At 39.5% G+C, this 144,179-nt stretch overlaps 1 protein-coding gene and 1 long non-coding RNA gene across 2 annotated transcripts; one reads left to right on the top strand and one right to left on the bottom strand.

Annotated features, from left to right (window-relative positions):
- Positions 1-50,705: 50,705 nt before the first annotated feature.
- Positions 50,706-66,787, bottom strand: sall3a (spalt-like transcription factor 3a). Its single transcript, XM_026293300.1, has 4 exons — positions 65,411-66,787; positions 53,896-57,045; positions 52,595-52,932; positions 50,706-52,225 (listed from the first exon to the last, which is right to left on the bottom strand). Exons 1-4 carry the CDS (start codon positions 65,490-65,492, stop codon positions 51,794-51,796), a joined length of 4,002 nt encoding a protein of 1,333 aa, XP_026149085.1. The 5' UTR covers positions 65,493-66,787; the 3' UTR covers positions 50,706-51,793.
- A 2,066-nt stretch (positions 66,788-68,853) lies between these two features.
- Positions 68,854-77,889, top strand: LOC113122187 (uncharacterized). Its single transcript, XR_003294837.1, has 3 exons — positions 68,854-68,942; positions 69,040-69,113; positions 77,488-77,889. It is a non-coding gene; the product is annotated as an uncharacterized LOC113122187 (long non-coding RNA).
- Positions 77,890-144,179: the final 66,290 nt, after the last annotated feature.

Here is a 144,179-nt window from a genome sequence, read left to right as displayed (position 1 = left end):
ACGTTGCACCAGAGTATAAGTTGCTTTTAGCAAAAACAGCCTTGTTCAAAAAAACATATATCAGTCGCTTCAGTGTATAAGTTGCATTTCTAAGTATACTAATATAGTCTAAATTAGCCTATGAAGAGAGTAGTCTAGGAACAACAACGAGCAGAAGTGCATTAGAAATTCATTCATCCATGCCAAGTAACGTTAAATAACTGCGCCAAATACAAACATAAAGGTCCGCGTCTCCTTCTCATCTCTTGGGTTGTCTGAATGCCGACACTCACTCCAAACTTTGTTTCAGCTGCAGACTTTATTACCTGCATTTTAATGTCTGCAGTGTAGCGCTTTCTTCGGGCTGGCATTTTTACTTGTGTTCCATAAACATTTTTACTTTTTCGGTGGTAAAATGAGTCAAGAGTGCCAAGAGTGCCATCTAACACTAGTGACTACTCTACAAAATTACTGTAAATATACACGTATAAGTCGCTTTGCTGTATAAGTTGCAGGACAAGCCAGCGAAGTAAAAAATTGTAATTTTACATACTTATTGTCCTGTAAATATGGTAATTAAATGAAAAGAAAAAGTGACAAAGAAAAACAGCAGAAAGAAAAGTGAAACTAGCTAGACCTCCTGCTTCTCCCCTTCTTTTCTCTTCTGAATCTCCTCAATTTATGGACATAGACGGTGATTATTCATGTGTTCAAAGCTAAACCACAAAGGATTTGATCTGTAACATCATTAACCATGGAGCAACTTAGAAATATTGTTAGCATTCAGAAGATTTTGGTCTTAGCTTTTATAGGAAACATAGTAGGGTTGCATTGCTGCAATCATGATGTCTTTTTTTTTTTTTTTTTTTTTTTTTTTCCTGGGCAGCATTAGATGTTTATGTGACTGGAGCTCTGAAAGGCCACAGATGGGGTCAAATGTCAAACTGCAATTGATGTCACAGTGCTCACATGGCTATGGCTGATGCATGATTAGTTGGATATGTACATTTAGATAATGTGCTTCTCCCCTAATCTATTAGGAGCCGCTCTGCTCTTCGCCCTAGGACCTTAATGCACTCCAATGTATTTATGGTCAATAATTAAAAGGGAAAAGCATGCATTAAAACCCGTCTCTACTTAACAGATCTTAACTAATAAGATTAGGATAATGAATAGGCCACTTTACCAGCTTGGCCTGGTACAGTGGCCATTTTGCTGACAACTGCTAAATATGACAAGGTTAGCATCATAAGCCTTTTCTTGCAGAGGGGGTTTAGGGGCATGGATTAATGCCCCAAGAACAGTGAAAAGAGGCCAGTCTATTTGTATAAATGCATTAATCTGGAAGAACAAATACACTGGACCTTGACTCATTTGTTTTTGGTTTTCATAATTCTATGAAAAATAACTGGCATTTTGTTTTGCACAAAGAATCATGGGGAAATGTGGCTCTTATACCTTTTAATTGGAATAAACTGAGAACAGGGCAGCTGCAGAACTACTGTACATGTGCTACATGTTCTGCTCAATCAGAGCTGTGTCCTATCCCAGGTTTTTGATTTTTTTTTTTTTATTTACCAAAATAGGTGTTGAAGAGGGGAAAAATTAGTGAAAAGTCACATGATCCAACTTCATCACTTCATCGACTTCATTTGCCCCCATTCCCCCTACACTCCTTCTGTATTGGCCACACTGCATGCCGTGCATGTACGACATCAGCTGTGAATGATTCCCTACCACCAAAGGTTAATTTTCAATTTGCTCAGTAAAGGGTTACTATTACATTTTGACCTGCAAATTGTGTCTCCCCTTTAATACCCTATCATTTCATTTTGAGGTCCCTTTGTAGTTTGAACTGGGGCTGGCTGTATTTGGTAGCGGCCATCTGTTTATTATTTAGCTGGTACTTGGATGTGCAGCCCGACTACATTAGGGAGTGAGAGGGGTAGCAGACGAACACCGCTACCTGGCCCTGGTAGGGTCTTTACTAGTCTCCATGGACCCATTAAAATCCTGTTAACTTTGATAATCCCTGGCAAGAACTTGGTCTCTGTGGACCACTGAGCAGGAGAGGAATACTTTAAAGTGCCACTGTTTAAGAGGTCATAACATCTTGTAAATCTGTGTGTGGTGGCTGCTGAAGGTTATATAATGATACCTTAGAGAAGAGACAAAGGGCAAGCTGTCAAGCACGGAATAGGATTTAATATACTTTTTCCAGTGGGAAATTCTGTCTCCTAACTAGGGTTGGTTGCTTATGAGTGAGCTGTGTCACATTTTATTCACTCTCATTCTTGAATCTTCTGCCTGATATGGTTAGGTAAAGCACTGTCCTATAATATCACTTTGTCTTCTGATGATGTCTGCGGTGATTTGCGTCTTGGCACAGATGCTACTGATGCCATAGGTGGATAACTTCATACAGCAGATGCGAACCCCAGTGAACTCCCCTCCCGAGATTTACTCATCTTGTGCAGTGTTGACTTATCACAGCTACATGGTTGGCACAAGACCCAGCATGGTCTTGCAAACTGAACACTGACTTTCTAAGAACAGCACTGGTCGCTTGTTGAAATGCTTATAATGATTTCTGGACAAGCAAGCTTCTGTTCCCAAATAATAAAAGTATTAGTTATTGACACTTTGTCATGTACCTTAGATGCATTGTACAAATGTGTCCTAGATACTGTGTAGTATGTCATACAGGTGCTGAAGGTACCCATTAGTCTGTATGAGATGCTATGGATACCTTGAAATGTATTTGACCAGATGAGTTGGGGTAAGAACATGTTCTCAGAGAAGACCTGTGTACTTTTTTTTTTTTTTTGTTTTTACAGTCTGTGCTCACATCAGTCAACCATGATTTTTTTCCCTGAACTTTAAGGAGATTGTGTTTTTAAGCGTGTTTTTGATCATGATTTGCTATCTAAGTTGATAAAGTTATTTGTTTCAATCCAACCTAACTTAATATATAAAGTCGGCTGATCAGAAACGGCATACCCATGTGTCTGCCATGGTCGTATGCGTGAAGCTTGAAAATTTAATCTTGATCAGTACACACAGTTCACTGCAATAACTAGAATACTTTACATTGATTTTTAACAGAGCACACAGAAATTAAATGGTCCATTCATGTTGCAAAAGGAAATTACACCTTATGATAGTATTTGTCAATGTTTTCCACGTGATTTACTGTAATAACATGTTTTGAATTTTTTCTTTGGATTAATTTGTAATGAATATTAAATTACTAAATATCTCATTGAGAGTAAGTCAGATTTGTTAAGCAGAGTAACCAGACCAGACGTCTGTTTGGATGCTGAAGCTGGCCCTAACAGGTGTTGCGAGGACTCCAACATTAGCACCAACACCTGGCCTGAAGCTCCGGAGACCACATGCTGCACAACACTATTAGTCAGCTATGTGGATCACAGATAAGACAGAGCTAAAACTGGCTCCAGCCACTTCACAGAAACAGAAAGTGAGAGACCTATAAAAGAATAGCGCTCTCTCTTTTCTTTCTTTTTTTTTTTTTTTTTTTTGTTGCTCTCCTGATAACGTTTTATCACTGGATTTCAAAGTCTTTAAAGGGGATATTTCAAAGCGAGCCAGACATTCTGAGACAGGAACAACTTTGTGAGAGTAATTTCTCCGCAGAGTGTATGAAAATTTAAATTCCTCGCCACTCTCAATGGGAAGCAGAGGTTGAAACGAGCCAGAAACCACCAGCATGTGCACAGAAATTCCCACTCCCTTCTGGTGGCGATTACCAAGCAAGGCATAGAGAAGGTATTGGAGGATGGGTGGGGGAGGGGGGCATAATGAGAGCTGCGGTGGCACTGCCCTGTATTTGGAGAGAGCCTTGATGGCCTGCAGTCAAAACTATCAACTTCCTTTCATGATCATCTACTGTACTGCAGCACTGATAATACATGGAGCAAAAAAATGGATGCTTTTTTTTTCCTTCTAAGTAACTGCAAGAATGTGTTCAAATCCTTAGAGCCATTTAACATTCCTCTGTAAAATGGCATCAGAAAGGAAAAAATACCCTTTTCCAACATGTGTTCACTCTTTTGATGCCTAAAGAGAGCTTCAACTCTGATTTGTATCAAAACATTTCAAGCTGGTTAAGAAAATGTAGATTTTGGTCTCTAATCTTTCCAGTGTGTAACTTCTGTTTGTCAAAAGCAAGAAAAAGTATGGAGCAAAAAATCTGTTCTGTCAGTTTTAAATCAAATGTATGGGTTAATTAAAGAGGGCTCCAGGGTCAAGACAATGATGGCTTATGTCAATGACGACAATTCGCTCGTTTCAAATACATTGACAAAAAGACATGATTAGTTGAACCTGACTAAGCAGTTGTCTTAAGGCTTTATTGGCATGTCCCAGCATCCAATTTCTCATTTTCAAACCACAGCGTCGCTGTGTTTTTACTCTGTCACTGTTAATCCGTTATTTTGACAGATGCAGTTTCAACTTCAGGGTTTTGCAAAGTTGCTTAAGCACGTATATGTGTCAGTGTATTCCAGGATTGCCAGATACAGATGACCAGATATAGGCGGAGACAATGGCAATATTGAACAATTTTGCCTTTATTTTTTGCTTCTTTTCCTTTGTGCTCTGCTCTTTGATGGTATAAAGCTAGACCTCCCAGGCTCCAAAGTGAAAAATGATCCATTGATTAGACTGCTCAGTCATTAAAGGGCACATACAAGTACTGGGCAATGACAGTATGGGGTCATAGGTCACCAAAGGTTCCTGTTCATAGCAGGGCTTTTTCTGCAAGAGGACACAGCAACTCCCTTTATGATCCTTCATTGCATTAGAGGTTAAGCCTTTTCTTTTATCAGGGCTAACAGGCACTGTTATTCAACATGGAGAGAGCGCAGTGCACAGAATAACAGGAAGAAGGTCTAAAAGAGAAGATGTGGAGAGGAATGTATGTAGAGGAAGATTTCCTGAATGTCACTGCAGCCCTGATTCCTCCCCACTCCTTCTCCCAGAAAATTAAATATTGATCAATCTCACAGGCCTACTAACAATGAAGGTGATAAAGAAGAGTATTAAAGAAAATAAATAAATATGCACTTGTATCACCTGTCCAAGCCAGGGATGGGGAGTGGGTTGAAAAAGGTGCTGTGTGGATAGAGGGGTGAGTTTATGTTTTGGGGGGGTGATTTTGAAGCATGGGAAAATGTGGGCCCATTTATCAGCTGCACCCTCAACATGGGAAAGGTTCAGCTGAGAAAGTCCACAAACTGGCAGGCACCATGCTGGGGTCTTCTTTATCGCGTTTCTTCTCTGGCAGCAAGCAACCAACCTTTCATCTCCTAAAGGTTTTATCAGTAAAAGCTTCTGAGGCTGCACAGCCTTTTAAATAATTAACAAGGTCTACATGTCTATAGCTCTCCAGATGAGGGATCTGCATCTTAGACCTGTCCTTTCTCTCCCAAGAATGGGGAAAGGACAGCTCTCTCTCTCTCTCTCTCTCTCTCTCTCTCTCTCTCTCTCTCTCTCTCTCTCTCTCTCTCTCTCTCTCTCTCTCTCTCTCTCTCTCTCTGTGTATACATTTGTATATCCTCTTTTAAAGAATGTGTTCCTCTGCTTTAAAAGATTATTCATAATAATTTTACACTTCAAAACAATGATCAAAATCATATTGTTGATAATCCCATACTTCCAGTCTATGATCATCATTGGTCAACCAGCAGAAAAAATATATTATAAGTTGACCCTAAAATGAATTAAACAAACCACCATTTAAAGTTCTCAGGTTTTATCCTTTGCTATACAATTTCTAATAAGATAAGGATCACCAATCGTTACTGATCCCACTAAGGATTTTTTTTTAACCCAGTTTATGTGGCATTGTCACTGGGAGCTCTTGAATGTGACTGATCTAAACAAAGCCCATTTCACTTCACTGAATAATGAACTGTTTGCATTTAAACTCCCCTATACACACTCACAACATCAACAATCCTGTAAATAGCTATTGGATGCAAGTCCTTAAACAAATTATGACAGGGTATCTTCCTCACTCGTCGACCTTTGCTGACCTCTTATATTGCTGATATTTATTATTGGCCTTTCTCAAGATAACACTGTGCCTACATTGCTAGTTGAGTGTGTGTGCGTGTGTGTGTGATACAGAGGGGGTTAGTAAATCCTGGAATGGAAGCAGCCAGGCAGCTGGTCATAAACGCCACAGCTATAGGATTTTCACATAAAGTAAAAACGTGCAACAGCTTCTATATCCTTTCCCACCTCTCCCGTTGCTTCAGTCCCACCCCTCTCCTCCTCCCCTTTCTTCCTCCACCGTGCCCCCTGCTCACTACTCCTCCCCCTGCTGCTGTTCCACTCATGATCCAGAGAGATGTTATCGCTCCATTTAAGAAAGGAACAAACAAGATTATACTGTAAGTTATCCTCGATTATGGCCACAAATCTGGTGCTGGAGCTAGAGCAGGGGAGGGAGGAGGTGGTGGGGGAGGGTGGGGAGAGTGGGCAGAGTGAAAGATGATAAAGTAAACTGAGTTGCTTTTTATTTCCTCTCAGTCCATCTCCTTTTATCCACCACACAAACAGATTTATGGGATAAAGAATAAGAGGCTTTTGTGGACAGTATATCTTTCAAAAACAGTCAGGCCTTCTGGGAGGAGGAGAAAAAATGTGACAGTGACATATGTCTTCAACAGCTTGTGCTTTTTTCTGTCTCGTGTGTGTGTGTGTGTGTGTGTGTGTGTGTGTGTGTGTGTGTGTGTGTGTGTGTGTGTGTGTGTGTGACATAATGCCTCACGCGGAGTCAACATTGTGGCAAGCATTTCTTAAATACACCCAACCTGACCGTATGCGAAAGAAATAATGAATAAAAACGTCAACCTCTCAGATTGTAAATTGAAAGGCCATTGTAAAGGCGCTCTGCCGGTTCAGCTGCACTGTGCTCCCATGTCTCGGGTGACACACACTTTACATCTGCACCGCCTGGCTTCTGACTGCAGCTCATCACAAAACGACAGAGCAGAAAAAGAAAAAAAAAATACGACACCTAGAAGTCTATTCATGTCATACAGTAGAGCGAGGGGGCTTTTTCCCCATCTCCTCTGCAGCTACAACCATCAATTTAGCTCTGTGGTGGCCAGTCAGCCCCTCTCTGTCCCAGCTGTGTTTGACACTATTTATCTGCTCTAGTGAAGCAGATCATTTTTGATTATTAACCTCCCACCCAAAAAAAGAAAAGCTCCCTCGAAAAGGTTAAGATGCAAAATGACAACCTCACACGATTCCCACCCGGGCAATCAAACACTTGACTGTTACAGCTGCAGAGCCACTCCATCAAATCTTCCTTTCGAAGCTCACAAACACACACACACACACACACACACACACACACACACTCACCAAACCTTTCTTTCTCACCCCATCCCTCAGTATGTTTTCACTCCAGTCTTTTCAGCCCACCCCCCCCTCCCCTTTTCCATCAGACTCTTCATCTCCATTGCTTCCTTGCTATCTTTTCATCCGTCCCTCAATCTAATCTTTGTCTTCCTCTTTCCTCTCTCTCTTTTTCTTTCCCCCCTCCCCTGGCCACCCTCGTCACCCTCTGTCTTCATCTCTTGCTTGGCTCTCTCAGTCCATGTGTGCACCCTGCCCATTAAATTACAGTCCTCTCTAATAAAAGGTTGAACTTTCTTTACCCACTCATGTGGATGAAGAATCTGCCAGTTTCCTGCTGTTCTGAATTCCTGCCCCAGAATATTGAACACACACACACACACACACACACACGCGCACACACACACACAGAACTGTAAGAACAGTGAAGACCCTGCTATGCATCGTCGTTAACATTTATCTTCCTCGCTTAAAAGTGTCACATTGACGCACACACAAACACGCACATGCCGGCATACACACGGATGATGTATTTGTCAACCCCTTTTACCCTGCTGTTTCAAACCTGTTTCCCTGACATCTTCATTCTATACACACCGGTGCCATTACGCCTGCCCATCCAATAAATTAAGCCCATTTACTCTTCTGAATTATGTTATGTTTATTGATGCTCGTATAATTTAATTTCACACAAATTCCATTAAAGATTATGCTCTTTGTCACAGAACGGCACTTCCAGGAGAGGGGAATCTAATCAGGTTATAATGGATCTGAGACATGCATTACAGTTGGGACACACACTGCGCACACCCACGCACACAGTTGTCATCTTAATAAAGCAGAATCAAGCAAACAGATCAGTGGTTGCTATGATGATGCTGTCAAATTGCACTAAGTGACAGGAAGCTTTCAGAGCATGCTATCAAAAGGCAGTCCTCTCTGAGGGTTTATACTGTTTTCCAGCCCTGCAGGGAATAAAGTGTCACCTCTGTTATCCATCTGTGTCAATAATGACACAGAAATATACTTTTAAATACAACACTTGAGAATCTAGTGCGTAACACACACTTTTTGACCCTCTGGAACATTTGTTGTTAATATTAAAACTGTATGACTAATCTTTGTATAGAATCCCATCAAGAACCCCTGGTGCTTCAGAGCCTTCTACTACTAATCAGCTACTAATAATCATTTTCATGCACAAATTTCTGATTACACTTTTTCTGATTCAGATCTTAGGTTATTTTTCACTTGTAAATATCATTAAACCTCTGGGGATTTGTGAACTGATATAGTTGCAATGCTGATTTCATTCTACTGATTTGAATATTTCACCCCATTAAATGGCTGGATAATAGTAATCCTGATTACTCATCTATCCAAACAGGGTGTTTGGATTTCAGATCATACCAGGCATGTGTAAATCACCATAACTTATTTAATATTGCACATGAATACAGTTACAAGCAACATGTTTTGCATTGTGGCTTCCTCTGGCTCACCAGGCAGTAGTTATCGTCATAGTCCTTTGGCCTTGTGTGTTCTCATAGATTGTCATTTCCTCATTTGGCCCTGAATGTTTCCACACTCTGTGCTTTGCCCACAGTTCTTAGTTACTTGAATTTGTCAGAGTGTTTTTCAGCCCTTGTATTTGGATGAATTTACCTTTTTGGACCTTGGTTGCATTTTTCCCCTTGAAAATTTGAATTATTTCCCCATTTTTTTAAAGAGTCTGTACATGTGTCCACTGTGAAGTCAAATGTGTTGTTACTTTAGTAAGTTATTTTAACCCAAACCATGATCTTTCCCTAAACCTGACCAGTTTGCTTTTGGGCATAAACCTGTGTTCTGCATCTCTTACTGTAACCAAATAGCAGCTAGTGTAAGGCCCTCCTAACCTACTCTTTATCTGTGGTTCTAATAACAGCTGATTATTGTCACTGAACATCAGGACAACATCCAGAGTGGGTACTTCATGTCACTATCTGCACTGGCACAAATATGTTACAGTGGACTACATGCTACTGACATTCTCACTGTTACTGAAGGAAACATCACAGTTTGGTGCCCCCAAGTACCAAGCAACGACAGTTATTGGGTAATGTTACTCAATTAATGTAAGAGGTGGGGGAAAGATGTAAAAGTTTATGTTAGAATTCAATAACCTAACCTATACAGAGGGGTCCCAACAAGCCTGGCAGCTAGTCTCTGATAATGGGTGAAACTGCAAAAGGGGAGATTCCTAAAATCCCCAGTGTTAAGGCCATTACACTGTGGCAACATTATGATCTTGCTTTGATAAAAGATAAAAACCTTGCTGCTTATACAGAGTTTAGAGATTGCAGTGCAGGATTGTAAATATTCAGACTGTTGTCAAGTTTAGATGGGTAAGGTATTTTGACTTTACCAGCTCATTCAGTTTCATCCTTGACTGCCCATTTTCACTGTCAACAATACTTTGCGTGGCTAGCTTTAAACCTGCCATTCACTTTTTCACTGTGGCTCCTCCCACTGCCAACAAGCTTGCTGAATGCATCTACTAGTGCCTGAAGGATTACACATGAGGGAACATGGTAGTGTTGCAAGCAGGGTGGGTGAGGTTGCACTGGAATTTTATTAGGGGTTAGAAGTAGTCCCTGTTTGGACCACAGTGGACATCAGGTTACATATTGTCTTTCCTAAATACATCTGTCAAGCAGAGAGAAAGTACTAGCTGACATTCTAAAGGTAGAGTAAGAAGTAACTTTCATACTGCTTTAATAGCTTAAGGTCACCAAACCACTTTCTTTAAAGTAATGTCTTTTTATTTTAATTATGTAAATTCATTTATTTATCTTTTGTACAGTAGCTACCTAAATGTCGACGAGATAGTGATTCTAAAATCCTTGGTTTGTTCTAGCCTAAAATATGGGTTGCTCAACCCTCATTAGAGAACTAACTGCTGATCCCCATCATGCAACAATTAAAACTGAATAATAACTGCAATTAGGAGCTGGTTGACAATTCTGACGTCCTGGAGCTTCACGTCAGCCACTCCTGAGTCATTGCTCCAAACCATAATCTTCCACAACACTTCATGGTTCGCCTTTCTTTGTCATGACAGTGACTAAGGGCTTAGTCACAGTGAGAACAGAGACAAATAATTAGGATTTATGTTGGTATGATTTAAAAGGCTAAGTGGAAAATGATTGGAGCCTATTACATTTTTTTGGCATCAGTGATACCTTATTCTATGGCGAATGTATTTAATCGGCCATATGGCTATATATATTTCTTAGTTTGGAAAGCTACTGTATAAAACTGCCACCAGAATGTGCAGACATTGTCTCTGTGTTCTTAACTTCATTTTTCTCTGGCTTACACTTCCCTTGTAAAGTGACAGGCTTATTAAGAATAAGCTTCCCCCACACCTCCCAATAAGCCATTTGTAAGGCTTGAGGTGGAGTTTATCAAGGACTTGTAATAAGAGGCATGTAGCCTAGGTCCACTGTGGCTTTGTCTTCATTTACCTGCCTGTACATGTGCTGTATTCAGGATTAATTTGCTGCTTTGATGTATTAAAAAGAGCCAGAGGATTTCCAGTGGCATGCTCCCCAAGGTGGACCCTTTAAAAGGAGCTTTTTCTTCATTCCAGCACTTAGGTTTATTACAGATCCCCAGACTGTCCAATTTTAAAGAAATATGCCTCCAAAATGCAGTATTATTGTTTTTCCGTTTTTTCAAGGGATTCCTAAAAGGGAGAGTCACACATGGAAACCACCCTAGATTGTATAAAACCTGAGCACTGACAATAGCAATGTATGAGTCAAAAAGGATAAAAAGATTTTTTTTTTTTTCTCAATCGTGGCACTAGATAACACTGAACTGTCCAGTCTCTGTTTTGCTTGCCAAAATCCTGACCATTCGTGTCGGTGTAAATGAATCATGAAAATGATATTTTCAGTTATTATAACTGCATAACAGACGCTAGGATGACTAAACATGCAGCAATGCAAACACTCACTTATCTGTGTACATCTCTTGCAAAAAAAGTTTACACAATTTCAAAACAAAAACAAGGGCAGAAACATCCATAAACCAAATGTGATCACACATCAAACCGTACACCAAACAGAGCTGTTCTGTCATACACTTCCTGTTGTTTTATTTGTTCAGTTCTGTGTTTATAAGAAGCAGAAAGGCAGAGGATGACGGAGTTCATAGCCCTCCAGACAATATGTGCACAACCTTGGACTAAAAAGTACGAATTGACTGGTCTGTCTGGTTCTCATAATGTTTGTTTCCCTTTCAGAATTGTCCATTAACAAGATTCCCATGGTTTTAGGCTTATATTCATGCTTATATTAGTCTTGTCAAAAACAATGGCCTTTTAAAGCTTCACCTCCTCCTCATGCTGTAAAGTTAAAATGTTCCCACTTGCTAATGCAGTTTCTTGTCTTCCAAACCCCAGAGGTTTGCTGACAATAGTGAATAATGCTTCTCTGTTAGGATGTGCATGAACACCACTGGTTTTTGTTGATATTTGACACCAAAAAGCGATCTTTAAAAAAAAATCTGATGTTATCCCGTCGGATGTAGAGAAGATTACTGTATATTTGTTAGCTCTGAGATCCATGCTCTGATCAACTTTTACTGATGCATATCATCAGGCTCTGATCCTCCAATGCAGGGGTAAGTTACATCTCAGTGTATTACAGTTTACTTTGATGACCCCACTTTTCCTCATCCGGCTGTGTTAACGTGTTGCATTCAGCTGTGGGTTTCATGTGTGGGTGCAGGCAGCAATAATGATGATAATAGTGGAGCAACAGTTTTTCCTGTCAACAACAAAGTCCTGTCATTCGTACAGAGTGTACACTACTGTGTCTGGCTGCATTGCATTCTGGGCTGCTGAGGCTAACTCTAGGTGAAGGAATCTGTGGTGTCTTTGACTTGATCTAACAACTACTGTAGGTTTCTCTTTGTTCAGTAAAGAAGTCTTTGCATTAGCCCCTCGAACACTGACACCAAGACATTTACAGTTGGAAGCATACATTTTGAAGAATATTCATATAAACCTCAAGCTTCATTGATACAGGAAGGTAGGACACCAAAATAAAATGAGCAGTGAGTATCTTAATATCTCATTACAGTTTAAATTTTAAATCACTATTATATACTTCAGGTGAAATAATGATTAAAAGTACTTTTTTATATATTTTTTTCTTTTTTCTTAAAAGCAACAAAGAATCTTGGCAATAAATTTAGATTGTGTCATTTTCCAACATTTATACATTTACTTTTAAAGTTTGTTTTCTATACTGTTGAAAGTCTCATTTCCAGCAGCCATAATACAGATAAGAGAATATTGTGCGCTCACAGAAATAAGCTTCACATACAGCACTGAGTTATTTTTAAAGATGTTTTGCCCTGAGTTTCACCTTACAGGCATCTTGCAAGTTTGGTCCTCAAATCTCAAACCAAACCTACATTTATATTTCAATTTAAAACTATTGCTGCAGACGTCAATTTACATCACCCTGCCAGGTAAAGGAATATGCTCCATCGGTGCAAACCTTTGTGCTGTTATGTATTTAACCCTGAACTCACCGGTAAAACACTATGCACAATCTTCCTGCAGGTCACATATAACAGGTACACATCTGCATTTAGACACCATCAGTTCATCTGTCACAGTAGGTCAATGTCAATATGCTTGGCATTCTCTGAGTTAGCAGATGTTATGTATTGTCCTGTGTGCCCATGTGCTTTGCATTATGCTTTACGCACTAGTGGACACAGATGTACGTTGCTATGGAAACTTCATTCATCTGCAAATCTCACCGGAAATGTATCTAACCCCCCCACACACAAATCCCTCCACTTCCACCACTACCCCAATCAAACCTAATTATACCATATTGCTTTTCTTGTCCAACAATAAGGGAGGTTGCTGGGGGTGGATGAGGGAGAGAGATTTAATGTAATTATTGAGACACTTCTTTCTCTGCTCGGCGTGGCAAGAGTGAGATGCACTGTGATGGACACTGCTTGTCAAAATGCCTATTGATGAAGCACAAAAACCCAATTTGCAGTCATAAGGCAACTACCTTCCAATTATGTTAGTGCCAGAGCATTCCTCAAGCCCAGCAACTCCAATCCTTCTCTCTTTTCTGAGTGGCTAGACCATTGCCCTTGGCAGACAGGTACCAAATGGGCTGCTCTCTGCATGCTGCCTTTAATGTTTTATTGATTTGCTTAGCATACACCCCGATTCAACTCACACACTTCAACACTATTGCCCTTTGTACTTGCAGACTGACCTGCCCCACATGAAAATTACGTTATTGAAATATGTTAAATGTGTCAGCCCCCCCTCTCTTAGTGAGAAAATATCTCACCTATTGATGGATCTTTCAGGGGCTAGCAGATTGGTAATATTAGATCCCCACCAGCTTAATGACTTCTATTACTACGATTCCATCACCCTCTAAAACAATCAATCATATGAACTTGGTAACATATCAAACCCATGAATAAAATCAAAAGGCGATTAGGAGATATATTTTCCAAATTTCATATCAAATACAAAATGTATGAAAAGAGGACAATGGAGTGCTTGAGAGTAAATCTGCTTGCCATGGAGAAGGAGAAATGAAACAAACATTTGAAGAGAGAGTTGTGAAATTAATGAGCAAAGAAAATGTCACCCACACAACAAAGAACATGCAACCACACAGAGTCTTCAATTTTCTCATCCCACTTAATAAGAGAGCTCACAATCATCATTCAGTTGACTACAGGGGATCCAATTACCTCAATCTAAAGATGGTATCAGTGAGCAACAGAACCACACAAATATTTCTTTCTAAATCCCATTATAAGTAAGAGCAATGTTTAAATCTAACTTTTCTTTTGACCTGTGAGCTGAGAGATGTACAATGAGGCTGATAACTCCCATACGTTAAGGAGACGATGCTCGCTTCCAAAGGAAAATCCATATGTATGTATGCTTGTGTGTATATTTGTGCGCACACTTGTGTGCATCCATGCTCACATGTTAATGATGAATATGTCTGCCATGTTCACAGACTCCCCGAGCAGAGGAAGGGACCCTCAGACAGAATACACAACAGGGACAGACACAGCTTATTCCCAGACAATGTCAATAGCTCAAGGGTAAAATCATTTGTCACAGCAGCGAAATCCCTCTAAATGTATACATTTATTATTGTCGCGCTTTAATTGATCACAAGGCGCCAAGAGAAATACCAAGGGTCTGTAATACTCGCCTATCTCATTTACAAATCACACTTTGCAAAGCTTCAAGGACATGTGGGGCTCCTCTAAGAGACCAAGGGAAGAAATATCTGTTTCTGACTCTCAATGTAGTCGTTACACATTAATCTATCTGTCCTGTGTTAAGCAGGGAGATGCATTGCAAAGCATGCTGACAAAAGATTAATAAGTTAAAACAATATCTGTAATACTGCGTGTTTGATCTACATTTTCTGATACATTTTCAGATGTTAATTTAATGACCAATGTGGCATTAGAGAAGATGTTAGGTTTATTACATGATTATATTTAATATGTAATGTATATTTACACTATGTTTATTTTGCCTTTACTATGATTGTAAAATTACATTTAAATATACAGAGGCTTCTCCTGAAATTATCAATATGGAAACTTTAAATTTAATGCATTTATGTTTATCAATAATCATGGTAATTATAATTATTTATACTCATTTTGTTTCCATCCACCTGTTCTTGAGTTTGAAAAAATGTTGGCATTGTGTTCCCGACTCAAGCCCTTATAGGGTCCTTGCTTCAAACCCCGCTCCTGTCATCATAGTGGCTGATCTAGTGGGCTTAAGTAATTCTGCAGTTTTGTCACATGCTCTAAAATATTTGTATGTATTATACATAGTAACTTGCCAAATACATAGCTTTTTAGAACATTTTTAAGCTGTATAGACAACAAGCAAAACCTTGTAGACGAGAACTTAGAAGTATTTAGAAAATTGTTATGACATTTGTAAAAGTGTCTTTTCATACTCTCTCTTCATACTGTGAATTCTGATAAGCTCAGTGCTGAGGTTATTTTAGACAAATGTTGCTGACAACAATCCTTTAAAGTAAATCTAAATAAGGAATAGGAAATTAAAATCCATAATAGCCAAATAATAATCACTTGATTGTGTTGCCACTTTTCATTCCTGATTTTCACCATCATCAAAATAACTTCCTGGCCAGTGTAAAGGGCCCATTGTAAAGGTTTCCATCAATCCACCCAGTGCTGCAGGGGTTAACTGCTCTAATTTTAAAGAGACAACTCTGTTTTTGCCATTACTATATTTGTCCACATAGGAAGCTATCAATTGTAAAAGGCTGACCACACACCCACCAATACACATACATACAAATGCACACACACACACATACACATATCATGCACTCTATTCTCAGTGGGACCACCCAGGTACAAAGAGTAATTACTTCAACAACTTTGGGTTACATCAACATTCTCAACGCCCAGCAATACATCATCTTCATAGCTTGGCTTATTAAAGCCTGAGCTTCATACAGTAATCTCCAGCAAATTGTATTTCTCCCATTTTTCTGCAAGTCCTGAATTATGACTGGGGACTGTGTCCTGCGGGTAGCAGTACTAAACAGCCAACCTGTCCATCTATTTGGAGTCTGTTTGCTTTTTTTTTCTGCCTTGCATTCCAAGAATTATTGTCATATCGAAATATTGCTGTGATTATCTGTCCCACTTAGCTGCACTGGTAATGTCTGTACTCTGTACAAAGCAATAATGTCTCAGACATCTGTTCACAAGCCACGCAGCATCCCCACCAATATTCACTTCCTATTGTGATCATTTTCAATTGATTCTTTATGAGTCATTTCAAAGCTAATGACTTGTGAGCAGTGCAGTGAAGAGAGGACCTTTGGGAGAAGGTACCCAGACTGACAGAGGGATCAGACATGAGTCGTATGAACGGAGAAATCAAGGGGGGCAATGGGAGAACAAAATGATCAACAATCTGCTGAAATTTGCGCATAAAAGACCGCAATCACACAGCTCTCATCCATGATTATATTCTAAAGTGCCAATTACGTTGCGTCAGAAAACTACAGCGAGACGTTGACACTCTACAATAAAGCAAATAATTTCCAGTTGGAAGAACAGAAAAATGTTAATATGAGGGGTGGAAGATGGGGTGAGGAGGATCTCAGTTAAAGGAAGTAGCTAATAAGGTTTAATGGTGCGTGTCAGGAAGCCACAGTATGCAGGGGAAACACAGCTGGCTTCATTTTGTAAACTATTTCATATACACATCTATCCTGCTCACAATTATCAGCTGCTCTCCGGCCACTGGGGACAGTTTAGGAACTCCAATCAGGGACATTTTCTACCTGCTCATCAACTGTCATTGAAAAGGCATTAATATTTCACCAAGCCCAATGCTTCCTTTGAAAGTGCTTATGGTAAAGTCCAAGATTTCATCACCATTGAAAAGAATCTAGTCTGGGGAACGTTATGAAGCGTTCTCATATAAAGGTAATAATAACATAGCCAGCAGGAAAACACACAGTTTGAAGTTAATTTTTTGGGAATTATCAGCATATATCCTAAGTGTTGGTTTTTGATGTGTATACTTTTTTTTGGTCAAAACTAAAATGACCAACAAGAGGAAGGTTAAGTGTTATTTTTCTGCCATGATAGCACCCTCTACATTAGTGTTTTACAAAGGGTGTTAATTTCTGGTTCCAGCAGACAACATTGGTAATGGTAAATGGTTTGGTAGGCCTACAATGTCTGTGTAAGCGGGCATTAAAAATTGTTGGTCATGGGTCAGTGCTCGAACAGGCCATTAGCTGGCTGGGGGCTGACGGTAGCTGCTAATTTAACCGTCGCCCCATGTTGGGATTTAAAGCAGAGGGTAACGTATGCAGGGCTGAAGTTACAGGAATACCTGTTGCTGTGAGCTTTAACATCCTGATATTTGTTGTAACCAAAACCCATTAATGAAACACAGCTAATGCTAACTAGCCCTCCTCCTTGCTATAGTCCTAAGCAAACACAACCGTGTCCTGGATTTGCTGATAAGTTCCTGGTGAATAAATAACATGAAGAATAATGTCTAGTGGGAGTCGATTTTAGCTCATTTTAACAATCTAAGATTACCGGCCTCCACTCCAGGAATACAAACTTTACCGCACAATGTTTAGGTTGGAAGGGACAAACAGTATATAACCAATTTGATGAGTACTTGCTGAAAGAAGGTTTTTATTTCAGTGTGAATTTTTTTTAAATCTGTAAAATAAGGTGTATTACAGGAACTATATGTGAAAGACGATATTGCTTTTATTGTACTGTGAAATATTTGGGGGCACCGTATACTGTGTAAATGTGATGCAATTTGAACACACAAACAGGTGAAGATGAACATACTGCTCTATACAGGAAGGGATTCAGAGACAGTCTGACAAAATAACTGTTTGTAAGACAAAACTGAAGTCACTGTTTGCCAAACTGAGAAAGCCTTTACACAGTCCAACAGTAAGTTTGCGTGAGTTTAAAAATTAAAACATTGTTTCTTTGTTTCCAAACTTTTGAAGCTTTATATTTTTAGTAGTTGAGTGTTTAACTTCCTCACAAGGGTCAAGTAATTGTCAGTGTCACCAGCAGATTTAGGGACTGAAGCACCGGAGGATAAACCACCAGAGGGGACAAAGCTATATTCTCTGGCTGCTAGAATTTACACTGTACTGCAGCAGGGATAAGCCCATCATTAAATCATTATGATTGCAACCCCCGACTCCCTGGGTTTCTTTTTTTCTACCCAGCACAGCGTGTGAAATAAGTATCCTGAACTTCAAAAACTGGATGCTGTCTAACAGGCCACTTGCTTTTGATGGGTCTAATTTAAACTATTATGTTCTTGTGGTTTCCTGATGCTATTATAAATATTTGAGGGGAAGTATTGAGATACTGTATATCAGCATGGATGAATTTCCTGTGCAAGCGAAGGTCAGTGATTTGGATGTATAAACATGTGAGTGGGAAACCGTTTGTGCCGTGACCTGAAAAAACATGGTGGTAATGACAAACGGGGGGGGTTGTTTCGTTTGATTGGTTTGAAACAAATACAGGTACTCCTTTTTTTTTTTTTTTTTTTTTTTTCTTCTTCACTTGGGGTTGTTAGAAATCTGTGGAAAGGCAAGTCATATTGCAATTAAGGCTTTTGTGTGTTGACTAGACTTTCCTCTCTGTCCTGCCAGCCTTATGTCCCACCAGCTTTGAGACGGACTAAACAAGTGCTGCGGTGCCGTGGCTGGCCACTGGTAACGCCAAGTGTTTATCGTACTGCACAATGTGCAGGTGACAGTAATTATCAGCAGGTGACAGTGTCAGTCCCCAATGTGGAACAGATGGTGATACAAGGGTCATGCATGTACAGCCGCAGGGGTGAGGGAAGTGGGGAATAGCATAGAAAATACCAAGATAAAGAAAAAGGAGGAAAAAGTAAAGACACATTAGGGGACAAAGCGTGTTTCCTGTATCACAGGGTAGTACCACAGAATGGAAGTCTCATTTTAAGACTGTGAGAAATCAAAAGGAGAAACTACAGGTAGTGCTTGGATCAGTGTGATGCAGGAGAGTGTGCTGTTGTAAACATGCTAGCTTCCTGTGCATCCTACATGACCAGTTGAGAACATGTGCCCTCCATGCCACGTTAGCTCTCAAAGCCTGTACGCACAGTGTGTAAACGCAAATCTGGGGGGGAAGTGCTTGCATATACGATGGCATATACAAAGCACTGCAGCGACAGTCATGGCCACTCAGCCAGATATGTGATCTAAACCACACAAAGTAGTTTTCACTGTTTGAAGTCAATGGGGGGTGTAAGTCAGTGTAAGCTACATTTGCAGTTGTTGATATTGTACTGAAGAACAGAACAGATAAAAGGATGTATGTTTGTTCTCAGCTCTTCAGGGATCCCTCTATATCCAGATTCGATTCTAAATTTCCATAAATTTGAATTCAAGTGTTTAATTTAATTTTGTGGGCCTTGTGATAAACAGGGACAAGCAGTGAGACAGTGTGTCTCACTTACATTCTACTTAAAACATACTGGGGAACACTAAACACAGGTAAAGGAAATGAAGGAGTTGTTTTGACCACTTGTACCCAGCAGGTTTTACCAACCAAGCCACTGCTCACACCTTTAGTTTTTGTCAGAGTGAAAACTGGCCAGGCTTCACAGCAGGAGGCACTAATGACCAAGACATAATCCACTGTCATCGCAGAGATGAGAAAAAGTTGGACAAAGCTGCACTTTCTTATTGCATGCAGGAGAAAGTAAAGTACCACCAAACTGTTATATCAGTACATGTGACTGTAAATACCTAACAATAAAACAGTGTGTCCACTGTGGCTGTGCATGGAACTGTACACCGAATAAAAAATGTGATACTGTGACCGTTCTTTCCATGGGATTAGGTGTCTTGTTAAATGCCACTCGAAAACCCCCATTAGTTCATTTCCCTGTTGGTTAATTAACATCTGCCCCTGACCTTTCCAGTGGATAGGTGCAACTTTATCTTGAAGTCAAGCTTACAAAACTATGTATCAAAGCAGATTGATTACTGATCACTGGACTGAAGGAGAGAGGCTTTGGCAAACTCCTCTGACTCCAGTGACCCAGGTCTGGGTCAGTAGAATTTGAGAAAACAAATGTGGAAAGATGAATTAGAATAAGTCAAAGACAAAAAATTGATAGCCTTAGAATTAATGGGTGTGGTGGGCAGGGGTGGAAGAAATTTCTGAAACACATATTCTGTATTTTCTCTTTTAAGATTTGACCATGACTTTATAAAGTCTGAAAAAAAGGATAGTTCAACATATGCAATATATTTGGAGGGACAGATTTGAATGTAAATAAGCCCACAAGCCCACTACTTTATGGATTAAGTTGCCAGAACTATTTGCCATTTAAAAAAAACTCAAAAGATGTACTCATTTAAACCGATGTACTTTTGTTAGTATTTGGCTTTATATGGCGCAGTGAGTGACTGATTTTGACCTTTTTTACCTGAAACTGTAGTATGGAGTGATTCAAAAAATGTAATGATAATCAGTAAAGTGATTTGAGTCTCTTGTCCTGGTGATGTGATGCATTTTATAATACTTCTTCAAAACATTTTTTTTTAATTCATAGTATCATGGGTTGTTTCCATTATTTTGTCCAGGCTGTACACACCAAATGTTTCCTTCTGAAGCATCTCAGTACTTTACCTCCCTCTGTGACCTAAAATGGCCCTCCCGTCAACTCACACATGAGAATAAGCAGTGATGTATGAAGCACGCCGCGTCTCCATCATCCATACAAGCCACTTTTAAACCAGGTCCCTGATCCCTATTCATTACGCCAAAGTGTGGAAGAGACGTTTCTATTACCACACCAGATGTCCAAATCAGCCGTGTTGTTTCAGCGCTTACTGTGCCCAGCCTTCCTGGTCCCATCGTTTATTTACGTAGGGGAGCTCTGGCGGCCAGGAGGGAGTCCTGGCTAATTGTGAGCAGCTGTAATATCACAGGGCCATCATTAAGAGGGCAACGGCTTTGCACACGCATTCATAATCCAGCCTGAAATGGAAAGCAGGAACGTCTGCCGACCGCTACTGAATTACCAGATTGTTAGTGTGGCCTAATTTTTACACTTTGTTTATGAAAGACTAAACCACTCAATGTGATTAGCACCCACAACTGTGTGATATTTCTCCAGAGAGGTGGTCAGGGCAGGGGGGAGCCCACACTGCACTGACAGAGAGATGCTTGAGCATGGGGTGAAGAAGTACCATGTGTAGGGTGATTACATTAGTTGTGGTGTAGGCTTCAACAGGTGGTTAAAACCTGAACATAATCATTTTAATGCAGTTAATTCCCAAGAATTCAAAGTCAGTTGTCAAATTCTAATAAAGATCCAAAGCTGGTAATGTCCCCTGCAGGAGCATGAAGAGAGCAGAATAATCTGGAAACTCCCACCTTAGCTCTGTCCCCAGAGTTCCAGCTGTTTATAGAACAAACCTGAAAGTAGAATGACGAAATATAGACAAATAATGTCGCAGTAACCTTCATTTAATTTATTAATGCTGTTTACGTGAGCATTGGCAGAGTACTTTGGGTGCCATTTTTGTCATATCTTCTTGTTGATGTTTGAATTTGTCAGTTGTTGTAGTGACTCCAAATTGTTTTCATAATCTGGTTTTATTATAAGCAAAACTGGCCAATGTTGAAAAATGAAGTTAAAAAAGACAACAACACGGCCACTGCATCCATCCGCTCATCAGACCGGACCGAAGTGGACCACACACAGTGTTTTAGTAAAGCTTTGCATAAAGGAGATATTAGAATGCAAGAAAATGACAAACAAGCGGCCTCAAGCGAGACAGTACACTTTCTGTGCGTGTTTTGATTTTTCTAAACAGCGCTGTCATTGCAATAGCGTGATTGCAAACTCTTCTTTTGCATATGAGTTTTCAGTATTGCATGTAGACAAAAACAAACCTTGCTGTGCAGAACATCCTGTATTTCAAAGTGTTTTGTGAGTGCTCTTTGTTTGTGTATGAGACGAAAAGAGGGAAAAGAGACAGTGAAGCAGAGACATAAAAGGCTTCAATTTCATATTATAAATATTTAGGGAGACGTATTTAAAAATATTTTGCGGCTGATAAATATTGTAATTGGTCTACACTGACTCTGCTCTGATTTTTTTTTTTTTTTTTTTTTAATTTTTTGGTGGTGGTTCATTTTCATATTTCCAGCATTGCCAAATAACCCCTGAGTCAGGTCCATATTAAGAAATCACCTCACTCAGTCACACTTAAGATAGCTGCTTCTTGTCTGTTTATGCCGAAGGTTTATGCAGCCAGACATAGAGGGTTATTTCAAGAGGGCCCTTCTCCATTTTCATGAGAGAGCATATGCAGATTATCATCTTTATCAGCATCCTGATCTCAAATCAGCCCTCCTCATTACCAGAGATTAGCTAAGAAGACACTGCATCAATATTAGATGACAATGATGGGAATAGGTGGAGGGCCACTCACAAGCTTATAGGCTCCCACCCACTTCACAACACACTGCTCAAAACAGAGGCCACAAAATCTACCCAATATGAGAAGGAATGAGTCATGATAGATGACCTGCACATTCATGGCAATACATAAGTACTTAATAACCTAGAGCATTTTAGAATACAGACATGCCTGGTCTGTTATGCTCTATAACACAATATCCTGTTCATTTTTTGCACTCCTAGTAACATAATGAGGAGATGTTTATATCAAATCTATCTACAGAATAAAATCTATGAGTGGATTTGTTTTCGCTATCTACTGGCAAATAAAGCGTCACTGTGTGTCTGTAGTGTCTGTAAATATTTAATAAAATCTAAAAGGCTAGCCTAGCCTTAGCTAACAGCATAGGAGACACAGATCCCCATCTCCATTCACCAATTTTGGTGTTTTTCAGATTTATCTATCCATTGCAGCCTTTCCTTTTTATGTATATACAGTGTAACAGTGTCACACTTGTGAAAATTAGTGAAAAATATGACCAGTGAGCCTGTCAGCAATTGTCTCCTCAAAAACACAGTAAATAAAAAGATTTATTGGAGAATATGGTCAGATCTTTGTGACATTTTTGCGTTTAACACTGGAATCTGACTGTTGTTTGGAATAAATAAAAAGACAATGTTACCAAGATTGCAGCTCTAGCCATTATGGCATTGCCTTGAAAACTGTAAAAAACTTTAACAGCAGTTTTTAGCCTTGCTATGCATGTTAGTGAAGTGTTAATCATTTTTACTGGGCAATGACAGTTGAGATGCCTGTGTCATTTAATTTTTATCACAAGATTGAACAAGTCAGTTTTTAGTCCTAGAGAGAAGTTGATGTGTCACCAAAGTTTTAACAGTCCATCATTAGAGGACCATGCTTGTCTTTACTTATTGTCATGGCAAGTCATTTCCAGATTTTATAGCATGCAGTTGATGGTTGTAGAGCAAAGTGGTGAAAAGGCAGACGTTGCCACCCCTTGGGACATTGGTAATTATGTCACGTATATTTTTGGAACATGCTGCAAATATGGATGTCAGCTCTATACAGTGACTGTGCCGTAAGGTCCTCAGGCTGTAGACTTTTTAATGGAAGAATCTGTTGAGTAGTGCTTTCTGAGTATCACCACATTTTGTTAATATTTGTGGCTGTTTACCTTAAAATAATCATTAGCTAGGGGTTGAAGTAGTGATAGAAAGCAGCTAAGTACATTTACTGAAGTACTGTACTAAAATACACTTTGAAAGTATTTGTACTTTGAGTATTTCCATTTTCTTCTTTTTCAGCATCACTGTATTTCAGAGACAAATTTTGTACTTTTTACTCCCTACATTTATTTTAGAATTTTACTTACTAGTTTCTTTTCAGAATCAGATTCATAAAATAAAATATAATAAAATAATAAAACTTCATTGGTCCCTGGGAAATTCACAAGCTAACTAGCAGTAGCAAGTAATTCAAAAATATTAAAATATAATAAATATAATTTGAACATATAAGTTTGTTAAAATTAGCTCCACCTTTACCAACTCTACCATTAAAGTGATGAACACAGCAATGTCTCAATAATTATATTCCAGTAATGTTACCCCACTAATGTGGAATGTCACTTCAAGTATATTCAGCTGCAAATACATGTATACTTGTTCTTAAGTAAAATTTTGAATGGAGACTCTTACTTGTAAAAGAGTATTTCTACTATGCAATGTTTCAGCTTTTTTTTTTGAAATAATGGATTTGAGTACTTCCTCCACCATTGGGTCAGAGTATATCTTCTACTGCACACTGTTGGCTGGGAGGGAATCACAGGATGATCTTCAGCATGACTTTGGCATAATTTATCCCCCTTTTTTCCTCTACTTTGATCAGACTACATGCTTCTGTCTGTGTACTCAGAATGCAACTACCAAGTGCTCCTGCTGCGTTCTCCAGAGGCTGATCAAGGTCAGGCCAGGAGTTGCAGGGGCAGTGGGACCAGTACTGTGTGCGTGTGTGTGTATGTTAGGGCAGGGGGAGGTAGACGGTGAGAGGGATGCCTCAGGACCCTCATGGCTCCGGTTGCCTGAGCCACGACCGCCGGGGTGGAGGAGGCTAGCCGCAGATCGATCGTCGCAGAGCTGGATCCCTGCGATAGTGGTGTGATTGGATGCAGCACGCTGGGACTGAATGACATAAGCCCAGACGTCTAAGTGTCCCATTAGCAAGACAGCCGCCCATGTCCTGGTGCTCTTCTCTCCCCCTGGCATCATATAGAAAACGGCTCAGGTGTTTTCCTCAGTTGCTTCAGGACAACTGCAACACAGAGGGCGACAGCTGACACTGGAAGAGCTACAACTCTCTACATGTGGCACTTGTGATCCTCCACATGTAACCAAAGCAATTATAACTTTATGACCTTCATAAATCAGTGAAGGAAGCGGCAACCCAGAGTGCATGTGTGCATGTGTGTTTATATACTTGTGTATCTATGTATTTGTGCGTTTGCATATGTTTACAGCTAAACGGAACACAGGGGAACCGAGGCCATGTGTGTGCTTTCCCCACATTCAGCTCACAAGATGACACACTGCGGTCAGATTGTTGCAGACAGTGCCTAAACACATGAGAAATGATGACAAAACAAGGAGGCCACACACAGAGAGGCTGCTGTGACACACTGCCTGCTGGGCCCAAACACACAGGCAGAGCCAAGCTTAACTAGGCTCTGGTAAAGGAACAGCGCAAATGTTTTATTACTCTTCCACCCTCTGCAAATGAGCATATTTTCACATGCTCAGAATGAGCTCCAGAGCTGGGATGTGCTGCCCACAATGTCCATCCAGCTCTCTGATTAGAACATTGTCACCAATATTGAGTCAAACCAGGAATTTGTAACCAATATGCACCATAAAAAGTGGCCTGTTTTCAGGAAAACTGAAGATCACTAGCTCAAGAGTCCTTCGCAAAATAAGTATAATACTTTTAAAACTGAAAAAGGTGAATGGGCCGGTCTTCAGGTGTTCTGACGTAATTCACACACAATTCTGCATACTGTGGTTAGGATAAAGATAAGATTAACTTTATTCATACCTGAAGGGATATTCAGGTAGTCTTGTAGTTAATAAGTGAATCGGGAGTAGGAGTAGTCAGTATACAGGATCCAATTATAGCACTTTTGAAATTCATCATTCATCTAAAAATGCAACACTCAACATGGCTGGGTTAACCATTTATGTATGATCAGGCACAAATATGCTGTAGGGGCCACTGTTGACCCACCACCTACCACACGCTGTCAGCTCCAAATTCCCATTAAGTACAGTGCAAATGGCAGATCACGCATTCCACAGCTCTGATTTGGTGAGCAGCTATCAGAAAACCACTCTGTTTCCAGTGCTATTGGTATTAGTTAAGCAATAATTCTCTGTATAGACTTTATTGATATAAAGTTTAAGACACTTGCTTAATTACCTAGGGACCGGCCATGCTCAGCAAATGTACATAATCTTACATTCAGAAAGTAGTTTTGTATTAAAACACCAGGTGCTTTAAGTGTTTTGGTTCTGGTCTGAGGAGAGCAGTGCAGTTTAAGCAGCACAGACTAACCCGTTTTTCTATGCACTTGCCGTTAGTATTTTACACTCCCTGACTTATTTGCAATACAAAATGAGGAAAGGTGTACCCGAGTCCTTCAAGGAGTTGTTGGCTTCTTCTCCCAGCTGGTATTACATGTTTGCTGATCAGTCTTCTAATTTTTGCCACCTACTGTCCTCCTCTGTTAACTATGTGCTGTATGCTACTGGTGATTCATGTAGTAACTGGTGAGATTAGAAAGGATATTGCGCTTGTAACATGACAATATCTGTGAAAAATAATGCATATATGCAGCCACAGACGTATTCAATTCCTTTTGTTAACAGAGAGGTGAGTTACACAAATGATGGTGAGGAGAATGAATCAGTACAGGAAATGCTCTCTTGCTAAGCCCTGCGTGTGGCCGAGAGAAGACCATAAACAAAGCCTGTCTTTGTCACTCCTCTTCACTCTCGTCTGCTCTCTCTCCCTGTCTCCCTCTCCCCCCCTGTACAAGGCCTCTTATTTATCCCGAGTCTCACCTAACTACAGTATATTATCAATTGCATTAAAACTTTTCATGCTGTTTAAGTCATTTTTCAGTGTCATCAAGCAGTCACACTGAAAGGGAACCACGTGCCTGTACAGAAATGTTGGACATTTCAGGAAACAAAGTGAAAATAAATACTGTCAGCATCTGAATTATGTAAATAATAAATAAGCCACAGAGCATGAACTCCAAACCGCTGAGCAACTACAAACACTGAAATAGTCTGAGAGAGCTCTGATCTTGGGAGCAGATGTTCAGGAAGTTCCTCTATTAGTCTTTTGGAGGTCTGCAGATGACTCTGACAATGAATACTTTTTTGGAAGGCTGCCATGCATACAGTAAACTTGTCCTAACTGTATGAAAGCATAATTGCTTTATGCTTATTCTAAAGTAAAATAAGCATTTGTGCATCCAGTGAGATGTACTCAAATGTTTTTTTTCTTCTAAAGAAAACGTAGCAATACCAAAGTGTAAAAATACTTATGAATAAAAAGCATATAAGTAAAAGTACATATGCACAGTTATAAAAATGTACTAATTATACAGAATGTATTCCATAATTATTTTTAGTACTATAACTGCATTTATCTGTTACTATGAGTTTAATTTTGAAGCTGTTAAATGTGAGGATAATTGTGAGGATAACAACTTTTATATGCTGATTTTTAGCTGAATCTATAATATAACCTCAAGATTTTTTAGTTGTTAGTTATATTTAAAAGTAATCAGTTGAATATGCAAAGTAACTAAAGTGGTCAGATAAATCTATATGATGATCATAGAATATGTTTACACATGCAAGACACAGTTAGTGCAACAAAATGAATCTAAACTTTAAAATGAAGATATTTATATAAGGTTCCCAGTGTTAAAATAACCTTTTATTAAATGTGATAAAACACATCAATGAAAGTATTGCCCTTTATTAACCAGTTAGCCAACATGTCATTTCATTTGACGAAAAATGGAATAAATACAAAGCAGCACAGTAGTCAGGTTTTGTTGGAGTTACAGATGTTTTCTTTTTTATTAGAATCCCAGCATTTGTTTGATGAAAATGAAACATTTATCCTCTGCTGGGCTGATGTTGGTGTTCCCTAAAATCAAAGGCAGAAAAGAAGGACAGGGATAGGCTGAGGATATTGCTGTGATCCTCTTCCTGCAATACAGGCCTAGTGCATTCCCCCTCTCACTCACTGTAATTGCAAGGCAATGATGTCAGCATGACAGGTGAGCCTGAATGCGAGACAGCGTTGAATAAGCTGCCGCTGCGGTATCAAGAGCACAAAAACGTATCTGAGACACTCTATGGGGTGTCAATTTAATCATGCTTAAACTAGGTATCACCTTCCTCCATGATTCCAACATTGACAAAGAATCCCGCATACTGCGTTGCACTGAGCAGAGCTACGGCCTCCTGCTTGATGAGCTGCTTGTGACTGACATGATCACTGACACGCATGCATACACACACAACACACGAAGACTTGACGGTGATGTGGAGGATGTGCCCAAGATCTCCATCCTTACAGTGTGCACATGTGAAGACACAGTATTAATTCACCTTGAAATGCTTGTGGAATCTGTTTTGACCTGAAATGGGGAAAAAAAAAATACTATGCCGTAAAAATTAGGTGGGAAAACATTCATTGCAAAAGAATTCTTTGCAAAGCGTAAAGTTACCAATATGACTCACAAAGTGATCCTGAATGTGCTGTGTGCTCCACCTACTCTACCTGTAACATCAAACTGAGTCATAGCTTTTACAGCCCCAGCCCACACACACACACACACACACACACACACACACACACACACACACACACACACCCACACCCACACCCACACCCACACATCCTTCCACCCCTCACTGGGCCTCAGCCCTCATAGATAGTCTGCGGGCAAACAAGAAATAATTCATATGGTTTCCCACACAGGAGTGGGTGTCCTGTATCGGCCTGTCCGCTCCACTGCCTGTCTGTTATCGCCTGCAATCGAGGTAATCCACAGGACTATTATTCCACAGCTTATTGTACAAGAGAATATAGCGGCTGCACCACCACCACCTTTGGAAAGCTGACACCTACTAGACTAACACACTGTCACCACACATTTTTACATGTACAGTTTATAAGCATAGTTAACTGTACACTAATGCCTATATATCATATATGTACAATATAACTGGTTGTGTTACATTTAATTTTAGACGTATTAGTAAAAAACAGCCCAGTTTCAATTATGTTGTTACAGCCGTGAAAGAATTTTTGGATAGTTTTACTTAGAAGTAAAACTAGAAGTAGAAGTAGAAGTGGTAATGAACATTATAACAAATAAAGTTTATTTTTTTTATTTTTTTATTGTCACTATAGCCACTAAAATAAAAATATCAATCACAGAGGTGCTGTGGTGGAAGAGGTGCTGGACATTTGTACTTGAGTGAAAGTAAAACTGGCTTAAGCTACTAATAGTCCATTGCAAGTAAATGTGCTGTATTCATAATTTAACTACATAAGTATTATCACCAAATTCTAGTTAAAGTATCAAAAGTACTCATTCAGCAGCAGTTTGTCTTCTTTCAGAGTGTTACATTATTTGCTGATTATTATTGATCTTTGAATGTGTAACCACCATTTAATGGCCCCACCCAGGAAAAAGCAATAGATAGCCACCTGGCTACTTTACTGCTTAGTGGTTCAGTCGACAACAATACAGTCCAGACCATAAGTATTTGGACATTTACACACTTTTTTGTTCTTCAGGCTCTGTTCTTCAGCACATTCAATTTGAAATAAAACAATCAATACTACATGGGGTTCCAAGTCCCAGCTTTTATTTGAGTAGGTTTACGTCAGTATAAAAAGAACTCAATGGGAGATATACAGTAGGCTTTTTAACATTTTGTGTCCAAGTTTAACGGTTCAAAAGTAAGGAGACACTCTAACTGCCTGAAGATGTGGACCTGCAGGCAGCAACACCTTGGAGCTCTCCTGGGCCTTCACTGCTGTCACATTCAGCTATTGCTGGGTATTGGGTCTCACTGTCTCTAGTCTCAGCCAGTCAAGGATGTTCCACGGCTTCACTCTGAAAGCTTTAGGATTGCTGCACTGCTGAATGTCATCCAACATATGTACTGTAAGTGCAAATGGATGAATAGTGAGGTACAGAGTAAAGTTTAGATAAAAAGATTGACTTCTGCACCCACATTTCCCTTGATCTGCTTTCTTCTTTGGTCAAAATGATTGCACTGTGATACTACCAAGCTGCGGTAAATCAAATGTCTATATCCAGTTTTTACGCGGCAATAATACAGTACAGTTCTCTTAAGCCTGGAGAGAAATTGACATGCTCTCACTCCAATAAAACAGCATTTGAGGGCTTTAATAATTCAACATGCTAAGTTGCAAACTCACACAAATATCCATGCTCCCACAGACTCTCGTGTTGCCACTGGGCCAGAGAGTGCATTGTACAGGGAATTGTCAACATTCCCATGATGAGCCTGCACACCCTGACGGACCAGGGAGGTGTCGAGATGAGGTGGGGGCCAAAATTGATTGTAAATGCTGAATAATTAAACCGAGCCCTCCGCTATTTGAGTGAGTTTCTTCGGTTACGTTCAGAAGAGCTTTCATAGCAAAACAGGAGAAGATTATCTTCCACAGGCCCCCGTGGAGGCCTGAACGCCTCTCATTAACGAGACAAAGCATCTACAGGCCAGACACCCTAACACAGATCTACACACATGCACACACGCATGGAGAAATTCTGATACATAGACATAGGCATGCCAGAGGCTCTACTATCTCATCACGATACACATACAGTGCATTGGCCACCTTCCAAAGCATACAGACTCACTGGGAAAAAAATAAATGAGCATGAAAATGCAAAAATCATTCCATTTTTAAGTTGTTTTTGAGCATTACAAGTCTCTTAACCCTAATCCCTTGAGATACATAAAAAGCTCATCAAAGTGTTGCTACTTTGATATGCTCCATTCATTCAAGTGTAACTGAGAAGCCCCTCGCTCACTTGAACAGAAGATAAATTTTCAAAGAACAAAAAAGAAAGGGGGAACAACATGAGTGGGACTTGCCAGCTAATCCTTGGCCCTAAGCTTTAAAATAGTCTCAAAAATGTCCTTGCAATGTGTGTATTTACATATTTACAGGATTCCCAGAACGTTCTCACCATCTCTATTAATAAAGAGACATTAAAAGAGAAATTGTGAACCCAGCCTTTCAGTTCAAGGGCAACATTTGTTCTTCTTATTTAAATATCATTACAATCTACCCTCAATCACAGCATGTGCTTCATTACAACTAAAATGAGCAGGGGGTCAATAAAAGTAATTAAATGTAAATGCTTCTGCTTTACAGTGGTGTGGACCTGTTAATACAATTCAGCCTGACTTCAATTACAGAAAATCCCAGTGACCTCATGGCCCATAATAAATCTATCTGATCACATTAAACAGGAGAAGGGAGCGGGTGAGGTATTCATGAGGGCTGTAATGTACTCAGCATGAAACAAAACGAGAGGGCTTGGGATGCCAGAGATATGACTGCAGAACTGCAGGAAACTCTAGCTTGGCATTGCAGGCCCTACGGCACAGGCTATCATTAAATGACTCGCTGAAATTTTAATTCTCTGATCACATTAAGTGCTTCGGAAAGACAACAAACTCTACAACACAGATCCTGGCTGTATCATCTCTGTGAAGAGGGGTATAAAGGTCTTTGGGTATAAGGATGCTCATTCTTTTTTCACTGCTGGTGTCTTATGAAGACTTAGATTACACCTTTACATATGATGACAGGTGTGTGTGTGACAGCTTGTTTCACTACCTGGATGTCCTCACTGTCCTGGACATCTCTTAACAGCATAAAATCAAACAGGTGACAAGTCACCACAAGGAAACGTGACACAATTTTATCATGAGACTTCGGCAAACATTTAATACACTTGTTTTCTGTCCCGAGCTTTGACTCTCACCACTCCATATCTTAACTTTAATGCTTAACTTTCAAACTAAACTTAACCCTCATCATGACAGAAATTCTCTTTCCTATAACTTGTGAAGTGGTAAACACGTCAAATATACGTTTATTTCCGCAATTACCTAAAGAGACCCAGCAAGGTTACCCAGTTTTTATTAAACTTAACCAAACATTCAACCCCAAAGCTCCTTTACGTTATCTGACTTTTAGAATATTCCTGTTTTCTGCACTGTGCTCATAACACTTTGGTTTTTATTTAAAAATTATATAGAATGACCAAATAATGTGTAAAACAGTTCACTCTTATTGATAATATAATTTTTTTCAAACAGCCCGAAAATAAAGTATAATTCTTTCTAGCCCTGAGTAGTGTTTCCAGGTAGGCTATGCCTTTGTGGCACCATATGGCAAATGTGATTTTCAACAGTTAGGACAGATTTTCCTCATCCTCTAGTTAGTTCAGGCTAGTTTAATTCTTCAAATAAATGAGCTAAAATTAATCCTTATGCTAACACTAATGCACTAATGAAAAACAGGAATATCCTTATTGAAAAATGTTTCCTTTTCTTTCTGTCTTTATATTGACATATGGCTTACACAGAGGACACATACACTCACTTTGTCACTCAAAAATCATAAAAAGAATAGTCACCCACAAAATAGCAAAGAATATATTTATGGCACAGTATGTATAGTTTGTTCTTAATTTAACGTTTGTGACAGAATGATGACTGCACTACATCATCAAACAACGTATTTAGAACAAGGAATCAAAGACCGTTTCTTCTCTTCTTTCACTCTCTAATTTGCAATATGTCTGAACACTCATCCAGGTCATGCCGGCACACAACCCTTCCAACATCCATTCTGACCTCATCAGTGATTACAGGTCATGCATTATGGAGATTGGTTTTGTGTGTTTGACAGGGTCAATATTTTTATTGTTTTATCATTCTCTACAGGCATATCACAATAACAAGATTAACTCCCATGAAAAAGGCAGTTTTGCAAAAAGGGAAGGTAAACTACTTATTGGGCCTATATACCGCTAACAGTAAATGATGCTTGGCAATGCCTGCCAAATCAAACATAAACATAGCAGAGGCCTCTTTACCCTCTGGCAGCCTGATGAAAGCAAGACCGACTGAAGTCTGAAGTTTGGGAATATTGTTTGTAGGAAGAATTTTTTTTTTTTGGTCCGATTGATACTAGTTTTATCCTGTTTTAACCCTCTGAGAAGCCAAAGGTGACGTTTTCAAAAGAGGATTATGTAAATAAAAGTTACACAAGGAAGGGGACCCCGCACAGTTGAGCATGATGGGAAGGGGCTACAGGCAGAGCCCACACAAGATGCTGATCATGACACCAAATGGTTAAACAGGGACATCATGTTTGTGCTAGACCTCCTTCTGATCCTCTGACTACACTTATAGGAGGTATGTTCCTTAAAATAAAACTGTAAGTGCTTTTGAGAGAAATAAAATGAGTTACATGATCAGTGAAGTCTGGACCACAGGTTATGTGTTAGGGACGTCGATTGATAAATTACTTTCAATTCTTAATATTAGTTTACCATGTATAATGTTTACTATATTCACCATCATAGTTTTATTTTAGCATGCTAAGATTTGGTAATCAGGACTAAGCATACAGTAAAGTCGAAGCTTATGGCAGTCTAATTAGTTTAGTATTTGTTTACCAAACAATATAGTTTTATATTATAATTATAATTTTGACTTGGTCTTAGCTGTGTTGCAGTAGTCAAGACAGAAAAAATCCAAAATCTCAAAACCTTGATGCTGATACAAGAGCTCAACAAAGTCAGGAGGTGACGTCATCCTTTTTGTGCAAAATTACACACTAATATATCCTACTGTTATTCAACAACTAAATGAAATTTGTTGCCATTAAATGGCAAACAACAAAATCAGAAGAAAGCAACAGACTGATCATTGGCATCCAAAGAGCCATGATCTTGTGAATGTATTTGACAAACCTTAAGTATTTGATGCCCTGTGATGTCAATGTGTTGGGGCCTCTGTAAGTACAGATCCATAGCACAGTAGTTACTGTAAAAGTGAAAAACAAAATACTACAGAACAAGTTACAGAGTTGACTGATTTGTACCTGCAGTGGAGTACAGATAGGTTTTTTAAATGGCTCTTTTGGTTGTTTTTGTAAAAGGTGACAGAAATCTGAAGCTAAAGCTTGCAGTGCGTTTGACCTCTCAGTGGTATTATCTGATTACATTGCTGGCAGCCAAACAATACTATACCACAGAGGAGCCAGGACAGGAGCTGGCCATACTGTACACACACTCAGTAGGCTCAGCTGCTGAATGCTTTTCTGCTCAGCAAAATGCAGCATGTGTAGTGGGGCTGAAAAACATTTATGTTATATTTGGGGAAAAAAATATGAAATCAAGAAAAAGAAACTCTGGGATACATTAATGTGACAGTATGTTAAGAAACAAAACTGAAATGTTTGCTTTTCCTAGAATATAATTAGTTGTGTTTTATGGCTTTTTTTTTTTTTTTTTTTTTGCATTGTGTAGATCATTAACTATAGATTTTACCACAGCATAATTTCCCAATACATCTTTTTGTTGTCACAACCGTAATAAAGAGATGACATGCATTTCAGGAATCAGATAATCATCCCAAAGTTTTTAGATGAACATAACCAGTGAATTTGATCCAACTACAGTGACATCTTTGATTAGTCAGAGCTTGTGGGGGTCTGGAGTCGGGGTGGGGGTGCTCTCCTGTGGCAGTGGAGAACAAACATAAATCTTCTTCAACAATCTATTTTCCATCATACTTATTCACAGGGGACATCTCAAAGTGGTCTTTACCCTTTCTGTCAATGGCTGCCCTCATCCATCAATTTCATAGAGAATTATACCCCAGATCAATGTAGTTCGCGGCCAGTGAGCATTTGTCGAGGGGTGCTGGTGGTGGTGTGATGCTGCTTGCTTTTAGAAGTCTGATAGCTACTTCTTGTTGGCCATTTGCTCATGCCCGAATAATTCAAACCACGCAGCGCAAACAAAACAGTATTTTTCCTCTCCATTAAGCTATTTTTTCCTGCAATTTAGAATGAGAAGCAATGCAAAGAGATCAAACAACCACAGAAAGACTCATGGAAATGACTGAGAAAATGAATGGAGCCATTCTCGCAAAAATGTTTTAATTTTGCTTTGATCCCATGTGTGCAGGAATTTATTTTTAATTAGATTAAAAACACTTTGGTTGCCATTATTCCACATTGAGCAAATTAAAACACTATGGGAAATGGAATACTGAAATTATGCGTGTTTACTACAGCAGCACTATACACCAGCAGGCAGGGGCCACATCAAACAAGGCTTTTAGTTTGGCAAATGGCATATTTGTTCTTAACATTAAACAAAAGATCAGGGGAAAATGAACACAGCATAGCCTTTTAAACTTCAGTCGTGTCCTTGTTCTTTGCTATTGTAAAAAAGCTATTTTTCAAAAAAAGAAGTTCAATTTGAGGAGAAGGACACACTAATAATGGGTGTGAGGGACAAGGCCTTGTCTAGCTATTATGGAATATTTAGTAATACCATTACACACCCTCTGACAAAGATATTCAGGCTGGATAATGGAGCTATGAAGAGCTCTAGCACAATGCATAATTGCTCCTTCTGAAACATTGATGAATTAAATTAGGGGGTGGGTGGGATCAAATTCATAAATCAAATTACAGTACCTTTGCTTCTGCATGCTTAAACAGTCGAGGACTCTTTAGAAGTCGCTTTTAAATTGCAGGGGGGCTAAAGTAAATGAAGTAGGCATAATTGTGTGTATCTTCTCACTCTGGTACTGTTTTCAATGAATTTTTTACAAAGGCAACTGTTAGCTACAAACTAATAGCAGTTAAGACTCAGCAAAACTGAATTATTAAATCTGTTAGCTAATATCCTGTTACAGCCTACTTATGAATAGTTGATTTTATTTTGTGTAATTGACTAGGCTTATCGTACAGTGAGGCCTTCTGTGGCAGCTTGGGTTGTGAGAGAGAGCGATATGTGCTCTACCTGTAGTACAAAAAGGCCAGATCACGTCAGGTTCATCTAATGTGGTGGACTGGTTTACTTGTGGGAGCTTATGACATGTCATAACTACTTTATATATAGAGCGGTGGAATATCAGGCAGCATGAGGGTACATTATGCTTCGATCTCTTGCTTATGCAATGGTTGAATGCACAAAAGAGCATTTTATCATGATCTACATGGAACAAAAATAAAACAAGACCCTACATGTGATGAGTTTAGTCTTGTATTTTAGACTTACAAACTTAGTTGTAAAATTAAGTGTAAGTAAAATGAATGTAAGTACAAATAGATATGTATTCCTCTTTTTCTTTCTTACATTCCTTACTAATATGCAAATCCCTCTCCTTACATACACACACATACACACACACTTAAGACATTAAGACCTCAACCTGGACCGGGCTTGTGAGGGATATTGGCATGTACACGAGATTGATGAAAATTACTTCCAGAGCATTTATTTCTTCTAATACCACTGAAAGAAGTGTGCACTCAGGAGATATTTGATCTGAATTAGGGAAACTGATGAAGCAATTGATTAATTGGAATTTAAGCCATCAGTCACCAGAGCTATCAGCAGCATCATTTACATTCCAAACAATCAGCTGATGGCCCAATAGGACACCGAGTATTAATACGCAGGAGTCAGTGTCATACTGCCACGTCGCCACCAACTCTTATTGACTAGTACAATGACACTTTTAATCCCCACTTGATCAAATTGCATATATTTTCCACACCAATTCAATATATCTTATGAATTTTTAATCTTATAGGAGCAGCATGAGTGATTTATCTTTTTTCCTTTGTAGCCAAGCACACTGGATGAGGAGAAAAAAAGACAGGTCCTTGTATTAATTATTCTTTTGTTTTGTTGTCAGATTTATGGTGTCTTTTTTTTATTCATATATGCTATGTCATGCATACTCTACCACACAGTTTTCTTAATGATCCACAGATGTACCTAAGTGGACATCGCTCCCCATGTTCATATGCCATCATTATGCATTATGAGTCCTTTTCCAGCAAGCATTTAGTATATTGCTAATGAAAGACAGGTAGTAGCAAATTTTAACATCCATCCTTACAAGCTTATAATGTTCCCAGTGTAATGCTATAATGATAGAAATACACGTAAGCTTTAGAAGTTGATCCTCATTGGCGTAGGCGTGTAACAAAATATCAGACAATAAAACAACATGTAGTCATGTAAGTCGTCTAACAGGAAATTCGTTGTATGAAATTTGAGAGACTATGAAAAAATTAAAAAAAAAAAAACAAGAAACAGACAGTGAGCCATAAGGGTGCGACTCATAAAAGGACATGCCTAACCTTTAGCTTAGTTTCTACAGACTACAAATAGTTTTTGTTCTCATTCTCTGGCACAAATTCACAGACACAAACATGAATTACATGCTGGGCTATATGATTCACAGAAGGCACTGATTGTTCTTTCAAAGTGCCCATTACACAGGCCTATCATTGCAACATCAAGCCCTCCTTCCCATTGACAGTGCTGACGTTTTCCCACTTGGCCTGAACCCCCTACTGACAGCAACGCCAGTAATGCTCCTTCCCCTCCTTTCCCCTCTCTCTCTGCTGCTGCTCTCGCAATGTTAGATTTTGCTGAAGAAGTTAGTCATTAGTTGAAACAGCACAGTGTTTTAATGAAATCTGCCGGCCACATCAATAGTGTTAACTGTTGCCAGTTTGCTTTGCTCCATGCTTTTATTTATTTATTTATTTATTTGTTTGTTTGGTGTGCAGCCACACAGCATTACTCTGTGCTGACGTGTGAGGGTGAGTGACTTAGCCTCATGTAATATCTGCCTGCATTTTGATCGTATAACTGTGACGCTTAATAAGCTGCTTATCATGCACCCTGTAGGTTAATCATTTATTAACACAACATCAGATCACACTGATGGATTATTTCAAATAAAAACACCTTCCACTGGATGGTTACCCACATGTCTGGCTGGGTGGGAGAAGTGCTCCACTTTACCCTAGTTTAAAGCTTTAATTAAGTAGCCAGGGTGCTAAGTTACAGAGAAACAGCCAGTGGGAACCACAGTAGACAGGCTGCAGTGCTGCAGCGGCAGCAGCAGCAGCAGCAGGCCCACTCACTGCAATCGTTTCCTCAGACGGGTGTCAAAACGCCCCCGGTCTGCCTCCCATCAAGTCGCCTGCACAGAAATAGGAAGTGAGCCTCTGAAAGGAAAGATTAAAGTTTTCTAGAAGTACTGTTGGCAGCTGCACATGCCCTAAAGATAAACTTTATCCGGCCGCATGTGCAAAACTTTGCTGGAGTCATTTGTCATCTTCGAAAGTAATACATATCCAAGTGGCTTGGACTTTAGACAAGAACATGAGACTGGCCACCACAATGTGGTCTGCTAGTGGTCCACTGTTTTGATGCAGAGTGAGACCTCTAAATTATAACAAACCCAAGAAAGAAAAAAAATTGCACTTGTGTAAATTTGCTTTATGTTTCTTAATTTTTTCTTAAGCATTATTAGTCATTAGTCATTACATCTGTCATTACTTGCACTTTTCTACATAAGGCTCAAAAGCTCTGAGGGCCTCTTCTTTTTTTTTTTTTTTTTTGTTTTCAAGGCTTGTTCATGTAAATGTTCCAAGACAGACTCAGGAAACTCTCCTAATTACAGAAACTTGAAATTGATTGTTTCAACCTAATGAACAGCACTTGAAAATGAGTAGGGGTGTGTTTGTGACATTAAATCAGTAGCATATTTGATGCCTCCAAATTTTCCATAATACTGTCTATTCCATTCCTTTTATGAGCAGGTCAGTAGAGGACAGTGGCTAGCTGGGAAATATTAATTATTTATCAAAATCATGAATTTCTTTTGTCTATGAAAAAAATCATGAACGAGTTTGATAAGCTTGACAGTCTGTTTACAACACTTGTGTGTTCCCTTGAGAACAAATCTGTACAAATCATACACATCGTAGAGTTTAAACATACATATCCAAATGAGCCATCACATCTATTCCCGAACTTACTATTTCACAGAATGCATGCACTGACAGGCAGATAGACAGACAGACAGACAGACACACACACACACCCACCCAAATATACATATGCACAATCCAAGCACTTGTGCCAGCTAGCCATCTGGTCAGAACATGATCATCATATGCAATCTGCCCACCCAGGCTGGCACTGATTCACCAGAACAACACTCCAATTACCATCATCATGCCAATAGTACAGCAGAAAACCAAACAGCACACACATACTACAATGGGACACACCTGTGCAGGGGTGGAGTGGTTGTCACATAGAGGTCAGTGTGTCATAGAAATTGGAATACAGAGCTCTACAATTAGATTCATTTACAAACACAGTACAAGACTCGATTAGCCTTTATATTGTGAAGTGAAGCACTTAGATTATATATTGCAAGGTTAGATTCATCTCACTTCAAATCATCTGTCTACATCATCGCAATGGATTAGGGCTATAAGGTCATGACCTCTGAATGATCAATATGCCAACATAGTCAATGCTTACCCAGGTTGCTGATTCAAACATATATGAAGAGAAAGAACATTCATTTAAAGTATCTGAGGAAGTTTTTAGTGCAAAGCAGAAGTTCTAAATGATGGATTATTACCCTGTCACTGAAGCCCGACCACTGCTTCTCTGGCCCAGTTGATAAGCCCACTGGCTCAACATTGATCCATCTCTCAGCCTATCTCCCTTTTCTTAATTTTAATTTTCCCATTCCTAACCCATGCTAATTCATTCCCTCTGCTGTATGATCCATGGACCAGAGGCCTCTGTAGCACAGAATGCCATGAAGGGTCACTGTCAATTATATCCATTTAATACCCACTTATGTCTCCAATGACATCTTCTTCCTGGGGTCACACAGACTTTGCCCTGCACTTTATCCAATAATCTCACAGAATATAGGCTCGGATATTCCAAAAGATCAATGTCATTAACAAGGAGGCACAGACTGCATTTGATTATAGATGTAATTAGTACAGGCTTGAGGGGACTTGCTCCTATGCACAAAGGGGCAAAATCCATTTAGTATCAAAATTGCCTTAAAAATGGACACCACTTTGAGATCATTTTTGCAACTGATGACCACCATAATGCAATTAGTATCACTAATGACAGTGAATAAGGGCTCATATACATAATACTTGTATCTAATTTTGACTGATAGAAAAGAGCATTACATGTGTCTACTCCATGATGTGGTGAGACAGCTCCATTTACCATCACCGCTCACAGTCTGCAATGTTGAATTGGGTACTCGTCTCTTCTATGCCTGTTTACCTATGGAAAAAAAAAAAGGCAGTCTTACTAGGCAAGTGTCTCTGAGGACCTGTGAAAGGTGACACTGTGTATGCTGCATTAAGACGATGAGCTTTTAATAATTCTGTCACAGGGCTGGGGAATATCAGACTGGGATCACTTTACAGCCCAGCTGACCAGAACATCTAGCCGTCTCTTCAGTAAGAAGCCAGCTTCATTAAAACTCTGTCCCTTGCTGACTTTATCTCTGCATCATCAGATAGCTCTTCCCTCCTGTATTTCTTTCTCTTTTTGTCTCCAGCAGGGTCTCAGTCAGGTTTGTGACATCACAGACACACCTAGAGGCGTTACTGTCCATCAGACATGCAGTGATGTCAGCCAACTAGATCAGCCTCCTCCCAGGTGAACAATAACATAGTGGTAATATACAATTTAGAAACTTTCTAATTTGGTTTAGACTGCTCATCCTGCACTGGCAAGCATTTATTTACTCCCAAAATCAAGTTTAGGACTTAAGTTACTTTCAGTTACAATCAGCTCTGTGGTTATTCGGTAATGTAGGCAGTGCAGCAACACATACCTCTTTGCTGAGAACAAACTTGGCCGCCAGTGGAAACCTGTTGTGAGGGATGTGAAAGGGAACAGACAAAATGACAGGACTGAGGAGCGTTTCTGTGGCTTGTATTGGATTGCACTGCTCTGAAACTTAAGCCTGTGTGGTAACAGGGTACAGCCACTTAAGATGGCAAGATAGCCACGATGATGGACAGTTTAATTTTTTATATAATATCATCAACAGGTCATACTTTGCAGCAGGGACAAAGGGGAGACAGAGTTTAAGTTTCCAAGTGTATATTATTCCACATATTTGTTTATTAGATATTTGTATACTTATGTGTATATTTGTATTAGATAGTTTTCCTAGTTTGATTTAAAGCTAGCTAAGGTAACTAACAATCTTTCACCAGTATGCAGGCTTCAAATATCTGCTTTCGTAATGTTTAAATTTATAGGCAGCAACAACTGATAATACAGTAGCCATCATGTGTACTTTGCATGTTAACAAAACCTCCCGTACTCCATCAAACATCTCATGATACTCAATTATAGCTCTGTATACATCTTGTAGATTAGAGGACTTTAGGAAATGATGGAAAAACGGGGAAGTCTGCTGTATAATGTCTAGCTGATTTTACTTTATAGTAGACTACTAAACCACTGGAAATGCACACATGCTAAAATCCATCTCTGTTTTCCATCAAGCTGCTGTGTAGTGGCTATGTTAAATGTAGGTGGTAAGCTCATATATCTAATTATACAATAGCCAAACATTTTTTGTTAATGAAATGGAAGCAGTGTAATTGAAAACTTCAGCATAATTGTTGCTTGGCAAGTGGCTGGCTTTGGAAAATTGCACATGTAGGAAGAAGTCTCTGCAGGGGTTCCCATGACTTATGAATCAAGCCATTTCAAAAATCCTTACAAAGTAGCACATGTAAACTCATAAGCGCATGTCGTCACACATTATTATCATTATCAGTATAAAACAGGCAGCCAAAAACAGCAATGTTCATATTGCAAACACATTCTCATGATTGTATTTACCTTTTCCTTAAAGTTAAACCTTGGTATGTGATGAGTTTAAAAAAAAAAAAAAAAAAGTAAGGAAAACTTAGGACATCAGCTCACGGTTCTTTGTGCAGAGAAACCAGAGCAGCCAAGACACATAAAGCCAGGTCAGAATGGCTTAGCAGCCACACTAACAGTGTTTGTCACAACTGCCCTCTTCCCATCCCAAGCTCAAATGAGAGAAGTCAGAGAAATATGGGATTACCATGAGTTATTTATGACGCTGAAACCCAAGAGCCCTCTTTATGAAATCATCACTGTTGATTGGGGTGCTCTTTCGTTGTGCAGCATCTGATATGATTTCAAATGGATTTACATCAAAGTCACTTGTGTAAAGTATGAGTAGTTCGCACACATTCAATCAAAATACAGATCTTTATCGGAATTATGTTGTTTGACATGAGCAGACTGCTGTGAAACAGATACCATGGCTGTCATAGTCATTATGGATTTTTCTGTTTAAAGATACTGTGTAGGTGGGGGGTGTAAGGGCATGTGGCCTTTATACTGAAATGTTCTTTAGCCAGCGAACCTGGCTGAAAGGGCAACCTTTCGAATTGTTACCTTTGATACTTCTGTGAAAAGAATATGCATTCAAACCCTCAATTTTTTAAAATATATTTAATTTATAAGAAAAATGTTACAGTATATGTTTCTTAAATTACATTGTGATTAAATATATGTAGACTTTCATGACAGCAACACAATGATAAGTTTTGGTGCAAACACACATACTCAAGAACCAGAGTCCAAAGCCCACACCAAGCATGACAAATACACATGGGTACAATCAATGGCAGTTCATAGTTAATGAACTTTCTGACCTTTAGGAAAATGTACACTGCTTAACCAGATTCTGTGTATTTAATAATTCAGTTACAGAGTAAGAGAGCTGAATAGAGGAGCATCTCTCACCCAATATGCTCAGGAATATCATTCTGTCCAGAGACGGAAATGATTGCACTGACCAACTGAAGGAAAAAAAAAAACTCAGAGAAATCCATTTGTGTGGGTTTTAATAAAAATAAATAAATACATAAAATAAAAAAGGCAGAATGAATCTTAGTAACTGTACTAAGGGGAAAATCTATGAGGGAAACTAAAATCGCAAATGAGGGCCCTGGACATTTGAAGCCATTAGTGTAGAGAATGCGATCAGTATAGTGAATTTACATGTATGGACACTGCTTTGAAGAAAGTACGTGGAAGAAGTCAAGGCAGAAGATGGAGAAGAGATACTACAGTAGCTTGATCTGTCATTGAGATCTTCTGAATGGGAGATCATAGGTGCATTATTGATGAGACTCAGTTTGAGTTTCAGCAGCAGAGGAAATGATAAGGTGTAATGCCATGGTCTACTGTGATCATGGACAGCTTTGTCCTACATACTGTCCTACATACTGTATTGGAAGCTGCTATGGAGAGACATTGCTGCTGTGATATAACTCTTTTTTTTCTCCTTTTGTTTACTTTGACTATGGCCAAAATACTTATTGCACAATAATATGGTGTGTTATAGCCACAATATATCCTGAACCTGTTGTGAGTGTTTCATAAAGACAAAATAGGAGAGCAGTTTCCCAGTAGACTGGCTACTAAAATCTTGTGTCTCTTGTATACAGCTCTGTCTCAGTGCTTTACCATTGAGTATTTTGAGCAGGTGTACAAAGAATAAGAAAATTTGAACTTTTAATATTATTTATTTATTTTTTTAAAAGCACAGCGGCTTGATGGTTTACATTGTTCACAGCAGGAAGGTTCCTGGTTCGAAACCCAGCAGGAACCTTTCTGTGTGGAGTTTGCATGTTCTCCCTGTGCTTGCGTGGGTTTTCTCCAGGTATACTCCGGTTACCTCCCACAGTCCAAAAACATGTATGTCAGGTTGATTGGTGACTCTAAATTGCCCATAGAAGTGAGTGTGAGGTTGTTTGGCTCTATGTGGCCCTGTGATGGACTGGTGACCTGTCCAGGGTGTACCTCTGCCTTTCACCCAAAGAGAGCTGGGATAGGCTCCAGCAGATCCCTGTGACCCTAAATAGAAAAAAGCAGGTATAGATAATGAATGGATGGATGTTACATTGCAATACTATGAAATATTTTTTATGACTGACAAATTTGTGACCTGAACATTTTTCCTTTTTGTGTTTGATGTGTTTTACTGCTTATTGATTACAATTACCTGACATACCGCAAGCTAAAGGTGTTAGCATGGAAGCACATGTTTGTGGAACAGTCTCAAACTTAGCAAACAAGAAACTGACCACGCTGCAGAAAGCTCTCAGTGCAGAGTGCATATGAAATGAAGAGAATGAGCAATACCAAAGAGGAAAGGAGAAAAAAAATCTGCCTCCTTAGCCACTGTGGTTGTTATCGCATAGTGCTTATGGTGTTTTCTGGGCCTGCACATGCAATCAATACACCCAGGCAATTTTAAGCGTGATCAGTTTGCATGGATTATTGCTTGGCAGGAAAGCTTTTACATTGATCCTTTCATCATGTCAATCACTGACAGTGACAACTCTGAACTCTTCAAATTCCATACATCAGCAAGTCCTATTCACGATGTGGTTACATCAAAAACAGTATGAATCAAGATGGTGTTGCGGTATCTGCTGAGGCAGCAATGCTTATATTTAATGTTCACTGTTCATCAAGGCACAGTGCAATTTCTGTGCTCATTTAAAGTTCAAGTCCAGAAGTATGAAGCATTGTATTACCAGCATTTTATATTGTAATTTAAGGGTGGATAAAACAAAGGTTATCTGTATTAGTCTACATTAAAATAGCATGTGTTGCTTTAGTTTATTTCCTCACTATGCACTTATATCAGAACATAATCAGTTAGTTGTAACAAAACTATGAAAAAAGTCAATATGTACATATCTAAAAGATGTAATTTCTCTAAAAAAAAACAAACTCCTAGCACAAAAGAGAGTAAAAATGACAACAGCTGTATGTTAAGCTACAAGTCCTTGCGTTTCATCCCAGTAGGAACAAAAGAAGAGCCCACCCTGCCACATTTGTCGAGTGCTACAGCTGGAGCGGTTTTGCAAGCCTTCCTGCAGCTACTAGCGCCACTGAAATCTCATCTAATGAACAGCAGATAGCAGAGACTAGTTCAAATCAGTGTTGGGAGACTGGGGCTGGCTGGTGAAACACAGAGTGAGTTGTAATATTCTCAATTTCCCCCAGCTGGAGCAGGGTAGAAGCATGTAATTGATAGTGTCCACATGCATATTTTACACTGCAACACAGGTGTAAAGTTTCGGCACTTGCAAGGAACTGAACGGATTTGACAAAGACCATTGAGTGTATAAAATGAGCCTATAGCCTCAATACAATGACCAAATCCTGTTTGATGTTCTAGTTTGCAATATCTTTTTGCTAATAGCACACTGGTGTCACATTTTTCAAATGGCCTTCACATAAGAAATAGGATTGAAAAAAAATGCAAAGGAGTGGATCATGATGCACATAACAACACTGCAATTACTGGCAACTCTGTAGGCCCATACACCAATAACACAGTTAAACTGGCCGATTAAAGCTGAAATAAGTCAATATTTATCATTGCATAACTCAATTGCAAAACTCCATTTTCTCATAATGGCCTCTGATAATTAGGAAGCTCTCTGTGGTCATGTGACTGAAGTTGAGCCTAATCATTGGACAGTTACAGTAAGTCATGGCAGTTTATTGGCATGGAATTCCATAATGGCACAGATCAATAGCAACCCAGGAGGCTTTCCTCTCAGCCGGATTTGACACATTTGAATAAGTGCCGCTGAGGGGGAACAGGCTTGTGTTGAGAGGATTCAATTCCTCAGCGAGCAATGACATGTTAACCAGGGTGATATTCATCTGCTGAGGAATAATCCCAAGATGAAACAAACTGCTACATCAGGTACAAAATCCAATAAAACCCCTCAGAACTTTCCTGCTTGAGGACAAGGCTGATCATCAAAAGCCACGAAAACAGTTTGAACAAATAATGCCCATATGTTCTGAGAATAAAAGATACAATCAGGCTCGTGCCCTTCTCACCCCTCCTCCTCCTTTGAGATCTCTGTGTTGGGAATAATATAAAGCTTAGGGGAGAAGGTTGTGAGATAAAAGGCCACATCACAATGATGATCTCTATCGATCGGCAACCTTGGGCACACAGAGGAGGTCCGGCATTTGTCACGTCGAAGCTGAACTCAGTAGCTGATCCACGCTGCACTCTGATGAATTGGCCCTGTTCACCAAGTTTGTTTAATTGATGACGTGTTCCCTTTCAGGTGGACCACCACTATGTTCCACACATTCATTGATTTTCTAAAACAACCCCACCTTTCCCCCACGCTTCGTTTTCCCACTTTCTTTAAGTACCTAACTGTGCAAGATAAACCCACCCCCACCTTGACAAGACCTCGAGAAGACGTAAAGAGGAGTGCCCTTCAACCTGCTTCTTACCAGCCAGTTAGACTTTCAGAGATATACAGTGCCTCTTTGTTAGTATGGAGGCCTACTAGGTGTATCAACTTAAAGGTATTATGAGACTTGAGCAAAAGTCAATGGGGTTTCTCTGCTCACATTCCTCACAGAAAGAGATGGAGCAGTTAGTAGAAGGTTGGACATGAAGAAAGGTGCATGAAGCAATTTTTCTCTGATATAACCACGAATGTCACAACTTTTACTCCAAAATTCTCATTAGAACTTTTACATCCATCCATTATCTATACCAAGTTATTCCTATTTTAGGGTCACAGGGATCAGCTGGAGCCTATCCCAGCTCTCTTTGGGTGAAAGGCAGGGGTACACCCCTGGACAGGTCACCAGTCCTTCACAGGGCCACATAGAGACAAACAACCTCACACACTCACACTCACTCCTATGGGCAATTTAGAGTCACCAATCAACCTGACATACATGTTTTTGGACTGTGGGAGGAAACCAGAGTACCTGGAGAAAACCCACGCAAGCACAAGGAGAACATGCAAACTCCACATAGAAAGGTCCCTGCTGGGTTTCGAACCAGGAACCTTCTTGCTGCGAGGCAACAGCGCTAACCACTCATCCACTGTGCTGCCCAGCTTTTACATTAATGGTACAATAATCCAAGTCCTTCTCATGCTGTGGTGATTGGTCTTTAAAGGTAGTTTTGGTAACCACTGACTACACTTGGATTCATGTAGTGAAGTACATGAACAAATGTTTGATGTGAACTACCAACCACAAGCATCTCTTTCAGTGAGCATTACTGTTGATCTCTTGCTACCAAACTGTTAATGTTTCATAATGCTTACCAGGCTAAAGTGCACCATGCTTCAGCAACTCTCAACAATCCATACAGGAAAGAATTTGAATTTGTAAACCACACAATCCTATTCCAGGGGATCTGGAGTGCGTAACTTTGTCATTTTGAGAGCCTGCATGAAAACTAACACTTGCTGGAGCAGCCAAGCAACCAGTCAAGCGCTAGGTAGGCAGCCTTTGGCCATCAAAGGGAAATTCCAGCCTAATGGGGTTTCAGAGTTTTCAGTGTATCCCTCAACCATTCACACAGAGCACTTACTACCTGAGGAGTGTTATCACACACACACACACACACCTTTCACACTTTCTTAATCACAGAGTTTGTAGTCGAGGTGAATGCAAATGGTTTTAGACAAGGAAAAGTAAGTCCAAGAGAGAATCTGGCAGTGGAATGAGCATGACGCTGAATTTGCGGCATCATTATGGGACTTTGAATACAAAGGATAGCTAGCGAATCAACTTAAGCAGGCTGTAGACTAACTCTAGAGCTGAGATATGGAAGGAAAAAAAAAAAACAGCAAAAAGAGAAGTAGCACCAACAAAGGCAGAGAAATTGTGCAAAAAGGCACACTTTTGGATTTAATGCACCTATCTCAGATCCCAGAGCCTTGAGAATGGGATTGGATTACTGTCGGTTAGATTTACTTGTGTGGCTCTTCGCCACTACATCATCGTAGGGCCCCCTGCCTCTGGATCAATGGGGATATTTACTGCGGCTGTTTCAGGGAGACTTTCACAGTAGGCAGGGCATTAAACAAACAGCCGACAGCCCCGTCCCAATGATGGCCTGTCTGTTCACACTGTGCCATGCCCAAATGTCACACATATTCACTTCAAACAGGTAGCACACAAACACAAGGGAAGTGCAGATAAAACAAAAAAGGTGAAGCAATTTGCTCTGTGGGCTGAACAGAGAGGAGAACTGCCACATTTGAAAAAAGAAAGAAAAATACACAAGATAAATGGAAAGGCATGTTATGTTTACTTTTAGATAATTAGCCTTGTAACCCACTCTAAAATTATACTTGTTAAAATCCTCTTAAATGGAACCACCTCAAATAATTCCTTGTCTGCATTCCCCTCATTGCTCATAAATGTCCTGTTTTTAACAGTAAAATACAATCGCACATTGGACATTCCATTGTATTGTATTGCTTAATGGAAAAAAACCATAACAACTTTGAAAAAAAATCTGGGTAACATTGAAGTTTTGTTATGGAAATAACAATCCTACTGTTTATAACCTCATTTCACCCATGTTGAGGTGGAAAGGCATCAAAATTAAAATCACTTGACGTAAAACAGCCCTCGTTCACAGAGTATTTCCATGAAGCTGCAGCAACACCCTATTGAATTATATGATAAATTTAGGGAGAATTGCTGTTTAGAGTCTCGAACAACAGTCTTTACATTCATGTATATTGGCTGTCTGCAAAATCATTTACTAAATGCGAGCACATGAGTGGAAGAACGAGAGGAATGTATTTTTTCCCATTCAAATATGAGCAAAATAAGTGCCTTTTATAGAGAAGAACAGTCAGTATGAAATTTATTCATTACTTGACAATTCCACTGACTAAGCCTGCACGATCAGCTGACAGTGCAATGTCAAACAATGGGCTTACAAACGGCAGCTCCGAATCACCGAATCAAAGCTCCCAAGGGCGTACTTAACTCCGATTCATCAACATGAAAACTAATGTGTGTGTGAAAGTCACAAGAAAAATAACACAAAAATAAACACTTATGGCTTGTTGATGAAAGCTGATGTAAGCTGGAGGTTGACAAACCAATCATCACTTTCAGCTGCAGGGGATAATCTGCTGGTTGGGAGTCATCAGTATATTGTTGCCACGAAAATGCATCTTTCTCTTAATATATATTATTACTTTTTTTGTTGCTGTTTTAAGGTTTCCACAGTGGTTCAAATAATTATAATGTGTAATGCCTGTAGCATTTATGTATCAGCTGTCAGAAGAACCTGCCAGAAACCATGCAGGCATTAATTTAAATTGAAACAATGCATGAGAATATGTTGGAAAAAAAAAAAAAATCAAATATGTTGATCTAAAAGAGCTTACGTTATTTCACATTCACTTAAATTTCACCAGTAGGAATAATTTCTTGCTATGTTCTACAGAATGACATGAAAACAAGTTTAAAACCATGGTTATCTTTTACTCTACCCAGTGAGGAATTAAGGATCAAGGCTGTAGTCACATCTGCCAGGCCAGTTGCCCCAGATAAGCATTGAAAAACTCTTTTGTTCTCAGTGATTAAAGTTAGCATTAACTTTCATCTTGGCACCTGATGTGGCTGCATGTTGTTTTCTACCTCCATCACTTAGAATATTTGGTGTGATTTTGTTTTGTCTTTTTTCATACTGGAGAAAGTGAGAACATGAGTTTTTGTGGGGTGTGTGTGTGTGTGTGTGTCTGTGTGTGTCTGTGTGTGTCTGTGTGTGTGTGTGTGTGTGTCTGTGTGTATGTGTGTGTGTGTGTGTGTTTTCGCACACATGTGGACCATGTGTCAAATGTACTGCTGGGAAGAGGCCACCATCGCTTTACCGCTCTCACTTACACACAGAGACACAGGCACGTATGATGACTTCACTGACTCTCACACGGCATACGGCAGACCTCAGACACAGTCTCCCACACCTACTGTAACAGCAGCACAAGAAGGTGAACTGACTTGGCACACTACTGCACTGACACACATTGTTTTAGGCGTTAATGTATGACTTTTTTTCATCTGCTATTGTATTACAGCACTGATCATGGACATTACATGAGCTCAGCTGAACATACATTTATTCACAAGGAGTCAATTTCAGTTACTGCTGTGTTTTTTTCTATAAAACTCCTGATAAAAGTTGTTTTAGTGTTTGTGACTGATTTAAAATTAATTAAGAAAACATTTTTTTTCTAGGAAAAATTTCACGTTATGCATTTTGTACATCATTTCATTTTGTTAGAAATATGTCACTTTTTGTCTGGTATTTTTAATTATGTGTATCTGTTGATTTTTGAGGAGTCATCTGCAGTTTTTTTTTTTTTTTTTTTGTATACTGTACGTAGAACTATGATTTACACTCTTTCACAATTTTAAAACTGTTTCAATTCAAAACAAAAACAAAATAATTAGAGCCAGGAATTGAGATTATTTTTGATGGATCTTTTTGAGGAAACTTCTACCCAAGTTAGCATGAAATATCTGGGAACTTAAAAATAATGTGTTCCAGCATAAATAATTTCAGAGGAATCAAAACCAGTTGATTTTGAAAGATAAGTGCTAATTTCGCTCCTATAGTACCGCCTGTATTAACCGTGAAATGTCACACACAAAAGCAGTTTTGGTGATTTAAATAGGAACGATTTTAATATAATTTGCATAAAAACACTATTTAAATTTACTTTTGATATCTGTGAAGTTAGAAATATTCTTTGTTGCTCAGTAAGGCCCGCACTGTAAAACGAGATATTTTGCTTGTATCTTGTTTTCTGCCTCCAAAATTTTGTCGAATAGTAGGAGTGAATGCAGAAAAAAATGATTGAGAAATTTGTCATTGTTTGGATCATATGTATATGGTAATTCACTTTTAATTTATGGAAATAAAAGGGTGACAGAGAAAGGGAAAACATGAGGCAGATAAGGAAACCATTCAAACACACACCTGTTCTCTTTTTTTTTATTTAAGAAGGTTTTGATTGAGTGATGAGATTGCACTCTGGTGAGTAGCACAGATGCAATAACAGAGAACCGACTCTGCAATTTGTAGGAGTGGTACGCAGAAAACAATGAAAACAGCATGTGATAGATAGCTCAGTCAAAAGGTTAACGGTAACTCACAGACAAAACGTCTTGTTTTTAAAAAGTGCATTCACAAACATGACAAATACTCTCAACTCATGATGTCTATTTTTATGTGATACAAAATATGCATACCTGTTTTAGATTTGTCTGTATTTCTATACATAGATATTTCTTCAAAAGGATCACTTCTTTTTTATTTTTACAAAGGTTAAAAGCAGGGTTGTGGTTGTAGCAGCTTCGGATATCTCTAACCTCTTCACCATATAACGAGATACACAGTCTTAACAGATATCCAAAGAAAACCTACTATTTTTCTTTGTTGTTCAACTCAAATGACATATTGTCTTTATTGAAAGAGATACTCATCAGTGAAGCCTGCAGTTTAGAAAAAAACGGATCAATAAAATGCTTGGGCCATTAAATATTTTTGTATACCCGCTTTTTTGTCAATATCATAAATACTAAAGACACAGGACAATAGTATAAGACAATGCTGGGAGACTAAATGTAAAGATTAAAATAGTTCAAACATTATTTTTTTCAAGTTTTCATGAGAAAAAAAAAAATCAGGCGAGCACAAAAACACTATACTTCTCTTTTCTTCAGTCTACCCATGGCCCTTTTATATGTAAAAGAGCAATCATAAACAAGGTTGCCAGACAAAGGCAATACTTTAAACAAACCTCTGTTCTTTCCTGTTTTAGTCCTGTCCAGATAAGATGCTTGCCCATCATAAATGAGGCAGGATTCTGGTTTTCAAAGGAATTCATAAAAGCAGTCAAACATACTGATAAAAACCAATAAGTACCATGCAAATCTTGCAAGACGACATATTCTCAAACAAGAGACACTATTCTTCGAATAGGCGAAATATCAAGTGAGGAGGGAATGGGTGAAAGTCAAAGACCTCTAATCAATACTAAATACTATATTTCCAAAACCAAACAAAAAAATATTTAATCTGTACATAACCCATGAGTTCTGACTGGATCAGCAGTTTCTTTTCTTGTGGTTAGACTCTTAGTCATTTTGCCAAATGCCTACCTTGGAATAATACAGAAAGGTCTTTTTAATTGATCCCAATTTCTTTGTTCTCCTCCATAAATCTGGAGAAGGGGCGGCTGGCCCCAACCTCCAGACCAGTCTTTTCCATACCCGTCATGGGTGGGCTGCTGCCAGCATGAACACGGTCCATTCCTCCTGGCATGGCTCCCAATGAAGTGATTCCTGTACCACCGAGGCTGACAGGCAACTGGGTGATGCCTCCGTTCTGTATCACAGAGATCTCATTGTTCTTCATGGCCAGGCCGTTGGTGATGGCGGCTGCATACTGGTTCCAGAAGCCCGGGTCGACATTCATGGCCCGAGCCGCCAGATCCTTCTGGAACATCTCACTGAACTTCATGGCATCCCCACCCAGCAGGGCCATGGGATTCTCCACAGATAGTCGTCGACCCCTTCGGGCCGGAGCGTTGTTCCACATGTGTGTTCCCATGTGAACCTAAAATTGGCAAGAAATTCAAAAAGAAACATCATGAAAATGTCATTGTAAGTCATGAAGCAAATCCAAGGCAAATACTGCACGCAAACAGATATTTTATGCATGGGAATGGAAGGGAAAGGCCAAAATTCAATATAAAAATAAGCAAGCACATTCTTTTTTAAATGATCTTGTATATACAAATTTTAGAATAAAAAACCTTTTAAAACTTTTGGAAATTTAGAGAACATAGCAACTATATTTCAGTCTCTGCTGAGATGTTTAAATTATATAAAAGCATATTTTACTACTAAAGGTCATTTGCCTGAATTGATGCTGAAGCATTACTTGGTACATAACGCGTCTACCAGAATATTAACTGGCTCATACCTTAAGGTTGCCCTTTGTGGTGAAAGCCCTTCCACAAATAGAGCAGGCGAATGGTTTTTCTCCAGTGTGTGTACGCTCATGGATTTGCAGAGCACTGGCTGAAGAAAAATTCTTCCCACATGAGTGGCAGTTGTGCTGCTTAGGAGTGCGTCGGGGTGGCGGGGGAGCCAACATGGGGTTGATGCTGGGGCTAATGGTGGTCTGTGGCACTGCAGCCGGAACCTGGATTCCCACAGGCAGGTGAGCGTTGTCGCTCAGAGAGGCTGACTTGCCATGTCCATTCATTTCCATTTTGATCATATTTGATGCGGTACTGGCCAGATTCGGAGTACTTAGCCCTGAAAAACAAATAAAGATAAATATGAAAATACTGAAACATTAAAACTGCAGAAGGTATTTCTGTAAACTGGAAGTCTCGTATGGCTACAAGATCACTGCTGGTAATAGTCAAACCTCAAAATGTACAAACCACTCTATCATAAAATCCCACTGCGTAAATTAGGACTAAGACTAACTAAGACTATTAATTATTAATTTAGGTGTATATAATGTTTTCAAATAGATTTTGAATATGAAGTATATTCGTTTTTGATAGCAATATGACTGTACAGCAGTGACATGTATGTCAGTCATTTATGTAGCAACTCTATAGTGCAATCATCATCACTTGAATTGTTGAATATCCATTGAAGAATCTTACTGCATATGTAAGAACAGAATTTATTCAGTATTGTGTCTGTCTTCACTATTTACAGAATATTCATGTTAACGTTCATTGGTCTGTTACATATGTTTTCGGTATTTACGTTTCTTCAATTGATGTAAGCTGAGTGTTTTAGGGGGAGAAAAACAGTGTATGTAGTTATCCCAGTTGGAACCTGATGAAGTGCAGAGGGCCCTGTCAGCTGTGGAGGATGGAGAAGCAGCTGGAGAGTTGACTGACAGTGTTGAGTAGTAAATAAATAGCTAAATAATAAATTAGGTGTCCTGAAATCTCTGCTACTTTGTGTAAACAAATTTGATCAACTTCAGGTTTCATCTTGTAAATTGCTGTTGATTTAGTTTTTCTATCGTTTTGTTTTCTATAGTTCGATAGTGGACTGCATTTTTCTTTTTAAATCTGTTCATTAGTTAGATCCATTTTTATGCAAGAAAAGTCAATCAGACCGTTTTGCATTGATTAATTTGCAGTTGAAAGATATATAATCATTATGAGTGCATTAATTATCACATAAAATAATGTGATATTTTATTCACTTTATGTAATGCATTACATTTTAGTTGATTTTGCACATACACACCTCGATCTCTATTTAGAAACAGCATGTTGAAGTGGCTCTCTTCCTTGACAAAGTGCCTGCTAGGTTGAGTGGCAGTCAGATCAAGGGCCCCAGTGCCTTCAGCTGCAGAAAGCGGAGATGGTGTTTCTGATTTTTCTGACTTTACTGTTGCTAAGCCAGCTGTATTGTTCTCCTGGCCCTCCTCTGCTGTCATGGCACTGCTGTTATTATTGTTGTGTGTAGCTGGGGACTTGGATCGCTGGCTCTCAGAATGGCTGTGAGCTGGGGACAAATGCTGCATAGAGCCAGAGGACTCAGACAAAGCAGGGCTCCCCAAGCTCTGACCTTCAGCATCCCCCATTCCAGATAAGGAATCTGTGGTAAAACAGTCAGTCTCTCCTCCAAAGTTACTGCCATTCTGGGTAGACTTCTGACCAAATGAACGGGTCATGTTGGCAGTGGAGTCGATCATCTTCATCTGGTTCTCCATTGCAGCTATGCTGGAGATGATGGAAGTTGGTGGGGAACTCCCAGGTGAATAAGGTTTAGATGGGTCTATTTCTCCTTCTTTTAAATCAGCTTCATCATCTATAGCCTGCTCCATTTCATCCAGAAGATCATCATCATAATTACTCATCGCATCTAAGCTCTTCTCATCAAAGGAGAGGTCAGTGTCCATCTCCTGCAGGTTTTCAGGGACTGGGGTATTTGGGATCTGCCCTCCCATGTGCATACGGATGTGCTGCTGCAGCACAACAGCATTGGTGAACTTTTTCTGACATATAGGGCAGGAGTGTTGGACCCGAAGTGGGGGTTTGGATCTATGGACACCAAAGTGTGTTTTCAGGTTTCCCTTGGTGGTGAATGCCCGACCACATATCTTGCATTTGAAAGGCCTCTCACCTGTGTGGATACGGTAGTGCATCTTGAGAGCACTCTGGCAGCTCAAAATGCGATGACAGATGACACACTGGTTTGGGTCAGTCATCTTCTTGTCAATGTTCTCAACAAGCTGCTGCAACTTTGATGTCTCTGAGGTTTGCATAGAGTCTAGGAGGCCTCCAAAGGGAAACTTGGCCTTAAACTGGTCTGAAAGCATGGGAAGAACAGGATGGGAGATGGGGTTAGAAACAGAGTCGGGGCTACTGATAGGTTCAGTGGCCTGGCCACTGCTGGACGATGTGGTGGAGGTGATGGTAGTGGAAAGTACCACTTGAGTTACTGTAGTTGTTGTGTTGGTGTTCTCTCCTGGCCTAGTAGAGCAACTTGGAGGCAGGAGGACACCTTCAGGTTTCAAAAGAGGAGGCGCATCATTCCCTAAGCTAGGTTTTGGGGGGGGCGAAGTAGTGGTCATGCAGGACTCAGTGATGATATTAGGGGACAAGGATGCACACTCACTTGAGGGTGGAGATGGCCTCTGAGGGGACCTGTTGAGCGGTGTGAGACTTGGAGACTCACCAAAACCTCCCATCATACTTGGCAGCGTGGGAGGCAGTTGGAGCCCAACTGAGGTTGGAACTGTTGGCAGGACAGGTTTGCTGTCAAGCCATGTGGTTACAGGTTTTTCTGGGGGCAGAGACATGCCATATGGGATGCCTGAGCTTGTGGGCACGTTGTCCAGGTATTCTGGCACAGGGTAAGGGTTCATCTGAATATGTGGATATTTCTCTTTGTGCCTCTGGAAGTGGACTTTCAGATTTCCCTTGGTGGAGAAACGGTTGCCACATATGTTGCATTTGTAGGGCCTCTCTCCAGTGTGGGAACGCAGGTGGATCTGCAGGGCGCTGTCACTGCCAAACACCTTGGCACAGAACCGACACTTATGCTTGAAGAAGGGGTCCTCAGAGCTGGGCTTAGTGTCAAACACAGACACGTTTGGGGGCTTCCCCTTCCTGTGCTTCATCAGAGCAGAGAGGGGATCGAGTGCATTGGCCGTGGCTGCAATGCTGGCCAGTGGGTTAGGAAAGATAACGCTGCTGGACGAGCTGTGAGGTATCAGTGGTAGACTGGAGGCAGAGCTCAGGAGGCTACTGTGGCTGAGTGAGGGAGGGGTGGTGGAGTTCCTGGGAAGAGCTGAGCTGCTGCTGATGCCACCTCCTCCTGTAACACTAGTACTAGTGCTAACATTGTTTGTGACTGTGGATGAGCAGGAGGGAAGTATAGATGACAGTCCATTACCACTGGGTGAGGGAAACACTGTATTACTTGAGGATGTGTTTGGGATTGAAGAGTTAGACTGCTGAGTGCCACTTTGTGGCGTTTGAGACAGAGACCCTTCTATTGCTGAGGTCAGAGGTGAAGGGCCTTGGCCATTGATAGTGGCTGGCAATCTAACAGGCAGCTGATGAACAGGAGGAGTGATGAAGTTATGTAGTTGAAGCTGACTTGCGACAGGGGGGACACAGGAGGATACCGGCCCCTGGTTAGTGGCAGCATTGCTGTGATGGTGGCTGAGTGCAGGCTGTGAGGCAGGCTGTCTGTTCATCAGAGCCACCTGACTGCGTATTTGTTCTATCAGCTGTAGCTGGTGTATCTGCTGCTGCTGGAGGGCCATCAGCTGATCTAGGATCATAGGAATAGCCATGGTGGAAACCCCACTGCCTGCTGCTGCCCTTACGCTCTGTGAAAACTGGGCAACTGCAACCCGGGTGCCATGCAGGGTCTCCAGGGTAACATTGGTGCTTGGCATGGCATAGCTTGTAACAGTGGAAGGAACGACATCATTGAGCTGAGGTAGGGAGCTGTCTGGCTCAGGGGATGTCATGTCTCTTTCTTCAGCATCCATATGTTTTTCAGGAGAAAGATCTAGTTCCATCTGCTCATCTTCCTTTTCTAGGACATTGACCTCATTTAAGGTTGCTGTCTCTGGGATGTCATCCCCCTCACCAGCAGAACTGTGGTTGCCCTCCCTTGGGTCCTCGCTATCAGCCTGTTCACTAGGGCAGCTGGGTACAGGAGAGGGCTCTGTTGGGTACTCCTGGGAGGGGTTAGGTGTGTCCTCATTGTCATTCACTATGAGCACCAAGGGGTTCTTGGTGCAGCTCTTCAAATGTTCACAGAAATCTGACCACTTGAAGAACTCAGCGCAACACTTCTCACATACATGGGTTTCCTCACTGCCGCTGCGGCTCTCATTCCCGCTGTCGGCATCATCCAGCACATCACCTCGGGCTACAAGGAGAGGGGAGGTTCAGGGGAGTGGGTAGGAAAGAAGGGAGGAGGGAGCAAAAAAGAGAAGAATTAATGAATAAATAATCAATGAAGAATCCACACATATTTTGTAGAGCAGTGCTGCAAAGGTTTAACCTTTGATTTTTTTTCTCTCTTTTAACATAACCAAAATCAATATTCTTTCTATTTTTTTACTCTGAACAAATTGCCCTAGTTCACCAATTCTCAAGACTCAGGTTTGCGCATTCACACCGTCTCCATAGAGCCAGCTAATAATTTTCTTTGTGCAATCCATCAAATTATGAGGGCCTATCAAATGTGGATACTGCCGCTTAATGAAATTCCATAGAACCTATTGATTTCCAATATTTCATACAATTGTACCCAACAGCTGCCTCATCTGTTGGGTACAAATCAGGACTTTGATGGCCGCATTAGGATTCCCCTCTGCTATCAACCTCAGTCATTTCTACTTGAATTTCAAATGCCTGGGCCTTTTCATTTAGCATTGCAAAGCTAACAGTCTAGCCCTCTTCTAAGACAAGTACTCTGTATACTTGTTATGATGTCAGAGAAAATGTGTTGTCAAAAGAATAGGACATAGATTTGTGGGACCGCCTACCCTTACGCACATCCAGCACTATTCACTGTTAAACTGAACATTAAAAATGTGTACAAGAACAAACGCATATCTGAAATTTATAATTGTGCCCACATTGAAATTTTATAAAATAAAAGAATCCTGTTTAGTCAAAAAGATACTGGGTTACTTTCTCCTTCTCTCTCACTCCCCCTCTCCCATGCTCTCTGAAATAAGACTCAACAAATTACATGCTAGTGCCATGGCAGCAAAGTCTCTGATTAGTTACACATGTTTAATCACAGTTGTAGGAAGCCACTTCCTCTTCCACATGCAACCATCAAGAGTAAAAAAAATGGCACAAGCTCTGCACATGGACCTAAGTCACACCTGATCAAAAATGTGTAAAAAATGTCCTCCCCAGTATGTTTATTTTTGTTAGAGCATAGTTTTACTGCGTGTGTGTGTGTGTGTGTGTGTATGTGTGTGTATGATGTGTGTATGTTCTTTTCATTAAGAAGTGGGATCAGTAACCACCACAGCATCCTGCATGTAATTTATTTCAGAATCTCCTGTTCAGTTTATACAGAAAGTACCAGCATATATCTGGCAGTACAACTATTTATCCACAAATTAAACTATTTTATACACACTTTACACTATGAGAAATAAATGTTAGGACAATTTGTTAGGCATTTATTGCAAATAAAAGTGATTTATTTCACAGAAAGATGGTTACCCTAAAAAAAAGTTGCTGTAAAACAGGGTAATTTGATAGTTGTTAGGTGAGGTTATAATTTATTTATTTTTTTAAACGCCATCGCTACTTTAAATTGGTTTCTAATTATTTGCATGTATGTGCATGCATGTCTAAAAACACACACTCAGATAAAAACATTCCTGAATAAAATAAGAATTTTTTTCAATTTGTGTGAATTTGATTCAATTAATCGTAGAAGTGTAATTGTCAGTATTGTCAGAATACATGAAAACACTGCTTATTACACACTACACATTTACGCAACATCATAGGACGTAGTATGCTTTTTAACACAGTGGTCATGAGATTCCTACAATACCTACACTCATTTCAAAGGTTAAAATAGAGCGAGCCATGGTGACGCAAATATCCGTTTCTTCCAATTACAGTGACTCATTAGTAAAATTCATCACTCCTGTAATTTCTGGCCAAAAGGGGCATGAGCTATCAAGGTCTGGTGTTTGCAACTTAATTAATTATCAACAGGAAGGCTTTGGACATGCTCCACGTTCTCATCCTCACTGGGGGCAGGGCTGGCAGAAGAGGACATTATTTTACTTAATCATGTATGCTGCTAGATTAAGTTGGTGAAAACAGATAAAGCAGTAAAATGAAAAAAAAACTCTTCTTATTTCAAAATTTTCTTATGAGGGCTGCACTATATTTAGTTTGCAATGTCAGTGTAATCTCTTTCTCTAATATTTTAGTCACTAGCCTGTAAAATCAATTTAAGATAATAAAAAAAGGTTATTTTCTAAATTTCAGTTGTATGCAGCAATATGCAATATGTAAGCAGCAAGTGAATGGAAGTGTCAGCAACACGTGACGGGAGGCTAAAAATCTCCTTAGCCCAGCAGCGGACAGCTAAACTCATTTCCATAATTGAGGGTTGAAAGGTCAGTACAAATGAGTAGGCATTGTGCTGAGCTGATTAGTTATTAGAATGGTATTACTGTCAATCTCTCTTATTCATTCATACAATTACAAGTGGGGGCCTTTGTATGCCTCTGACCTCACACTCCCGCACATAATGACACATTTTCTCACACACATTTGTAGACAGACAAAGAACATGCACAAATTATGTGCATGTCTATAAACACCTAGAAAATGCCACACACACACACACACACACACACACACACACACACACACACACATCCTTTTTACTGTACCAAGTGTGTATATAGGTGTGTTTGTACAGGCCTAGTTTCGTAAATTTACCCTGTGAAAGGCTAAAGTTTTACAGCAAACATTATTTTGTTCCTTTAAATTGAATTTTGGGAATTAAAAAAAAAAAAATCCTGTTTTTATTCGATATTCTCCTACTCATCATTTCAGTTTTTTGGCAGTGGTTATTGTAATCAGAAGAACATCATGAAAAATGAGTTCACGTGCTTAATGACTCAAAGACGTCTGAAATGTGTAGCTTGTTTCAAAAGATTTAATAAATCGCATAAGATTCAGGAATTTGCTGTTGTGTTTGAACATTGCTGTAATTTGTCAATAGTTCACTACAAACCACACCAGTATAATCATCTGATATGTTTTTTATGTCTCCAGTGAAAATGTTAAAAAACAGTTAATTCTCATAATTTTAAAACAATTTACAGTCTCTATCACCATGAAATTGCAGTGCCATCATGTCATACAGCTGCGTGAAGGCAACATTTTGTTGGTTGTTTTGTGTTTGCAAGACAGTGAAAATGTGTTTGTGTGTGTGTCTGTACTGGGGGTGGGGGGGTATTGATTTTCCTATAGCATGAGAGGAAGGGATGAAAAAAAATCCAATCCGTTTCTCATTCCTTTAAGAGTCTTCATTTACCCAAATGCAAATATTAAACTGAACAGAGTCAATAGGGGAATTGTAGACATTGAATCTGTGTGTCCACTATCTTGCTCAGCAATCTTTGACATGCTTGCTGAAACCGCTAATCTGACATATTATATCAGATGAGGTATTCATGCTTTCCACTGATTCCGTGAAAGCCACAGAGCCAGGCATTGAATGAAGCATTGAGCAATTACAAATTCACCCCATTCTTAGCAATTTCCAGATTCACTCTTAATGAATACACACGCAGACAATGATACTGGTAACATTTACTCTCTGTTGAGACAGGTAACGCCACTGGCATCTTTTTTGTAAAGATAATTGTGTATACTAAATTTAAAGAATTTGCTGCTTAAAACCTCTTTGCAAAACTGAAATTGTAGATTTCTTTTACATAAACTAAGGAAGTTAAAACAATATCTGAACTGTGCCTGCACTTACAGCCTTCTTAGAACCACCCCTCCTTCTGCCCCTTTAAAATGCATTGTTCTGAAGCATCTGAGAATAGCTTAGGACCCTTAAAGAGAGATGCTTCACTGTAGGTTGAGTCCCCCCAAGGGCTCAACCTATAATTCCAGCAATGTTGGAATTCCTGTGGCAATTACCGTTTTCCAATGTGTTATTTTATTAGACATCTGGCTAATAAAGTCAAAGGTCTAATTTCCAGGAAAAATATTTTTTAAGTACTGTATTTTATTCCAAGGTGTTTTCATAGTAAATAATTTTACAAATGTTTTGTTTGCCCTTTGCTGCGTTTTTATTTTGTAATCAAAACCTAGAAGAGTTTCTTTCACCTTTTATAAAAATCCATGAATCTTCCAATGATATTGTTACAACATTACCACTTATCTTGTAGGTATTTGCAAAAGTAACAAATCATGCAAAAATGTTTTTTGTTCATGCAGCTACAAATCACATAAATAACTCCTTGAATGAGCCCATGCATTCTCAGCCCTGCAGAGGCTTGATCACTGTCAGCCCAGCTGTGTGCTGTGTGCTGTGTGTGTGTGTGTGTGTGTGTGTGTGTGTGTGTGTGTGTGTGTGTGTGTGTGTGTGTCACTGGCCTGGTCAGTCCTACTGCAGAGTGGTACAGTCATATCTGCACTAACAGAGAGACCTTTGTCACTGTCTGCAGATGTGGAGCAGCCAAAACATTAACGATTTGTTTGTGTAAGCATTTGCAATACAGTATTCAATGACGGCACTCTGTCCAGATGACTGTGTCACCCGTCAAGATGGCTCTCTGTCTCTGGATTTACAACACAGCTCGAGATTAGAGTCTTTACGATCTAATAGACGTTCATCCTCTGCAGCCAGAGAGACTGTACTATAGGTTCTGGTTTTTACCTGGCGATCTTCGCTTCAGTTCCTTTCGGATTTACATTGTTAAATTCCTGTTCTCAAGTAGTGTTTCGCTTTTAACATGAGCAAAGCAAAGTGAAATATATAAATTAGCTCAGCAGTCAAACTGTTCCTGTGAGTGTTCTTTCTGAACGTATCAGCACTAAATGATCAAAATAAAGACAAACAAAATCATCTTAAGATGACGCACTAATAGCCAAATTTACTGTCAGTTCATTACTAGTTTGCTTTTTCTTAAATCCCCACAAATTTGGAGTTTTTGTATAATATTAAGTAGCCCTTCTCTTTCCTCACTCCTGTCAGGCTCTTGCTTGTTGGTGTGCGTTTTTAGTGTGGAGTAGTAATTAGGACACAGCCATATTTGAGTGCCTTCTTGAAGACGTCTTTGGCACAACTATGTGGGTGGTCTAGAGGCCTGCACCCAGTGGTGAGAGTGGATTAAAACAAAAGCCAAACAAAGCCCCACAGCAGGGGAAGTGGGCAACAACTGTGTTGTCAGTGTCAGTAGGCATTTTCTCACTGTGTTATATTTTTTGCACATCATATTTACGTCTATCCCTGCTTCAGATATTAGGTTGTAGTGAAAGTCCTCCCTTTACATTGTCAACGTTTTTTAAAGAACTCTACAAAAAATCTTGCAGTGACCATAGGTGAATATATCTGAGTAAAGCATCAACAATGAAAATTTAAACCACAGTTGACTACAACTACCAGATTAGTGAAGGAATGTGCAGCATGTCTTTTCTGTAATGTCTCCTAATGTAGAAAACATTATTTTTACTGTGCAGTAATAATGGGAAAATTCACTTTTCTTGGTGGATGTAGAGCTCCGTCCTTCTCTGTAGCTTGGGAAATTTGCCTTTTTCTGTATTATTCCAATTAGGACTAAGCTTAAGTGTTTTCATATACAATATGCACACCACCGCCCCTGACTACAGTTCACATGCACACCTTCAAAGACACTGGATGCGGAGGAAGCGGTGGTGAGATGAAAAGCCAGTCGCTGTTCACACTTTCTAGGTCACGAGTGAGCTGTGCTGCCAAGGTCAACGGCACACATGTTCTAATTGTACAAGGAGGTTGACAACTAGCAGCAGAACCTAGCTGGCTGGGTCTAGACAAAGGTTAAGTCAACAAGCTTTAAAAAGGCAGAGCACCCTTCCTTTCGCCATCCTAACACACACACACACACACACACACACACACATATACAACCCCCATGCCCCCAGGGGGCAAGTGTCTGGAAGGCCTGAGGGAGAGATGATATGCCAGACAAGGGCTTGTTGGCACTTGATTTTAGTTTTTCATGTTTTCAGGGATGTAGCAGATTAAAGAGGTCCTTACTGAGCAGCGGGGGGGAAAACAGTGAAAAAAGTATAAAGAAAGATCCAATTGAACCTTTAGAAAAATAAAAATAAAATCAGAGCACAAAAGAACAAGAATATCAGAGCTTCCAAATCCTGTTTATATTTTCTTGAACGATGGCTATTTTCATCAAATGCACTTCAAACATAATGTCTGTCCTTGAGCACAATTTGAGCACTCAACTCCTACCAGCCCCGTCATGTATAGATTTTAAGTCTAAATCAAGCGACTGACGATTGGAACTTTTGAATTCCTTCGACATTATATGCAATGATTTGTCAAGGCCAGCGATCAATAGTGTCGTCACGAGCTGCACCACAGCAATAGGCAGTGGAGAATCTGATCATGCTGCAATGATACACTGGCAGTCTGACATTTGCAGCCCCATCGTGTAAGGTAGCTTTGGATGAGATATGGTATTATTAGGTTTATTGTGCATTATTATTGTGCATGGGCTCACTGTTCGACCAAAGGCTTGGCATTGTTTCACTGCAACGCCTGTCCTGAAAACAAGCGAGCCAGTATAGGCAACAACATTCCATGGCCACTTCCAGTCTTAAGCACAACGGCGTGCACACTATAGGTGACCCATGACACAGTCCATGTGTGTAGATTTTTATTTAAAAACTGTATACTTCTATCTGTATTGGAAAGTGTTTTTTTTTGTTTTTTTTTTTTTTTGTAATAATTTAAATGTAATTCAACCAAATCATCCAAACGTAAGATTTCTCACCTTACAGTCCACGACAATACAGGAGAGCAACCTGATGGATGTTTTGTATCTGTGACCAAAATCTGGGAAAGGTTATCTCAACACTGAAGCAGTAACAGTGTTTGTGTGAATTGCCAAGAAATGGCAATCGGACACAGTAAATCAGACAAAAGGGCCAAGAGTTGTCAGTGTCATTCCCACCTCACACCAGCATTTCCTCATGCAAAGAGAGCTGATCCCCAGAGATTACATCACACATTTCTGTTCTAAAGAAGGTCTCAACGTGTGTGGGAGTGTGTGTGTGTCACTGTGACTGTGACTCTGTGTGTGTGTGTGTGTGTGTGTGTGTGTGTGTGTGCGTGCGTGCGTGCGTGCGCCAACATGGGCCAAGTTAGAATGGTATAAATAATAGCTGTGATTTGTTGGAAACACTGAGCTTGACCAATACCAAAAAAGAGAGGCATCTTTCTAAGTTTAGCCAAAAGTAAATTAAAGGACAACAGTTTAAATCTTGAAAAAAAATAGATATATGAAAATTACAGGCTTATAGTTGAGGGCTCTGAAAGTTACACAAAACAAAGATATTCATTAATCTAAATCCTTAAATGTAAAATATTTTCCACATTGATTGTAATAAAAGTTAAAAAAAGACATTTAAAATCGTAAATTAAAAAGCAGGATTTCTGCACTACAACGTATGGAAAATATTATTCTACTAGTCATCCAGTTATTGCTGTAATTCATCCTTTTATATTTCAGCTTGCTTAAGATCTGACTCCAGCCCTGTAATGACTGTTTTATTGGGCAAAAAGCCTGAGTACAGAATAAAAGATGAATGAGCCTTTTTGTTCACATGGCCAGGACGAGCTCTGTCAAAAAGGGAACAAATCAAGTGTGCCAAATTTACGTGAGGGGGGTAAACAAAAAAACATTTCCATAACAAAACAAGGCTATGACCTGCAACAGAATCCGCATTTTGCTCAGAGGAGAACCAGGTAGGCGCTCAGGGACAAAAGACACAAACGCAAAACAAAAATAAATAAATAAATATATATAAATATATACATGGTCCGAATTAAATGTTTTTTGATGATGATGAAAAATATGCCATCATTTGCGGAATTAAGAATTTTACAACTCTAAGACAAAATGTCAAATATTTCCGAGCTTCTCAAATTGCGTGTGTGTGTGGGTGTGTGTGCGCGTATTTTAGCGTGCGCACATGCACATACAAAAATCACCTGTATACAATTTCAACGAGTTAAATAACACAACTCCAGTATTTGATATATAGGAAAGTATGAAATCATTTGTTTTGAAACAGGCCTTTCCAAAGGGCCTCCAGCACATAATAGAAATGCTGCAAGTGTGAGCTGTTGTAAATGATTAGATGTCTGATTTCCATTTCCATCCATCGTAAAAGTCATGTAACAGCCAGTAGACCACAATGCGATGCAGGTTAACAGATTTTCTGGAATAAAATAAACGCATCTTAAGCGAGAACTGTTCACTTTCTGTGCCAGTAGAGCTGAGACTTTCTACCTAATAACAGTATCATAATGGATCTATTGCAAATTATTGCGTCTATATTAAAGAAAATAATCTGATCGGCGTAATCCAAAGGAATCCAAACTGAAGGTAAAACTTACAGAAAGGGAGTTAAAACAAAGTGAGGTGAAGAAACATCGCCAGTGCAGAGCTGTGAGGAGGAAGTTGTCTGTTGTTAAACCTCAGCTGATCGAAGCCACTCACCCTGCTCGGAAATCACCCCGGCTAGCGCGGGATCCTCGTCCGACTTGAGGTGCTGCGGCTTGGCTTGCTTGCGTCGGGACATGCTGCTGGCGTCAGTGCTGGCGATGCTGCTGCTTTTGCGCTCCGAGATGTGTCTGCGTTTTGCAGATACATCAGCGAAGGGCGAATGAATCAACACACAAAAAAGTTCGCAAATTGTCTGGTAGCAGAGAGAGAGAGGGGGGAAATCTGAAATTAGCCGGTGTCGCTGCCGCTGCTGCTGCTGCTGTGCGTTAGATTGCGCATGTCGCTATAATAATTATGATAGTGAATAATGCCTTGCGATTAATGGCACCGTGTGAAGGTGGTGAGGATTGGCTGGAGTCCAGCGGACGCGCATTGGATATGGTAATGAGGGACGGACTAAGCAATTAGCCGCTTCACTCTCAGACTTTAGCCGTCTCTTTTCTCTTTACTATCCAACCTCCCCCAACAACACAACACACCAAATCTGTTGTTATGCCCAGCTCACAGGGGGGTCTTCAGCAGGGAACGTCAGACTCTTTTCTCCCCCCTCCTTTCACGGAGCGCACTGACTCGCAAGTGCTGAGGATTCACCGCGAAGTATCTTTAATCTTCATCACTTTGACCTTTGTGATCCCACTTTTTACCTCAGAACTTCAGAAACCGTCTTCTCATAAAGTCTATCTTGAGATCTTGGCTCAGTTCTCGCACTTTCTCTCTCAGTAACTTTTCTTGTGTGCCCAGGGTGAGCACGCACCTCCTTCTGACTTGGACTCAAAGGAAGCGATGTTTATAGTCTGAGAGGTTTCTGGGCTTTAAAGTTTTCTCTCCATGGACATCCTCCCGGTAAAGTAGCTGTTGTTTGACTTGGCACACGGACACCCGATGACCACAAAGTGGACGAGACGAGTAAAGTTCTTGACAATAACAATGAATTGTCATCAAATTCTTCTTTTTTTAATGTAATGGCGCAGCTCCGCTCTCCAAAGTTTGAGACGCGTCTTTCCGAGATAGCGGTGCCACGATTAGCAACAGTCCTCCTCTCGGCAACAACGTGGACGTCAATGCGATTTAAAAAACTCGTTTGTCCTGAAAGAGAGAAGTCACTTCAGTGTATGTGGCCGCGATGAAGTCCGTCTCGTCCTCCCCCTCTCGCTGCTGTTTTAGCTCCCGGTTGCGCCTTCGCCTCGGTGCGCTCTGGCAAAAGTGTCTTTTTCAGGATATTCGGTGACCAAACACACAAACTCGGCTCGTTTTCCAAATTAAAACTTAAGCCGCTGTTTTCCCTTTGCTCGACTCGCGGGTTTACATCGAAGCCAACTTTGAAGTTATCTTCTGGCAGCCCACTAGAAGCGTCGGTCTCTCGGTGTTGGGCATGGCTCCGTGTGTGTGGGGGACTGGGCTGTGTGTGAGAGTTAACCCCCAAGCAGAGGTTCAGCCCATTGCTTTCAGCCACCACTAGGATGTACCACCACGTTACTGTTCAATGGATCGTGCTCAGACTCCAGTGTGAACACCCAGATTTGACCTCCCATCATGTAATATCTCACAGCTCCTACCAGGCGCCGCCTGTAAAGAATAACCTGTCATATTAATCTCACAAAGTATATTTTTTATCACGGTGGCGGTTTTGTGGTTCCACGGTAGGCTTTCCATCACAACTTGCAACCTTTATTTTAACTTTAGTTCTAGTTTATGAACATTTTACGCACGATGGCAACCACTGGAAATACAGTTTATCTTGTACTGACAGTAATCACATCCCGGTGATTTATTTCCTAAGACTGTATTGTCTATTTAAAACATGTTACAAACGTATAATACATTTGCAAAACTATATATTTTTTTCTCTTTCACATTCAAATCAAAAGAGGTGCAGCACAGAGACTATGCTGTGCATTGATGCCAACTCATTAGGTTAAACAACATGAAACTTTGACTTTGCTAATTATTTGCTTTAAAATATCAGGTGACATCAGGTGAGAATATAAAGGGTCAGAAATAGGATTGAAAGGATTAAGATGCGCGAGGTTAAGAGGCGTGTTAATAAGGGGGCATGTGTGTGATTTTTATTTATTTTTATGTTTTTTAAGTTCTTTTGTTATATTAATTCGTATTTAACTAACAAGCATAATGCATTTTCAAACAGCGTCATTCTTGGTTACAATAGGATAAGTTAAGAAAAAAAATGACGCTGTCGTTGCAGGATTTCAGTGCGTAAGACCTGCGGGTTTGTAAATAAACTACAAACTGTTTTACTGTAACGACGGATCCTAAGCTTTTTCGGTTGTGGGGAGGGGGGAGGGGGAGGCGGAGGGGGGGTGAGGGGGAGCTCCCCCTCTCTTGTCTCTTTGACTTGTCTATTCCCCTGAGTCCACCTTATATGAGAGACAAATCTGTTGACAAGGTCGTCCTGCGAGCAAACTTTCTTTTTTCTCCTTCTTCTTTCTCTCCGTCTCTTTCCATCATCCCCTTAGAAGTTATGTCCAAAAGGCTATTATTATCTGGTATTAATAGATGCAGCCCCAGGAAGACAAAATCAGCTATTGATAATTGCAAGGAGTATACGGCAGCTACTGTATCGATCGGCGTGTCCTCCACTCCCCTGGTACTGTGAGATAAGGAGACACACTCTTTAGAGCAATATAATTTCTTTTGACCTATCTGCTTGCTACAGACTTATGATGAATAGCCAGAGTGGCTGAAGTCCTTTATCACCAAAGTTACCCCCTTGATATAATATTGATTCTTTATAACTAGCTCGCCACACAAAAATCAAACTGTCCACTTGGCCATCATCATCATCAATATCATCACAAAGGCGGAGGAATGAAGATCCCTGCGCCACGAAAACCGAGCTTTTAACAATCTCCTCTGTAGGCCTAATCTTTATTTTGCTGATGATGAAAGGAGAGGGGAAACGAGGCAAGGTGCCATTTAAGACGAGGTGCCATTTAATCCGGTATACACTACAAACACACACACACACACACACACAGAAAGAGAGAGAGGGACGGAGAGAAAGAGGAGGAGTGTGATCAGGGTTGCCAAAAAGCTTGGACTGCTGGGAAAGTAATTAATTTGGTGTGATTTTATATATATATATATATATGACTAAACCTAAATACATACATCTCAGCATTTCATAAAACTGACAAAGAAAACGAAGCAACAAAATGAATATGAAATTGCAAACACTCAACACCAGTTTAATAGGCCTTTAATTGACTGCAGTGGAAAAGTAAAAATGCACGTTTGTTTTATGATGCAGCTGATACCGGATGCGCCACAGGGGTATCTTTTAACCTTAAAGTACGGGCTGTTTTGCTGCATAGCTGGAGCCCCATAGAGGCTATTACAACGGGGCCACTCTCTGTATTCACCGAGAGGGGAGAGCGGTGCTGGTGGAAGAGGCGGGGGGAGGAAGAGGGATGTAGGGAGGAAGGAGAGAGGGTGGGAGAGGAGAAACGTGTAATCACCCAAACAACCATTTTTACCCATTCCACCCCCTCTGGATCTGTGTTGCAAGGTAAGAAAAAGGCTACTTGGCTTCTATTCTGGCCCTTTCTGCATCATAAACTGCTTCGGCTTGACTTCTGTTAGAACTCCTCTCCTCTCCTCTGCAGTCTGCCGCGAGGTTATCCGTCTTTCACTGCGGATACGGTGAAGTGAGGCCGGACCGAGACGAAGACACCCAGAGGTAAATGACGCTTGCAGTTTGAATTTAGTATTTGTTTATCCCGGTGCGTCACTGTAAAAGAAGAGTGTGTCAGCCTTAAAGTGGTCTATTAGAAATGTCTAAATACGAGGATCTGAGGATATGACATTTATGCACTTTAGACTGAAAAGCATGTGATCAGACTGCTGAAGTTGCGCAGTCTGAAATATTGTGTCCGTTGCGTCAGTGTCCAATCAGACGTCTTTACGCCGCCGCAACTGGTGCCAGGACGCATTTACACACACCGCAGGCTACTGTAGCAGCCTATGGCAGCCTATGGCATACTGCTAACGATTTGATCTGCACCAATCAGAGACAAGAAGTAACTTTTTTTTTGCCACTAAAAGACTGTGGAAGTTACACACACCGTAATATTTCTAAAATATGTTTCCAACATTTGTTACAGGGTCTATACTGGACCTGTGAGTACTTTTTGCACTGTTTGGGAGATAAAACAGTCCCATGCTTTGTATGTAAAAAAAAAAAAAAACTGAAGTAGTGAACTATGCATTATGTAGTTATTTTAATATCTACATTTGTTTCAGCTGTGACTAAGCAATGCTTTTGTCATTTTTGTGTAAACTTTATATTGTACTTTTAAAATATCTCTTATAGTCCTACAATGATATTCTTAGAATGTTCCTCTATAGACCTCCAGTGTGTCATTGCTATTTAACTCTGACTTAAAAACAATGATGTGCTTTTTAGCTTGTTGTTGTTTATCACTATGACATTTGTTTAATATTTCTGTATATCATTGTAGTGACTTTGAGGGTTTGTCCTGACATTAGAATTCATTTTATTCATTGCTCTCATAATGATTATTGAAGCATGTGCTTTTTGTAAAGGCAATGTCTTGAGGGCCATTTCAATAAAGTCTTGGTAATATGAAACTTAATCCTGATCACATATTTCTTTCTTTGGGGTTCTGATATGATAAGGTGTTATTTAAAGTGAATCTCCACAGACATTTTCATAATGAACATGGTCGTTTTTTTTGTTACCATAGGTGATTTCCTGAAAGTGTTGGTAAAACAGTTCTTGAGGAAATTACAGTGTGTGCAGTATTAAGTGACACTGAGCAAAACTACAGCAGCTGCTTGTGAGAATGACGTGATATAAAAGTGGGCTTTTTTTTTTTTTTTTTTGACAAGCTTTCTAACTGTTCCACATCACACAGCTTATCGGGTAGACATGTAAAACACACACACACACACACACACGCATGCACAATTTGATACATAATTGTGGAAATCATGCATAAGTAATGAGTATTGTAGCTGGGAGTCTGCTAAGTGGCAACTGGCTGTGATCCTGCTCTGAGACTGGAGTGTTTTATGCTCACATTTATCACACAGTCAGAGATTACGAGGTGTTTGAATTCATCTGATCCGTGAGATGTTTTTACATCAGCCGTTAGTGAACTGAAGCATCACTTTTCAGTTGTCATATCATGACCTGCTAATCTCTTCAAATGAGACAAGCTGAGACAAAATGTGACAGGCGACCTGTACCCGAGATGAGTAAAAGTTGATCTGACTGCTCCAATCAGTCTTAATTGAGATGAATTGAATCAACCCATTTCTTCTGCTACTGTAATTAAATTAGTAGCTGGGGTGTAATTGGACATGGAGTTGGCACTGGAGAGGAGATGACAAAATGCTCATTGCTGCCACCAAAGGACTATGTGTCAAATTCAGTGTGAAGGGCAGCGCACGAAATCCTGGCTGACACATTGACAAGGCTGCCTCTCCACTAGAAGTGTCTACAAACAAAACACACTCAGATTATCTGCCAAACTGAAAAACTGTCTTACAGAGGGAAATGTGTGGAAATCTGCAAACGTATGACTACAGTAAACTTGACATACATACAATGCATTGAAATTTAGACTACAATTATTCTTTTTATTGTCCCGAGTACAGTTTTTTCCCACATCCTGAAACTCCCAAGTGAATCCGCAAATACTGATATTGTTTTAGTGGTAGCAGCTTTTAAATAAAGAATGATCCTCTTGGACTCATGAATGTAATAAACTGACATTTAGTTAATAAAATACATTTTAGACATTTAATATTTTATAATGTTCAGAGTCACAAGCAAATAAAACTGCCTGATCAGCTATTTCATACAAGTCTAGTAATATTAGACCACATAGCCCTAATCCTCCTCAATACAGATGTATATGTAAAAACATTATTACATTTTGATGTTTGAATTGGAGGCTCTGTATCAAATACCTCACATATCAGGCTGGCCTACCACATAGGAAGGGGAGAGGTTTTACAGCTCCATGGTCATCTGTGGCGCTAATGCCATTTCCAAGAACAATGAGCAGAAAAGGTCTAAAGCCGTACTGATGACACTTAATCTCATTGGAATTCCTTGTCAGGTTTGACCTTGGAAAGATATTAGCCACTCGACAAGTGACTGTGGGTGTGTGTTTGCCGAGGGGAGGGGTGCCTATATGTCTATAACTGCAGTTAGGTGATAGTAAGTTCCTATTTGTGTCCATGTGTATGTTGCGGTTTAACATTTAAAAGCGTATGGCAGTCTTCTCTGCAACTGTAAATGTGGGTTTGAGAGCATTTTGCCGTGTTTGTATGGAGGTGTAGCACTCCTGATCTGTTTCTGGGAATGGGTTAGAGAGAAAGACAGAAACTATGCATGCAAGCTGTGCATGAGAGCAGCCAGACCAGTGGGCTGCCGGGATCTGTGGCCCAGTGATATGTGTGCCACATTGTCTGTTCAGTAGAGGCCTTTGAATTTTTAAACAGCATCAGTTACTCCATAGTGTCATTATTTTGGCACCATTTACCTTGGTTAATCCTGGTAAGTGTATATGTGCACTGTCTTACTGAAAGTGTGTGTGTGTGTGTGATGAGAGTGGACATGGATAGATCACATGTTACATCATGATTCTAAGCTTTTGAAATTTAGCATAATGGGAATGTACATTAAGTAGGTGCCATTCTGGGTTCTTTGTAGTGATTAGATTGCTATTAGAAGTCTGTGTGTGTGTGTGTGTGTGTTGTGTGTGTGTGTGTGTGCGTGTGCGCAAGCTGAGTGGTTGCACACCTGTGAGTGAGTGTTCTTGATGTCATATAAAATGAGACAGAAAACAATAAATTAAAGAGAATAATGTTGAGTATTCACAAGGTACCACATATATTTAAAGCCAGCCAGGTCTTAACAAACATAAAATCCCACTAAAGTCAGAAATGTGTATTTCTGTATTTTGCCTCTGAAACGGCTGCTTCCTTTCAGTTTACATCATTTTCCATTGCATCAGTTTGATTTCACTGCTGCTACTGCAGAAATGCATATAGGAAGAACAAGGTTTAGTCAGTTGCAAAATACATACAAGCTTTAAAAGGAGCAATTAGAGTTAAACCTGTTGCCTGGAACCAGTGCTAAATCTGATGTGCTCTTACATGAAAGAATAAAAGGTTAATTCTGACTTTTCAATACGTGTCAGTTATGAAGTGGGCAACCAGTTTATGAACAACTATTCTCTTTAATCCATAATGTGACTTGATAATTGCACGTGAAATGTAATAAAATAAGAAACACTGAAAAAACAGCTTTTAAACCAAATAACAGTTCACAGACCAATTTTGCATATATTTATTGATTCCTGTAGGCAGTCTGATTCAAAAACAGAGATAGTGCTCTTCAGATGTAGTTCTGTTGGTGTGTGAAGAATTGTGAGAATAACGTGAGTTTATTGTTCATATTTCTTATATGATTAACAACACTTCTGAATAGAAACAAAGGCCTTGATTGCTGTGGGAGCTTTAGCTTTACACAGATTTTATGGTCCTCTGTTTACAGTACTGGCTGCACCAACATGCCTAGAGTCCGTCAGCCTTTCACTTTCTCCTCGTCTTTGTCTCCAGGGAGAAATATTTGCACAGGGATCCCTCCTCTGTATAGTTCCTATGCTTTTCCCTCTTTGTCCCTACTCTGACTTATTTATGGTAACCCACTAATGAGCTATATGGTCTTTTGTAGAGAGAGACAGCATGTGTAAACATTTAGATTTTTTCGCTCAAGTACACTGTGAGATCCACCAAATTAAAAGGCACAAAGTGAAATGAAGTCACGGAGCAACCTAACACCTGATCAAATACAAGGTTACCCATGCAGTGTTTTGTGTTTTGCCGTGTTAATGCCCTATGTTGCTATCAGTCTGCTGTGTGTTTTGGAGGACTGCCAGTCAGTGGAGGAAGAGCACCTATTTTGTGGAGAGGTAATTGCTACACAGTAGCCTCTGATTGCCAGGATCTTTCACTGAGAACGGCCCAGGCTCCCTTTTCACTCACACCGACAGCGTGATTACAAATCATCTTATTGATTTGATGAGTGCAAGATGCTTGCTAATAACTGTTCTCATACCATCTGTTAATCTTTGTTGTGATTAAAGAGGTAATCCCAATACCCATTATTCCCAATGACGAGAGCGGGGATCGTTCTCTTATACAAGCTTTAGCCCCTCACAGGCCAGGCAGAACTGCATGGCGGGTGGGGGGGTGTCTCATGGGGTTGCAGCACCAAGGATATCAGTGATCTCCGAATGCAATTGAGAAATCTGCTCCACCTTCCACATAACTAATGTGATACAAAGAAGAAAAAAAAAGAATTACACCCCTCACTAGAAATCCATTACCTCGTATAATCACGCAAAATGATTTTTTTAAATATGATAATAAATCACAGGTTGGATCAATAGCCTGCAGACCAACTGCTATGCCCTGATAACATATCAATCAATATTTAGTATTTAGATTTTAATTAATACCTCAGCGGGGATTGGAGTCTGTTAACATTGAGTGAAACATAATAAGTGATAAAAATGGGCCAAAATAAAGAAACTGATAAAAGCAGTACTGTTGGCATTCCATAGTTGTTCCTCATAGCTGTCATTGATCAGTCATTTGCTTAGCTGTGATTAAGGGCCCTTCAAAATCAAACTTATGTCTGCATGTCTGTATGTGCAGTGCATAGGGCAGGAATGGATATATGTGTTTACATGGCGAGATGCTCATCGATCATGCTCTGTAGGGATGAGCTATGGTTCAGTAGCACCTGCTGCAAACTGCATACGGAAGATCACAGAGTCACATCATGTATCGGATTACAAGTGAGAAATAATATATCAAAGATCTTAAAGTGCCTATTGGGATATGCTGTTGATTCTTAAACTATTAGGTTTATTAGATACAGTGCATATATACATATATACAGTGCATGCTATGTGGCTTAATTCTACATGTAGTAATCCCAATCTTCATACTCCTGCATGATTATAGGGTTTTGTCATGCACTGTTACTTGGCTTTTTAACAGATTGTTTTAACTTCTTTGCAGCACACAGTAAAGACCTGATATTAATTGGCTGTTGTGCAATCCTGAAAGAAACACTTAGGCAAATAGTTCCAGAGTGATGCATTTACTGTAAGTTGCTGCATCTTGAATATACACGTCGGTCCCTCTGTAATCTTTTCTTAAGGTTTTAAGTGTTAAACACAGGGCTGCCAACTGTTTTTAAATTGGATTGACTCTCATGGCATTTGTCATTGGAATCCTTTTGCTTTATAAAGAGATTAAAATAGATAAATATAGAAACAGATTTGATCATGAGGATCTGCATGGCTAACACGAGATTAATAAGACACATTGATCAACAGGATTGTTTGTTAATCCTCCTTTGAACTAGTCCATTTGACTTGTAATCTGTTGACTTGCATCATTCCACACTTTCCTTAAATGAATACATGAAAATGAAATTGTGCAATTTATCTTAAATTGTAAATAGTCAAGTAAGTATACATGAGATGAAGTTGAGCTCTTCAGATTAAGTTTATGCTTCACAATAATTCATTAGTGCCTTTCCCACTATTTTTTTTAATGTCAGGAGATCTCGTCCATGCTATCATTTGTGCTTTCTGGTGTTATATTGCACCATACACTGTATTTGCGAAGAGAATGAAGGCCTGTTTAGGCTTTTGGATTAAGGCCATGCTGGTCCCTGGGAAGTCAAGCTGTGACGTGAGCTAACAGGACATGTGCATGTTGCTCAGGGTTACGGCTGGACTTAAGTGTCTCAAGGCTGTCTGCTGGCTAACGCGGGTCAACAGGATATTAGGCCACAGCAAGTGCTGGCCTGACTAGTGTTTCTTTTAATCTGATCCCTGGCACACATATCCACTGTCACATTGGCACGTATAGGAAGGCAGATGCAGTTGATACTTCAGTCACAAACAATGCAGAGCAATGAAGATGAAATCATGTTAACAGTGTCAATATATTTCAGTGGAAGTTGATCATAAACTTGATATAAAAACAAAAAGATGTGACAATAATGAAACATTTTGTGACACAGTACAGCACAACTATCAAATTTCAGTCATCTGTTTTGAGCTGTCGTATCAGCTTAGCTCTGGGGTAAAGCTCACACACCATGAGACTTGACTGGATTGGCCAATCCCTATTAATCCCTTCTTACTGTTAGGTGAACGAGGTGCCAAAGGGCCCCTGTGCAGGGCCAGCATGAGGTGTGTTAGCAGAGTGAGTCAGCTGCTGCTGGCATTACTGTAATTGAATTAATGTATGTGTGGTTGGACACATTTGTGACAAAATAAAGGAAGGCATGTGTGCATAGTGCTGTCATAATCTTTAATGTGGAGGAGTTTCAACTTGTCTTGGGTAGAACGTCACAAATTCACAAATTACTGACAATATATAATTAAATTACAACATTAATTATGAGACATTACTGGCATGGAACAGTTTTCGACAATATATTTTGCACTGTGTGCTACAGGGTTAGATTGGAAAATTGACTGCATTTCATTATAGCACAAAAGAAAAAGAGGGAGCTACAGTAGACCTATACTTCATCTGGAAAGACAGACTGAATGAAAAAGAAAATCCAACATTCTTATTGTTTCTGGGAAGATGAGGGTGGAAGGGCAACACACTAATTTTCATGAGAAGCAACAGGATTTATGGGCTTAATTTTAAGGAAAACTAACGTTAACAATACTTCTGGTTTTAGAGGGAAGCTATGAGTTGTCTTGGCTGTCAGGTGGTAATGTGCTTCCATTTAAAATAGCCTAATTAAAACTGTAGTAATTAATAATTTTATATTAATGATGAGATGTCATTACATATGTAATAGAAGGTGTCACCTGTATTAACAAATCCACAGAGGATTATTAGATTATATGTCGGCAGTTTCCCTCAGGTTTATGTATTTTCTTTTAGCAAGTTTCAGTTCATTGTGTTTTAAGTTGTAACCACAACCTAAGTGTTTCAGCTGAGTCTCTCAGCTCTCATCAATCCTGTACCCAGCTGCAGTCAGCTATACACACCTAAAGAATAAACTGGATGCCAGCACCAAACAGTAAACAGACATTGCTTTGAGACTAGTTGGTAAATATAGTGGAGACTTTAGCAGTTAAAGACTATAAATGCAGCCAAATGCACCATTAAGTGATGGTGGAGACCCAAACAAAGCTAAAAGAAGAGTGAATATTGGACTTTCATGCCCCATATAGATAATAACACGAGCCCATCTTAATGGCAATGTTGCTGATAATTATTTTCTATAAGCAGACATGTTTCCCATATCAACTTTATGAGATTATAATGGATTTGTTTTGTGTATAGCTAAGCTTAAACATAAAGCAGGTATTTTACCAAAGATATGGCTGTGCACATATATTGCATCTTTAACTTGAAACTGTCTGGGTCAGTGAACCAGGCACAAACTCTTGTAGTTTAGTAGTACTACAATTTTAGTCTTGTCGGACTAATTATTGATCCCCTGCATGGAGTAATTTTGTGACATACTGTCTTCCTCAAGCACAGTTTTATTTTCATACTCTCTGGTCTTGCCACTTGGTTGACCCCATTTTAACTAGAAAAGTAGAAAAAATGTGTCAGGTACATTGTTATAATTCTTTAATATGTTCCAGTTTTACATAAAGAAGCTCTAATAAAAATAAAAAGAGAAATCCAATGAAAACAGTTAAAGAGAAAGACTGAAATTAAGTTGAAGAAGGGAATGAAGATGGTGGGTGGAGGAGGATGACGGACAGTTGTGGAGACAGGGTTGTTAGTTTATGTAGGCTGCGGGCTGAGTCGACTGGAAAATTTTGATCACTTTAATTTACTATATCCAGCGCTGCTTCTCTCCCTGTCCAGCACTTTTATCAAGCCCCGTGAGCCGGTATTGATTTTTTTATTTTCTGCCCAGGATAAGAAGACAGAGAGTTAGGGAGCTCTGGTGAATGGAGAACTTTCCTCAGATTGCTGCTATTCTCCAGCTTATTGCATCCTGTCGTTTGTAGTTTCAGATGATGTCCAGTACACCAGGGCTGCTCCAGCCAATAAACAAGGTGACTAACAATGGAAGAGGGCCGGGAATGAAGAGAGGGAGACAAGCTACCACCACACCATACACACACACACACACACACACAGACACGAGGGGGAAAGAGCACATTTTATGGCCAGAAGTTTCCTTAGTTTTAATGTTGAAAGATCCTTTAAATAAAGTGAGTGCTTTAGTGTGGGATGAGATGTTTTTACATGCATGTTTAATAATTATATTTTCCTTAATGGTTCTGGGAATATCAAGGGAAGGTGGTGGTATTAATTTCTATTATGAAATTTGTCAGTTTAATTATTCCATTAAAGTGTGACATGAGAAAAGGTCCCTTTTTATTCCAATGATTTGGAAGTAATACTGTATTGGCAAACTTTTAATTTACAAAGACTTTTTTTATTTTTATGTTTAAAGTATGATGCATTTTTTTCCTTCTATCTTTGTCCCACAATGTTCCCTCATAGAGGACCACGTCAGAATTTAAATAGTTATTCTGGGACTGAAGGCAAGGATTCTAGTTAACATTTTTGTATGTTCTTGTGACTGGTTCATGTCTTTCTCCTTGAGCAAAATTAATTATCACCTTTGCCCCAAAGAAAATGCAATTAAGAAACTAGAGGTAATGTTTTATTCTCCAAAATGAAATGGGACAATGGATTCGTCCCCAATTCATTGCTTTTTTTCATAATGTGTGCAAAACCAATTGTTGTATTCCATAAAATCTTAATTTTTTTATTTTTTTTATTTTTTCTTGTGGCTGTGTATTTGCATTTCAGAATATTGGGATTAGGTGATGATGGTGGTGTGTGTGTGTGTGTGTGTGTGTGTGTGTGTGTGTATGTGCGCCTGTTTGAGAGAGGGGCAGCTGGGGGTGGGAGAAAGAAAGATTAGTGACAGTCTGATAAAAGATGTCTCCAAAACCCTAATTAAAATTGAATACCCCTGCAAATGCAAAGCAACATGCAATCTCCAGGTATTTCATTTAGAGCAACTATCTCAGTGCGAGGTTGTTTTTTATGTCTTTCTTCATTGCACACAAATAGCTATCCCCCTTTCGTTTTATTTTTCACAGTTCCACATCTGCCGTCTTTGTCAAACCTCACAAATTTGCCCTTCTCTCCCTCCCTTGATGTCAGACACAATGACAAAATAAAATCAAACAGAGTAACCCATAGTGTCTTTCTTTTTTTTCCTCAAAACACTTCCAAGGTACAGCTCATTAAACTGCTGGAAAAAGCTAAGTTTCTAATGCAATAGTAAGCTCATCGTCAAGCTCTTGCATTTTGATAACACAAACAATCTCAACTTATAATAAAAAGCTTAACAAATGATCATACTAGTAATACATTAACTTAGGTGTTGTCCTTTCCAGTTAAAATACTCAGCGTAATTTAGCAGAAAGACACTATGTTCCTGTTTGCGTCACAAAATTGACAAGTCATTGGTGTAAATATACTTGAATCTGCAGGAGTGCTTGCAATAGTTCAAATGAGATCACTGCCATTTGTGATATTTATTTCAAGTTCATGTTCTGACTGCTTAATTTTTATCACACCTTGTCCTCCTTCTAGTCATTCCTCTTACTAAAAGTGCGTGTTCACTGTTTCTAATTCCTCCCTTCTTTTTCTTGTTGCATCATTAAAGCTGAGGCTGCTCTTCTCTGCCCAGGGTCTTCAAATGTCTCCTGCAGTTTTGTGAGTAAAACGAGAAGAGTGATTGCACTGTACAGCAGAAAACCATGTTTGAGATCTGACCTGTGTTGTGGCTGCAATAGCACTTTCACTTCCTGCTGTCTGGACTCAGACTGCTGGCCATGTGATCTCACTAGAAGAATACACACACACACACACACACACACACACACACACTTAGTTACTTAGTTGTCAGTTTCATCAGCAACTTTTGGCCTATGGTTTACCTGCAAATTTGCATGTCACTCCAGACCTTTAGGCTGGTCTGGGAACATACTGGGCTGATATTACTATAGCTACCTGACTAAGTTGATTCACATTTATTCAAGTCTCCATTAAATTACTTGTTTTTTTTCCACAGTTTTAATTTTTTTATTCCTAGTTTAATTTATATTTTTATGGGTTTATTGTAGTAGTAAATTAGGCTTTTCTCCTGCTGTGAGGGGAAAAAGTGTTTTTATATTTTTATACTTTGACAGGGTAGGTGTTATCTGATGCACAACTTGTATATAGTTGCATATGAAATTAAAATCATATGAGAAAGAATCCTATGACAGTGTTTGGCCCACTGCCAGGCAATTCCAATTCCAATTCATGATATGCAACAACAACATGTTTTATACTACAGGCACAGGCTGCAGAAAGAAATCAGAGTGGGAGCCTCAGGGGACAAATACTGCATTGGTGATTGATATAAATGTATGTCAGAATCCAGAGAATAAGATTAGAAATATAATAGTCCTTTACCAGTCTATTAGTTGGACTTAAATATTTAGGCCAATTCTTATTCCACACTGTATTCTGTCAGGAGGAAAATGCAGAATTTAAGCTTCAGAACTTAACAACAACTAAGCAGCTGTTGTTAGCCTTAGTGAAAAAAAAAAAGCTAGTATGGAGTAACAATCCCTTTCAAAAACCCATATTTCTTGAACATTACTCAAAACTCACACCTATAATCATTTTTACTTGGCAGCCTGTAGAAAACGCAGAGGAAATTGCTCTGGCTTAAGCTTCCATTTAGTCATGCGGATATGGTCAGTTTGGTGCCCTGCCAAAGCTGTGCCCCTGAGTCATTTTACTGTATGTATTTTTTGTCATCCATTCCCAGAACACCAGTTGAATCATAGAGCAAATAAATAATCCCCAGCGCACAGAGTCTAAGCCGGTGAGCAATAAACGTCTCTCAAGCATTTGTTGCATTCCTTTAACCACACAGTGATGCCTTCTTTAACCTCAGCGTATTCCATCTAGACAGTTATTAACTTTGCAGATAATACCTTCTCATGTTAACTATTGACTTCTATCATCATTAGAGTATCTAATAATGAGGGCCTTGACGATTTTGTTGTATCTGTGAGGAGCGACAGGCCCATGTGTTAAAGACATGTTTACTTCACTCAGAGATCAATAAATGCTGTGAGCCTGCATAAGAAAGTATAGATCCTTACAAGTGTTATTGATGCACAATGTATCACATTATGAAATATACGTAGCGGGAAGCTGCCCACAAGATTAAGGAGTCCTCATAGATCAATGAAGTGTATGAGCATTAATATAGTGCTGCTACTCTCCCCCCTCAGGACACCTCAGGTTATTTTGCTCACAGGCTGAACAATAATGCACATAGACGTGCTTTTGCGTGAACTGGGAGAATTAGATTTGCCTGTTGGTGTTACACACCAGTATCTATCTTTTCACTCCTTTAGTTTAAAGTCTCTTATTTTAGGTTTGAGGGAAGGCTGCAATGGATGTAAAAATGTAATTAGTTTTAGATTTTATATGCATTAACATTAGAAAAACTTTGTGTGTGCGTGCGTGTGTGCGTGCTCGCGCGTGCATGTGTGCGCCTGTGTGTGTGTGTGTGTGTGTGTGTGAGACAACAGTCTTGACCTTAAGAGTGAGGGTGGAAAAGACTGTGTGACTGCTTCATGTTGTCAGGAAATGTTCTTTCTTCAAGTGATTTCACTATTTAATCCCATGCTGAAAGTTAGCAGTGCTTCGCGTTAATCCTTTCCCGAGTTTTGCTTGGAACTGCAGAAACCTAACAGATTTGATAAACTGGTTTTTCTTCTGTGTTTTGAAGTCCAAGATGCTCATCTGCCCTGCATCAAATACATAATATGTGTATGTCTGGTAATCATTCTGACCACATTCAGCTTACCTCATCTATGAAATGCATCCATAAACCTCATTTCCCACGATGCACGTCAGGCCTATATGAGCTTCTCATCTTAATATATCTCAGCTGACGAGGACAACAGAGGCGTGTTGTTATCCAGCTGACCCTTGAAGTGGCCAGATGAAGGGCAGAGAGGAGGAGGGGTGAAGGGTGGATGGGAAACTTGGGCCAACGTCAAGAAAGCTAATTTGCTTCCTGCGTCCCCTGCCGTCCCTGAGAGGCAGACCACACACTGCCCATACAAGAGGGGCTTTAATGTGGCTAAGGGAGCATAGCATGGGGTTGAGCTCATCAGCTACTGGGCTCAGAGGAAGCAAAAATCTGCATGTTATTTCAGATATTCATTTTTTCTATATTCAGGACTAGTTATGTTGATGTTTTAATGAAAATAGAACTAGACTGAAAAATTCACAAGTAAATTTTTGTTGTCAATATATTTTACTTTACTTTACTTTTAAATAAAGTGACATTAAAATACTTCAGAGGAAGGGCCTACAAGGCCATACCAACATGTATCTTTAAGTATTTATCTAATATTTAATATTCAAAACTCCAAAATTTTGTTAATCTGCTTTATGGACGCTGTCATCAGAATTAGACTCAAATGTTGCTAAATCCTTCCTTCCTTTCCAAATGAGCTGTGTCCACTTCCAATTGATGAGGGAACAGACAGAGAGAGCGAAATCTGTCATGCGGCCAAAATTAATCTAAACAGGTTAATCACGTAGCATAGTAAGACACTGAAAATACATTTTTATACATAGGTATTAGTAAGAAAATGTATTTTAAGTACCAAACCCTAAACGTGTAAATCATCCAAGTCGCCCCTATTAACTTTAAACTCTTATACATTATAATAATAGCTCATCATTATAATTAAATTAATAAAGATAGCTGGATTTTAATGTTGTTGCCAGTCAAGGTGTACTTTTACTTTTTTATATATATATAAGCAGTTTAAGCTAAAACAAGGTATTGGGTTATGTCATTATATGAAACTTGTTTATTCAGAACTAACCATAGCGATAAAATAAATGAGAACACAGAAACTGAAACTGAAAACTGAAATCACAGTCTGATGTGAAGTAGACGTGCCAGTAACATCAAGCAGAATCACCCTTGTAAAGTAAGAACCTTCCAACTATACTTAAATACAGCACTTTAGCAAATAAGCTTCATCTGCATTTCCTCTCTGTAAATATCTCACTAATCGTATGTTTTGGGGTTTTAGCCACAATATCAGCTATTGCTACCTGTTGTTTTGTTTAATTGTTATCACAATGTCAGAGTACATTATTTACTGTGACTTAATGTGTTGGCCACCTCTTGCCATCTGTCAAACACTGGATTATACAAAACACTGTTGTAGCAACTGTGCCAGCTCCTTTTAACAGTCACAGTCAAAGAGGAAATGAATGTTTCTGCCACCTCAAGGGCACACATGGCACCTCTGTCTAACCAGTAAAGCAGTGGCTAATCACTGTCTGCATAAAGCTATAGCCTTCAGTGGGGAAAAGCCATCAGCCGTGGAGGAAACAATCTTAAATTACAGAACCCTATGGTTTAACAGAGGTCAGACCCTGTAATCCATTGTGCACAAGAGTCCATATCTTTGAGGGGAAATACATTTATACATGTATGAGTAATCTATCGTTGGCAAAGTGATGTTTTCTTTTATTTAGGTTATCATTTAGTTTTTAAAAAGTGTACATGTAATCAGCAAAGTTTGCCAAGTTTGTAATGGATGAATATATAGATTAATGGACTCAAAGTTACCAAAGAGATCAGTTTTTTTTTCCTTTTTAATTAGCACCTGTGAGCTGTTTCCCATTAACACTGTGCACATTAAAAATCCCTCTGCTTTTTCTAATTAAGTAAAGTGGAAACAGATTAGATGGCTTCTTTGAACAAAGGTCAGTGATTGCACTTTGTCTCGTTCCCCTGTTTGTTTGTTTGGCCGGCACCATGAAAGAGTCTGCCACTTCTTCCCAGAATGTCACTTCACACTCGCTGTTTGTTTTACGGAACAGCCTTTTCTTACCCTTTGTCTTCATCTGCTCTCAGTTTTTCCCCCCAGAATGTGATCAATAGATAAAGACGTGCCTCTCACAACTGTCAGCTTTGTCAGTTTTTCTGCTTTCGATAAAAGCAAAACTATATTCTGCTCCACAGGTGGGGAGCAGGGAAAGAGAGGCTGATGTGATATAGATTTTCTGATGATATGATTATAATGTGCGTGGAATGTCAGATTAAAGCTGGACTGATGAAAGTTAGGCATCAATCAGCGACGTCTGTGGAGAGGCTTTAAGGCATGACATGGTTGTCAAGAAGGAGGAATATGGTGACTCATGCCTCTCTAAGCTCCCTTTCCTGGCCAATTGATTGGATTTTCATATCCATTAGCCTGGCTTTCATAGCTGCTGTAATGAATGGCTAGACTACAGAGATACTTCAGGACCAAACTTGTCTGTTAGACAAAAAAGAAAAAAAAAAAAGACAGCAGCACAGCTGTGATTCACACAGGTGTCCTGGTGTCTGGAGACCTCCCCGGATCTCAGGCAACGTGACAAATTGTTTATTTATACTGTACATTTCCTTCACTGCAAATGATTCTACTTTCATCTCTTAACAAGCAGTGTAGATGCATACATTAAACATCCAAATGGGAACTAATCTGGTGTGTGTTGTGTGTCACATGGTGTTTTTTTGGGGTGAATGACAAAAAAAAGTGTTTGAGATCCTGAGTGTAACTTTTCGACTTCTTTCTTTAAGAATGCTGCCGTATAATCATGTGTTGTATGTTGTTGTTTGCATAAAGATAAACAAGCTTTAATGTGGCATCACAGAAGCTTGTCTGAGTCCAAACAAAAGAAAGGTCATGTTTAGATAAGTGGTTCCCAACGTAGGGCTTGGGGCCCTAAAAGGGGGGTGACAAGATACACCAAACTTTTCTGTAATCCTTGTCATTTTTCTAACAAATTACCAGTTAATGGTATCTCCAAAGCCTGAAGATACAAAAAGTGCTTTGTAAAAATAAGCTGCTGGTGCTTTTGCTTTAACTGGTCATAAGCAAAAAAGGCTGGGAACCACTGATTTAAGTAATATCTCTATTTTGTCAAAACCTGGGAGTATATGCATAAAATCTGATCACAGCAAACACATGAGAAAGTACTTTATCCTCGGCATACCTGCCTTTTTAAGACTGCTGCAAACCCCTTTTGGTATCAGACACATATAAATGATTGCTCCAAAAGTCCGATTTGAGCAGCAGTTGACCACAAAGAGTGAGGACCTGCTGCCTCAGTCACAATAAGCAGTCCATACTCAGATACCCTACTCTAGATCTTTTCTTTTTTCTTCTTCTTTTAATGTAATTCATCCCAGTGGGATTCTTATTGGTACATTGTGGTATGATTATCACCAACACATTCTTTCAGCCTGAATGCCCTCTACAACACCTCTGTTAAAAAAAAAAAAGTTACGCATGAGAAGAAGCTGACAAAGGGAACCAGACGGGAAGCAGAGAACGACAGAATTTAATAAAGTTCAACAAGGCAGAAAGGATTGGACAAGCAGTGAATGGCGATTCTGCTTTTTTCCTCCTTTATAACTTCTTCCTACTTAAACACTTTACACCCTGTCCTTTTATCTGCGTCTGCATTCACTGTGAGAGGACTAGATGGACACAGGGGGAGACGCTCATTCCGTTTTTATTTGAATGTTGACCGAGGATGGCCACCATCTGTGCAAACTGCCTTGACTCTGTGACTTTGCTGCATCTCCAGCCATAAATATCAACCTTAGCCTCACTTCTCACATAATTCACACATCTCAGTTTATCCTTCCTGCCCTGCTTTGCCACAATTTGCGCCTTTATCTCTATTCTTAAGTTGAGCACTATATCATTTTCAGTTATTTCTGTGTAACATCATCTGACATCTTCCTGTCCCATTTACTGTGGCAGCTGGTGCTTTTGTTTTTCTTATTCCTCGTCATAAAGAAAACCTCTTTAGCTTTTCCAGAAACCCAGCCTACACTTATCTCTTGCTGGGTACTTCTTTTTTTTTCCCACCTCTCAGTCACTGAAAAGCCTTCCACTAAGCTCAAACACACAAGGAGGAGTGGTGAAAATGGGGTAGATGACATTGTTTTCAGTGATATGGATGTACGGCTTAAAGACAGAAAGTGATGGCTGAATGTTGTCATGTCAATAAGCCATCAGTCGCTCCACTAACAATAAGTTAATGATTCTCCAGCAGTAATACATTTATGAATAGAGAAGTGTCTTCTTTAGCCCAGCGGGTGTGCCTATTAAAACAGAGCATGAACAAAATAATTGTGATTTGCAGATAAAATCCACTTTAGAATGGGATCCCGACTGAGGAATTGTTGAAAGAGCTGTAATTTTCCACTAAAATGTGACACACACTCACAGGAGCCCTGCTAATCAACTTGAGTGTGGCTGCGTGTGTGTGTGTGTGTGTGTGTGTGTGAGGATCTCGGTTTTGAAGTCTGCATTTTTGTACTATATGTACAAATAAAATGTACATTTTTTGTTTAAAACAAACTTCAGATTTTTTTAATTTTTACACAATACTGATTAAACTCACACCCACAATAAATATAATAATTACACCTTTTGAACAATACAATAAAATAAGGTGTATCCAAATAATTTTCCATATAAATGTGAAGAAAAAAGTGATCCTATACTAAATTGACCATTGTACATATTCTGTAGAAATACTGTATCTAACATTTTGGACTGATCAAGTCATAATTCAAAAAAAAGTTCAGATATCCATCTATTACTCTATTTTTGGGGCGTGCCACTGCTGTAGCATCTATCCTTGTGTCGTTGACTCCTGTTTCTCTGTTTGAGCCTTGAGTTTGTGTAGGCAAGACAGATTTTGTCTAATAGTCTTTAAATAAAACTGCAAAAATCCCCTGCAGCTTTAGATCTAATTCGATCATTGACAGAAAAGCTGTTAAAATGACCATATAAAGATGAAATGATTGATTCTTAACTAAACTTTCACTTGAAGCCTCTTGAGGTACCTGCAGAAGTAATGACAGTGTATTGTAATGCAGGTGGTAGCCTGGAAATTTTATCAACAGGTTGTTAAGAGTTACCTCTGATGATCAATGAGCTGCTATGCCAAAATGATCTAATCCAAAACTAAGGCTGGTATGATCGAAGGGTGTCAGTTTGCCAGACCTTTTATGCCTCTAAGTAGACAGCTGAGTCTTTCTGAAACAGAGCGACAGCCATGCTTCAGTGCTAATAAAACGTCTAGACACCAACTAACATGAATTTCCCTAAAGAATTAGTGTCATCAGTGTGAGAGCCCTGCCCTGTACTCTGGGGTGCAGTTTGAAATACTGTCTTTTAAATCAATGCTCACCTCCACTCTACCTTTAATTGAACTTTGTGGCTTCCTGTCAGGACCTTTTGTCTGAGGAAACAGTCAAGTCCTTAGTTATAATGAAGGCAAATCAAACTTCTCAAACTACTTTCAATTGCGGCAAATTTCATTCTGTTTAAATGTTGCTGGTAAATGCATCTTGTTGAGTGGCCATCTGCAAAACTTGAATGTAGATTTTTGGTACGTGTTTGCTCAAAGAACATTTATTTATGAATGAATGAAAGCTTTCTTGCCTAATTTCCTGTTATCAAAGAAGATTTAAAACTTTATTGCTGAAGTTTTCAGTCTTCACTTACATTGTGTTTTGTCCAAACAGTATTATGTAGGTACAGCACAAATCAAGCAGTATTCACTGTACAGGCACTATGGTGACTAATTATTTGAACAAACTGTTGATGCCTCGTGAAGGCAAAGTTAACAGCAGCTTCCAAAACAATGAAAAATCAGCTGCAACATATAGCAGTAAGACCATATATGGCCATTTTAAAATGGTACTATTTATTTTCTTTATTTTTCTCCCCTTTTACTTTCAAGAATTGGCACTTTGGAGGGAAGTCTATGCAAATTGTGTCCATATATCATGCTGGCTGTGTTTCCACAGCAGTCTTATTGACATAGTAAATTAAAGGAGGCACACATCAGGTTGCTGACGGATCGGAGGCATCAACAGCAAACTTATAATCGCTGCCGTGGCACAGTGGGCGAGTTTCTCTCTTGTTTTTTTACGTCCATACTTCTCATTTACGTCTGCCTCTACACTCTGTAATTCCCCACTTCATTCTATTTTATGTACATCTACCAAAAGTTTGCCCTACTTTATTAGGTGTATATAAAACTCCTATTTACGTGAAAGCATACATTTATTGAGCATATATATTCAGTTTTGTTGGCTACACAAAAGAAAAATACTACTGCTCTTATTTTACTAAATTTATGATAAGCTATTTTATTTATTTATACCTTTTATTTTATTTAGCAAGATTATTTGTATTTTAAGGTACACATACTGTGCATATATACGTATGCACACACACACACACACACCATCACATATACATATATATATATATATATATATAAAACCTGTCACTGATTTTATTGGTTATGCCTTTGTCTATTGTTTCTTTTACTCCTTAAGTAAAAAATAGAAAATCTGACAATCCTTTGTGGGAAAAGGTGAAATTTTCTTGAGCCCTGTGTTAAAAATTAGGTTAAAATGAGACATTGCTTTTCTGCATGTCAATATTTGATCTTCCTATGTCTTACAATAGGGTTGTCCTGCAGTGACAAGCCTCTTGGTTGTTTCGCTTTAATAAAATTTCTCCACAATTTCTCCACTCAAGAATGCCACGTGAAGACATTTGGTTTTGCCCTGTTTCTGTATGTGATTATTATTAAAACTAACACTGATGTCCTTCTGTACAAGAGGTAATTATTCACATGTACAGAGTGCACTTTGGCACGGGGCTTTTTCATTTTGTTTATTCTCTGAAATATTTTTTAAAAGTTTCTTAAAAGTGCCTAATAGTGATGGGTGTGGTGTATGACTTAATGAACATGCACTTGCCAGTTATTATTTTACCACGTTACATAACAGCATTTAGTTTTAGCAGAATATTGTTTTGTTTGCAGTTTGAAACAAGTGGAGAGTGAAAGCTCTTCAGGACTTTAACTGTTTTGAACCGGTAGAGATGCATCAGTGACAGACTTGGAAAAATGCTACTTTTATGTCAGTGCCTGGATCCTCTAAATGGCATGGCAAACTGCCCTGGTTACCATGGCTATGAGAGGGTTTGAGAGCACATTAATCTTGAGGATTTAGGTTTCTTTCTCTTTTTATTTCTTTATTTTTTTTCTTCAAAAAGACTCACAGTCTCTCAGTTTCTTTATGAAACTGATTTATGATGTTCAATATCTATGTGTGTAGATCATGGGAAATGACTCTGAGAGGTGACTGTTTATGAGAGAGGAGAGATAGCAGCGTATAGTGTCTGTCAGCAGACTTTATGTGCTTCTTAGTTCAGTGTGTGTTTTAGTATAAAATAGCAAAGCTGTCAGTGTTAAAGTGATATTTAATTTGCAGCGGAGAAATGCTGGAGGTCACATCTCACAGTGGTTTGGGATTATTATACATTGGCAGAATTCTTTCTACATATTAAAAGGCCAATGCTGTGTCATGAGTGGATATTAATGTATGAAAAGGGCTGCTGGACTGCAGGTTTTATAGCTTAATGAAGATTAAATGTCTTGGAAAAGCTTTGGCATCAAACGGTGTATTCATTTGCTACATTTGGCACTCAACCAGCCTCTTGTTAATTGTTCAATCTGGAGCTAGTGAATGATCTCTGATGTGACTACTCCTGGACTTGTCATGAATAAATGGAGGTCTTTGTGCCCACACATTTTACCTATGACAGGCAGGCAGCAGATAAAAATGAGATCATGCATAAAGAAGTATCACTCTTACTGTTGTGCTACTTTTTTTCCCCCTGTTTGTCTTTGGTCAGAGACAGCAGATTGATGATGGCGTTACAGAATGACATTGCATTCTGGGAAAACAGGACTATGGCCATAAATCCATGGCAATTCAAGTTTACAATGGCCTACTGTCTAGCCATCAGAAGGGTAGGAGGTTGTTACTGCAACACCCTAGTGAGCTGCTAGGATATGGCCATTATGCTTTCTTGAAGGGGAAAAAGGGAAAATTAAGACACCAGGGGAAATAGTCATGATGGTAATGAATTATAAAAAATAAAAAAAAACTAATAGAATGAAAAAGTGGAAGGCAAGAGAGAAAAACTTATTTGGTGAGTGGAAATTTCCTGTGCTCTTTAGATGTTAAAGCACTATGATTCTTTTCAAGTAGATCTGTCAAATCAGAGCCTCGGCTGTATTAGAAAGCAAATAAAACACATGGACAAATAAACACTCCAAGTTTCTTATTGACCTTGGAGAACCAGCTGTGTTGTGAGTACAGCAGCTCAACTTGGCTCTCTGCACTCGGCCTCGATTCTTGTGTGTGTGAGTGTGTGTGTGTGTGTGTGTGTGTGTGTGGACACTTCTATCTTATGTGTGTATGAGCAGAGTGCATCTCCTGTGGAAGCGTGTGTGTGTGTGTGTGTGTGTGTGTGTGTGTGTGTGTGGACACTTCTATCTTATGTGTGTATGAGCAGAGTGCATCTCCTGTGGAAGCGTGTGTGTGTGTGTGTGTGTGTGTGTGTGTATAGAGTGAGTGGCTACTGCTATGTTAATCACTGGATGAGTATGATGTAATTTCTGGAATGATTTTAGCTCATTTAGCAAATCATTATAACACATATTGTGCAAGGAATTTCTTAGTAGTTCACAATATATTTACACACAGTGCAAAGAACACAAGACAATACAGATACAGACACAGCACGAAACAAAATATCATGTTAAACAAATGCAATATAAGCAAATTTAAGCATTGAGCTATAATATACATATAATTTAGGCTCCTGATGTGTAGTAGAGTGTTAAGACTTGAGTGTGAGAGTGAAAGAATATACTGTACAGTGTTTATGTCCTATTGAAGTATAAAAGTTGTTTCATGAATTATTTTTAGGTCTCATGTTTCTCATTGAACTGGATGTTTAAAAATTAATTTCACATAAGTCTGATTTAAAAAAAAAAAAAACAAGATTTTTTGCTCAATATTCCTTTTATTTTTGTTTTTCTTGTGAATTAATAAATAATATCACCTAAAAACAAAAAAAAGAAATAACTATGTCATGCATCCGTTGGGGATGTGTCGCCAGCAGACTTCTTTTTTCTTTAAGTGGGACTCCAGTGCTATCATTTCGCCCATAACAATGAATGTTATTTATGCTGCTCACAGCATTGACAATTTTCAACATCACAAAATCTAAAATAGTTAAAGTAGCAAACTGATTCCAATAAACTCTTAACATTGTGATGGATTAACCAGAGTAGCTGAGATACTGCACTTAGAAGTGATAGAGCTGTAAAATCTTTAAAATCTAATAATTTTGTGCTTGTAACATCACAAAAAAAAATCATTTCACTTCCTTTGTAATGGGTTGGTGGCAGAAATAACCTCTGTAAATGAAACTAAACTGTCTGCATGGCTAGACACTACTAGAAGTAAGTGATACAATATGCTTGTGTGTGTGTGTGTGTGTGTGTTGGTGTGTTGGTGTAATCTGGGTGAACCAGCCCTTTAAAATAACATGACTGAAACTGAAATAGTACTGTAAATGCAGTAAATTCCACCTATGTTGATAGCTAACCAACATTTTCCCTTCATGAACATATTTTACTCCTCCATTTGGTCACCACAAAGACTCTTGGTGATTTTGGCTTGGTAATGGGAGCCATACTTGTACTATGAATGTTTCCAAAGCCTCTCCTTCTTCCCCCCACAAGTGAGCTGGAGCTGAAAACAGCTTTACAGTACATCTTCCTCCTGTGTGATCAGGCCTGCAGCACTTGTCATCTCCCTGGTGGAAGCCTAGATTCTCCAATTTTTAGGTTAATTAATCAAAAATGATTTCTTTTCTCATTAGCCATGCATTTGGCTTGCAATCTGCAAAATCAATGTTTTACAGATGTTTCCCTGGGTTTTGTTTTTCAAGACGGCGCTGATTTTTATTGGGTATAGATTTAAGAGGGTGCTGAGGGATTGTGAGTTAACTCAACCACACACAGTCACACTCACACACACACACACACACACACACACCGCAGACACACTAAATGTGTAATATACGGAGTCACATGCTCAAATAAACACCGGTATAAATACAGTACATACAGAACACAAACACACGAACTTGGCTCCTTCTAACTTACTTTCAGTACCTGGAGTCTCAGAAAGAATGCTATGGTAAATACGATCTGTTCACCTAACTGGGACGGATAGTAGTTCTGCTCTTTCTCCGTTTTGGTTTGCCTATATCAAGTCGATCGTTGCCAAACCCAGGGGGTTGAGCCACACACACCCTCTCTCTGGGTAGCACTCTTTAATCACAGAACAGCTTCTGGTTCTAGTTCCTGTTGGTTGTAAACAAATGTAATGTTGCATTTCCTGTAGTCTAGACATAACAACAAACCTGGCAGAGCCAGAGAGGGAGCAAATGTGGCTGGCACAAATCGGCACCAAACCAGGGTCTGACGTACAGAGCAAGAAGACAGATACAGATGAGATGTTGGGCACCTTGTTTGGTCTTCATTTGATCTTTGCTTCGCTGAGACAAGTCATAAATCACAGGAAATAGTTAGGTATGTGTTTGTTTAAATTAATTTGTGTTAGGTGTTTTTATGTGTCTTGTGTTAAAGATGCATTTAAGCCTTTCCTTTATTAAACAAATATGTTTAAAACTTTACAAGCATTTAGATATTTAGCATTTTTTACTATTTTGTGTGTGTCTTCTATATTGATAAATTCCTTCTGGAAAACTTTTTGGAATGTGGCCTTAATGCTATCTGCTGCGCAGTTGTACTGCTCTGTGTAGTATATGATTGTATGCTTGTGTGTTTGCACCTGCATTTGTACTTGTGTATGCCAGTCCCCACCCACCGTTCCGCTCAACTACACAGGAAAAAGAAGATGAAGCAGAGGAGCAAAGGAGCCCAAACAGAAATTATTATTGATTTAATCACATAATCAGCCACAAACACTTCAGGCCAAGATAGCAAATCCATAATAGCCTCCCCACATAACCACCCTTACAAATTTACCATCAAAGCCCTCTGCACTCACACTGCAAACACAGGATCCAGGGGTCACCTTTAGTCGCTGGTAAAATATTGACATTCCTAATGCTTCTATATGTTTTTGAGTTAGGCATTATCAATCACTGATAAGGGCTGGATGTCTCTAAAACATAACTGCTATGGCAGGGGGATTACAGCATCGTTTTTCTTGTTATAATCTAAACATATCTTTTCAGACAAAGGGACAGGGTGGCAAAATCAATGTTGTCAGGAGGCAGACATTTCCCACAGTGGCTGGTCCAGTCTGTCTTCAGATGAGATACAGGAACACCATTCAAAGCTTTGAGACATCAAGTCGTGCCTAAGTTAAAGTACTGCTGTTTCAATTTTCAAGGAAAACTTCATTAAACAAAAAACTACTTTTCTTAATTTGCTTTCAACTCTTATACTACATCTTACGCTGCACCTCTAAACTATTGCTCTTACAGACATTTTGTGACACTTCAACAATCCAGCGCAGAATGATTTCAATAAAGCACAATGATAAATAAATGGATTTCATTACTAAGGTCAAAAACAAAAACATAAAAACAAAAGCATTTGTATGGTTTTTGTTTTTCTAGATGTTGGAATACACAAAAACATTTTTTCAATGGAACAAAAGTATTTGAATCTATAAACACATAGTGAATGATTGTTTGACATCAATAGGCTGAGCTCGGTTTTCATAAAATAACAACTTCAAAATCATTCCACTTTTTCACTTTTAATTCCTGAAAGTCATTTAAAGCACCTGAAGGTGTGAATTTGTCACCTTGAGAGCAGCTGCAAGGCCTACATGCCTGCATCTGTGAGACCAGGGGGCAGGTAACTGCTCTGTGTGTCTGTCAAGCAGCCTGATTTAATTCTCCTAATTTTTCAGTGCTTTTGAGCAGATCATGTCATTTGTCATTTGATGTACCTGTACATTGATGACGTACAGTGTCTGTTCATCATTTCTCTTTATTTCAGGGCTAATATGATATATCTTGTCTATAAATTGCTTAAAAGAAAAACCACTCAAAGCCACAATGATGAAATTCTTTTGAAGTTGCAATCATTAACATTTTAATATTATCAAGCACACTTCCATGTGTTTTTTTTTTTTTTTTTCAGAAATAGCCATTCCATGTGTTTACATCCTTTGTATTGTTGTTTTGTGGTTTATTGTTGTAAGTTTGTATCGCTAGTGGCAGAGACCGTCATTCACATGCCTGCATATGCATAAGATAAATGATGCAGCATGTAATCCAGTGTTGCTGTTTTTAATTTGATCTCATTTACATGAGCTTCACTTACAACTGGAGTCCATCGTGCCACCTGTTTAAGAGTCAAACTTGAGTTATGTTTTTGGTCGTTTTACACTGAAAACAGTTAAAAGAGAGAAGAAAATACTTTTCAGTCTTAAATTTATATTCATACTGTATCAGTCTGTAAAAATGAAACTACATAACACAATCAGGCTGATATCTAAAAGCTCAAGATCAACCTCAAATATTTGCCTCTACTTTACTGTTCAGCACAAGAAGAAAGAAAATTTGTCTAATTTTGCATGGATACATAATGAATCCGATTCAAATTATAACACTCCCTAAACATCCATCTCTCCAGCAATCTATCCATTCAGTTGCCTATCCTTGTCCATCTAGCCCTGGGCTATGGAAGCCTAATTGTTTACCAAAGGGTTGCGGCTCATTTGCTCCTGGAGATTGGGCCTAATTAACACTAACTTGTCTGAACACAGAGGAGCGCTGTCCACTCCACTTTAATCTAATCTGTACTCTTTCAAAAAATAATGAGATCATTTACACCTCATTAACAAGCAATGTAATGTCTGGGCATTAATCATAATGATTGCTTATCATTTCACTTTGCAATATTATCTCCTCTAATGAAACTGTTCACACAACTGCCAAGAGGGCCTTAATTGGTCGCGTGAAATCACAGAGTGCCCGGCAGCTTGCCGCGACGTGTGTGAAGTTCTAATTTGCATGGTTTGTGGGGGCGGGGGCAGAATTTCGGGGGTAGTTGTGAGGGGATGACAACACACAAATATATCACACATATGCACGTGTTAAGGTGTACAGAGATTTAGTGGAATGATTTGAGAAACTGCATTGCTACTTTGCTCCACTGTATACAGACAAAAACACACAATTTGGAATTCCTTAACAGCCCCAGAGGGTCAGGCTAATAGTGAGCTAATTGAATTGTATTGTTTTTTTACAGAAACAAAAAATACACCTCCAGACCTCAGATATTTAAGACATTTTCCTCAAGTGTTTTTTAAACTTAATGTGAAACTAAATGCGTGCTGCTGATGTCTGCTGTTCCCCTCTTTGGCATACGATCCATGCCAGTGGTGGATTTTATTATCCAGGCATCATGGCATTTACACTGATCCCAGCTTTGTGCCACCACCATGAAACCATTAAAAACATCCAATATTCTACTTTTTTTCATTGTACTCTCTTACCGCCTACTGTATGTCCACTTAGTGGGTCATCCCTGGTGCTCCTGCATCCTGGAGAGAGACTAAACTGTGCTAATGCCATCTAAAATATACTATCCCTCCCCAGTGCGTAGACCATCTAGAGTGGCCATGCTCGACTTCAGGGAAGAGAGCACCAAGCCTCCTCCATGCCCCGGCTTCCCAGGCTTAGCAGGGCTTAGGTGCGGCTGTCATTTGCTATTTCTACCTGGTCGGAGTGGCTAGCTGCTAATTGTGGCCCCTGGTCTGTGAATTGAGCTTGTGTAGCTGAAGAAAAAAAGCTTGCCTAAATTGAAATCTCCACAGCGTGTCTGAGAAGTGGGGTAACCTCCACACCATCATGGTTGCAGATTTTAAGGCACAGTCATAATTCCTACTGGGCTCATCATCCAAGGAAATGTATTTTGTCTGTTTGCTGCACCACACGCTATGATCCTTTCATCTTGTTTTATTCCATTTTTCTGTTCATTGGATCATCCATGCAGTGAGCCAAGAACACGATGGACGGGTCTAAGTCAAACAACCAAACTAAAAGTCCAGGCCGCAGTTAAAGAAACATTCGCATTCAAAATCAAATGCGAAAGTCATTTCAGTGTTAGATTTAGTCAGGAGAAAAACACAGTCTTTACTTCACACACACACACACACACACTCCTTTATGTCACTCTATTCTGCAGTAATACAGAACCTCTCTTCAGTGAAATCAGTAAATCCAGTCAGGATTTATATTTAGCCTTACTGAAGCTACCAGCTGGATTCACTCATTATTTCACTAAAATTCTACTGAAACCTAATGAAGCTGTGATGATTCCATAGTCATAATGTGTGTTTCTGATTGTTTCCACGATAATAAAGCTCTGGTATGCTGGAGTGCATGTGTTTAAGTTCACAATAAAGGTCTGGTGAGCATGCGGCTGTACGGGTGTTTGACCCCATATTTTAAAGTAGGGACAGTTAAATTATATTCTTACTTAGACTGATTTGACAGTGTTACCTTAGCTTATATTTTTGTTAGAGCCTTGTTTTCTTAGTTTTGCACGAGCCTGTTTTTGCCACTTTTTGTCTAAGTCTTAGTGGATTGTAGATTATTTCTGCTCGTTTCAGTATCATCAGATAAATCAGGATGACTGGCATAAATAAAATGGTGGGATTTATTAATGATAGTGCTACAGAAAAAGTAATGACCTCAACTCTACTCATTACTCTTGTTGAGTGAGTTAGACCATCATAGAACATCAAAGCTTGTTATGGGTTCATCAGTAGTGCTGAGGACAAAATCATGCAAAATAGACCCTATATTCATTCACTTGGCTGTCTCAGGATCCAGGTCAAGTCTGAATCCACATTGGAGACCAAGAAAAGTGTACGGAATCAGAATTTTGGTCCAGATCTTTGTGTTAAGTACCTTAGCTCTGGCTCTTAGTAACCTCCTCTCACACTCGCTCCTCCCCATCCATTCATCTCATCTGCTCTGCTGTTTCTGTGTAGAGCTAACTGTCAGCTCCTTTCCAGCTTATTGAAGGGCCTGTTTAACATCCGCTGTAAGGCAGAGTCAAATGCTGGGCTGCCATAACCACGTGCTGATATGATTTATTCTCTCCCCGGAGGACCCTTCTAATGAACAGAGATGTATGCTCAGCAGCCCTGTACATGTAACCTCCGTGTGCTCAGAGGATGGCTGTGCTGTAATATGATAAGTGCCTTGTCGATAGGCTGTATGATATGCTAATCATACTAAAACACATTGCCTCAGGCGCTCCCCTTGTTTATTTATGAAGGCTTGACCTGAGGGAGAGCAATAATCGGCTTTTCTCTGAACTCTCTAACCCTGGGAGCCAAGGGAACCGCCAATCACACACATCTGAGTCCTATAATTCCCCCACCTCCCTCACTCCTTCTCCCTCTGTCTTCCCTCTGTTCGCCCTCAACCCGAGCTGAAATGGCAGATTTATGCAAACAGCACTGTGTGTGCATTTTCCTGCCTGCATTTGTCTGGGGCACATGTCAAGCACTCAAATCATTAAACTAATTATTAATTGAGACCGACGTAAACAAGTTGTCAGCAGCCTGCCAGCTTCACTGTGTCCTCAGCCGAACAAATGTAACGCATCGACCTGATGCGGTGCTGGTAAACCCATCATTTAATATCCTGTAACGTATGACGATCACTGATGTAAATCCTGTGCAGGAAAGCAGTTTCACATATTCTTTCTATAAGATGCATTTAGTAAGTTGCATTGCATTAGATAGTATTTTATATAAAGTGGCCTTGTTGAGTGATGATAAAGTAACAGTTTTGAGAGCATGAAGTCTTTGGTTCCTGGTTACATCTGTAAAACAGCCTGAACAACACATCAGAAGAACATGGCTTGCAAACTTTTCAGAATATGGTATTAACCCTAATAACTACCCCAACCTCTTTTTGCGTCTTTTGAGTACAATAATCACAGATCACAAAATGGCTGTATGCACTTGCCCATAGTTGCCCACAGGTTTGTGGTCACGTCCATGTCCTCTCTGCTAATCCAAAGCCATTCTTCAATTCAGCTTCTATATGATATGATTGATCACTTGGCACAGAATGATAATTCTCATCATCAGATTAATCTATGTTTTCAGAGTCACTGTCACTCTGCAGTCACTCTGCCACCCTAATACAGTCACAGTAAGCTTGACGTTACTGGCTAATTACTGGCAAATATTAGTGGGAGTACAGGAGGCTTGGTGGCTTAAAGGAATGACTCACCTTGACATAGATGATCATTAATAAATGATGTCTATGTACCAAAAGCTTCTAAGGTGAAACACCCAGAGTGCATTGTGCCCTGTGTATCCCAGTGACATGCACATTGTAGTTAGGTTTCATGGCCGCTTCCACTTCACAAAAGCATTTAATTATGTTTTTGTTAGATAAATTTTAGTAACAATTCATGTCAGAATCCTCTAATGATTACGAGTGCTCGGTTTCAATCCACACACGGAGTGAGAGAAGAAGAAAAACCAAAACCTCTACTTACAATAATGCTTTATACATGAGAAGGACATGAGAAACTTCATAGGCGTGAGACAGTGTTCCTTTATTTTTACATCATTTTTTTATACATACTACTGATCAGTATGTGTGACTGGACAAGGGCAAATCATTGTCCCTTAGACTCCCTTACATTTTCCGTGGCTTTGACTTTGACTATTTGTGTCTGGCTATAGATTGGCATGTTATGAGCGCAGCTCTCAGAAACTGCAAACATAAGGCTGTGCAAATATTTTGAGAAAGAAGAATGAGTGACTAGTGGGTGTACAGTGAAGAATATATATCAGCCTGTTTTGGCTAAATTTAGCTTCATCCACAAAAGAGTTTTGCCTTTCAGTAAAAGCAACCACACTTTTGCCAAATTCCATATATTATAATTCCTGTTTCATTCATAATACCTCATTTTTTTATACAGTCTTAGTCTTAAAGTGCAAATGTGTCTCAGGGTGGGGCATAAATCAGAGCTTGTCTTGCATCTGTGAGCTAGGAAACAAAGGTTTGTTTGTGTGCCTCAATCACTCTTGCTCATGAAAGCAGACACTTAAAAAAAAAATCCTTCTCTCTTTTTTTTTTCAGGGAAACACTCTAAACCAACATCCTGGGTATAAATTTGCAAAACGCAATACAGGCCTGATTGTGTGTTGGGTGGATGTGGGGTGCATACGAATAGACCCTGTACCCCTTCCTCTTTCCTCCTCCAAATAGCACTACTCATTGCCTCCACCTCCCCCCAGTCCCCTCTCTTCTCGTGCAGCCGAAAAAACTGTTTAGTTTAATGCTTCTCTTGTTACAGTAGTGAATTCTGAGCTCTTCGTCGCAACCTGACAGCGTAAACCAGAGGCAGCTAATTGGTCAAATATCATGACGCAATGATTTCCCCTTAATTTATGGTTTCACAAGTGCTTTCCCAGCATACACTGGGATGTGAAATCAGTGCTGATATGATGACTTTGTGCCATTTTTGAAAATCTGAGTAAATGCTCTACTAATAAAACTCATGGTTTGCAATTTAGTATATTGTCTGGGATTTTTAAGAGACTTAAAATTCTTTGTAATATTGGTTTTAAAGATTAAACTTTGCTGCTGCCTTCACGTCAGTTTGGCATTTGTAAGAAAGACACATAAAGTTACATACAGTTGCATTACAGTCTTACTACAGTATTATAAGACAGGCTGAGGCTGTGAGAATCTGGGAAGGCTAAGAACAAGCGAAGCCTTGGCACTGACACCAGGTCAGCTCGAAGCCCCCTCACAGCCCAGCCCTCAGCACCAGGTGTTCCCTGCATTTAAATGATACTCTTATTCATAGACTGCCCAAACTAGAGTATTAAAACTCAAAATTTGCAACTGAATGCTGATATAATCCTGGAAATATATGTCTCCATTAAAAAGTAGCCCATTTAAAGGAACAAGGCAGTCTTTGTGTCAGGCTTTATGTATATTTATCAAGGCGCTAAAAAGGAACCAGGGGTGGGGGTTAAGGAGAAGGGGATGGGGGGGTGGCAGGGCAGACTTTCCAACTGTTTACATGTTAATTTCAGACATAACAGCCCTTGTCCTGGAACTATTTATACACCAAATGCAAATGAATTTTTTTCTTCTTTTGTTATCGTCTTTTTTGACACTTGACTGTTGATGGAAAAATGCAAATCAATGTGTGCATGGAAAGTTTTGTGACAAAACCGTGTAGCTGAATTTGAGTGACAGGCTGCATGTTGTTATGATGCAGCCTGTTTGACAATGGGCAGCTGAATCTCACTTTCTGGTTTGACTACAAGTGTCAATTAAAATTCTCAACTATTTTTTTTTAAAGCTATACAAATATTTGTCATAGGTGGTGATCTGCTGAAAGTAGTTAAGTAATTTTACTGGTGAAAACCCACGTACTTACCCAATCACTCACCAAGTTGCCATCGGCACTACTAGCACATATTTTCCCTCTGGAAGATCATTTAGCCAGTTCACAATGTTCAGTCCATATACAAGCTGCCATTCAAACTATGTGAAAGCTAACTGGAGACAAATTAAGTCAGCCATTTCACTAAGTGCACTGGTTTTTCCTTTTCTTTTATACCTACTGTTTCTTCAACTAAGACCCCTGTAGAGCAAAGCAAAAGTTAAGTACACTTTTTATAGATACATCTTTAAGCAAACATGCAGAAGGACAGTGTGTATGTATGAAGCCAGAACAGTGACAGTTGAACTTTGGCAGTGAAAACAAAATCGTAAAAGGAAAATAAACCATTGGCAATGAAACATTTGTGCTGAAAAGAAAAACATAGGCATTGAAAAAAGTATTAATACTGAAAGTAATTATAACCTTCTCAGTTTTTTGTTGATGTATGTTTTTTTTTTTTTCAGGGACGAGCTTCTGCCATTCAGTCACTCAGTGTTTTTCAATGCCAAAGTTTTTTTTTTTCTTTTTCAGTTTCAGATTTCTGTCACAGTTTTGCCGTGGAGGGGAGGGCTCTGAGGGGCGGGGCTAAGGGACATGGTTACTACACGTTCTGCATATAATTTGCACATTATGGACAAACAGCACGGCTCATGCCTCACCGTTCACTCTATGCCCAATGAAAGAAAGTTATTATGGATATCTTTAATTACCAATTACAAATTAATAATTTGTAAGTAATTTCATTCTGCCTAAATTCATTCAAATGCATGCACGTGTGGTGGACTGATGGAAATGGATTTAGACAGTGTACAGTAGGAGGTTTTATTCATGTCACAGATAGATCAGTTTAGAATTTTTTATTGCATTTGTAAAACTTTATCAGTTAAAAAGCAGGGAGGCTAGATGTTGAATCTGTACATGTTGAGCTGGTGGTAGTGAGACCTTTCAAAGTTTTTAGCAATTATATTCAATATTGTGTCAAGTACAGCAATTCCATCAAAGCGACTAAATGTCTGAAATTCATGGATCGGACAGTAAAGAACAGAGAGGGAAAGAGTGAGAGAGTGCACGAGAGAGGTCGACATGAAATGTGGTCAGTTAAAATACCATGGCAACTGGTCAAGAGTCCACGGAGTAGGAATGTGTCTAATGAAATGTAGCAACCCCCCCAAACCCTGCCTCTGAGTGAATGAGTGAGTATATCTCATAGCTGGACAACAGAAGCTCAACTGCAGCTTTAGATGGGTTTAACAGTTTGGCTCATTATGTTTACTATTGTCTTTTTCACTATATTTGATTTGATGGGATAAACAAATGTCCTCACTTTTGGACTTGTTTTCAAATACGTTTTATGTCAGTTTCAATGAGGTAAAACATCTTGGTAGCATAAAGTCATAATTTTTGGCTTCCTTTTTACTTTGAAAACGTAAAAACATGTTGAAATTCAAACAGGAAAAAGAGACACTGAAAATAAATGGACCCGGTTATAAAGTAGTTTGATTAGTGACATACCATATGCAGGGAAAATGTGATTTTCAAGTTAGCAAAGGATTGACTGGAATAATAAACTGTCCATATATTGATGCACAGTAGATGCTGTTTTGCTGGTGTCTGCACACAAACCATGCATGAATCAGTTATCATTGCTGCTTCTTTCTTTCTGTCTGATTATGATGCTAATACCACCACTCTAAACAAAGAAGCAATTCCAATGACAGGAATGAGAGGCATAATGCTCTTGCTTACAAAGGAGAGAAAGTATAGAGGTATTATACAGGCTACAAGACTGCAGCGTGATGCCTACAGAGAGGTTGCATCGGCCTGCTAACATCAACACCTGAATTATGCACGATCCATTGTGTTCAAATATCATAAATTGATGCATGAACATCCCACCCCCCCTCCCAACATGGGCCAAAATTATTATTTATGTGCATACAGAGTTGTAGAGAGACAATTAGTCATATTCATATGCTGAAATTAATTGAGAGAGATGCGGGAGATAAAGAGAGAGAACAAAGACAGCTTTTTGTCACTTCTTTCTATCTGACAGGGATAATTAGATATATGAAATTGAAATTCCTCACTGGGGGGTCCTGTTGACAACACTATTTTCCGTTTTATTCCTCTCCCCTTTTTCTTTTGTGTTCATGTTTATGCTAATTTGGACCCAGTTTTTTTCTCTGACCGCTAAAAGCAGCATCCTCCCTAGCCATCTTCAATTCAATTCACTGCACAGCAAAGAGCAGCTGGTCAGTCTATTCACACCTCCCTTACCTGTGACACGACGATTTAATGAGGGAAATAATTATTTCTTCGTATAATCAGTAGAATGTACCTGTTTTATATCCACATGAAATATATATTCTATATATTCATATGAATAAATAAACTTTTTTTGGTCTTTATTTCATTCTAATAATTTGATTTCAAATGCCTTCTATGTCTTTTTAAATGCAGTTTTTCATAGTGACACCTTTTTTAAGTCAGATTTAATTTTATAATATCAGTTTTCAGTGATCTTTCCCACCAGCTTCACCAATGGCCTACTGGCTAACTAGATAAAAACAGAAACATCTTGAAACTCTCAAAGCTGCCAAAGTACCACTAAATTATCCACCTAACCACTGCCATTCACACTGTTGTGTGCTCTCTACTTTGATAGGTGAGTGATAGCCAAGCTCATAAACCTGAGCTGAGATGAATAGCCCTTTTTTTCCTAGCCAAAATGAACAATAAATAAAATGATAAAACAATGACTTATAATGAGTTTTAATTGTTGTCATTTGTCAATATTATCATAAACAATATCTTTTTTTGTTGTTTTATTTCATAATCTCATAAGTTGTTTAATTTGGGCTTCTATACTTCTGTGCATTTCCAGGCAGTTCGCTCATCTGTCATTTGTGACTGCTTTGTGTCATGTGAACTACTCTTCCAGCATCAGAGAGGAACATCTGATAAAAGAACATTGTGGTTTTAGTGGAATTATGGGTTATGTCACCTTTCACCACAAAACTAGAAGGGGCCTCTCATAGTTTTCCTCTTACATGAGAAACAACCGCTGTCATGTTTCTCACAACTGAGGATTAGACTAAGTGGTGTACAACAGAGCCAAATAAATATGTTAAACTCATATCATGTCTACACTTATGTAGTTGCATCTGTGGTGAACATTGAAAATTATTTTTATAGCTTGATCTTGTTTTTTATCATTAATGTTTTTAAATAGGCACTTATGCTGCACTTTAGTTGACAGTTTGTCATTCATTCAATTTTTAAGAACCAAGATTTTAAATAGTATTTTCTGAAAGCCTTTTGATTTGCTTTAAAAGTGTATGGATGATTATATTGTGATATCTGTAATAATTTCACGTTTGTTATGTAGTTTCGGGGTAAACAGTTAAAACTCATAAGACAAATGCCATTAGACTTGTTTTGAATTATCTGTGTCCCAAAATGGGACTTAGATGATACAATTACACAAATTAGTTAGAATTATATTTACTTCCTGTTGACTGAGGCTTTGGGGTTTTTTTTAGACCCTGAAATATTTTGCTTGTCACATCAAGATTGTGGCCAAAGATTATGAATTGTCCAAGATTAGAAAAACAAAAACAACTGAAAATGGGGAAAACAGTGAAGATGGAACATGGTTGTTAGGAGAGGAAGGAAGGCAGGATGGAGATATGAATTGAACCGGAAAGAGCCTTGTGTCTAATGCTTGCCACATTCGCTCTTGAATGAAGGTCTAATTACCCATTGGTATTTGGTGCCAGCGTTCCCAGGTCCCAGCAGCCCCTGGGCTCATGCAGACGCTGAGCGTCTTGAGCCAGCTGCCTCCCAAACACTTGCAGGTACACAGGCTGGGCTAATAGTCCTACCACAAGGGAGCCAGATGAAAGCGCAGGAAACTGCTGCCAGAAGCCCTGAAAGGATTTTTATGAAGACAGGAGAGAGATGTAGAGATGCAAACCCACCTAAACTTAAGTTACATACCTGTTTATATGCTGAACAGATAAAGATGAATCTTTATTACCTTAATCCCAGGTACAAATTATAGGTAATGGTGGCAAGTTGATCCGGGCTTGAGTTAAAGTAAATGTTTGGAAATATTTTAAGCACATACACATTTGCATTTAGTAAGACTCATATTACAGAATGGATTATGCAGTGTGACTTACTTATATGAATTAGATACAAATATGTATGTAATTTAAAAAAATGACACTTTTATGTGTTTTTGTTAGTGTTTTGTTCTGTAGATCATGGGCTTTAAGTGTTACCAAATCTTGTTAATCACTGCATAGAACTATTGATTTCATATTTATGTATATTTCCCTATATTCATAATATATATATATATAAATCTGAGGGGCTCACAAAAGAATGATCTAAATCAAAGCAGAAGAGGTTGAGATATCTTAAATTTTATGGGTCAAGCTGCAAAAAGTCATTGGTGCATTTCATCCTTTCTATTAAGGTCACACTTTGTTAAAAACCTGGATCTCCTGTTCTTGACATTTTTCTGTTGAATAAATAAATACATTTAAAATCTAAGCTTAGATAACTAGTTGACATCATTGCTATTTTTTCAAACTTTTTTAAGCTCCCTCTGAGCCACGGAGGAGCTCAAACTGCTTTTATAGGCTGTATAAATCTACTCGTCAAAAGTGAACTGAACCTAAGGTGTCCATGCAGTTTTGTGCATGTGTAAGAGCAGTCTGTGTCAGTAAGCTGCTGTGTCAGATTAATTTGCGCATTTTCAGTCTACATGTTTACATGTTGTTTATTTGTGCATACTTCACTGTTATTTCTAGCTACACGCCAGCCATCTTGCTCCTGCCAGGTCAGCAGTGTAATGTCTAAAGAGAAGGAAAGTGAGTAATCGTCTATCTGTGTGGGATTTGATTTCGATGAAAGAGCGCAGCAGAGCAGGGTGGGGTGGGAACACTGCCAATCGTGACAACTCCTGATCCATCCTGAAGAACAGGAATTCCCACAAGCTGGAAAAACATGCAGTTTGGTGGCGGAGCGAGGTGCTTGATAGTCTCTCTCTTATCTCTCAACATGGACATTCTCAAGATATTGTTATATCTTACCTTAGAAATACAGTGTATCCTACAAAATAGGGTGCATGTGCCACACGCCTACAGTCACTGGGGTTTTGGAACAACATGCTTCATATCTGGCATTCTTCCTTCAGTGTATGTGCCAAAAAGCAGTAAATATTTTTCATGCTTGATAACTCTCCTGTTGCATGTGACATCATACTTGCACTGTAAAACCTGTCACATAAATTGCAGGATTCTGCACTTGCTTGATGTAATGTCGAGCACAGTTGTCTCCCAGATAGTTCTTGGAAGTTGTCATATATTCCAACACTTTCTGCTTCAGTTTGACAGAAAGATTTTATCTGAATATAGTATCATCGTATTAAAGGCAAGCAGCTGAATGTTAATGAAAGCTGAATATGACTTGGAAACAGAGAATTGGAAAATGCAGGAATGAGGTAGAAAGATGGGTGGAGACAGATATTTTCTAACCTTTAGTATTCTTTAGCTTGTGTCACTACTTGATTCCTCAGGAAAGACAAAAATAATATGACAGCAGCTATGAGAGGACCATGTGGTTGTAAAGGAACTGCAAACTGCATTTGCTCTAATGAATTCAGGCAAAAGCATTGATGGTCATGGACTCATTTGACTTAAACATCCACACATTCAAATATTTGTGTTTTTCAGGGGATTTTTCGTTTCATTTTAGGGTGTACTTCTTTGTGTGTGGTACATAAGCTTCTCACTGTATATTTCTTTTAGCATCAGAGTATCAAGCATTGTATTTAGCAGCTATCGCTTAACAAGCATACTTTAAACTTCACATGTACACATCAAAAATATGTGTTTTCGTATGTAATTACTGTGAATCAACTCTTTGTATGGCTCAAGTCATAAAAGAAGAGAGAAAGAACATCGTTATGCTAGTGGGGCACGTCACTAAAACGCTCCAGTGACAGAAAATGAAAAGCTGTAATTCCTCCTGTGAAGTGAAGTCTGACTTGTCGGAGTAAAGCACTTCCTATCCTTTTGTTCGGATCTCAAAGGGAATTATAGGGGAGAGCATTAGATATGGCTGTTAATAAGACCACCGAGGCCTGACCAGATGAACGTCTAAATGATTTAGACCATGGCAATTGTATTAAACAAATAAAATCAGATTCCTTTATCCTGGATAGTCAGAATTTAGACCCACAGAGAACATGAATATTTTTTGTATTACATTTTAGAGGCATAGGCTTTTGTTTCCTTATTGCCAAGTAGTTTGAATTATATTATATTGCTCAAAAAAAGAACAAATCTGTGTCATACTTGATAGCCAGAGTTAGTCTCACCCATTGGTATACACCCCTCCCTCCTTCCACATTATGTTTCTCACAGAGTCATCGGTTAATAAAGTTTTTTTTTTTTTTTTTTCCAAAATTGATGCCATCAGCACTAATATTGATAAGCAAGGAGGAAGCACATAGCTGGGGCTTGGTGAGGTAGATGGTGGGTTGGGGGGAGGAGGATGCATAGAGATCAATGGGCTAATAAAACAAATCGATGGAATGAAACCACAGAAAAAAGTGAAGTCATTAATTTGCAGAGACAGGATGATCCCACCAACCACATGCATTGATTAGAAATGAGGTCTGTGGAGAACCTGCAGGGGGTATCATATTAGTAGAGGGAAACAATGGCCAGGGTGGGGGGAGGTCGCTTTCCTCCAAGGGTTTGCTGCTGTACTGATGCAGGAGAATAGGTTAACTGGTGGGTCAATGACTTTTTCAGCATAACTCCAGGAAAACACCGGCTCTGTGTTTGCTCTCCAATGCTCTGTCAACACAATATCTGCAGGTGTGATGTTTTCTCTTTGCTTATGAGCAGATTCACATTGATTTTCCACCCCGTTTTTCAAAGCAAGTGTACTCAAGCATGATTATGATATTGAATACATCGTAGAGTACAAAGAGGTCTGCAAATAAGGTCAGAGGTGAGGGCTAATGTTCCACTTTTATCAGTATTATTATTGTTAATCATGATTTGTAATCAATACTATTGGGCTGAGTTATATACATGGAGACCTATTACAGAGTACTCTGTGGGTGTATATTGTGAAATTTGGAAAATGACTGCTTAGATAGAAAGATAGATTGTATGAATGTATGAGAATGTATAGTAGAAACACACACAAGTACAGTCTTAATACCACACGTCTATTTGAACCAAGTGTGTGGTCCCTAAAAAGGCCTTCACCTCACCTCTCTGTGGTGAACCTTTTTAATTTTGACCCCTAAAGCTGAAAATCAGCTAAGTTTTCCGTCAGTCAGTTCATCCTATCTGCAGACACAGCATAGCTTTTCCGCAGCTACTGGGGCGAAAGAGAGAGAAGAAAAGCAGGTGATGTGAGATTGACGACTTAAATACTTCATCAATCAATGCTGCAGCCAATGTGTTGTTTGGTGATTGGTGGAGAATTCAGGCAATCCATCTTTCCTACCAGCAACTGGCATTCAAGATTCTCCTCAGGTTCTCCATGTAATGCCTTTATTTCTTTATTTCCAGGGTTAACCTAGGCTACTGATAAATGTGTGTGTGTTGAGGTGGTGGTTCCACACTAACCATTCATCTGTTATTAGAGTCTGTTAGACATGTATACTGCAGCAAAATGTGCTATGTACACAAAGAAACACAAAACTCAATTTGCAGTCAGTACTCCTATGCTAAATCATAACACAGAAATGTGAAGGCGCTGGTATAATTACTGTAATTATATGTAAATAAGATTATAACCACAAAAACAGGCAGTTTAAAGGACTTTATTATATTTTAAATGGCACAAACCATAAAATAGGCTATTTTTTGTTGGATATGAGATTGACATACAGCACCTGTTTTAATATTAAAAAAGGAGCATGTCAAACTGATGTGGCTGCAACAATTGTTTGACAAACATGGAGCTTTGTGATATAAGAACCCCTGTCAGACTCTGGCTACACTAACAGACACACTCTGTTTTTTGTCTGTTGGTCTTGTCATGGAATTTGATTTAGTTACATATTTACTGTATTAATGTGTAAAAATTAAAATGGTCCATAGTTTTATTTAAATGATATGTATTCTATATTTCAGTCGTATATGTGTGTGTCATATATGCCATAATTCTATACAATACAATTTTGGTAAACATTTGATACATTATATTGGTGAAGAAAAAAATAGCTCATATAACTTAGCAGTCAATATAAGAATATGCATTATTTTTAATTACTGAATGATGCTAAGTGACTTCAAATGATACAGTTTATCTTTACCCACACTGCTTAACCCCTGTTCTTTCTTTTCCTCATCTCAATGTCTCCACCTCCATGTGGTTATAGTAATACTGAAGCCCCTGGGTTTTGCTTAATTAAAATACATCCTTTTTGTGTTCCCCTTGGAGTCCAGTGATAAAATAACTATGCAATGGGGTTAGCTGTATTTAGCTCCTTGAGGAGTTACACAGTGTTGTGTCAGGCAGCCACTCACAGCTAAATCAACAAAACCCTGCAACGTGTAAGAGAGAGAGAGTGAGGGAGTTAGGGAGTGACATATGAGGGGGGAAAAAAACGTTGGAGTGAGGGTGGGGGGGATCCCACATCGTGTAAACCCTTGGCTTTTCACACTGAGAGGTATTTTCATGCTAAGCTCAGAGCTTGAACTGAAATCCTCTCACTTATCCTCAAATCCAAGATGAAATACTGTCAGATGCACTGTGTTCCAGGAAATGTGGTGCAGGACTGACAGGCAGGGCAGAGAGAAATGTGAGTGACTGATACTGAGATGCACAAGTGTGTCTGTGTGTGTGTGTGTGTGTGGAAGAGCAGGAACATGGAGAGACTGAGCGATACTGTAAGGGAAGGAGATTTAATACAATGATGTTTCAGGGGAAGAGTGACTCATGTCAATATGATGACCAAAGTGTACTTCTCTTTTATTTCACATATTCAGATTTCTCAGTATGGGGGGCTTCATCAAGTTGATCAAGACCTTTACTTTATATTTGATTCAGATAGAAGGTACTGTACATGGCAACAATTTGCATATATTATGTGTAATTTTGGAAACTGTGTTTCTGTTCTGTAGTCAAATTTTTTATCTGGGGCATTGAGGGGGGGGTATTTGGAGGGTATTTGGAGGGTGTGTATGTCCCTCATCTCTGAATAGCTCTAAGGCACAGGCAGGAAATGGAGTCCTGGCATTTCGTTTTGCATCAGTGCCCCTCTTTATTAGAGAGGAACATAATCGGCATAGAATAATAATTGGAAAATTGTAAGCTTGCTTTCATTATAATTAGTGAGATCACAGGATGCAATAATCCAATTATTTTACTTAAAAGCAAGTTTCCTCATCCCTCTGCAATGTGTTGCAGGATATGTAACCTCATCCCACATGGACATGCCTGTGAAACGGCAAGCTCTCTGTTCCCGTCTCTGACTCTCCCCGTCGAACATGTAGACACCAACATGTTTGAGTGTGCTCAGACAGCTGAACATACACTGACATATGAAGACCATTTAGGGCCACAAGACGTGCATATAAACACACACCCCAACAACATACAAATAATTGCGTAAGATTTGCTGGTACATTAAGTTTAATGTGTTTGACATTCTACAAGAGGAAATAGTCATAGGCATGAAGTGGAGTAGCCGCTCCGCGTCTTTCTTCAATCAGGGCACTGCAGGGCTTCGTTTTACAATCCTGATGCAAACCTGGACCCGTCAGAGCTAATTAGCACTGTTGCAAATGGATGCAGGTCATGGCTCTCAGCGGATTGGTCCGTAGAGAGGTCACCAAAGGTCAAACCTCTAGTATGGAATCATATAAACAATCATCTATAGACCGCAAGCCAATCAATCCCTTTTAACACTGTGTACTTCCTGGTTGGCTGCTCCCAGAGGTCAGGGGTCAATGTACAAAAATACTACTGAGGTTTGGGAGTGGGGAACCCATACTACTGATTATCTATTCATTTATAATTTAGCCAACAACGCACTAACAAAATATCAAACACATTTACCTTTTTGTTATGATCTGCTAAGTATTTATTTCCTTGTGTGCCTGCTTATATATTCATTTCTACTTAATTTCACTCGTTTATCACTTTCCATTGCTTTTTGTGTTTTTGTATTGAACAATAAAACATCAAACCTCAGAAGCTATTTATTATTGCTGTAATTTATGAACACTAAATAATGTATAAGAAAAATAAGTAGTAAAAATATCTCTGTCATGCTGTGTTTTGTGCAAACTGAATAAAGCCACTTTAACATGAAGTTCTGCAATTAGCTGAGCACAGAGAAAGGTACTGAAAGACTGCGAGACAGAGGGAGAGGAAGGGGGAGAAAGATGGAAACCAATGCTTGAAGAATTAAATTACCGGAGCCTTTTCTCATTATCATTTAGCCGTCTTTTATGGCCCACCAGTAAGAGATGATGTTCCCATGACCCTGCTCAATACACAGACATATTATTCAATCCTGCCTCGATGAAATTCCTGCAAATAAAACCTTTGTGCTGGGCAACAGCTAATTATTTGACAGATTGGCCCCCTTCTGGCTCAGGTTACAGTGTGGAGTGGCCATGTTTTAGCCCCCCACACCTCCCCATACACACACACACAAAACACCATCAGCACCAGCACTCACCCACTCTCCCCCAGCTCTGGTGCAGAGAGGGGCCACTTTGAGAAAATCCCAGGGGGCCTCATTCTTTTTAGGAGATTATATATTTCAGCCCCCCTCCCCTTTCCCAGCCATCTATCCATCCAAAATCAGGGGAGCGTGGTGTGTGTAAGTGTGTATGTGTACACATGGAGGGGTGGGGGTGCAGTGTGTCACTGACAGCAGTGATTTCATAGTTTAAAGAGTTTTCTCAAGCAGAAATATTTAATCTTCCCATGAAACTAAAGTTTGGTGGTGGAATACAGAGACGGAAAGAGAGATCTAAGATAACAAACCATGTGGATGTGTTGTGTTACTCTGTATTTATACTACTTTGAAGAACTACTGCACCTATGCATCTAGTGTATTTTTTCATAACACCAAATTAGAGAGCGGGGAACATTAACGGATTAAAGTTTTGGGTGGGCATGCCTGTGGCTTTGATTCAGTCCACTAATAACAAGAGTTTGTCATTAGTGTTCGGACATGGACCACCAAGATAAATGCCAACACATGTTTAAATTATCTGGAGAGTAATGACATTTTCCTTCAGCCGTTTCCCTCCTTATGAAGATCCCTTGTTGACTCGACTGTGCAGGCATTTTGAGATATCAGCGCTGGTTTAATCTGTTGCTTATTTTGCACCAACGCCATTAGTAGAACTTAAGGAGTTTGTGTTAAGAGGTTAAAACTAAACACCATGTTGAAATAATGTAAGACGAATCCACTGGGGAACAATGACATTTAACATGTAGTTTTTACATACAATGAGACTGGACATAAAATGTTCTGTCTTAATATTGCCCTGAAATGATTCCATTTAAGGAATTAAATATACACTTTAAACGAGATATATTTGCATTTATATTTAAATTGCTGCATTTATATATTTCTATTCCTGGCCCTGGCCATGACCTTAAAAGTGGTAAAAATGAAACTAAAAGTCACTGAAAATTATTATAGTCCTCGCACAGAGTCTTTGTAAAACCACTGCACTTTTGCGTGCAGCCCAACAGAACTAAAACAGGGAACTGCTGCTACTGTTTTAGCCATTTCTGCAAGGCTTTCAGAAATGTCTGTAGCTGAATATTTCTAAATAAGGAATTGATATCATTAAATGAAACAGGGAAAAAAAAAATAGAAGTTGCATTTAGTTTTAAAGGAAATACAGCATGTGCAGTGCGTGGCATATCATATCAAAACTGCTCAGATATAGTAACAGCTTTGTTTCCCAGCAGACATTCTGCAGCAGATATTACTGACATGTTAGCAAACTTGCAGTTCAAACATGTTCTCCCAGGTTATACAATCTACTTAGAGTTTTTTAATCGAGACACATCAGCAACCCAACATATATTTGAGCATATTTCTATGTTACTGACATAGTCTATATAAAAACCTTGTCATTTAAACTTAATTTAAACATCTCATGAAGGGCTGCTTGATGGCCCTCTGTTGGTTTAGAATATTATCTCACCCCTGAAAGATAAACTCAGACAAACTCACTAACTAGTTAGAGTTTCTCCTAAAAAACAGACCATTCCCCATCTCTTTCTCCACGCCCAGCATTTAGATGCTTTGCTGGGCTCCAGTTGCATGCCCAGGATGCTAGACTACTGTGTTCACCTGGCATGAACCCAAGCGAGCTGAGCCTGGAGTATTCATTGCTCAGCCTGGGTGAAGGTCATAGAATTTAGCCGTTTCCTGCTCCGTTCCCCAGTGAGCAAACATATGGTCATGGAGCACCTTGAACATGTTTGGGTGGTCAGAACTACTTGGCCTGCACTTCCACAGCAAAAGAGACAGAGCTACTGAAGGAGGTTTGGGCCCACCTTGATGAAGAAGAACACGGATAAAGAGGGAGTGTGAGGCTGCCAACATCAGCGATCATCAGTCACTAGTTGCTTGTTCACAGACAAACCCATGTGATGTCACCCAGCTGGACACAGATGTGAAACACCACAGGCCTTCTGGCTCGCATCTTCTTTTCTACTCTCCTGTTTGTGTTGATATAAATGCATGTAATCATAAGGTACAATATCATCACCCCGTTGTTCAAACAGCCAAGTTTTGTCTAATCACTTCCATGTTTCCTCAGTGTTAAGCTCATTAGTGGGTGACCTAAAGGCATGTAGGAAAAAAGACAAGGCGGAGAGACAAAAAAAATCTTAGGATAATGGATGCTTGCTGTTTTGAGACAGTAAAAATAAACAGGTCTGCGGCTTTGATAATGAATATGCTGTGTGTGTCAGCTCATCACAAATGTTAATAGCCCAACTTTCACGTGTGTGTATGCATTCTCACATACAGTATGTGTAGAGCATGCCTGTATTTCAGACAGTGTGGGTGTCATTGCATGTGTGTGTTTGTCTTTGGGCTGGCTGAAGGTGGCAGTGGGGGTAGGGGTGTGTTGAAAATGATGTCTCGCTGTTAGACTTTGTGAATGGGGATGTGAGAGTGTCTCTGGTGTCTGAGCGTCCGGCCCAGGTGGCAACTGGAAGGCCGACTTCATTAGCCTTAAAGAGGAAACAAAGGAAGATACATCGTAAAAAAGTGCCATCTCTCATCTGCGAGGCCACCGCCTGACACATTAGGAATCTGTATGCTCAATTAACCACTGGCAGGCTCATTTTTCCTCTGTGCTCTCTTCCTCTCTCTCTCTCACAGTCTCTCTTTCCCTTGCTCTTGATCAAACAAAGATAGAGCAATCACACTGGATTCAAGCATGACTGTTTATATTTTAACATATCTTAGGTTTTAATCATTTTGAATACTTTATTTGAAGTAAAGAGGTACAGTTGAAAAAATAACACCTTTATGTGTGAAAGTAACAGATTCTCATGTTTTCTTGTTGAAACTGCTAATTCAAGAGTAAACCAAAAGACGCACAATACTAAATTACCGACAGTGATTTTTAAGTGATTAAATGAACATTCAGCTTTCTGATTGCACCATAAATGCTTTCAAAACCTTAATAAATTCACCAACTGCCTCCATTTTTTTTATTACAGGAGCAAGAGAAAAAGCAGCTCCCCGGGAGGAGAAGAAATCACATTCATAAAAATTATTACTCCTGACGTAGTGAGTTCTGTTATTAGATTCACAGAAATCTAATATGTAAATTACACAAGAACTCCATTACACAAGAGTGCTGAGGGTTTCCTGGATTGCAGATCATATCTCAAACATTTAGGTTCAGATTGCTTTATGCCATCGCGTGATGCTTAGTAATGCATTATATCAAAACGCAAAAAATATTGTATACTGTAAATTAATTGATGTCTGAGAGTTAACCAGGCAAACACATAAAACACATATAGGCTAGTAGTCATTTTTATCAATAATTAGTTCACTAGTATAACACTAGTGCCCTATTATAACATTATTATTACATTATAATTTTTTTTTTTTTGGATTCAAATTTTATTGGATTAAAAAATATAATGCAGCAAAACCACTTTTTATATCACAGACATTTTGAGTGCAACTTGAGTGCAGACAGTTCAGTTGGAGATTTGTGTGTGTTATGCTAGTGATGGCTAATGTAGTTTTAAACTGCTAGCCTTGAGCAGAGTTGAGGAGCAGGCTGCTGAGCTCTGCTAAGCTCCCTTCGCACCAGATTTTCCTCTTTTTACTACCAGTCTTTTCCAGCCAACCGTGACTCAAGGTGACATCACTTGAGGCAAGTTATCAGATTTCATGCATCTCTGTCTGGTTACAAAAGGCTTTAAACAGCTTTTTTCATAAATGTAATATTACTGCTCAAGACCTCTAAACACACTTTGTTGTGTTAAATCAGTGCTCCCCTTTAATGGGTGATGAAATAAGCATTATGTGTCATATACCTGTATATTAAAGCCACCAAGTGTGGCAAAACCTCAGTCTTCCCCTATCATTGATGGAAAAGCACGTGAAAATGCACAAGCACTTAGAAAATCTGTGGGATCTGAGGATCCTTATTTTCCCATGAAGCTCCTGTGAAAAATGACAAAGTGCAATAAGGTAGTGGAAGGCTTTGGGTAGCGTCAGCGTTGAGCTGAGTGGAGAGGGGTCACAGAGATACACATCAGCTTATGATTAACGAGATGAGCCGAACACTCTTTGAATTCACAGGGATCACACCTTAGGAGGCCTCCATCCAACACTTCACCACACTTCACAGGACTAACTTCTTTTTATTACCGGACACACCCCTCTTCCCCCCCTTCTCTCTCTCATCTCCCTTGTTCTCTCGCTCTCTCTCTCTCTCTCTCTGGCTCCCTTTTTTTTGAGGTCTATCAGAGAGATGAAAAATGGCATGCAGCTGGCAGAGCATTTCCTTCCCCTTGTTGGGGTCAACAGTTCACTATACTGATACAGACCCTCACACCTCCATTAATAAGAGCTCCCCTGCACTCAAACAGGTCGTTTTGCTGCATCGCTGGACAGACATCAGTCCTACCTGTCTGGAGGTCCCATTATGATAATCCGCCATTGTTGCAGAAGTGATGAGTGACAGATGCTGTTCTGGGGTTGAATTTTTTAGGTAGCCTGTACTGACAGAAGTTAAACTGATTCTGAATTTTGCCAACCTCTTTATGTTAAACCTTTGGTAAATATGGTTACATTCCCTATAGGGAATCTAAAGACTGACAAAGATAATGGTAAGGATAATATCAAACATTTGGAACATGAATTAGGATATTTAAAAATCTCTCTTTATTATCTTTTTATATTAGGTTTATTAGGTTTTGGAGGTTTTAAAAGGACATATCATAAGTTTCTGGCCTGTCGTCATGAGTTGCTCATTCGCTCACTAAGGTCAAACAAGTTGGTTTAGTTTAGAAAACTTTTAGATGTCAGCTTTATCCACAGAGTGGACTGAAAACACAGGCCAGCCTAGTCACAGTTAGGGTGCTGTCAAAAAGAGGTGCTGATCATTATGCTGAGCTAGCCTTGTTGAGCCACTAATTACCTCCATTATGAAGGTTAGGAGTGTCTGATCAGAGGCGCCTTGTACATGTGTGTGTTTGTGTCTGTATCTACGTGTGTGCACTGGTCTGTGCCGATGAAGAGGAGGATTGGCCTGAGTAGGGAGACAAATATGGGTGTGAGGAAAGAAGAGGAGAGAGGAAAGATGGGTCGGGTGGGAGGAACAGGGGTAAGGGGTGGGGGTGGGAGGGATCTCCCCTCCTGGAGACGAGCTCTGACCTTCTCATTTCATCCTCATTAGTATCTCATGTCAACAGAGCAGCCCCACCTTAATCATCTGCTATCAACCCACACAACACACATGAATAAACCTACACACACAAATAGACACAGACATAAGCCTGAACACATCGTTCACTTTATACACAGATGCAGACACATCCTGTGTACTTCTGTGTTTTTTTTTTTGTTTTTTTTTTTTGAAAATAATAAATAAAAAGTATTACTGAAATGACTAAATTGATTTCCCTTTTATATAAAATTCATTTAAATACACAAGCCAGCAAATAAAGTATATGTTAGAGTTGGCTTATGAAATCCTGGACAGCAGCATGTCTGCATGGCAGAGGGTGGGCTCGTCTGTCTGTGTCGGCCTCTGTACCACAGAGGTCCCAGCAGGGTCGGTGGGAGCAGGGGCTCGGGGTGCCAGCACAAATGAGCTCCATTCATTTCCCCACTTCGGCATATGGTGGCCCATTGTCCTCAGCCACAGAGGCAGAAGTGATGCAATTTGTTGGCATGTCCTGTCGTTTCACAAACTGCCCATCCCACTGAGGCCTGGGCTGAAGACAAGCAAGGGCAGCTTGTTGTTTCACCCTATCCACACATAACATGTGTATTACTTGTGTGTGTTCTGAAATTAATCCAGATCTGCTGGCATCAGATTGCACACACACAAAAATGATAAAGACATATGTAGACATGTGGACAAATATTTTGATGAGTGGAAAAAAGAAAGTCAGAAACAACAGGATCATTCAGAGTAAATCTTCCTGAAGATTATAATGCACAGTATCTGTGTCAATCCCTATTGTCTTCCAGGTTATAACAATAGCTTGTCCTCATTTAAAGAGTGAGATTTAATCAAGTCTAGGCTTTAAGACATGATAAGAGCCATATTTGCTTCATGGTGTGCACAAACAACACAACAACAACAAAACGTTTCAAATCAAAACCACCATAGAAAGACTAAAAACTGAAATCAGAGGTTTATTAGTGAGAGTGAGCTGGGCAGCTCACCCCTTGTCTGTTCCTGGTTTCACTATGCAAAGTATGAACATACTGTCTGACATGAGGGGAAGGAGTCTTGTTCAACTTCCTGAAAAAGTAAACTTTTGACATGAGCTGTACAACATAACCAATGTACCAGCAGAAAGAAAGAAAGAAGTGTCTAGACATGAGTGTATTTAGGTCAGACAGAGGAAAACATATGATCACAGTCATGCACAAAACGATGGTAGTATATGGTGTTGACAGGCATTTGGATGGTCCGAGGTCAAATGTCACTGAACCCATTTCAGACTAACATTTGTGAGTTTGTGTGTGCGTGCTTGTGCTGTGCATCTTTGCTTCACGGTGTGGTGTCACTCAATACAGGCCGTGTCGTTTGGAGGTTTGGTTCTCATTGTCTGCACAGCGTGCAACAGCATCCCGCTTGCTCTCGCGTGCACGCTCTCTCAGTGTGTGACAGAAACGTGGGCTTTCCACTGATCTCCCAAGAAGAAATCAACAGAGGGGAGCACCTTCAGACAAAAGTCAACTTCACTTCAGCCACTCTGAAGATTAATGATGTTGGTCCTCGTTTCAGTGGGTGTAAGGAACAAGTGGCCCTCAGAGACTCATTACACCTCAGCAAGATTTGGAGAATGGAGCGACACTGCTTCTGATTACCAGATTCATCATTTCTATCGGACTTTGTTAGTCTTTCACAAATGTCAGGAGAACTGTACCAAAGCTAGTGATGGCGTTTCATGTCTTGTAGTGTAAAAAAAAAACTGAAGAAAGATTGCAGAGAAAAGATGATGTAATGCACTTTTGTTTATGTATGACATGTAAAACATGCAAAAACAGTTTGATAATTTATCTTTGTCACCCCCATACTCACTTAACCAGCATAGATGCAGTCCATGTCATATTCCAAACATATATCCTTGACCTCAATTCTGGCCACACTGAATCTACCTCCCTTTCTTCTCCTTCCAGCCAACATATTGGGGTAACCAGGCTACCTCTCCGGCCCTGTCCACAACCCCATTCGTACCCGCCACCCCCTTCAACCTGTCAGGGACCAGCTTCCCATGTCCATCACCGGGTGATGGATGAGGTGGAAGGTCGTCACCCCACTCTGCCGAGTTCACTGATCCCATCAGCCATGCAGACACCTCCAAATCATAGTGGGGGACGTTACTGAAATTATACATTTAGGGAGAGCAACCTAAAAAAAAAAAAAAAGGTGGGGGAGTTTAGGTTGCTTGCTTTTAGAGAGATGTGTCACTGACAATAAGTCATATTTTGTGCATTTCTAAAACTTTAACAATAGGATTCCATGCAGCAGAAAAATTAATTTAAGTAATTTAGGCACTTAAGCGTATCTAAGCTCTTTCTTGACTGTTTATATTGTTTATTAAGTATTGACTTACGGGTTGGGAAATATACACTAAATCTGTTGTACTCTTGCCATACTGGTTCCATGGTGGGAAGATTCAGGCTCTTGGTACAGATTCTGTCGTGAGTATACAAAGCAGCAATGAAACAGGCTGAACAAGTAAAGGGTTGTTTATTGTGTTAAGATTTTTCAGGTACAGTCTCTCAGACTTACTGCATTTTCCTAATAACAAGACTGTTTCTTATTAAATAGATATCTGGCATTCAGTAGAAAAATAGAAATGATTTGCCGCAAGTGATTTTCTGTAAAACACAACAAAATTTGATTGCGCCCTGGTCTAAACTAGTGAAGTGTCTCACCCCTGACTGACCTTAAATTGCCTTTTGGTGCCTATGGCACTGTAGGAAAAACAGCAGTCCTATTGGCTCATTTCACATGTGTCCCAGTAAACAAGATATCAGCAGACAGACAGAGATCATGGACTAGTCGGTCCCCAGTTTCAGAGCAACAGAGCTCATGGCAATTTTCTTTTTCTTCATATTCTTCTATCAGAAGGATTGATTGATATACTAAATACATGAGAAAAATAAACAATGCACAATAGTGCCAAGCCTCACCACTAACAAGAGCATAAATCAATGTTATTTCCCGCTTTTGCAAAAATACTTAATTCCCCTTATTCAATCAAGCGTCTCCTTGCTCGTGCCCCACTGGCTGATTTATGACACTCGCTGCCTTTATGAGTACCTGTTTCATTTTCTTGTCTCTGCTCTGACACCTAAAGTGATAGGAATTTTATGCTTTTGATAACAATATGAGTTTTACTTTGGCCCAGAATTCATGGCCTTGTCAGCAGCCAGTAAATAACAATGGCAGAGAGAAAACATTCACGTGCTTCCACAACAAAACATCTACCCAGTGGGATTTACCTTGGGATGGAAGCACAGAGGCTGGAGCTATGAATGGGAAAGAAGAGAGGATAGCACAGGAGGGGTTACTGTTAAAACAATGCTGGATCACAGTAAAAGGTCATGTCAGTTAGACTGGAAGTGCAAGATGCTTTCTGGTGTCTCCTTGTCAGGATCCATAATCAGTGTGCTGTCATATAAGCATTTTGATAATGTCACATGAACATAAATGCCATGCTGTGACACACTGTTCTTTAGCTGTCATAAATATGTACAGCAGGGGAGCGCATATGCTTTCATGTCACGGACCCTCAAGTTAAAAATCATTAAAGGTCATGGAGCCCCTGTTTGACTTTATTACAAGGCCCCAGAAGGGTAAAGTTGTTGGTTTAGTGAGGAATTTTTCTATCTGCACTTCCAGTTAGCAGGAAGTCAGCTTGTTTTCATTTTGAGATTTGTCTAATATTTTGCATTGAAGTGACAAAGCACTCTTGCTGCCATAGTTGGACAGTAGTTAGTACAACTTGTACTCATTCTAACCCAACTCACAACTTAGAGCTAAACCCAACAAAGTCATGGTTGTGCATACATTTAACGGACCCCAAACACTAGTGTTGTTACATAACAAAACTTTCCATCAGTGTTTTGTAACAGTTTAAGAAATCACCTACAAAATCTGTCCTGTTCATAGAAGTGTCAGATGAAGTCATTCTAGAGGGCATGGACAAACAACCTATTTGCTACTTTCATTTGAAAGAATTGTTGCTATATAGTAGTTTTCATTTGTGGTGCTATAGTCTGCGACTCCTGTAAAGGGGACTCACAGGAAACATGTATGTGATCCATTCTTGTAATTGTAATTTTATCTTTACTGATACCAACCTCAATGTTTACTCTTCACTCCCTTATAGTTCTGTCACAGCTGTTTTAAGTTACTGCTAATTCAAATTGCAGATTTTTTTTTTTTTTAAATTGCACTGGGTGGTGCCAAATCAGCAAGGACTGAAATCTTAAGGGCTGCGACTTTGATTGGGCTTTACAAGTGAAAGGAAGTCTCAAATGTGCTGGAGACCCATTTGGAAATCCCTGGGTTAAATCCTACTCTAAGAACAGAGATCAAATTTCTTCATCTATCCATTCTTAGGCAGCTGCTTTCTCCCACAAAACCAGCTCTCTGCCCTTACGTCTCCTCCATCCCCACCTCCTAACTGTTCTGGACCCCTGAGCTGGAGCCTCATTCTGTTCTGTCACACACACAAAAAAGTGTAAAAGTAATACAGCAAAAATTCTCATATGTAAATAAAATATTATCTCTCAAGTGAGTCTCAGGGGTTAAATACATTTATATTGATACCACATACATTTCACTGACAAACTGGCCATTTATGCATTGTTGCCAAAAACCTGCTGGTTACCTAGGCAATGACATTAAACCCTGAAAAAGCAGCTCTTAACGTGTGATAAAGTCAAACAAAGATGAAGCACTGTACCCACTAACTATAGCTAAGGAATAGGAAGTAAAATGTCAAGCATTTCAAAAGAAAGCTTCTATAAACTGTGGTTATGGAGACTGTAAGGAATCACTGCCTAACCCCAAAGATCTCTTGGTTTCAGCCCCTCCTGGTCTTCACTTCACTTAGTGAATATTATGGGCTTGAGTGAAAGGAAGCAGAGTGACATGGGTTTTTTTTGTGTATTTCTACTTGAGCCTGTGTGTTTGGCACAGGGGCCTCAAAAGAGTGCAAAGAAAAGAAAAGGCAAGGTCATGGCAAGTATTTGGTGCTACAGGGGTATGAAATGGCACAGGCTCTTGGCATGGGCACAATGCATGGCAGGATGGGAGCAGAGAGGAGCCTCATGACAGCAACAGAAGCTGCTTGGGTCCAAACCAGCATGTCAAAGGGGCCACAGGGGAAGACGGGAGGGAGACCAGATCCGAAGCAGAGGGGAAAATTGGGACAGATTTTCTTGCAGGTGTTGCAATAATAGACGGACAAATGATCTAATTGTTGGAGCATTTCGGGGAGAATTGAGCGAGGAGGGGCTCAGATGGGTGGGTGGGTTGACTGGGTGGGGACGTTCAGAGATCACAGAAGAGCAGGATTGGAATTACAAAAGTTTACAAGTTGACATAAAGTCTGCAAAATCTAAAGTCATGACAGACAAAGAAAGTTTCTCATATCTGCGACTCTCCCAAGAGACTAGGCTGGAAATTTACACTGAGCCATAGAACAAAGTTGGTTTAAATATTTTTTTAACCATGCAAACAGCATGTCTCTGAGGATGACGATCTTATTCTGTCAGTAGGCTCATAACACTGGTCCTGATAGAACTATCATAACAACTTCAATAGATTACCATGGAATTCTGCACAAACATTTGTAGTCCTACCACCTTCTCTTTAGCGCCATCGTGGGGGTAACATTTTTTGTCATGTCTTGACAACTACTAAAAAAAAACATGACTAAGATACTAATCTCCATCGTGCACAGATTTTGGTGATCATTGGCCTTGTATTTAATATCAGTATCATGGTCAGAGTTTCATTTATTCTGTCAAATATCTCAACATCTGTTAAATGGACTAGCACATAATTTATAATATTTTATAAAATTACATAGCTCAACAGCTGTTGGATGGATTGCCATGAAATTTGGTACACGCATTCAGACGAATTAAAACAATTCTTGTAAACCCTGAACTTTGATCTACCATCATATATAAAGTTAGTGACATGATGCAGTCAGACAAGAATTTATGTGGCTTGTGCAAATTAATGCTAGGTAGCTTACAGCTAACAATGCTAGTTGGCACATTGGCTGTTTACGGTGAAGAAGCCCAGAGCAGATTGAAGCGTGAGTAATGCGTGGGTAAAGGGTATATTCATGAAATTTCTCCTGACTCCCGATCTCAACAGAAACAGAAAGTCGGCAGAGAGTGGGAAGAGCATGAACAGGTCCTGAGTCTGTGGGTATAACTGACCTTGTGGTTGGCACTACTTTCTATTATATACAGGAAATTCAGTATTTTATAGAATACTATAATACTTTAATGAGGAAATAATACAATAATGTGTGCTTTTTCTTTTCTTTAAAAACTGAAATTATATTAATGTTTTTATTTTTTATTCCTTCATTTTTAATCCTGGCAGATCTCCTTATAATACTATTTACTGGTCGCACATCACCACGTCACTCCCTGTTCACACAAAGCTTATACAGTGTCATGCCTTAGTATATTACATTAAAGGTGCAAACCTTTAACACAGAAACACATTTACACACATCCTAATCAGTGAACTCCACTTTAAATTATTCAGAAACACGGCTCAGTCCTATCCATATTCTCTGGTGAGAGAAGCCAGGATATATTTGGAACATCACACTTTTGAGAGTGTGAGCTTCAACTCCCCTGGGTCATTTTCTGCTTTGGTCTTAATTGAGAGTCTTCTGGAAAAATCATTACTATATTAATGATTTAACACAAAGTAACTACCTGCTTTTTTCCAGGAGGAAAGGGAGATTTGCTTCGAATCAATACCCATGCACGCTCATTATAAGGCGGGTAAAGTTATAGTAATTAGGCAGACACCAATAACTTTTTAATGATCTTTGTTTTTAATTGCATATTATCGGGTTGCACAGTGTGTGTGTTTTTACCCAAATATAAGATAATGGTGAGGGGAGAAGTAGATTAAAGAGAGGAGGCACCTGTAAGTTTTTTTTTTTTTTTTTTTTACTTCAGTAGCAACAAAAGCACAGATAGTCTCCAAGCATGCATGGAGCAGGATGAATGCCACATCATTGCTTTTCTTTTGTGCATTGGTTTTCCAGTAATGTGACTATACTGGCACTCTGTGGTTTTGAAATATTTGTGAAACAAAACTTCCGTCCCTGCTGTCTATTAGAGTGAGGAAGTGAAAGCATCACAGAAAAAAGGGCTTGAGGAAGTTTGACAGAAATCAAAACATTAATATGTGAGTTGAATCATGGGACACTTTCGTCCAAAAAAGATTTAACCTCTGTTTTAGTCGGTTGCAGGCAGCTTGCTTGCCAGTTTTGAATGAAAAGGTACAGATTTGCCAGCGAGAAAAACAAAGCAATAAAAATATGAATGGAAATGAGAATAAAATCCAGCAGCAATGGATGGTCATCTGTTAGCTCTTAAAGGGGAAGTGGTCTACTCAAAGCAGTGGTGGGGTGAGCGTCTAACAGAGAAAAGGGAGGGTGGGAGGGGGCTGGGTGAATGTGGTGCTAGAAAGTGCCTAGGAATGCCAGACTGGCAATCCTGGACTGCTCTGAATAAGTGAGTGAGCCAAGATGCTTTTTTCTTCTACTTCTGTCTGATGCCTTCTTTTACCTCCAACCACTCACCCTCCTCTCTCCCTCCACCCCCCCCCCACCCCCCCCCCCCCCCCCCCCCCCCCCCCCCCCCCCAGCCTGCTCACTCTGGCCCACTCCCCGAAACTCTGCGGCAGATTGTCGATTCAATGACTCCCCTGTCAGGTGATTATCTAGGAGCTTTAATGTAATCTTCCACTCACACGTACCATATTTCAATTACGACTGCCATTGTGAAACAAGCTGCATATTCAATTCACAAATCGCCCCACTGCCGCCTCAACAATGTCAACTGTAAAAGAACGCCAGCTGAAGGCAATTACGCATGTTTTCAGAGCCAATTATGATCGCTCTCACGGCAGTGGTTATGCCACGAGCAAGGGAGTGTTCGGAAATTTTTAATTTAATGACAATATGCTCGTGGTAGGATTCAATGTGCCGCCCCCTCTCCCAGGCCTGCCATCTCGGCATCCACAGAGGGAACCATTAAGGCAGATAGAAGAAGATTATGGCCTCTCTCAAGGGCCACACTGGGAGCACAGGGAGGGTCTCAGCAGTGCAGGGTAGATGGCATCCACTCATCCTCTCTGCAGGATCACAGCTGGCTGGGCTGAGTCCAGCTAGAGAGGCAGACTGGTTAGCTCGTCTTCCAGTTTGGACTATGCCTGCAGAGGGAGCATAAACTCACACATTCCCACAGCAGGCCACAGACTGAGCCATGTTGTAGAGAGAGATCAAAGTCCGCTCTGCGGGGCTTCCTTCCTCGACATTTCTACAGCACAAGCTCAACATCATTGAGTCTGAATGCTTTTGGAAAATGGTCCTGAGCTTGATTTCAGTGTTTTTTTCTTCACACTGTGAAACCCAATTTAAATAAGTGTACCTAGCAAAAACTTAAATGAGTGGAAAAAAGTGCTGTTTCATCCACAAAATACACACAGATTAGATTTGGCAACAGATGATTCTTTGAATGTATTAATCAGTTTTTGTTTTTTTTTCGATTAATCATTTAATCTGTAAAACCATGTTTTCAGAGTCCACGGTGACGCCTTTAAATTGTTTTCTCAGATCAACAAACAGTATCATTCTGCATAGATAATTACCTCGTTCCCAACTAGAGGTTATAGATTACTCTGGTTTTTCTTCACCTCAAAGGTCCGAGTCATAGAGAATATATCGTCCATAGTTTTGGGCAACAGATTTAAAAGCTCTATTGTTCAAATAACAGAATGCATCTAAGCCCCCCTGCTTCCCGCTTCCCTCTCCCACTGGGATGTTTGTATAAAACCCAGTCAGTTCTCAGGGGTAGAGGTTGACAGGAGAAGACATCGCCCCAGTCCCTGGGAGATTGGCGAACACAACACATATATTAATGCATTAAATGTCTTGACTGTGTTCAGCCTAGAGATGTAGGAGGGAGAGAGAGAAAGGTTAGGGGGAAGGAAAAAAAAAAAAGCTGTTGTAATGTATGGTGTTGTCTTGTATAGCGTGTCTGGCGGGAGGGAGATGGGGGGGGGGGTTGGAGGTGTGTCAGGCAGATTATAAGGCCTGTGGTGAGAGATGAGGGATGGTCGACTTGTAAACAAGTGACAAGCGTCCGGGATGACAATTCCTAATCCATCATAGTGCTGTCAGCAGTGACCGGTGAGGTGACGGACAGGACCCAAGAGAGGGGACAGCTGCTGAACGTCAATCCACATCATAATTTGAAAAGCTTTTCCACTTGAGTTTAAAGGAGAGAGAAAAAGGAAAGAACTCATACATCTCACTATCTGCTGCTTTCTTCTTATTGTGCCTTCCGTCTCCCTCCCATCCTTCTTCTTACTTCCCCCCTGGTCCCATTCATTCTTCCTATTGAGGACTGAGATGATCTAGTCTAGTGTCTAATGCTTTTTCCGTTGACATGCTACAAACCTTGGCATCCTGTAACTTGTCTTCAGGTAGTGCAAATTTACATCATTATTTCGGTTAATCTGGATATACAGCATTTCATGATTAGATGTTATCATTAGCATTGGTAGAAATATTTAGATCATGTACTTAAGTGGCACTACCACAATAAAAAATGCTGTTACAGGTAACAAAAAAAAAAAATTTTTAAAAATCATGTTTTAAAAATTTTCTCAAGTACACAAGCATAGTGACAAGACCCTGTCAGAGTTTGAACAACCTATTAGAAAAGATAAATCTTAACAGATTCATTCGGAATTAGGGACAGGTAATAGTGTTTAAAAGTACTGTATGAAACAATCACAAATACAGAGCATATGAAAAATTTTGTAACCGTGCCTTACACCCAGGAATTCACAACCTGAGAGTTTCTGAATTCTGTGAAAATAAATTGTTTCAGGTTCTCTTAAACAGTGTTGTTTCGAGAAAATGGATAAATGATTAAATAAAGGATCAGTTGTGGATGTTCACTTTCAATTTTGCAAATCCAAAAGAAAAAAATAGCAGTCTTTATGCAGTATTTCTAGGAAACAGCAGATTTGACTGAAGATGCTTTTTAATATGCATAAACACACCCTATGCTCAATGTGACATATCAGATGCTTATTAACACCAGGTGTAAAGAGGCCTCTATGAGTATTAATCTTCCTCTTGGCTGTTGGCGGATTTAGTTGCCCATGTCGGGTCAAGGCCCTCATTCTTTTCTTAAAGATCTCCCTTCCCTGCCAAACCGGGATTTCCGATTCAGGGGCCTCAATAACAACTTTGATGTGGACGGCGTCCTAAGGGGTGAAGTGAAAGGCAAGAGGGAGGAGGGCCGCACAATGGCCTGACCTTCCTCCTCCTACATCTGCACAGATCACACTCTAAATGGTCACATTGATGCTGCTGCTTAGCTGTGAGCCCTGATGGAGCCAACACTGGGGACTGGGACACAGCAAAGCCTGGGCACCTGCCAACAGACAGGGACAAATTGATTGAGATCAAGCCAGCTCTTATTGCATTTAACCCCCTGCACATACCAGTTAGTTCTGCTTAAAAGTGATGCATAAGTAAACTGGATAGAAAGTCTGATTAGAGGTGCTGTAAAGAAAAAAAAAACTTGCTTATATAAATCTTGCCTCATAATGTTTCTGTCATTACTGATGTGTGTTTCGAATCACTGTTTACTAATTATATTTACTCTGTTTTTACTCGCTTCATTTTCATTCAGTTACATCCTGTTAAGTTTCACACAAATTTTGGCCTTCAGTCTTGTTGGCTCAGTTTGTGGAGACACTTGTGAATCAATACATTGTCAGAAAAGACCACTCGTATTGTGCTAGAGCCATTGTCACTCTTAACGATGAAGGTGAAATTAAAAATCCCTCCAAACCACGTTTTGTTTTACTTGAACAACTTAATGAAAACAACTCGTGAGGACGATGATTTTCTAAGTATTTGGAGCAAACACTGTTTGAGCGAAGGGGAAACATTTATTTTCCCTCTGGGGGACACAAATTGGACTGTGTAGGTGAGGTGATTCACCTTCAGTAAAATATGAGACAACCTCCACCCTAAAGTTTTAGAATAAGGCAACTCAAAAAAAATATGTGGTTTACTAGCTGTTTGTAGGATTTTACAGAGCAGAAAAGGCATGTGTTTAAATCCTTAGGTACAAGGAAAGTTTTGATTACTGGCAATGCCAAGTTTAACCTGCCACCTTCTGGTCATACCTTTTCATTTTCCATCAGTATCTGCACTTTTAAGTTTCACCACAGACACACGCACAAGCACTCACGTCTCGCCCCTGCATAGATGGCTTTCTGTGTCTTGGTCATACACTTAAGGTCACTACAAGACAAGAGTGGGAAGAATCAGGGAGTAAGAGGCAAAATGGTTTGTGTCGATTTAAGCAAGAGGGTAATAAGAGGAGGGGGAGAAAATCAATAAGAGCATAAAATTGATTTAGTGTGTGTCATAAAACATAAGTAAGTGCTCTGAGATAGAGAAAACTGGAGTCTCAATTTAATCTGCGCAAAAGCTGAACTGTACAGATGAAGTGATGTGAAGAGAGAGATAGAGAGGTAAAAAGAAAAGGAGGAGGGAGGGTAGAGTAGGCCGCAAGATAGAGAAAGATACAATAAAATCTAAAAGACAGACACTTAATTGTCATATTAAAGACTCTCTCCAGTGCTCGGCGGAGTGGAAGGTTAGCTCCCATTCATCATCTGACTAACAGCCACTTGAACGAAATCACAATTAAAATCTGCTCAATATTGTCCCTGGGACGTTTTGCGAGCATTAATTTTTTCCTATTGATTCTCTACCCCCCATAAATCAGAAATGTTGCGGCGCATGTAATGGTTTATGGAGAAAGGATTATGGTGTTATGAAGCTAATGTAGCGGAACCGTCTCATTTACACACAGCTTTCCTGGCCATCTTACTGGGGGCAGAGTTATTACACTATTACACAGCCTATCATAAACACACTGACACGGTTTAAAAGCTACATGTGATTGGACAATACTGCAGATTTACAGCATTTATGATAATAATAGCAACATGTTAAAGGATTTCGTTTATTACCAGCACATTAAGCATAGGTGGTACTGCAAGGGATGTACACTAGTGGAAAACTATTGTACTTAGAGGATAAATTCACCAGTAACAGTATGTTTTTTTCCAAATCTAATAATAGTGTACTTTTTTCACATTCCTCTAGTAGATTTACTGCCTGGATTTTGAAATACAGTAAATTCTGAGAAATGCACTTTTGTTTTTAGCTCTTTCAGCAATAAAATGTTATATTAACTGTATCCATGAGCAATATCGCTTTACAGATACAAGTCCATTTACAGAAAATGGCATCAGAGGTTTTCACAGGAACTATGTTTTTGGTTAAAGAAAGTAACTCTAGATGGTGTGTAGAAGAGACTCTAGATAGTGTGTAGATAATCCTGACTGGCTATCTTATTTTAGTGATAAATATCTCATAATTTGATAACAAAAAAAAACAGCAACAAAAATACCACTATTCACACTTTACCACCAGTGAGAACAATAGAGAGATTACAGTTTTGTTTTTTGGGTGAAATTACTCACATTTTTGATGTGATTGTAGGACAAGGGGCTATTTTGTACCTGTAGCTTAATTAAAATAAAAACCATAGCTGCTTTTAATTCTGGAGATCTGATGCCAAGTAGGATACATGAATGTGATAGGAAAGGGTACTTCCACTAAGGGACACATATCTGTTTTCTGATAGCTAAAGCCCAGCAGCTCAGTGATCCCAGCAATCCCAGCTCTGACTATCATAGCTCAATCTGAGCGAGGGAGAAGGAGGCCCAGTGCCCCAGCATCAAATCATCATCACATAAAATGGTCCTGACACCAACTAAAAAGGGAGATGGATCATGTGGCTTTGTGGTGCCAGAGAAGTTTGTCCCTTGATAGAGCCCTTAACTCAAAGCTAGTACATGCCCCTCCTGCTTCCATCACCACAAGACATTCGTATATAGTACACACACACATGCACAGACACATGCACACGTGCCATGCTGCCTCCCAACAGAGGTTATTCTCTCTCTTTGGGGTCAACAGCTTAACAAGGCCAAATCATAGCAAGCACCACTTGGCTCAAGCATAATACTTGGATGTGGTTTTTTGTGTGAGGGTATGTGTTTGTGTGTGTGTGTACACAGGGAATAACCATAGTAGAACTTTATCCCATAACAATAGAAATGATATAATAACACAGGAGGACAACTGCCTCCTCTGGTATTTCAATATGAAGATGAAAAGCCGTAAGTCTTTTTGACAGCCCTGGGCTTCCAGTGAGTACATGTAAAAATGATGAATGTAAAGACAAATATCCATAAGTGCCATGGCCTGCACTGTTTCCCATACATGGCTATTACAGAGCTTGGTGACATGGTGAGGGTACTGTGTGCACAGACCTAAATGACAGCTTTACAGTGTGCATAAAACCACTCCATAGAGAGAAGCACGTTTTTATATTGAACCGTGTCTCACACTCTCAAGAAAACAGCATCAGGAAGCTTCTGGTGGTATCAGCCTGGGCAGGCTGGAGCTAGTTACACTGAGGAGCCAGTACACTGAAGAATATTTGATGCAACCAAATTACAAATGACATGGTACCTTTTTCTGAGATTGGTAGAGATTTCATCTCAGTTGAATGTCCACAACTTTGATTTCACTTTTATAATTTTTCCCCTCTATTAATGAAATAGACACAGCTAAACCTCAGCTAATAATACTAAACTGCTCTAATGTGTAATATTATACACTGACAGGCATCACTCAGCTTCATAATGAACATGTTAATTTAAATAATTTATTCCACTAATACAGATAAATAGAAAGAAAGAAGTCATTAACCACGTGAACCACATTACATTTTAATATCCTGCACTGTCCTTCATTAGACGTTAAATTTAAAAACTTTTGAAAAAATCTTGCAAATAAGATGGATTTACAATCATAGGACATGACTGATATTAGTACGGTATTTTCACTCTAAAGGGCTGACTGAGATTCCTTTTTTGTTTTTGTAGGCAATAAATTCATCTGATTAGTCATGAGATGCAATGAGGGATGACTGAGATACCTTAACTGTGTAGTGACAATACTGATGCTCTATTTAATAAGATGCTACCAGGTATAATAACTATGAAAATGTAAAGTACCAGTGTGTTGTATGCACCGGGGGGTCTTGCTTCTAAAACTGAAACCTCATTTTCTTGCTCTTGCGAAACCTTTGTGCTCAATGTTTTTTCTTTGGTTTACTGGAGGGAGGGAACATGTTTAAAATCTTTTTTCACTTCCACCATTTTCCTGATAATAATTTCACAACCTGTAATTGTAATTGAGAAAAGCTAGTGTTGCTCTAGTGGTGCACTACACTTCGTTTTGCAGCTGGTCTTGTATAAAATCCGTGGCGAGATTATTTGTTCTATAAAATGACACCTACCTCTGTTTGAACATACATGGTTAATGTATTAACCATTTAATGTTGTCAAAAAGCTACATGCAGCACCCTCATTAGACCCACCAAACTGATGCAGCTATTATTACTTTCTACTGATTGTTTCGAGGACCCAGGAATAATGAGCAGATCAGTGGTAATGCAGGAAGCTCTTGTTGCACAACAGATAAACAAATCATTTGCTGTAATGCTTATGTTATCTAAATAATGATGTTGCCATGAATAATGTTATTTGAGCAGCAATAAATGGCTGTTTGATAAGAAGACCAGGGATTTACAGTGTCTGTGGGCACAAACATGATAGTAGTGAAATAAATGTAGTCCAAAGCACGATGTTGTAATTCAATCTTTAGCTAAGATCTTTACGGCACAGCTGGGGCCTCCACCATCAGCTGCAAGCTGCCATAGAGCGCCACGTCTGCCAGATAAATTCTCATGACAGTCAGCGAAACGCTCCCATAACCAGTGACACGGGATGATTTCCCGCCTCTGACAAGCCCCAGTATTGAGTATGATAACACTTACTTTGTCTTCATCCTTGGCTGGAGTATAATATCAATCCGTTTGATGATCCAGCAAACCGAGTCGAGCACTTGTGTATCAATCTTCATACATCGCAGCCTAGTGTCTAACAAAAAGCTCAGAATGGGATCATTCAATCACTCCCGGGCTGCTCTGTGTTTGGAACATTTGGCCTTCTCTACAGCTCAAGTGTTCCACTCCCTGTCAGCATCTCTCCAATTTTTCATCCTCTTCTTTTCCCTGTCTCTTCTTTCTACTGCTGGGAGATAAAGACACAAATTACAGATGATGGCCCGTCAAAACCAGATCTCACATGGTCAAATTAAACCTTGAAAATATACAGAAGTTGATTTCTGCCTTTTCTCGTTTCCCTTGTCTTTCAACCTTTCTCATGACACCTTAAATTTGCTTTTGCCACCTATAAACCATCACTGCTTCACCTTTTCACCCTTCATCCTCATCCTCAAAGCTTCTGAGTGTCTTTGTCCAAGTAAGAAAACCTGTACAGTCTGTATTGAGAACACCTTACAAATGTAACCATAACTCATAACCCCGAACTATTGAAGCAGTCATTCAGAGTTTTTGTAAACGTGATTATTCACTTTCTTAGTGAGAATTAGACCAGAAAGATTCACATCTCATATCTCTATGCTAAATAAAAAACCATGGCTAGAAAGCAGTTACCTTAGCTTAGCAGAAAAACACAAAGCAGCTGGACCTGTCCAAAACACATAAGCTTATTTATTACCACATTATATTTTCTCATCAATATCCAGGATGGTCAAATTAACAGTTCAGCCCCTGTTTAGCCACAACTTCATTAGACCTTTATGACAGAGGTTAATTTCCCCTTTAGTTCTAGTCGTGCTAAGCTAACTAGCTGCTGGCTACTTTTATATTTATATTTACAACTATCAGCTGCAGCAATGCCATCCATCGACAATGTACATAATGTTGTTTATATATAGGCAAATATCAGGAAACTAATTAATTGTATATAACAATTTTAAGTTTCACTTTAGTAAGTAAAACTTTGGCTGTCTTTCTTTCTTTCTTTTGGTAAAGATGATTCCACAACACATTATCAACCTTCAAAAACACATATTGGTCAAACACCACTGTATACTGCATTATTAGACAACTGTATATCCATAGACACAACAGCATTATGCCTGACAATGCCACCATAGGTTCATCTTTACCAAATCATTTACACATTTATGACACTGTAGGCATTTCATTATATTTTTAACATTATTTAATGTACGTAATAATAAAAGTTACCAACTGTGGCATACTGCCTCTTACTGCGTATGTATGTTGACTGGCTCTATTAAGTGTGGCTCTGCAGCAGGGTTTGGTGCAATGTGAAGACAACTATGAGGCTGTGCTCCCCAAGTGAAATATAGCTCAATCAATAGACACTCAGCAATCAACTTTTACTTGTCAGTTTTGATATATCCGATCATAGCTTTGGGTTGTTTTGCGATGTCTAATGTTCTGTGAAGATGGGCTTTTCATATTCTTTATTGTTTCTCTTTTTTTTTTTTGCCCCCATCAACAAAAAAATGTGTTCACACTTTTGTGAAATAAAACCTCAGAGGGAGAGGGGGGTGGTGGTGGTGATGGAAACAATGAAATTTAACCCGTTTAAAACTGTATCATTTTCCGACCATACCTCAGGGCGCTGGGTGTTTATCGGCGGGACTGGAGAAGCAGAGATCACCGGACTGGTAATTGTTTCCTCTAAATCTGCTGAGCTCTGAGGAACACCAAGTGCAGTTTTTCATCAGACAGAGAATGAGAGGGTAAAAGGACAATACTAAGAAAAGCAAAAATGCTTTAGTCAATCATGTTGGTTTTTATCACTTCATCTAACAAGCGAGCAAGGCCACTAGCCTTCCACACAACATGATTATAAACACAGCTTTTGCCACTAAGAAAGGTTGACTTTAGTTTTTGCAGCTACTGAAACACAAAACTACCACAATTGCATATGTATTTTAAATTTGAAAGAAACAGGAGAATTGAGTTGTTTTGAAAAGCACCTGAGAGCTAACTTGATTTGACAGTTTTCTATTGAGTCAAAGCTCAGCAATCGGCCTGATATCTCATTTAGCTTTAAAGTGATGTACTCGCAGCCACAAAAAGACATCAGAAAGGCAAACTACTGCCACACTCCACTTGGACCAATTTGTCTCCATCACTCCATTCATATAAACACTGAATGATTTAGCTAAAATTGTGCTGAGAATCTTATGGGGATTTTTTCCCCACTTTATTTTCATTATACTTGCAAGTATGTTAGAGGCTTCGATTCTATGTGTGCATTTGGCTTTGAAAGTCTCAGATTTAGTGCTGTGGTATTGGCTCATTTTTCATATCCATTGTTGGCTTGTCAGGGTGTCATAGCTGTTCCACAGAGCTGTTAGATCAGTCCAAATGTATAAATCATCCAGGATCTGACACACTCATTTAATTTGGGGGACCCTGGTGTAGCAGTGGGCCTATTAATGAAAAATCCCTGCCCTGTTTGCTGAGAGGGAACGTTCAGCCTTTTTTATTTTATTTTTTATTAACTTGGATATTCTGTATGATTTCCCTCAGCAGCCTGTTGGCTGCCAAGTGGGCACTTTGTCATTTATCATCATATGTTATGTTTTCGATCTGTTGAATTCTTTCAGTCAAATCTCTTTGCATATTAAGGAAAAGGGGCAAAATCTGAGGGCGCTAGGTGGAGCAAACCTCTCACATTCCTCAATGCAGCGCTGGTTCCAACCCCGGAGCCTGTGTTATTGTTTTCCATCTGTGAAATAAAGTAACAGGTACTTAATGTACCAAAAACAATTTGTACAGCAGTTCTTTTTCCCCATTGAAGGCGTGCATGGCTTGCTGAGGGCTCCCCTTATCTCAGCGAGGCTAATCCATTTTCACACTGCGCTCCGGCGCTCTCATTTTACAGCTGAGGAGCTCTCCGGCTCCACGCTGGGCCTGAAATGGGACCCCAGTCACTGTGGCCCGTTGGAGTTTGCGTAGGTAAGTGTGCAGAACAAATGCTGAAAAGTCTTTAAAAAGTTAAAGGGAGTAGTTTGGCTTTTTTTTCTCTCTCTCTCCCTGGGTCCCACCTGATCACCTACATATTTCCAGCATTTCGCAGTGTGAGCGGCTGTGCTTGAGTGCTGTCACAGGAGAGTGTTTGTAATTGGAGGAGCATACAAAAACAGTCCATATCTGTAAGTTTTTGTGAACTGTTTGCCTATTTTCTAATGAATGCGAATACACTGATTATTCGCAGTGGTGTGTGTGCTCTATTTAAGTGTATGTCACATTATAAAACTGATGGCGCAGGTCTTTGTCAAGTTGTTTCACTTAAGCAGACTGGGACACGAACACTGTGGATAAAAATGTATTGATGCCACATGTGTAAGCTACAGTTTGCACTAAATTGGAGCAAGTGGGATTAATTATGGTTTGAAATGATTACCATAAAATTTGATGGACCGATGTTACACATCAAAAAAGCCATGATTAGGATGTCAAGGATGAGAGAAATAAAAGACTCAAAATTACTTGAATATGACATGCTGGTTGGCTCTTTTTTGTTTTTTGTTTTTTTTTCAAACAGAGCATCTATTTTATTTTATTGTGATAAAAACTGTATTTTACATTTACATTCAAACTTCTGATTTAACTTGCCAAGACAAAGCAAATCCTCTACTAATATAAAAAAATACACATTTTCCTCAAAGTCACAGAATGTGCATCACAACAGACTGTGGCACAGCAAAAAGCTGGCAGGTCTGTTGTTCGATAATGATATTAGGGCCCCACAGCTTCCACATGAATTACTATCTAATGGGGACCCTTCTGTTGATGTGGTATCATGGGTATCTGGTTCAAGTGCAGGTTGGAAGCCTCTTTGTTTGAGACAGTCAGCCAAGATCATCCAGGTTCAAAGGTGCGGAGGAAAAAAAATTTAAAGGAGAAATTGATCATTCTCCTTTTGAGCATCCAAAATCAGTATATTTGAAAATACTGGTTAAAATTTGAAAACTACCATTTGTGTGTATAAAACTAACACAGACTTGCTAGTTATTACAAAATATTTTGCAACTTACTGTCCCTCACTCAGGGCTGACTTACACTATGTTTTAGTTGATTTTTTTTCCACTGTCTCACATATCACTGAGAAACTGCTTTGATTTTCTTGTGAGCCATGCTCCTAACCTATCACTATCCCATCATGCCAAGTCATTTAAGGCATCTGTGGCCTCTCTTGCCCAGCCTCTGCAGCCCCATCAACCCCCTGCCGCGGCCCATAACAGCGCATGCCCACTTGGCTGGACCAGCCGGGAGGGCAGGCAGGCCAGGACTCCCAGGACTCCCAAGCATCCAGAGCAGCTGGAAGTCCCATCTTCCCATCCTGCTTCTCAGCAAAACACTCAAAACACAGAAAATCTATAATAAATCAGTCTCAGGCTTGAGGAAAAGAAAAAAGGAAGGTAGGTCAAAGAAATTGCTGTTTTCGGCTGAAAACAGTGAATTTTCTACAGCAGATTGAAGAAAGCAGGTTAGATAAATAGTTTTAAGATTGCAAGGTTGCTAGTTTGAATTCGCATACCAGCCAAAAGAATGTAGGTGAATAGGAAAAATAGAGCCTTTCCATTTGCATACACTGTCATGTTTCACTTCTCTACAAATAACCTTTAAAAACAAAGGTTAAAAAACACTGCAATAAATTGACTTCTTAATATCTGCTGTTCACCATGCCTCAGTCATGTAATTTATATACAGACAGAGCACGGGTAATGTGATTACTGCTGGGTTGTACATTTGCAATTGTGCATAAGTGCATGCTCAAGTCTGCTGATGTGATTCACAGTTCAAACTTACTTAGCCTCATTGAGTTAACCCCCTAACCTAAACAACTGTAATGGAGAGCATGAAAAATCCCTTCTCTCTGCCGCTCTCTCGCTCTCTCTCTCTCCCTGTGTCCTCACACCCCCGAAACACACACATACACACTCTATTCTGACCACCCCAAAGCTAATGCAGTTGACTCAGAAGGTCATCTGTAGTTCACCATGAGGTTAGAGATAAAGAAACACCTATTCTCTCTTTGTGTTCGCCTACTTGTTTTCAGAAGATGAAAAGGGGTAAAAAAAAAAAAAAAACGACATCAAGATCTCATTTAATTAGTGTTAATTTGTTAAACTTGTCCTGGAAATGTAGAGTTTTTTGTGTTTGTGCTTCGTGACTCCTACATGTATAAGTAAAATTAGATTACAAGATTTCCTTAAAGAAAGGCATAAAACCCTTTTCTCACCTTCTCTTCATGGTGGTGTCTGTTCTGGTGGGCTCACCACGGGGCCCAGTTGTTTACGTTAAGATGAGCTGAATTTATCTTTGGCTCTCATTCATTGGGAGTGATCTGAAGTTTGCTCTTTCATCCATGTAACTAATGCTGAGCGTGGCCAAGCTAGACTGCATCTGAATGGGCCTGGGAGCTGCTAGAGGAAGAGATTCATAATCACAGGCAAGATGACAGGTGGATCAAATTTCTAAACTTTTTGTGTGAGCCGTGACAGGCTATCAGTTAGCAGGCAAAGATGGTGTTTTCTTAACCCGAGAGTTGCATTAAGTTGACATCCTGCTGTAGCGGAACTAGGTGACATATTGATGTTAGGGAAATACAACAGGCGGGAAGCTTTAAGACTTAAGGGCTTGGCAGAGAAAAAAAATATTACAAGCAAGAGGGGTTTGGGGGTTTTATTGGTAACAGTCAAACAAAGCGACCATCTTTATGGCCTGTCTGTGAATATGCCTACCTCAGCTCTGCAGAAATAATGTTAAAGAAGCTTGATGTGTGAGGAATGTGCAACAGAAAACAGGAAAAAAAAAATCTGTTGTGGCATGATGACATAAAATCATATTTCCCATAAAAAAAAAAAAAAAGTTTTATTGATTAATGCACAGTAAAAAACTAATGGACACCCTACAGCAGTTTTTCAATTTAGACCTTGAATGCTGATGCTCCCTGTAAGCCGAGGGAGTGTATTGGTGAGCCAGACTAAAACCCATGCATCAAATCAAGGTGGAGAGTGTTACCATAAGCATGAAGACAAACTGCTCTCATGTTTCTAAGTACAGAAGTCTACGTTCAGTTACTTTGTCACAAATCACTGCAAGACTTCCCTCCCAATCCGTCATTTTGGGATTACTGGGAGTTTGTGTGGGAGTGCCACCGGCACATAAGCCTGTCACCTGCTCAGTGGGGGTAATAATTGCTATGAAATAATGTTATGGACAGCTGAGACGTAAGTGCTCTGATTGACTGAGAATCCACTCTGGGGATTCCTGTTTTACACTTTGTCAGGGTTCTCAGTTCTCCTTAACTCTCAGCTCTTTTTCTTTTCTCCCTCCCCAACAGTTTTTTTTTTTTCTCTTTTTAGTGCTATGGATTTGTTGTCATGGAAGCCTGACAATCTTGCTGACACCTCTGTCAGAAAATGAATTTTTTCAGCCAGCCCTTGATTGACTCCGTTTGTGGGGTGTAACTCTATCAGAAAATGCCAGTCTCCTGCTCTTCCTTTCTTTGACTAGTGGAGTGGAGAGTCAGACAGAGAGAAGAAGAAAGATAGCAATGAGAAAGGAGTACGAGGAGAGGCAGTAGTCAACATGAGGTAGACATTAGGACTTGTGCTTTTTATTTTGACTCTTTTTTTAATTTTGTAAAGTATATCATTTCTGTTGTACTGTCTGTACTGACAGGAGAACAAATGAGAGTGCAGATGGGAATCCAGGGCAGAGTGAGCGGTCACACTGCATGGTGGCGTGCTGAACGCCTGTACAGAACAAACAGGCGTAGAAATCTGCACTAGACCGAGGTGTGTATAGCAAATCGCACACTACGCGACATGGATCTGACAGTGAACAAGAGGAATTTGTTTCGCTCTAACACTTGAGACAAAGATGGGAAGCAGATGGGAGGACAGGGAAAGAGGAGGAGTGTCACTTGAATGTAGTAATACACAAATCTGAAAGGGTGTATTTCTTGTCATACAGATGTTGTTTGACATTAAATGCATGGCCAAGTCAAGTAAAAATGGTTGGTCCTCTGTCAGAAATCTTATCAGAAAATACGGACAAAGCTCCAACAGCTGAATTTGTCAGATCACCGCTACATTGTGAGAGGTAAAAAACAAAACAAAAAACATATAAAAAAAATACAACCCTCCTTCAGATGACCCAAGTTGTTATTTGTACCTTAATTCAGCAGCTGGTATTGGGCTTTCAAATGGCAGAAGCAATGGCTGCGATGCTCCAAGGATCACATATTCTTTTCTATGGCTTATCATTGGGAAAGCCAAAGGAGCTGTCCAGTCTCATTCTCTCAGTGGGGAGCACATGTCAGGACCTATTTGCCACTGGTTACTTTGAGAGTGACATCAGTGATGACCTCTTGACCTCAGCTGACAGAGAAATGCTTCTGCAATAGTTTTCCATTACAGAGGCGAGAGAGCTCGGACACCAGATGGATATGTTGAAATGGGAAAATAGGAAAACTGGAAAAGGCATTTAGACCTGTATTTGACCTATCATGTATCAGTTTTCTGCAGGAGGTTTTTATGAAATGAGTATTTGACCCATAAACAATGTGCTGTCCATGCCCTGGCTGTCCACCTAAGACTGTGGTAGAGGATAGAACAAGGGTCATTACACCAATGCACTGAGCTTCTATTAAATTCATTTAGTCCTCTTTTTTCCCTTATGATGAGATGTACCTGCTTGTCAGTCTGGATATGTGTGAATCATCCTGGAATGTATCTGTAGAATTTTAAATTAGAAGACAAATTGCTGGTATTGAGCTTTTAACATGCTTTGCAACAGGTTGGATTACAGTGTTTTATATGGATCTGAGCTGAGCCAAGTCCGCAACAGTGATTTAGTTCATCCAAGAGCACTCTGATGAAAATTGTCATTGCAGCCCTTCAACACAATAAATAATAAGAGCACAGTTTCACATTAGAAATAAAGCTGTTGTACTGCGCTGTAGTAGGAATTTTGAAGCCTTGAATTTGGGAATTGCATGAAATGCAGTATAATTTTGAAAGTGTAAATCTGTAATCTGTGCCCTGTGTGCAACAATATTTGGGGATTCTACTTCGAGGAAAACAGGTATCATATTAGATCATTTTTACAATTCCATTTTTGTGGGGAATAAACTAACAAGATATAACGTTAAATTAAGAGTGATGCCAGGTTGATACTTTTATCTTTATCTTTGGACAACAGTCTTCCCGCTCCTTATGCAAACTTAGCTTCACATGTAATTGGCAGAATTATCAGAAGTTTCCATTTTCTGATTTAAATCTTGGCAAAAAAGCTTATTTCCCAAAATGCTGCGCTAAGTTACCTAAATATAAATTCACCAGTCAACCCATTACTTTCTAAAAATGAATGTTAGTGTCAGTGCTAACCACTGTGCCCAAATTGTGGTATTTCACAAAACCAATTGTGGTAATGGAAATGTAACATCATCATCATTCATTTCAGTAACCAGCAGTAGGCATAGTAACATGGAGCTTGTGTCCTTTTAAATAATGCTGTTGCCTGAACCTACTGACTACTTACTTTTTTTCATTTTCTAATTTGAACAATATGCTCCCTGCCAGTTCTGATTATGTTCTGTACAGAATACATGACACACCAGCTCATTTATTAGATATGCGATATCTGACAACACAATGTAGTCTGACAGTGTTAAATCCCTTATGTTATTAATAGCATCTGCAGCACTCCATCAAAGAGTGATTGACAAATGACCCACTATAAACCATGACCAAACAAAGCGAAGTGTCCATTTAGAGATTTATGTAATATGACAGGGATGCCTTGATGTGTGTTTTTCTGGCTTATCACCCATTATGCTTCTCTACTACTCATAAAGACGTATGTTAACATGTGAAAGCTTTGCAGGTCAGGTAGAAGCGAAGCATGCTATTCAGTCAGCTACCACTGCTGGCCGTTGCCTTCCTGATAAATTACGTTTATGAAAGCTGCAATTACCTGATTACCTCTCTGCTCTGGCTCCCACTCACTAACAGGATTCATCACGGCCCTATAATTTCATTCAAATTACCCCAGAACCTTAGTCCATAGTGTCACACAGTAAATACCGCTGTGGCCCTACTGAGTGTAAACAATGTCCTTAGTGGTCAGCACAGTAGTAGCTGAAAAAAGCTGTTTCCTAAAATAAACATTAGAAGTGAAAAGACTGGAACAGATAGATATTTGATGTATGAACATGCGAAGAAGCGACATTCAAATCACTCAGTGCACAGTGGAGGGTATGAAAGGTAGTGTTTAGTTGCTGCTGTATGCTGGGACTGTCTTCACAATAAACACCACAGGATGCCAGCAGCAGATTATCATTTTCCATACCTCCCTACCTCCAGACAAACTGACCTCCTCAGACCTCCCAATATACAAGCTCCTGTATCGTCAGACCAGCTACACCCTGAGGATTCACAAAACAAACTAACTGCTGGGCTGGTATGGGCCCTCCTATGGTCCGCTATCTCTTGCTCGGCATGGAGGTGGTACTGCTTTCACACATGGAATCAAACAGAGCTATGAAATTTTATATAGTGCTAAACTTACATTGCACACTGAAGGTGATCAAGTTGGAGAACAAGTAAGTATCCCATCTCCAGGAGGTGCAGCGCAACGTGAAAGTTGGTGCAAGCATAAAGTCAATTTCCTCACGCATTCATAAATTCATTAGTCTAAACTTTTCAGTGTATCAGTTACATTAAGCCTCATTAACTTCTTTTTTCCTGCTTTATATTAGCTAATTAGCTCAGGGGTGGCCACAAATTAATTACCATCTTCTACAGCCTCATGCAATTGCATTGTGTTTATTTAGTCTCTCCTATTAACTTTTAATCTTTTCCTACTCGTAAAAACAGGCAATTAACATTTTTTGATAAACAAAAATGATGCAAACTCAGGGATAATCAGCAGCTCTGCATGTTGTCCTTACAAAATTACCCTGTTAGATAATTTGACCCTCGAACCATCCTCAGTCCAGACAGGGCTCTTCGGACCGTTAGACCGGCTTGTGTGTAGTTTGAGAACAGCATGTGACAACAGTGTGACCTCTGTTTCCTCCCTTCCTTTTTCTTTTCTCCAGCACATCTTTCCCTGCACATAAGGCACTTTCATGTGCACCTGTCACATAGACAGATGTCAATCGCTGTAAAATGTTAATATCTGCCTTCATTTGCCAGGGGTGAGAGTGGCAATAAGCAGTATGACAGCAGAACTTTCAGTGCAGAAATGTTGCAGAAGTCTTCAATTTTACTCACTGTATTTCAATAAACCAACACAATGGCTGCTTCATTAGCCCATTGATTCATTAATGTAGCCATCAGTCTTCCTCATATTCAGAGTGCACAAACACAGATGATACAAAAGGTAACAGTAATGATAACTCCAGCCACGGTCGAATTCCTGTTAAGGCACCAGGCGGCTATCTGCTTTGATAAAGAGGCCCATTTATACGCTGTCTACCAGCACAGGGTCATCCTTCTCCATATTCTGTGTATTGACCCGGGTTGTTCCTTTTATTACAAGCAGGTTTTTTATTGAAGGATGATTACATTGAATGATGTCAAGCGAAGGGAGAAAAGATCGACCAGAATAATGACGTCCTGGAGAGGAAGAAAGCAATGGGGGTGGGCGGAGGGGGTCGATGACTGCACTTGCCCTGTCTTTCTGTGCGGCCTCACAAATTGAGTCGCATCCGTGCTCATCCATTATTTAAGGCCGATCTGACTCTCTTGGCAACTATGGATTTGATAATCATTCCCATGTCCATATTAAATATGTGACATAAATATCACAGTAGGGGCTTGTCAATAAGAGAGCAGCAGTGTGAGACTAGGGTGTAAAAGAGAAACTAATATATGGATATGAGGCAAAGAGGCGATGAGAAGCTATGTGCACATTTTCCTGCTTCTGAGGGTAGATGCTGTTTAAGATGTTGTACCACATAACTGCATGTCTCTTCCCCCCTGAATAAATAGGAAATGTTCACAAACACCTTCTGTAAAAGCAACAACACATGAAATATTTTTTATGGTGTTCCAGCGCCATACTTTACATCCAGGAGTGTGACATCTTTGTAGTTGTGGGGTGGTTCACCTGCAAAGCTACTGACATTCCATCACCCATACCAATACTTTAAAATTAAAAGGCTAAAATAAGATGGCAACCATGATAAACATTACCTGCTAAACATCAGCATGTAAACATTTTAATTGTAATCACATTAACATGCTGATGTTACCATTTAACTCTGGCCTCAGAGACACTAAGATGGCTGTATTATTCTGGACGTGCCACTAGCTGATTAAACTAGCTGTAAGGCAGTACTCATCATTTCACATTTCACCTAACCTTAGGGCTCTACTTTTTCAGAATTTTTGCCAAAAGCCACAGTGTTTCTCATTTGTAACCTTCTCTTTTAGCCTTTGCCTGCTCACATGTATTTAAGTCTAATATTATTAGGATTTTGCTCCTCTATTTAAGGATTATCTAAATCATCAGAAAATCTCTGCCTGAGTTTGTTTGTGTTACTACTAAGTGATTCAGTTCTGTTGCTTATGAGCGCAACAACACAGACATTTGTTCATATGAAAATGTGTCGGTGTGGGTAAAGGAGCAGTGTGCGAGAGGAAAAAAGAGGGTGTTGGGTTGTAAGTCACCACATAAATAAGGTGGAGAGAGAGCTGATAACAGGAACCAGCATCTGCCAGGCAGGCAGGCAGTATGTCTCCTCTCTCCACGGTGGACTCTTCGTCTCCTGTGATTTTCTCCAGCTGCTGGCCATGAATACTGGCCTATGCACTCTAGATTAAAGAACAACACATGTTTCTCTGCAGGCTAGACTATATATCATCCCCTGATAACCAATGACAAACGCTGCTACATATTGTCTCAGAGCAAAGACAGACTATGGCAAAACGAGGTTTGGATGTGAGCCGTTACCCAGCAGTTAGACTGAGTGACCAGAAAAGCGTCTTGTTTACGTATCTGAATGCAGAATTCTGGTTTCACCTCATCATTTTGTAATTTTGCAAGTTGTTCAGCCAGGTGAGGTCAATTCTACCAGTGCCACTCCAACGAAACTAAATTTTCCAGGCCATTCTACAAGCACTTTTCTCTAACAACAGCCAACAACAACATGAGAAGACTGTGGTCAAATCTGCTGTTTTTTTTTTTTTTTTTTTGCTCCCACTTGGTCATCATGGTTGAGACATACTGTGGTTTCAGGGTGAAGTGAAATCTCCAGTCTTTTGAGACTCCTCTTTATACTTACATACTTGTGGATGACAGGGATCAGTCATCCTTTTCTGTCAGGATGACCTCGCGTCTTTCCTCACTTCTTATAGGGAGAATGATTCCTGTATTGCTGTGTTTGTGAGTGTAGTGTTTCACATAACAAAAAATAACTATCTTACCATTCAATCCTGAATCTTCTCTTGTGTCAAATAGCTGAAGAATGTCTTGTGTGGTGTACAAAAGTTGCTTTTCCAAGGTTTTAATGTCGTAATGACCGAAGTAGTGTCCCAATGACATTAGCACTAGGGTGCACCAAAGTCAGTAACATGAAATATCTTTGCATAGTGATGGGAAAAGACCTTTTTTCATGGTTGATGTTTTGACTTGCACAAAGTGTTGTATGGTACAATGACTACATCCCACTTATTGTATGTTTTCTAGTTCTCCTGCCTTGAAAATATACATGAGGCCTTTTATTTTTTTCACATGTTTTGAAGATTGGAAGATTGGGGATTGTGCGCAGAAGGCAATGCCAGTACCTGATCATTATCTTTCACACCTCGGGCCACACCATGTACAGTGCTGTAGTTGCAAACTTAAATTGAACAGCATCATCAGGAGTTTTTCCGCAAAATTCCTATTGTGAAAAAGGTGTTTTGATTTGTTTTCTAAATCACTTGCTAAATCACATATAATCTTAAATTTAGTCTCATACAGGCCCTTTGCATCAATACACTCTTTGTTACACAAACTTTTTGGAGCAAATTAAATTAACATTAGTTTTTTCACCTGCAATCCAAATGAAGTTTGCGTCCTCAGTAC

This window comes from Mastacembelus armatus, chromosome 16 (genome assembly GCF_900324485.2).
Source record: "Mastacembelus armatus chromosome 16, fMasArm1.2, whole genome shotgun sequence".
In the NCBI taxonomy this organism is placed as follows: domain Eukaryota; kingdom Metazoa; phylum Chordata; class Actinopteri; order Synbranchiformes; family Mastacembelidae; genus Mastacembelus; species Mastacembelus armatus.
This window is presented reverse-complemented; position numbering and strand designations above follow the sequence as displayed.

Excerpts from the sequence above, each read along its gene's own strand:
- sall3a (XM_026293300.1), bottom strand. The coding sequence starts at position 65,492 with ATGTCCCGACGCAAGCAAGCCAAGCCGCAGCACCTCAAGTCGGACGAG. Across the intron at positions 57,046-65,410 it reads CGGGGTGATTTCCGAGCAGG|CCCGAGGTGATGTGCTGGAT; the intron begins GTGAGTGGCTTC and ends CTCTCCTTGTAG. Across the intron at positions 52,226-52,594 it reads CCACAAAGGGCAACCTTAAG|GTTCACATGGGAACACACAT; the intron begins GTATGAGCCAGT and ends TGCCAATTTTAG.